This window comes from Hyaena hyaena, unplaced genomic scaffold, assembly GCF_003009895.1.
Source record: "Hyaena hyaena isolate Hyena2069 unplaced genomic scaffold, ASM300989v1 scaffold_35, whole genome shotgun sequence".
Taxonomy (NCBI): Eukaryota; Metazoa; Chordata; class Mammalia; order Carnivora; family Hyaenidae; genus Hyaena; species Hyaena hyaena.
In genome coordinates this window covers 4,905,383-5,022,795 of record NW_024080667.1, presented here as the reverse complement: position 1 = coordinate 5,022,795, position 117,413 = coordinate 4,905,383, and the positions used below count along the sequence as shown (strand labels likewise).

Below are 117,413 nucleotides of genomic sequence, written 5' to 3'. Positions count from 1 at the left end.
ATAGTGAGGCAGTGGTAGGGCAAAGAGTATACCGCAGAAGTCCAATTCCAGAGTTTGGACTTTGAGTCACTTAGCTGTATCTGATGGAACGTTCCCGGAATATCGTGAGTGTTCGCGGTAGACAATCTGTCTGCTTCGAGTCCTGACTCTGCTACTTACTGGCTGTATGAATGAATTCCTTATTTCAAACTCTCTGAACCTCAATTCCCACATCTCTAAAAAGGGGAAATAATCACAGACTAGTGAGCATCGAACCCATGGAGACCACTAGCATGGTATCGTGGTACAGACCACAGGCCAATTACCCAAATATTAACTGCTCTAGTTAGGCAAAAAGATGAAGGTACTGGCTTATATAACCAAATGGTGGGAAAGGCAGTTTCCTGGCGGGCATTGGTAATGATGAAATTCGGGTCTGGGCCTTCTTCATTCAGACTACTTTTCCCCATTTCTGTCTCCTTTTCTCTCTGCATTTGGGTTTTTGTTCTCTCTAGTCAACTTTTTCCATTATCTTGGTAACGTGACCATCTCCTGCCAGTGGTGTCTTCTGAGCTTCACCTCCAGAAACAGAGTTAAGTCTCTTCCTTTGGTAAATGATGACAAATCCCAAGGAAGGACTCTGATTGGTTCTCTTAGGTCACATGCCCTCCATGACCAGCAGGGCTGTGATTTGCAGCCCCAGTAGAATCTTGTGATGGGGGAGAAGGACCTAGAACAAAGAATGGTGCTATTTGCAGAAGAATGAGGGGCACTGAGCAGACAGACAGTAGTGGATGGCCCCCATAGAGAACCTATGTGAGGGGCAGGTGTGTACCCCAATCCCTCACTCTGACCCCAGCTAATTAGAGGTCAACCTCCACCTTGATTGGAATTCTCTTTGAAGAGTTTGCCTCATCCCCACTCAATCTCTGTCCAGCCGGGTTCTGATGACAATAAACCATATTTGAATTTGGGGGGGAGAGTATGTGTCCCGAACCTGCCAATCAAAGCATCATTAGCCCCGACCGCAGAGTTTGGTTCAAGACTGAGCCAGTGACAGCTCTCCCTAGGAATCTTACTAGCACTACGCGGAGGGAGTGTTTTCTCCACCAGAGTTGCTAAGCTGGTAGAATGTTTGTCTGGATTTTCTGGTGTCAGTCTTGGCACCCTTAAGGGAAAGGTTTTTCTACCAGTAAAGCCAACCCAGAGGGAGGCTGAGCCCAGGGTTCTCCCTGATAGAGGGAAGTTCCTAATCATTTGTATTTGAGTACCCGGATCTGGCATGCCTGAAACATGACTTCCTTCTAGAGTTTTCAATAGCCCCATGAGTCAGTGAATCCCCTCTCTTTGCTTATACCATTTTGACTGGGCTGTTTCTTATGTACCACAGGAACGCTGACTCATTTGCACGTGCTTGAGTGACAAGGTCATGTGCAGTGAAAGTTATGGAGCTGATATGGGGCCATGTGCATGTCAAAGGTAGGAAGCTGCATGCAACTGACTAATGAAGTTGAAACTCACAGAGAGGCAGACAAGAGGGAGGCCACGTGGTCTCTGAGTGGCAAAGAGATAAGCCTCATGTCCTGACTTCGCTAATCACTCATCTTGGTGAGTCCTAGCTGTCTGCCAATCCTATCCTGCCTGTCCATATGACCCCTGTCATATCCTTGAATATTTCTCTTTAGGTCAGCTAGCTACCCAAAGAATTCTGATACCTCCTCATCCCTTCCCCAACATGAAAGCCAGTGCTTGGTGAGGCCTATGGCCTCTGTTGAGTGTTAAGTGGAAGAGGGTCTGGGGCAGGACACAGCATCTGTGAACTCCTAGGGCAGACAAGAGGAAGGGGTTGGGGCAGCCAAGGCAGGCCTCAGGAAGGCTATGGGAACCGGCTGGGTCTTGAAGCAAGGATTTGATTTGAATGGCCAGAAAAAAATGGGTTGAATGAGAGTATGGCAGGCAGCAGGAAGTGTGAGGAAAGCGTAGAAGCTGGATTGTACACAGCATGGTCAGGGGCAGAGAGTAGATGTGTCTGAGCAGGGGATTTGTCAGGGGGAGGAAGGCGGGGCCAATGGTGGGTGTTGGGGGTGAGGGACAGCACATAAGATGTCAGGAGTTCTGGCTATTGCTCCACCCTGGACCCTGAACAAACTCCCTCAGGGCTTTCCTTCTAGACTCTGGCCTCCAACCACATCCACTCCTGTGTGAGGGAGATGAAGGACAGTTTCAAATAGCATTCATTCATTCATCCATTCATGCACTCAATCGCTCAGAAAGTATTTATTGAGCACCTACCATATACTAGGCATTGGGTCAGGTCCTAGAGAGGTGAGAGCCAGTAAGACTTAAGACCACTGAATGGACACTGGGACAGACATTGAGGGCTGCCTGCTCAACAGTCATTCTACCTCCTGCCTTAAGAGGAACCTGATTTTTTCTGGGCTGCAGGGTGCCCAATCAATACTGGCAAGAGCAGTCTCTGCTCTGGGCTCCAGCCTTTAGAGAACCCCACTCTGACCCTCCTCTAGCCATGCCCACCCCAGTGGAGAGAGGAATCTACAAAACCAAGAGGATGTGCCCACCTGAGCCCACACCATGGATCCCTAGTACCCCCATGTTCCCTGTCCAAACAGTCCCAAGCTCACTTCAGACCTGCAGGAGTCAGCCTCTTCCGTGATCCTTTCTCTCAAGCGTGCAGCCAGTACCCACATTCCTAGGTTGCGGAGTGGCCAAAGGAGATTTAATGTAAGTTCATGTGCCCACTGAAGTTATCTCATATACTACTAATGATGTGGGTCTCATCCATTAGAAAATATCAGACCAGGGGCAAGTACAAAGCATTCTTCGATAAGAAGCAGGCAGGGGTCGTCACCCAAGCATCTGTGTAAGAGATAAGACAGAGGACTGCAAAATTATCACCTAATACACAGGAACAATGCAGGAAACTACTAACCCAAGCGGCTTTCACATCAACCTTCTGCTTAGCTTAGCCAATTCCATAGAATTCACTGGACCAGTTGAAGGTCCAATTAACAAAAAGATGTTTTGTTCTCTGGATGAAAGATGCCTTGGAAACGCAAACAAGGGATTGCTCATCAATATAACAATTTCCATGTTAACCACAAACTATCTGCAGCACCCTGCACCCTGGGCCTCCTCTGGAGGTGTGTCCAGCTCCTCCCCCTGGGAGCCCTATTTATTTCTGAGTGTCGTTAGGAGAGAAGTGACCATAAACATTTTCCTGGGTCGTTCAGCACAAGGGCATCATAAGGATTCTCTGCAGGAGGGAATGAGGGGCCGCCTTCAATGATGTCACCCCCATAATTCAGTTCCATTCAACGAACACCAGTGCCGGGCCAGTCCCACCTACATCCTGGAAGGACAGACATCTACTGGACACAGTGAAGAGGCCGTCTCCTACTGGGGATTCATGACCTGAAAGTCATCTAGTATTTCTGAACCTGCATTGATATTTAAGCCTCTGTAAGCACAGGATAGCAGATTCCGCCAAGTTTGGGATCAAATCCCAGCTCTCCCATCTTGCAGCTAGGTAACGTTGGCCAAGTTATTTAACTCCTTTGAGCCTCAGTCCCTTCCCCTTTGAAATGGGGCTAATCACAGTATCCACTGCACAGGACCAAATGATATAAAGTGAGTATGGAAAGCATGTAGCATCAGCCACAGGACAGTGTTCCCTAAACGGTATCCATGGTTACAATTTTGGGGAGAATCCAATCCAATCATTTAGTTGTTCCAAACCTGACTGATCCTTGGAATCACCTGGAGAACTTGTTAAAAATATAAATTCTCAGGCTTCCACACCCCTGAAAAATTCTAAATTCAATAGCTCTGGGGCTAGACTCCGGAATCTATGCCTCCAGGATGTACTTTGATTATGCCTAGCCCGCAGTAGGCACTCAACAGATAAAAGCCCCTTCCTCAACCTGGCTATTGCAATAGTTTCCTCACCAGTTGCCTGTGCAACTATTACCCCCGCATCCTTGCGAGGAGCCAGTAGGATCCTTTTAAAAGATGAGATCATGTCATATCACTGCCCTGGACCTTCTGTAATTCTCCATCTCATGCAGAATAAAATCCATAGGCCTACATCAGTGGTCTCTGAAGCTAAGCACACATTAGCTTGTGAACAATGTCTATGCCTGACCAGACCCCAGACCAACAGAATCAGAATCTCTGGGGGTGGGGCTCAAGCAGAATTGCCAGATAAAATATAAGATATCCAGTTACATTTGAATTTCAGATACACAATGAATTATTTTTTAATAAGTTTATTTAGTTATTTTGAGAGAGAGAAAGCGTCAGCAGGGCAGGGGCAGAGAGAGAGGGAGAGAGAGAGAATCCCAATCAGGGTCCACACTGTCAGCCCAGAGCCTGTTGCGGGGCGAGGGCTCAATCCCACAAACCGTGAGATCATGACCTGAGCCGAAATCAAGTGTCAGACGCCTAACCCACTGAGCCACCCAGGCACCCTGGAATAATTTTTTAATAGAAGTATGGCTTGGGTAATACTGGGACATATTCACACCAAAAAGTATTTATTTGTTTATTCTGGTTGAATGAGTTAGTGGTTATGAGAAGGCAGAACTTCCAGCACAATCCCCTAAATATTCCTTTGGGAGGAGCTGATAGAAAACATCTTAGTAGAAATAACTTTTACCAAGAGTAATCATTTCTTATTTTTTCTGAGCGTGTCTTGCATGCTACTCTTCAAAGCACTTTCCCTTTCTTTTCTTTTTTTTTTTAATTTTTTTCTTTATTTCTAGGAGAGAGAGAGAGACAGCGTGAGCAGGGGAGGGTCAGAGAGAGAGGGAATCACAGACTCTGAAACAGGCTCCAGGCTCTGAGCTGGCAGTCAGCACAGAGCCCGACGCGGGGCTTGAACCCACGAACCGCGAGATCATGACCTAAGCGAAAGTCGGACCCTTAACCGACTAAGCCACCCAGGCGTCCCTCCCTTTATTTTCTTGTTGAATCCTCACAATGATCCTCGTAGGTTGTGGAGGCCCTAATTATCCTCAATTTACAGATGAGGAAAGTAAATTCTTCAGTGTCCAACACCAAACCGCAACACTTTCAAAGGTGTATACCAGAGGGGTAAACATCTTTTCTCCACCTTTCCTACCTGTAGCCTTGGTTATGGGTTGGGTCTCGTGCTATTCCGTGGGGGTGGCTGGGGTGAGAATGGTTAGTGGGCATGGCTGTAACCGGACAGTGTCCAGAGTCAAGAGTGTTCAACAAAGACCGGGCAAAACCTTTGTGCGGAGTGGTGCCTGGTCCAGCACCATTCCACACAGTCTTGCTGGAAGGGGCCACCAGACATTGAGCAAAGGAGGGCTGGCTGAAGGTTTTCTGTTGGCATCCACTTCCATATGCTTATTAATATTCCATCTTGCACAAAGCCCGTATGATCATGTATACACCCCTAAGCCCCTGAAGAGTGCCCACCATGGACCCATTTGACCCTCACAATAGCCCTGGTGGTAGGGAGCGCTGCTCTTTTTGGTCATCACTGGCCAGTGGGGCAATGAAGAGATGGAAGGCCAGAGCATTCCACAAGGGTCATGAGTCAACAGCTCTGCACTGGAAGCTGGTCTCAGACCCTGTCCAGTGCCTTTTCCATTCATGGTATTGGGGCTGTCTTCACCAGGAGGAAGAGCTTTGTGGCCTTTATGGCCACGATGATTTTGGCTTTGGCTCTGGCACTCATGAGCTCTATGGCTTCTGCGCAGCCTGGACCTGATCCTCAGTTTCCTACCCTGTAGAATGGGTATGATGAGAATTCGCAGGGTTGACAGAGGAGTAATGAGCCATTCTTGCGCTCATTAAATTCTGAACACCTACCAAGTGCCCAGCACAGTCCCTGAGCTGGGCACACTGCAGAGAACAAGGTGAGCCGAGACCCCTACACTCAAGAATTTTGAAGGTCTAGTGGGGATGGCAGACAATAGACTGCAAACAGGAAAATAAATTAATTCCATACAGCGGTAAATGCTACCATTAAAATAGAACAGGAACAGAACCTGGTGTGTGATTCTCTGTGCTCAGAACAGCACCTGACACACAGTAGGTGCTCAGTAAATATTTGTTCTATGACTGAATGTGCTTGGTGATCAGGGAAGACTCACAGGTGCCACCCTGAGTGGAAAGCTGGAAACAGACGCAGGAAAAGGAAGGTCTCTGGGCAGTGTGCCAGGCACGGGAACCCCAAATGTAAAGGCCCTGTGACTGGCCCAAACTTCGTGTTAGACAAACTGAAAGAAGAATCAGAGAGAGCATGACTATCTCAGGACTCTGTAAATTTCAAAGTGCTGTGTACGCATGCAGCAAGGATGTCTCTGTGGCTGGCTCCTTGACGTTACACGCTTTACTTCTGAAGGTGTCCATCCAAGTGCTTTCTGTCCCTCCGCTCTGGGACAAGCCCCAGGCTAGCAGTGTCCGCAAGGTGGAAACTTGAAGGGCCTTCTCTCTGGCCCTGAGGTCCTGCGGCTTCCTGGAAGGCAAACAGACCCACACACCACGTTTCACGCCGGGGTTGGCCCGTCACTTCCTGATGCTGGCACCCCTGTCGCGAAGCGGCGACCAGGCGAGAAGGTCTGGTACAAGCAGCATGTAAGCCTGGGCCCCGGAAGGACGACCCACGCGCTCCAGCTGCGGAAGGTCTGCGCAGGCGGCGGCGCCACCCGGGCAGGAAGGGCGGGACCGAGCGGGGAGGGCGGGGCCGAGAGGAAGGGGCGGGGCCGAGGGCCCGAGGGGCGGGCGGAGCGGGAGGAGTCCTAGACTTGGCCGCCGCTGTCGCCGCCGCCAGGTAAGAAGCACGGGTTCAAATGGGCCGCGGGCGGGGCTCCCCCACGCCGAGGCCACTCCCCACCGCAGGCCGCACGAGGGTTACTCCTACGTGGCCCGGCCGACCCGGCCCCGCGGGCCTTTGCCCCCCACCCCGCCCTCCACACCTCGTGGGCGCCAGGCCTCCTGAGGAGTGGCCGCCAGCTGCTCCTGGCGCCGACTGCAGGTGTCCAGGCTGCCTGGTTGTTGCTTGGTTTCTTTCAGAAAAGAAAGTGCTTTTAGAAATTACGTAGGGCGACAGATGGGGAAACTGAGGCCGGGCGGAGCACCCAGGCATTTCCTGCTTCCCGGCTCATGGCTCTGAGCCCTTAAAGGTCACCCAGCTCCTCCTTTGCTTAGTGAGGACGCTGCTCTGGTCCTGGGAGAGGGAGGAACTTGCCCAAGGTCACACAGGGTCACGGGCTTTCCCTTGTCGCACGTGACCCCCCCACGGACCAGTGAAGAAGGCCTTCGGCACCCCTCACCTCCTCTCTCCTTGCCCCGGCAGCCCACTGAGCTCACAGCACACCTTCGAGCTGAGAATTCCAAGATGGGGCTGGGAATTCCTTCTGGAATAAAGCCCCCAATTACAGATGGACCACGTTTCTTACCCTGCCACCTGTTGACAGAGTAGGAAAGAATTATTGCTACTAACTTTTGAGGGGATTTGACAACTAGGTAAACAGGCTCAGAGAGATGACTTCCCCAAGACTGCATCCCTAGGGAAGAGAACATTTTAAGAACGTGGGTCGTCCGACCCAGTGCCTGGCACAGAGACAGAGTAGGCTTTAACGGTGCCCTTTCTCTGGAGTCAGCACAGCAGGGTTAGACTCTGGTCTTGGCCTGAGACTACTGCCTAACAAGAAGTAGGAGTGAACATGTTAGTTATTTTCCTTCACTCAGGGTTTATTTCACTGAAGAAAATATGAAACCCCTTTAAGCTTCAGGGGTATCCATTCATTCACTGGACAAATATTAATTGAGCACCTACTGTGTGCCGGTGTGTGTACTGTTTAGGCATTGAAAATACAGCAGCGAACAAATTAAGTGTTGCCCTTGGGGAATACACCAAGAAGAATGGAATAAAATACTGCTCTTCAGCTGGGACGGGGCGGGGGGGGGGGGGGGGGGGGGGGGGGGGGGGGGGGGGGGGGGGGGGGGGGGGGGGGGGGGGGGGGTAGAAGGTTGGGGAGGGCTGAGCAGAGAGGAGAGACAATTGGAATCTTACGAACTGTGAAATCTGTGAAAAGGGCAGAGAGAGACCGAACCTCATAGCCTCAAACCCTCGTGGGTCTTAATCTAAACATTCAGCCGTCTAGATGCTCAGCCCAGGGGTTGGGGGGGAGGGGCGAGGGGGGTAGAGAGTAGTCCAACCGACCTAAAGAGTCTGCAGACCTGGCATTGCCACTCTACAGCTGTGATATGTTACACCATCTTGGTTTCATTATTATTCAGCAGGGTCATAAACGTGCATAGCGTTGATGATACCATGTCAAAATGCTTCTCAAATGCTAAAGCATGATCCACAGTGCGGCCTGTATCAGAGGCCTTGCCAAATCAGGTGTAAGCGAAGGTGTATTTATCTAGAGGCTCTGGTGTCCCTGTTGGTAACCTGTTACTGCTCTCAGTAGAGAAGTGTAAGAGGCAGAGGTGGGGGTGGCTGAATTCCAGGCGAGGAGGCTGAGGCTCCCTGCCTGGCTTGAGAAACGGAATGTTTGTAACAGTCAGCATTTCAGCCTTTACAACCCTTGCTGTCACATTCCACACGCAGGGACCGAGCGCCTTCTCTGCCAGGCACTGTTCTAGGGTGCATCAAGGAAATGGCACAAAAGCCACTACCCTGGTGGGGCTTTTTCTGGAGAAACAGACCACAAACAAGTAAACCTGTAATCCATTGTGCATTGGTGGCAGATTTGATAAGGATGCAAGGTCACGCAGGGTCTGCTGGGAGGGAGGAGGGGTGGGGCCTGCTCTTTTGCTGGGGCATCTGGATGAAGGACTGATGTCTTGAGCATTGTCCACTCTGACCTTGACCCTCCTGGGTGGCAGCGGTGGGCGGGAGGAGGGGGGGAGGGCGGGGATCCTGGCACTTAGGTAAGTAGCTGTTAGACCCCAGAGCAGGTGAGGGGCTGGCCAGACAAAGCCTGGGGCGGGGGGGGGTGCTCCAGAGGCAGCAGATCCCAGTTCAGCTGCACAAATCCAGGGAGGCTCATGGCAGTCCCTGAGCCCCTTTGATAAAGGGGGTTTGAAGTCACATAGGCCTGTGGAGTGCATTCAGGCATCTCTATTTACCAGCTGTATGGCCTTCACCTCTATTGGCCTCAGTTTTCTCATCTGTAAAATGGGGACAATGATAGTTTCTTCCTCATTAGGTTGTTGTGAGGCTGAAATGGGCTCATGAGAGTAAGCTGGCAGGAAATCTTCACTGATTTTAGTATTAAACCATGCTTTTGAAAAAGGACATCATTTGGACACCGAGAGGTCAGCACAAGTTGAGGCCTAAGGCCGGAGTCCCAGTGTGGGCCAGAAGGCAAAGATAATGCAGTTTGCCTGAGGCCAGGCTGGGAGAAGGGGACTGGAGGAAAACAAAGGTGGAAAGACAGGTTAGGTCTGTCCCAGAAGTGCTTAGGCTGAAAAGTGGGGTGTTAGCCTGTGTTCAGATGAGAGCTAGTGAGATTCATCTAAGTTGGTGACTTTCAATTTGTGTTTGAAATCTTTTGGGCCACCTTGGGACATCAACTAAAGAGAGTAGTGCAGCATTGTAGCTGGGGCAACTGGCTCTGGGCTAAGACCCAGGTGTGTTTAGATCCCACATTACTTGCCCGGTGACCTTAACCTTCATTTCTCAGGGCCTCTCTGTCCCTCTTGTAGATTGGAGATAACAGCACCTACCTTGTAGGGCTGCTTGGGAGGAAGTGAAATGATGTGTGGAAAAGAGTGGCACACGGCTAGCATGTGCTAAGAATCTACTGTTATAATTCTTTTTTTTTTTTAATGTTTTATTTATTTCTAGGAGAGAGAGAGAGAGACAGCGTGAGCAGGGGAGGGTCAGAGAGAGAGGGAGTCACAGACTGAAACAGGCTCCAGGCTCTGAGCTGGCAGTCAACACAGAGCCCGACGCGGGGCTCGAACCCACGAACCGTGAGATCATGACCTAAGCGAAAGTCGGACGCTTAACTGACTAAGCCACCCAGGCGCCCCTCTACTGTTATAATTCTTAAAAATTTAATTGTGATGAAATAACATAAAACTGGCCATCTTTAAGTGTGCAGGTCAGTAGTGTTAAGTATATTCACATCGTCGTGCACCCTATCTCCAGAACTTTTCCACTTGCAAATCTGAAACTCTGGATCCATTAAACAACTGTGTACTTCCCCGTCTCTAGCCGCTGGCCACCCTTCTGCTTTTTGTCTCTAGAATTTGGACTATTCTAGGTACTTCACATTAGTGAGATCATGCAGTATCTGTCTTTCTGTGACTGGCTTATTTCCCTTAGCATAATGTCCTCAAGGCTCATCCATGTCTTTTTTTTTTTTTTTTTTTTTTACAAATAGTTTATTGTCAAATTAGTTTCCACATAACACTCAGTGCTCATCCCCACAAGTGTCCTCCTCCATGCCCATCCCCCCTCCCCCCCACATCCATCAGTCCTCAGTTTTTGTCAGCATTCAAGAGTCTCTCATGGTTTGCCTCTCTCCCTTTCCCCCACCATTTCCCCCCTTCTCCTCCCCCATGGTCCTCCGTCAAGTTCCTCCTAATCCTCCTATACGTGCAAACATATGATANCTCCCCCTTGTTCCTCCGTCAAGTTCCTCCTAATCCTCCTATACGTGCAAACATATGATATTTGTCCTTCTCTGCCTGACTTATTTCGCTCAGCATAGCACCCTCAAGGTCCATCCATGTGGCTACACAAGGCCAGATTTCATTGTTTCTCATTGCCATGTAGTATTCCATCGTATAGATAAAGCACATCTTCTTGATCCATTCATCTGTTGAAAGGCTCATCTATGTCTTAATAGCTCAGGATTTCCTTCCTTTTTAAAGGCTGAGTAATATTCCCTGGGATCAATTACTTTTTTATTGTTGTACATCCACTCATCTGTTGATGGACACTTGGGTTACTTCCACCTTTGAGCTATTGAGAATGATGCTGCCATGAACATGGGTGCACAAATGTCTTTTTGAGATCCTGCTTTCATTGCTTTTGAGTGGAAAATACCCAAAGGTGGTATTGCTGGATTATTTACTGCTATACTTTGAAGGTGGAGCACGGAAGGTTCCTCACTGTATCTCCTTTTGCCCATCAGACCAAAAGAAGTCCCTGGGGCCCTGTGGGGCGGTTTGAAAACCAGTGGATCAAGTGGATCGTTACAAGCTTTGCCTCCCCTTCCTCGGCAGCTCCTTCCTCGGCACATGCGCCTCACATGATGTGTTTGTTCCCAAGTAGAAACCACCATTCATTCAACAAATGTTTGTCAGTGCCTACCATGCTTATGTAAGGGCAGGAAGAGATAGACCATGAGCAGTAAGCGTGAACCAGAAAATGAGCTAGGATGTCAGTGATTTTGTGCTGTGGACCGAGCAGGGGAGCCAGGTGACGGGGATTGGGATGGAAGACGGTCAGGACGGTCTCCCTGAACTGTGAAATTTGAACAGAGACAGGAGGGAGGTGAGAGTTGGCCATGTATTTGCCTGCAGGAACAGCATTCCAGGCAGAGGGAACAGACAGTGCGAAGGCCTTGAGGTGAGAGCATGCCTGGTGGGCTCCAGGAGCAGCAAGGAGAATGGCGGAGCTTGAACAGAACTAGTGAAAGGAGAGGGGGCGGATGGTGGAGAGGCCAGGGGCCAGGTTGCGTATGGACCAGGCATGACTGATAGAACAACTGAGTGTGGAAAGGAGGTCAGTGGAGGTTTGGAGCAGAAAAGGGACACGTCTGACTTCAGGGCGAGATGGAACTCACCGGCCACTGCATGGTGGGCAGCTAGGGAGGAGGGCTGACGGAGCAGGGAATGGGTGGGAAGACCCATGCCGGGAGCCACCTGACATGATCTCGGCTTGTATCAGAAAGCTAGTGGAAGAGAATGGAGCAACCATAATGTGGACAAAATGTCATACAACTTGAGTATCTACCCCAGTGGCATATGGTGCCACCCTACTCCACCACCTACCCATCCTCCAGGCCGCTGGAGTGAGATGGGATAGGAAGTTCCCCTCTGTGCCAACATCCCTTCTTTCTTCTGGTCTGTAGTGGAATTGTCTGAAACCCTCTGGGTTCTTCTGTTGCCACGGAGACCTCCTGAGATGCTACATTTACCACTGGCTTCCCATTTAAGTTCCAGACAGAGGTATTGAATGAATGGATTTCTCTCCTAAAATGCTGGAGGGGGATGGGGATGGGGAATGAACTGGAACTGCCTTAAGTCCTCCCTTCTAGGATCATCTCAAGAGTGGGGGGAGGGGGGGATGGGTGTGTGTGGGCATGAACTCTGAACTACCATCTTCAGAGTCTCCGGCCTAAGAACGGTGCTGTGGCTCTATTTGCTGTGAAGGATTTCTTCGGCCAAATACTTTTCTGTCTCCTTGGCTTCAACACCGTTCATCCCCAGCCCTCCTGTGATACTGTAGTTATCCCGCTAGTGATGCTTATTTTAATGTACTGCAGGCTCATTTATAAACACTCAACTGTAGGGGCGCCTGGGTGGCTCAATCGGTTAAGCGTCCATCTTCAGCTCAGGTCATGATCTCACGGTTTGTGGGTTTGAGCCCCATGTCGGGCTCTGCGCTGACAGCTTAGAGCCTGGAGCCTGCTTCCGATTCTGTGGCTCTCTCTCTCTCTCTGCCCCTGCCCTGCTCGTTCTCAGTCTCTCAAAAATAAATAAATGTTTAAAAAGATTAAAACAAAATAAAAACTCAACTGTAACCAGTTAACCAGAAAAAAAGAGAAAAGAGGGAGAAAGAGAACACCTTTCCCCACCCACTCCGTACACATACATTCACATTGAATTTGACCTTGGCCTCCACTGGCTGCTCCAAGGGGGTAAAAAAGTCCATAAAGGGCTGGCACGTGAGAAAACCAAAAATTCATTCTTGCATGTGCTCTTCTAAAGAAAGGCCCAGGTCATGGAGTTTTAAGGGTGATTTAAAGGCTATTCAAGGATAATATTGATCATACTGGTTTTCTCGTCAGTGCTGACTTTGGAATTTTTTATCTCCCCAAAAGAAAATCCTGCTGTGTTGTTTATGGTATTAGTTAACAATTATGGGTCATGTGCCTCCTGTGGGTGCAGGCAGAGCGAGGACAGGTGTGGAATGGCTCTCTACCCTCACTACCGACAAAAATAGCTCAACCAGCATTTTCTTTGGTGGTTGGGAACGCAGCTGGCTAGATAAAACTCATCATCACAGAGTATCATGACATCCTGCTCTGGCACTGCCTGTCCATCCGGGGACTGGGCTTTGCAGGCTAGCCATGGTGAGTCATCATCCCGTTTGTTCTCACTGTGTATGTTTTTTCCTTGCCAGTTGGTCTTTTCTGGGTCGAGTGCAGGCCTTTTTCGGAGTTCCATGGTGTCTTCACAGTACCTAGAAGCTACTCTGGTCATCAGTGACCTCTGAGGCCCCAGGTGCTGCTCGACCAGCTATCTGCCCACTAGGTGGTGCCAGGGCGTGTCACCACTGGCCCGGACCAGCAAGGTCTTTTTCTCGCTGCAGGAATCCAGCACTCCCTCTTGAAGTCAGTTTAGCTTCTCAGACATACTTGAGAATCTCAGCTCAACTTGGACCGAATCCTGATCCCAAATCAGACCAAGGTGTAAGGTCCCCTGAAGACCAGTGTACCCAGGTCAAGGGTATATCTCCCGGCCCCACAGCTGCCACCACATTCCCTCAGCTGGAATAGTTTGGGGGCCCAGCCCATCCACGTGGACAGGCCGTAGAGTTGGAACCAGGAATTTCTCCGTCACACCATCCTGGGTAGATAGGAGTCGCCTCAGTCCGTCACTCTGACCCCCGTCCATTTTGTTGATGACAAGACCTGTTTATTGGTCAATGGACTTAATGTGACCTCAGCCCCATGGGCTTGGCGGGCCACGTGAGGCCAGGGCTTTCTGAGATAAAGCACTCCTCTTCTGGGTATCAAGAGCAACATTGTCTTTAATTAAAAATGTTTTGGGGAGCCTGGGTGCCTCAGTCAATTAAACCTCTGACCTCGGCTCAGATCATGATCTCACCACTTGTGAGTTTGAGCCCCGCACTGGACTCTGTCCTGACAGCTCAGCACCTGGAGCCTGCTTCAGATTCTGCATGTCTCTCTCTGCCTCTCCTCCCCTCTCTCCTTGGCACTCAAAAAGAAAAAAGAAGGAAGAGAAAAAGAAGAAGAAAGAAAGAAACGTTTAAAAAAAATTTGGTTTTGGGGCGCCTGTGTGGCTTAGTCGGTTAAGCGTCCAGCTTTCGCTTAGGTCATGATCTCGCAGTTTGTGGGTTCGAGCCCCACGTTGGGCTCTGTGCTGACTGCCAGCTCAGAGCCTGGAGCCTATTTCAGAGTCTGTATCTCCCTCTCTCTCTGACCCTCCCCTGCTCACACTGTCTCTCTCTCTCTCTCTCTCCTAGAAATAAAAAAATAAAAAAATAAAAATATTTTAAAAAAAATTTGTTTTTGGGGCGCCTGAGTGGCTCTGTCAGTTAAGCATCCGACTCTTGATTTCGGCTCAGGTCATGATCTCAGAGTCATGAGATCAAGCCCCGTGTCAGGTTCAGTGCAAAGTCTGCTTGGAATTCTCTCTCCCTCTCTCTATGTCCCTCTCCAACTTGTACGCGCTCTCTCTCTCAAAATAAATAAACTTAAAAAATAAAATAAAATGCTTTTCTTTATGAAAACATCAATATGCTCAGGACAGACAATGTTAAAAACTCAGAAAATTAGAAAGAACAAAACCCAATAACTTCTAGCCCCACAGCCCTGCCACCAAGAGATAGTGATCATTAACATTTGGATATATTTCCTTGTGATCTTTTTTTCTTAAATTCTTTTCATGTTTATTTATTTTGGGGAAAGAGAGACCACACAAGCAGGAGAGGGCAGAGAGAGAGGGAAAGAGAGAATCCTAAGCAGGCTCCGTACTGTCAGCACAGAGCCTGACATGGGGCTCAGTCTCATGAATGAGGCTCAAGTTCATGACCTCAGCAGAAAATAAGAGCTGGGCGCTTAACTGACTGAGCCACCCAGGCGCCCTTCTTTGTGATCTTTTTGTTCTCTGAAACTTTTTAAAAAAACATACCTGGAGGGGCACCTGGGTGGCTCAGTCAGTTAAGCGTCAGACTTCAGCTCAGGTCATGATCTCACAGCTCATGGATTCGAGCCCTGCGTCGGAATCTGTGCTGACAGCTCAGAGCCTGGAGCCTGCTTCGGATTCTGTGTCTCCCTCTCTCTCTCTGCCCCTCCTCTGCTCACACTGTCTCTCTCTCTCCCTCTCAAAAATAAATAAACATGAAAAAAAAATTTTAAAACCATACCTGGAAGCATTTTGTCTATCCAGTAGTACACTGTTAACCACTGTCAGGAAACTAAAATCTGTCATTTGTAGCATCTGCCAATGTCTGTAGTAGAAATACTCCCCCTGTGGCCTGTCTCGGGCTGACAGTGTCGTGTTGAGTCAGCTCTCCCCAGCCAGTACGAATGAGCCCATGTCAGCAACCCATGTCATAATTTAAAATCGTGTCCTTTTTTTCTGATCATAAAATCGACACATTGCTGAAAACTCACAAAATGTAGACAATAAAGAAAAACCTATTTATGACAGAAAAGTCTCTGGTATGTCACCTTTCATAGAGAATTTGGGAGATGGTTCCTCCAGCCATTTTGCTTTTTCTGCAGGTTTTAACATGGTTGGACTCGTAGCTTGAATCTCATAGTTTGTAGGCATGGTGCAGGCACTTTGTCATGCCCCAGAGGAAGGGGACATCCAAGAGAAGGACATTATCCCTGATAATCCCTTAAAGAGGATTAAAGATGGGGCACCTGGGTGGCTCAGTCGGTTAAGCGTCCAACTCTTGATTTCAGCTCAGGTCACAATCTCACCTCAGGTCATGATCTCACGGTTCGCGATTTCAAGCCCCGCATCCGGCTCTGACAGTGCAGGGCCTGTTTGGGATTCTCTCTTCCCTCTCTCTGCCCTTACCCCACTCACTCTCTCTCTCTCAAAATAAATAAATAAACTTTAAAAAAATTTTAAGGATTAAAGAAGCAGAAAATCATACTCTGGTTCTTTTGCACAGAAAATAGCCACTAGGAGGAAGCGCAGGTAATTTGAGGTTGTGGGGAAACCTGGGTAATTCTAGATGCTTGCTTGGCCCCCTGTCCGATTTCCCCTCCGCTGATGCCCCATCAACGTGTAAGAACAGGAGCGCCTTTGGGGAGAGAATGAGCAGGAAAATCTAGCTCTTGCCTAAGCCTAAAAGCTAGGTCATTCATTCGTTCCTGTCACAGACATTTTCTGAGCAGTCACTCGGTGGCAGGTAAGTGCGAGATACAAGGAAGGAGATCTGGTGCCTGCCGGCTACTGCCTGGCTCACCAGGCTCACCGTGGAGCTGGGCGCTGTAACCACATCGCAGGTTGGGTGAAGTCAGAACAGGGATATATTCAGTGAGACAGCAAATGCATGAGCCCATGCAGAATGCCAAGGCCGTGCTCAGTGATGGCCATTTTCCTGCAGAGAAAAGCATCACAGGTAGGGGGCCTGCTGGACAAAGGCCCAGAGGACGGAAAATATTCCGCAGGAAAGTACGCAGCAGTTGCTAACAGCTCCCTTTCTCTCTCCTCTTCCAGATCCCACACCCTATGGACCCACAGGCTGGTTTTTCTGGTTTGCTCCCCCCAGGGTAATTTGCATATTTCTCCAAGAACCTTCAAGAAGCTGAGCAGCCTGTTTCCAGACTTAGAGAGAGGGGAGTCCAGGGGTGGCCGGCAACTTTTTCCTGAAATCTGGGTAAGCGTCATTTAAGGTTTCTTTTTCTTCAAACCCTCACCGTTATTTACAATGGGCTTATTGTAAATATGAGTTTACATATTGTCTGCCTCCTTCCCTGGAACGTACCGCCATGACAGAGGGCTGCTGTCTGTCTGTCTGTCTTAGTCTCTGCTGTTCCCACAGCATGCAGGATGACACCTTCCACCTAATAGGTGCCAGTGTGTGTTTATTAAATTCATTGCTTCTTGATCCTTTGGTTAAGATCAAGTGTATTTATTAAATGAACTAGTTATAGGCACCTGGGTGACTCAATCAGTTAAGCATCCAACTCTTGATTTCAGCTCAGGTCTTGATCTCACGGGTCATGGGTTCCAGCTCTGTATCAGGCTCTGCGCTGACAGTGGGGAGCCTGCTTGGGATTCTCTCTCTCTCTCTCTCTCTCTCTCTCTCTCAAAAATAAATAAATATACTTAAAAGAATGAACTCGTTAGTTTGAGGTGAGGTGACCATTTGCTTTTAATTTACTTAGAACTTAAGGAAAGATCTTTAACAAGCTATCGAGACATCCCGCTGCTTTTTAGAAAGCTCTTTATCTTAAAATAATTATAGTCTCACAGGCAAAATATTAGTACCAAGACATCCCACATACCCTAACTCAGCTCCCCCTGTGGCCACTGCCTTCACAATGAAGTCTGACTCCTGACTGGCAGAACTTGGCATGGTGCGGGGCCCCGCCGGCTCACTTCTTCCCCTCCCACCCCCCCCATGTCCACCCGCTGTCCAAGCTCTGGCTACACTGAGCATCTTTTTGGTTCTTCAAAAGCATCTTCTCTCTTGTACCTCTGGGTCTCGACACAGGTCTTGTACCTCTTCCCCTGTGCCCAGAACATGTTCTTGCCATCACCTCACCCCTGTCTGACCGCCACCTTCTCTCGGAAGCTGGTTCTGGGTCACAGGCCCCTGTTTGTGTCCCTCCGCCCGTGTTGGCCCCGTTTCGTGTTTACCCTGCTACTTTGTCATCGTCTGTTTACTTGTCTGTCTCTACCACCGCACAGTGTCTTCTACGGGTTACCCTTTCACCTCCACCCGCCGGCTGTCGCCCTTGCTTCCTGCAGGCCTCGGCTGGAGCAGTCCCTTTCAGCCGCACACCATCATCACCCCCTCCTGCCACATCACTTCACATCCCCCTCACCCTGACGCGTCTTCCCCGGTGATTCCTTCACGGATCTGACAGTCAGATCTGAGTGTGAATCTTAGCTCTGCCACTTACTAGCCACGTGATCTTGGGCGAGTTACTTAGATTATTATTATGTATTGCTGGATTATTGCCCGTGTCCCATCAGAAGGCAAGCAGGGAATGTGTCAGTTTGTCACCTGATCTGGCCCAAGGCCCAGACCAGGGCGTCACACATCATTTTCCCTTCTTCATTCACCCCGCACATATTTATTGAATGTCTGCAGTATTCCACAGCCTATTCAGAGAGCTAGAGACATAGCAGTAAAAAAAACAAAACAAAACAAAACAACAACCAGGGACCTCCCTCAAGAAGCTTATATTCTATTTGTATACACAGGTAAATAAAAAATTTAATATACATTATTTAAGATGGGGATAAGTATTATAAAACCCAAACAGAGGAGAAGGGCAGGAATACTTTAGCCTGGGAGGTCAGGGAGGGCCTCTCAGGGGAGGTGACATTCAGGCCGAGGCAGAATGATGTGAAGGTCAGAGGAAGAGTGTCCCAGGAAGGGGAACAGCAGGTGTAAAGGCCTGGAGGGGGGACCAGCTTGCATATTTGAAAGCACATCCACGGCCAGCCAGTGCGACTGTAGCGTGGTGAGCAGGCCAGGTTTGGGGCATGAGAGGGAGTTCAAGTGTGGACAGGGGCCATCATAAAGGGATTAGTGTTCATCCTGGTGTGAGGGGACGCCTCTCGAGGCTTTTAAGCAGACAAGTGACATGATTGGTACATAAGACAAAAAGGCCACTCCAGCTGCTGTGTAGAGAATGGATCACAGGACATCAAGAGTGTATCTTGTTGAATGAATGAGTCAATCTGACCTGATCTGAGCGTTTTGTGCCCTGAGCTCATCCCCTCTCCCCTGTGGATTGAGACAGGCCAACTCATGCTTCTCTGATTAGAAGGCTATTTGTTCTTGAACTGAGAACTATCGTGGGCTCTCCAAGTACCAGCCCCATAAAATACCATCTTGGGCTCTTCTGGGTGAGAGGCACAGTTACCGCAGTCTCCAAATGGAGTGGATTAAATGTAGAACTCACTAGGCCTGCCGACATCGTGGCTGGGTGCTGCCCCTGCTCCTTCGTTCGTGACTTCTTGTCCCCTTTGTCCACCACCACGATCTGAGCTGATCCTGTGAACCAGGGAAGTCTGCCTCGAACCTCAAACTTGGGTTTCTGGAGCAACCATTGGAGGCCAGTCTCGCTGGGTGACACTGGCCAAGGTCTTAACCTCTCTGGGCTGCAATTCCTCCATCTGAAACAAAGGAAGGAGGATCCCTGTGCATATGTAGCAGAAAGAACCCAGGGTTTGGAGCCAGAAGTCTGGTTTGACTTTTGTTACTTACTTACTGTGTAATTTTGGGAAAAGCCCTTGGCCTCTCTGAGCCTGTTTCTCAGCCGCAGGATGGAATCCTAATGGCTCATGTCCTACTTAACCTTACAGGATAATTGTGAGATTTAAATGCATTGTAAAGTGCTTTGCAAACTGTTACATTCTGTACACATGTTGACTTGTGGCTTTTAACTACTTCGGGGTTACTTTGAAAAACTAATGAAATATTAGTTGTGCATAGACTTTTAAATAATTCCTCTGTAGAAGTAATATTTTGAGGATAAAAATTTTTAAGTTTACTGATTTATTTTGAGAGCGAGAGAGCACACAAATGAGGAATGGGCGGAGAAAGAAGGAGAGAGAGAGAGAGCAGAGCCCAATGTGGGGCTCGAACTCACAAACCGCAAGATCATGACCTGAGCCGAAGTCAGACACTTAACTGACTAAGCCACTCAGGCGCCCCTGAGGATAAAGATTTTTATTGCTCAGCTGGATAAGAATGCATTCATGGTCAGGGCTGAGTGTGGGTATAAGACTTGATATCTCTTGGCAGTTATGATGCATATTTATTTTTTTTAATTTTTTTTTAAAATTTATTTCTTGAGAGACCAAGAGAAACAGAGCATGAGTGGGGGAGGGGCAGAGAGAGAGGGAGACACAGACTCTAAAGCAGGCTTCAGGCTCCGAGTGTCAGCACAGAGCCTGATGCGGGGCTCGAACTCATGGACCACGAGATCATGACCTGAGCCGCAGTCGGACACTTAAATGACTGAGCCACCCAGGCGCCCCTATGATGCATATTTAAACAGAGGTGGCAGCCAAGAGCTCTGGCTTTGGGCTCCAGTCTGCCATTTTCCTACTGGGCAACCCGGACTCAATTACTTCTCCTCTGAGGCTGTTCCCTGTTTGCAGACTGGACATTATTGTGATGCCTGAGCTCATAGAACTAGCTGAGATGGAACATGTTAACTCTGTAGCCCCAGGGCCTGGCCCTGAGCAACAGGCACATAATGTTAGCTCTCACCATTATCTATACACCTCTGCCATGTGCCAGGCACTGTGCTGAGCATTTCGGTTTGTTGATTTTTTGAATGCACTTATTTTTTTTTAACAGACATTTATGTGACGTGAGGCCTGTGGCAGACTTTGTGCTAAGTGCTTTACCAATACCCACATGGCTATGTCATTTACTACTAACATGGCTCCTCCAGGCAGATAATGTTATAGGCCCCTTGGCAGGTGAAGAAATGTGAGTGCAGAGAGGTTGAGTTGCCCAAGGCTCTGTATCTATCAGATGGAGGTACTTGGATTCATGCCCAGGTTTGTCTGGTTCTGAGCCTGCATTCATTTTCACAGTGCCCTGTGGTCAAGGCGGGTTCCCTTCCTGCTATCCACTCCCAGGACCCCTCCTGCCCCTTGAATGCCTGGCTTGACTTGGTCTGTTCCCTCCCTGCCTTCTCTGCTTCCCCTTCTGCCCCTGGAAAGGAAAGAAAGAATAAAAGGAGGGGAAAAAGGAGACCTCCTCCCCTCCCTTCCTTCCTTCCTTTCATTAAAGTATAACATACACAGAGTACACAAATCTTAAGCATATACAGCTTAATAAGTTTTAAAACATATTTATACACATGTAATCATCACTGGGTGAAACATTTCCATCACCCAGAAGCCTCACTGTGCCCCTTCTGAGCCAATACTCACAGCTTTCCATGGGCCACCTCTCTCCTGTCTTCTTTTACCTTAGATTAGAAAGCTGTGGAATGCGCCCGAAAAACAAACAACCCAGTGAAGAAATGGGCAGAAGACATGAACAGACACTTCTCCAAAGAGGACATCCAGATGGCCAACAGACACATGAAACGATGCTCAGCATCCCTCCTCATCAGGGAAATACAAATCAAAACCACACTGAGATACCACCTCACGCCAGTCAGAGTGGCTAAAATGAGCAAATCAGAGAACTCTAGATGCTGGCGAGGATGTGGAGAAACGGGCACCCTCCTGCACTGTTGGTGGGAATGTAAACTGGTACAGCCCCTCTGGAAAACAGTGTGGAGGTTCCTCAGGAAACTAACAATAGAACTCCCTTATGACCCAGCAATAGCACTGCTAGGAATTTACCCAAGGGATACAGAAATGCTGAGGCATAGGAGCACATGTACCCCAATGTTCATAGCAGCACTCTCCACAATAGCTAAAACATGGAAAGAGCCTAAGTGTCCATCAACAGATGAATGGATCAAGAAGATGTGGTTTATCTATACCATGGAATACTACATGGCAATGAGAAACAATGAAATCTGGCCATGTGTAGCAACATGGATGGACCTTGAGGGTGTTATGCTGAGCGAAATAAGTCAGGCAGAGAAGGACAAATACCATATGTTTGCACGTATAGGAGGATTAGGAGGAACTTGACGGAGGACCAAGGGGGAGAAGAAGGGCGGAAATGGTGGGGGAAAGGGAGAGAGGCAAACCATGAGAGACTCTTGAATGCTGACAAAAACTGAGGACTGATGGATGTGGGGGTAAGGGGGGGATGGGCATGAAGGAGGGCACTTTGGGGATGAGCACTGAGTGTTATGTAGAAACTAATTTGACAATAAACTATTTGTAAAAAAAAAAAAAAAAAAAAAAGAAAGCTGTGGAATGAACTCAATTCCACAGATAAGTGTATCTGCTTATCACTGTGTCTGTGAGGCTCACTCACATTGTTGTGGCTAGCCAGACTTCATTCTGTTTCATTGTTCTGTAATATTCCACGCTACAGATATGGCAAAGTTATCCATTCCACTGTGGACAAACATGTGGCTTGCTTCCAGTTTGCAACTATTATGAAGGAAGCTCCTATGAGCATTCATGTGCATGCCCTGTGAGGGACATAAGCCCTCATTTCTCAGGAGTAGAATTGCTGGGGTAAAGAATTGCATGTAAGACATACATTTAGCTTTAGTGCTAAAGTCAAACCAGTTTCCAGAAGGTTGTACCATGAATACTCTCATCAGCAGTATATGGGGTTCTATGTGTGGCCCTTATCCTCATCAACACTTAGTATTATCATGCTTTTAATTTTAGCCATTCTGATGAGTAAGTAGCAGTGTCTTGGGGTTTTAATTTATATTTCTCTGATGACTAATGGTGTGGAACACCTCTTCATGTGCTTATTGGGCCATGGGGTATCTTTTTTTAATATTTTTTTAATGTCTTTATTTTATTTTGAGAGACAGAGACAGAGAGCAAGCAGGGGAGGGGCAGAGAGAGAGCGAGACACAGAATCTGAAGCAGGCTGCAGGCTCTCAGTTGTCAGCACAGAGCCTAATGTGGGGCTCAAACCCACAGACTGTGAGATCATGACCTGAGCTGAAGTCGGACACTTAACTGACTGAACCACCCAGGCGCCCCTGGGTATCTTTTTATGAAGTACCTGTTCAAGTCTTTTGCCCATTTTTAAATTTGCCTCATTTCTTTTTCACCACGACTTATAGGAGTTGTTTATACACTAAAGATACAAATCCTTTGTTGATACGCATATTGAAAATACCTTGCCCCAGTCCATGGTGTGTGTTTTCACTCTCTTGAAGATGATGCAGGCTCATCTATCAATCTTTTCTTTCATGATTGGTAGTTACTGTGTCCATTTAAGTAACTTTGACCTAACCCCTCACCCCCGTTTGCATTTTTCACTGAGATTTTTCTTCCCTGCAGAGCTGGAAATGGACAGATCAAGCCAGGGGCCTTCGGCAGCTGAGCCAGCCATGGAGGGGGAGCCACATCTGCCCGTGGGCCGGGAGCTGGCCGAGGCCAACCGCTTTGCCTATGCTGCCCTTTGTGGCATCTCCCTGTCCCAGCTGTTTCCAGAACCTGAGCAAAGGTGAGTACCCTTGTCCTTACAGAAGAAACATCATGCTTCCTCTGGGAGGTCATTACTGACAGCCAAGCCACCTGTTGGGTATTCCTGGTAAAGAGGTGAAAGTCATTGCCCTTGTCTTCAAGGAGCTCACAGACCGGGATATTAGCTATCCCTCCTTCAGTACTCACTCATTTATACCTTCACCAAGCATTTTCTGGTTACCTGCTGTGGGCCAGGCATGATCTGGAGCATATAGAAGGTATACACGGTTAAGATGGACAAGGCAGACACTGTCCCTGCCCATAAACAGGACACAGCCTAATGGGGAAAAGATACTTACTTACTCATGCATGCAACATGTGTTTATTGAGCACCTACTCTGTGCTGAGTGTTGTGCTAGGCCCTGTGGAGAAAACAAGCAAAGCCTGGCTCCTGCCCTCTAGGGGCTTATAGTCTGGGGGGAGGACACCCAAATAACTGACTACCATTATACTAGTCAGATGGGGTAAGTGCCCGGATGAGTTTAAACCAGGTGTCATAGGAACAAAAGATTGACAGGTTTAACGACAGCATTAGTGTCTGTGGTTGCTGGTATCCAGCACCCATGGGTTTCAATCATATATTTGGAGTCAGAAAAGCAGAGCTTTGGCCTTCCAAGCCTTTGAGGGTTCTTGGGGGAGAGAGTTTAGAGGCAGGATGAGTGGTTGTGGGGAGGCAGACAGAGTGGTCCAGGGAAAGCACGGCTGTGACCAGGAGGTGGGGGGGGCAGTGCACACAGGTAAGACAGACTTTCCTTGGAGAGAATGGAGTTGACTCAGGGTCAGGTTGGATGCTGTGAATGGAGCAGGGGGAGGAGCTGTCTATGGCCCCAAAGCTCCAGGTGGTGGGCGGGGCTAGAAGGACAGACATTTCATCACCAAGACAGGGAGCAACTGATGCAGGCAGGAAATGACAGGAAAGTTTTTGCATCTGTAGTATTTTCAAGACTTCCTCCCAAAAGGCCACCCATGAGTAAACTTCCCCATGCTTTAGGTCTTAGCTGGGTTTTTATTTGTTTTGTTTTTTATCTTCATCTGCCCCACTGGACTGAACACTTGAGCACAGTCATCTCCTTGGGGGTCACCTCCAAGAAGCCTTCTGGGATCCTCCCCACGCCCCAGACCAGGGTGTGTCTCCACTCGTGTGTTCAGGGACCCAGCCCTACAAACACCATGCTGCCCTGCACCTCTTCCCATACCCACCCCTCCCTTCCCATACCTACCACCCCTCCAGTATGGGCTCCTGGAGGGCAGGGGCTGCCTTGTCCACCTGTGAGTCCCCAGAGCCTCCTGTACAGCATGGTGTAGCTGACAGTCCATAGTAGGGAGACCTTTGTGTACTTTGTTCACATAAGCAGATGTTCATGGGGCGCCCAGGGAGCTGAGTCAGTTAAGCATCCGACTTTGGCTCACATCATGATTTCTCAGTTTGTAAATTCGAGCCCTGTGTCGGGCTCTGTGCTGACAGCTCAGAGCCTGGAGCCTGCTTCAGATTCTGTGTCTCCTTCTCTCTCTGCCCCTCCCCTGCTCATGCTCCATCTCTGTCTCTGTCTCTCTCTCTTTCTCTCTCTCAAAAATAAACATTTAAAAAAAAAAGTTAAGGGCGCCTAGATGGTTCAGTCAACTGAATGTCTGACTTTGGCCCAAGTCGTAATCTCATGGTTTATGGGTTCAAGTCCTGCAGCAAGCTCTGTGCTGACAGCTCAGAGCCTGGAGCCTGCTTCACATTCTGTCTCCTCTCTTTCTGCCCCTCCCCTGCCTCACACTCTATCTCTCTCTCAAAAATGAATAAACATTAAAAAAAATTTTTAATAAAACAAAATTTGTTACATTTTTAAAAAAATTTCTTAGGGGCGCCTGGGTGACTCAGTCAGTTAAGCATCTGGCTTAGGCTCAGGTCATAATCTCACGGTTCGTGAGTTCAAGGTCCGCGTCGGGCTCTGTGCTAACAGTTCAGAGTGTGGAGCCTGTTTCGGATTCTGTGTCTCCTTCTCTCTCTGCCCCTTCCCTGCTCACACTCTGTCTCACTCTGTCTCTCAAAAAAAATGTAAAAAAAATTTTTTTTAATTTCTTTTTTAAATTCTTTTGAAAAATTCTTTAAAAAAAATTTTTTTTAAACCCCGCAAATGTTCCTGAGCCTGCACTGTGTGCCAGGCCCGTGCTGGGCACCACCTAGGATGGTACATGGAGATGTGAGTTATCATCCTGGGTGACCCAGCCCCCCAACACACGTACACCGAGGAAATACACACACCCCCAGGTACCACTCTAAGCACACGTGCCTATGCCTGGGCAGGAGCACTCACCCTGGGGTATTTCCTTCCTGAAAGTTTACAATTCAGAATGCCAGTTTGTTCCATGCAATTGATCCCTGTTTTCTTTGGCCCAAAACACATTTTAAAAATGACTTCGATCATTTTACAACCCAGACACACTGTTGGTTTCAGTAATCTTTTCATTATAAATTTATTTATTTATTTTGAGAGAGAGAGAGCTTGTGCGCACAAGCAGGTGAGGGGCAGAGAGAAGGAGAGACAGAATGTCCAGCAGGCTCTGAGCCATCAGCACAGAGCCCCACTCGGGGCTTGAGCTCATGAACCATGAGATCATGACCTGACCTGAGATCAAAAGTCAGATGCTCCACTGACTGAGCCCCCCGGGGCACCGCAGTTTCAGTAATCTTCAGCAAACGCTCTGGATTTTTTTTGACACACGGCACATAAAAGCAAGCCTTTTGAATGTATTTATTATCTGAGACATAAACATCACAGATGATACTCCCTAAAATTAACTCCGTGTATTAAGCGTGGAGAAATTAATGGGGTGAAGCAGGGGGCCACAAATGTTTTCTGCGAAGCACCAGGTTTATGGGCTTGCGGGCCACGTAGCTTCCATGATAGGCACTTAGTTTTGCCGCCGTAGCCTGAAAGGAGCCAGAAACAATATGTAAAGAAGTGCAGCTCATGTTCCAATAAGAGTTCATTGACAAGAGCAGGCTGCTGGCCAGCCGTGGCCCACGTGGGTAGTTTGCCGGCCCCCGGTGAGAAACGCTGGGTTCCTCTTGAGCCTTTGTCCCTTCCCAGAAGTGAGACCCTTGATAAGGCATTGAACCTCTGCAGCCCAGGTGCTCCATCAGCGGGGGCGGGGGAGGGGGGTACAAGGGGATGTTGGATGCATCTGCCCAGCCAGTGCCTGGCACTTGGCAAGTGCCCAGGAATGTGATCCCTGGAGGGGGGCCATCTCTGCAGTGCTGAAGCATGGCCTCTGGTGTTGTGGAGATGGGGGTTTGAACCCCAGAGCTGTCACATCACCTCTCTGGGTCTAGGTTTCCTGATCTATGGACCAGAGTAAAAATAACACGTCCGTCCCTGGTGAGTGTACGGTGAGGAGCAGAGGAGTCAGTGTGTATAAGGCACTTACCTAGCGCAGGGACCGACAGATGGCTGCTCTGTGACTGTCGTTTGTAATCATGGTTGCTGCTGATTTTCACCCATTTCAATACATGGACGACCACATTAGAAGCGATTGCCAAAACCCGGCCAATCTAAACGCTGTTTGTTATTTAATCGATTGCTGTGCTGTCATTTGATGTCCATGTTTATTCATTAGTCCCTTTAAAGAAACATATATACAGCGCTTTATATGGGCCAGATATTGTTCTAACTACAAAGACAAATGTTAACTTACTTAATCGTCTCGGCCACCCTATGAAATGGGTTTCATCATTATCGCCACCATTTTATAGATCAAGAAACTGAGGCACAGAGAGGTTGAGTAACTAACTTGTCCAGGATTACACAGCTAGTGGCAGAGCTGGGATTTGAACCAGAGTCTGTGCTTGCTATCCCTCCACTCTTATTAGGAGATGCTTGTCTACATCCAAGACTTTCTTCTCGGACACGGGGCCAGGCCCTGCTTAGTTTACCCCAAAGGAGTGTTCAATTCACCAAGTCATTTCCTGCCTTCATACACTCCCATGTCACTACCCCCAGGGTTATCCCAGTAGATAGCAGTGGGTAAATTAAATAACTACCAGTGGTCAGTAGCTAGCATTTATTGAAGGGTTGTCCGGTTCCAGGCCCTATTATGATGTCCCTTAATCTTTCTATCCAATCTATAAGGCACATCCACATTTTATAGCGGAGTAAAATGAAGCTTAGAGAAGTGAACCTAGCTGCTGAGGAGCTAGGACTCCCCCGGGCATGGGACTTCAGAGCCTGACTCTGAAACACATTCTCCTACCTCCCTTGGCCACAGTATAACCAAAGTGGTGAGGCCAGCTGACAATCTCCTCCATGCCAGGCCCTGCTCCCAATGCTTCATATGTATCGTCTCACTAAATCCTCAAACAGCTCAATGAAGTTGATCTCGGGGTGCCTGGGTGGCTCAGTCAGTTAAGCATCAAATTTCAGCCCAGGTCATGATCTCACAGTCCTTGAGTTCAAGCCCCGCGTCGGGCTCTGTGCTGACAGCTCAGAGCCTGGAGCCTGCTTCCGATTCTGTGTCTCCCTCTGTCTCTCTGCCCCTCAAAAAATAAATAAACATTAAAAAAAAATTGAAGTTGGTCCCTTAAACCCATTTGCAGATAGGGAGACTGAGGTAAGAGGAGCTCAATTTACTTGGTAGGGTGCTGCATTGCTCAGATGTCCCTTCAGGAATGCCCCCCCCCACCCCCCCCACCGCTGAGAGGGGGCTGCCCGCACAGCCAGAGCTACCTTGGCTGAAGAGAGCCATCTTGCCCACGCTTCTGCCCCCTTCCTGGGCTGCCCTCTTCTGGTGATTGCCTGATGAGGCAGGCGTGGAAAGGCCCCACTGGGGGCAGCCCTGAAGGGTCCCTCATCTCCCTGCAGGGTTCGCTAGGCCCTGTTGTGGTGACATTGCAGCTCGACTGTCCACCTACCACCCTGCCCCCCCACCCCCATCCCCGCCGCCCGGCCCAGTCTTGCTTCCTGGAGACTGAACCAGAACATTGTCAGCGCAGGATTTTAGCTGGTCTGCAGCGACCTCTCCACTGGGCTTGGGTACTGGCAGCTCTAGGGAAGGGGCGGGTGGGCTGCCTCAGATCCTTGGGGGCCGCCCGAGGTTGCCCACACCACCAGGGAGCTCTGTTTTGGGGAGACCTGATTCCACCCTGGCCCCATCAGAACCCAGTGTGAGGAACCCCGGGGTAGCGTGGTTGAGGCAGGCTGGGATGTAGGTTTGCAGAGAGACTTGGCCTCTAGGCCTCAGCCTTCTTTTTCTGGACTAGTAGAATCACCTCCTAACTGACCCCCTGCTCTGGACCCCTCTCCCCCCCCCCCCCTCCTGGTTTACCACAGTCACTGTGAGGAACAGTTTGTGGCTTTGAAGTGAAGTCTGATGTGGACTCTTCCCCAGGGGCCCAGACTCTGTGTGCTTCCCACAGCTCAGGGGGCCCTTCCCTCCTGGGGTCCTCCAGGGGTCCGTCCCCTGCCCAGGGACTCCTGTGGGACTGAAGCAAATGGCGGCCGTGGGCACCATCGGAGTAAAGACCCTTCCTGTGTGCTTACCGCTTCTGCAATGACTGACTTATTTCCTGGAAGCGTGTCCTCAGTGTTTTCCGACAGCGGCAAATCACCGTCTGTAGGATGCCTTTTCTAGCAGCTTCTAGCAGCTGCCTCTCACCTCTGCAGGTGGGTCTGGGCACTGCCTCTCTGCACACATAGAGCTCCGTTCCTGCCTCTGTCCTGGCCTGTCGCAGGCCACAAGGGTGTGTGAGTCACATATGTTCCTGCGTGCCTCTCACCTGAGGCAGGGGCATCCTGTTTCCCCGATTCCTTGGCCCCCAGCACAGCCTGGGCGCCTGTCAGCTCCTCACCCTCCTCCCTGTGGTTTCTCAGCCACTTTGGGAAAAGTTCTGGTGGGAGGAGGATCTATGATCCACATCACCTGAAATTAAGTTTCTGGAGCTCCAGCTCCTTCCGTGGACCACGTCACCGTGGGTTTAGTACAGGCCGGCCATTGACACTCGTGAGCGCGTCTCACCCAAACATCCCGGCGGCCTCTTGAGAACTGTTCTGGGAGCCTTGGGGTCTAAGCCGTGTCTGCCTTTCAGCTCGTTCTGCACAGAGTTTGTGACAAGCCTGGTGAAGTGGCTGGAGTTGCCCGGAGCTGTCTTACCGACCATGACCGCTTTTGCCAATGGCCTGGGAGGCGAAGGAGCAGACGTGTTTGCCCCCATTTTATTGAAGGACCCCATCTTGAAGGACAACCCGCTGGTGATCATTCAGGTACACCCACCATCCCCCCGGTGGTCGGGGGAGGGGGGGCGCAGCTGGCTGTTGGGGAAAGAACAAATGATTTCCTTTCAAAGTCAGTCTGAAAACCGCTTCTAGTTTAGGCGGTTCTAGTCTAGTTCTAGTCTAGGCGGGATCTTTGAAAGATAAGGTAGCTTGTCGTAATATCACAGGATGCTGATCAGAGCTAATAGTGAGTTACTACTACTGAATATTTCCTGCGACTTTAATTTAATATGTAAATGGTGCTTATTATGTGCTAGCACCTTACAAATATTAGCTCATTTAATTCTCAGAGCCACTTTATGAGTTAGGTAGTGTGATCATCCCCATTTTATAAGGGGGAAAACTGAGGCACAGAGAGGTTAAGGAACTTGCTCTGGGTCATGCTGCTTGACACGTGACCTAGCCAGGAATTGAACCTTGGCAGTCTGACCCCAGAGTCCAGGCTCCTGAGTGCTAAGCTGTGGTGCCTCTTTTCAGAAGAGAAGCAGCTCCTCTGTGTGTTCTGGGGTGTGCCGCTCACCTGCTCTGTGCAGTTACAGATGACGCGGGCTGTTGTCGAATCAGTGGATTTCCTTCCTTGAAATTCCCACACGTTTCTTTATTTGCCTGTCTGTGTGTCTGGCTCACCACTAGGACAAAAGGCAGAGCTATTTTGTCCGTCTTGTTCCCCTACTTAGTGAAAGTCAATAAGTGCTGTTCAAACAAGCAGATAGCTACGTATCAAACACATCGCTAATTCCTGTCCCTTTTTCCCCCAGGACCTTCTCAGCTTCTCCCTCCAGGATGGTGAGTTGATTTTCTAAGTTCTATCTATTTGGGGTCTCATCTCCATTCATAGCCTGGAAAGTCGGTGACAGGTGCTGTGCCCTGTGGGCCCGACCCCTCCCCCATGGTCTTTTGGTACAGAGAAGGAAAGGGACCCTGTGCAGTGGGAGAACCAGTAAGCACTTCATTCATGCCAGACACTGTGGGTGCTTGAGAGTTATTTCGTAAGGCCCCGTGGCTTGTCCTCCTAAGCAGCTCTTGGATCTGATTCCTTCGCTGTCTCCACCCGCCATCCCGGCCTAAGCCACCGTCACCCCCTCCTGGTGTCCTCAGGTCTTCCTGCCTCCATTCTAGTCAGCACTTTGTTCTCCACGCTGCCACTCAGTGATCTTTCCAGATGCACACGGGACCACGCGTGGCTCCCACTGTGCTCCAGAGAGTGGCCCCCGGCCCCACCCGACCTCGTCTCTCAGCACACCCGTCCCCACTTTCCACAGCGGCCTCCCCAAGCGCCTGTGCTTCCTGCACCGCGGACTTTGCACATGCCCTTCCCTGCTCATCTTGTCCAGTTACTTCCACCTTGCCTTCAACCCTCCGCTCAGGCCTCTATTCCCTGGGGAAGCCTCTGGCCTCCCATCTGGGATGCTCCTCCCAGCACCACGTGGCCACGGCTGCATTTGAATGGTTACGTGATTCTTTGCGGGCTTCCCCTCTGGACCGCAGGCACCAGGCAGGCAGAACCACATCTGGTTTTCTTTACCACGTATTTCTAGTACCTAACATAGCACCTGGGACACGGTCCATACTTGGTAGCTATCTGTTGAATGAATTAATGAGATAGATCTTATTGCCCCATTGTGTGGGTGAGGAAGTCGCTTCAGAGAGGTTAAGTGATTTACCCAAGGCTTCACAGCAAGTGGCAGCGTGGGATCCCACCTGTTTTCGTTCCTGGGGCTGTTGTAACAAATTACCGTACCCTGGGCAGCTTGAAGCTGCAGAAATGTATTCTCGCAGAGCTCCGGAGGCCTGAATTCTGAAAGCAAGTGTCAAGCAGGGTCTCACTCCCTCTGAAGGCCAGGGAGGAGAATCCTACTCACCTCTTTCAGCTTCTGCGAGCTCCCGGTGTTCCTTGGCCTCTGGCCATATCTCTCTGGTCTCTGCCTTCATCGTCTGTCCCGTGGCTTCCTCCTCCCTTCTCTCTCCTCTCCGTGCCTCCTGTAAGGACATTGTACAGGCTGCCCTCGTCTTTAACTTAATTATATTTGCAAAGACCCTTTTTCAAAATAAGGTTGGAGGTTCCAGGTTCCAGGACGTGGATGTACCTTTTGGGGTCCCCAGTCCACCCACTGCAGCACCCCGGGGTGCTCTCCATCACACTCCTTCAGGGCTGCCTCACGACCACTCCTTACGCCCGTAGCCCCGCATCAGGTTCTCCCCACCACCTCCTCTCTGCCCGGGCCCCTCTGTTACTGTGTGTGTGGCTTCTTCTGTTCCCTGGGCTGGCGAGGGACTTTGGCACCAAGACCTCTGATATTTATTCTGGCAGCAAGCAGGAAGGAGGAACAGAGAATGATAAGTAAAATCCCAACAGCCCCCAAACCATCACGTGGGGAAAAGTTACACATTTAGGGAAAAACTACGTAAAATTACATTTAAAAAGTACACAGGGAATGTTGCACCACCTCCCCAGGGGAGCCCTGGCTCGTGGGGAGCGGGGGGTGGGAGGAGGAGGAGGAACGGAATCACGAGAAGAGGAACAGCATGCGCAGGAACACAGGAGGAAAGAACACAGGGGGGAAGGTCACTGGGGGCAGGAGCCCAGCGCGCAGGGCTTTGGGCCACCTTGGCGGCTGAGCTGGGGAAGAGAGCAGGTGCATTTCACCCAGGTGGACTGTAGGAGGCGTCCCTGTCAGCCGGGCGAGAGGAAACATGGGCCTCGGGGAGGGCAGCAGAGATTCTGGGGGGTGAAGGGCTTTCCTGGGAGTCATTCTGATGGAGAGACTGCAGAATTGGTGAGACACCCGGTAGCGGAAATGCAGGACAGCGGCCAGGAGTGATGTCCCATCTCTGGCATTCTGGTTGCCCGATGCCCGTTGCCTGGGTGTTCGTATCCAGCTGGGGAATCCTGAGTGACCCTTTCAGGCAGAGTGGTGGTCAGCGACCCTAAGAGAGTAGAGAGCTGGGACCTCCTCAAGCCTGCACAACAGGTCACAGAAACTAGTTTCTCACACACGCTTGCTACTAAAGCTTGTTCAGCGCAGTGTCCGCGACGATGGCAGAGCGCAGAGGTCACCGTCCCTTGGGGCTTCTTCTTCTGAGACGAATGCATTTTTCTTTCATATTTTTTAAAAAGAAAGAGCCTTAAGTCCTTGCTCTTCATGGTGTGGTCCGCGGACCAGCAGTGTCAGCAGCGGGGAACTTTGGTCGAAATCCACACTCGGGCCCCACGCAGACCTACTGAACCAGAATCTGTGCATTGACAAGATCCCAGATGCTTTATAGTCTGAGAAGCTCAGCTCTAAGGCTCAAAACCCAAACTATATTTTTTGGCCCGACTCTAACCAAACAGAATATTTTCACTCCATATCTCAGAGCTGAATGGGGCCTCACAGGTGACTTGCTGAGGCCCAGTTCCCAGACAGGTGTGGCGTTAATACTCCTCTGTTTGCTGACGAGACTTGCCCAGGAAATGGCACAGTGGCCTGAGAGCATTGCTCAGTCATGACGCTGTTTTTTGTTTTTTTAGAACAGAAGTAAGGAAGGGTTAATAATGTCTGATTCTCCCCGAATGCTCGCAGAGGAGAGGATTGAGTTTGCACGGAGACTCAAGTAGCTGGAAGGCACAGACACTCTCACGTTATAATCCTGTAACGACTAAGCCACCAACTGAGCATCCACTGAGTATCCACCGTTGCTAAGGGCCGTACAGCCAGCTCCCCCCTGCACGGGGGGTTGTGGGGGGATGGTTGAGGCTCCTGCTTCCGTTTTGTAGGTCTGAGACATATGGTCAAGGTCATCTTGGATGAGTCTTTTGTTTTTCCAGTAGAGAGATTAAGGCCCAGAGACGGGAAGGGGCTTCCCCTGGGACACACAGTGCTAAAGGCAGAGTGGGCCTCAGACCCAGGCCTCTGGCCTCCCGGGCTAGCACTTGGTCCCGTTGCCTTATCACTGGGTGGGAGGAGAAGCTGTCCCAGTGCATCCACATCTGCCTCAGTTTCTCCCTTTCCTTATCTGGAGAGCCGTGTCACCCCACCCCTCCTCCTGCCCCCCACCTGCAAACCACAAATCCTCCTGAGCACCCTTGGGCTACTAGGACACAACTTACCCCTCTCTGCCATGGGTTGACCTTGGCCACAGGTCTCGTTCCTGCAGAACAATTGGAGTGGGTTTAAAACCACATGCCTTATGTCACCACCTGGTACATCGTGCCCTACTGGGGGCGTTCTCTGAGCTGTGTTGAGCCCAACACTGCCTTTTAGATTCTATTGACAGTAACCACCACTTAGCACCTGTTAATGCAGGTCGCCATGCTGGCCCTTTTCACACATTGTCACATTTCATCCTCACAGCCACCCTTACTGCAGGCAGCCCACCCACTTTACAGATGAGCAAACCGAGGCTCAGAGTAACTGAGTAACTGGCCTCAGCTAGTGAGTGGCAGAGCTGGACTTTCTAACCAGAACCTTAGCAGATTTTACCCACAAGGGTTAGGACACACAGAGGCATCCCCACAGAATGTAATAGCACCCCATATAAGAATAACACCCATCCCTGATCACATTGGGGGGCCTTTGGCTTATCTGATGGCCTCGCCAGGTGCCTGCAGACATGAACAAGAGTGGCTTCAGCAGCACACCGGGACCCAGCGGGGGCAGGTGCTGGGGTTCCAAAGGTCTACAGAGGTCAAAGGCAGGACCTTCAAACCATCTAGACCACCGTCACATCATATAGATGGGGAAATGAGGCCCAGAGGTGGGGCTGGCTTGCGAGTAGTTCTCATGGCTAACTCTTTATCCATACTAACGAAGAACCAGGGACCAAGAAGTAGGGGGATTTTGGGAGTCAGCCTCCCTGGGTGTTAAAATTCAGGCTGTACTTTGGCAAGCTACTGAATGCCCCTGTGCCTCGGTTTCCTAAGGTATCAAATGAGAATAACAGGGGCGCCTGGGTAGCTCAGTAGGTTAAGCATCTGGCTTCGGCTCAGGTCATGATCTCAGTTTGTGGGTTCGAGCCCCACATTAGGCTCTGTGCTGGAGCTTCTCTTCGGATTCTGTATCTCCCTCTCTCTCTGACCCTCCCCTGCTCACGCTGTCTCTCTCTCTCTCTCAAAAATAAATAAAAGACACTTTAAAAAATGGAAATAACAGTAGTCTCACCCTTATAGGGTGGTGGTAAGGATTCAGTGAGAAACAGGTGCAGAGTGATGTGAACAGAGCTGGCCGCAAGTGCTGCTCACGAGTGGTGGGGTTTAGAGGCAAATGGCAAAGCCCCGGAAATCAGGAAACCTGGATACTCACCTTGTCTCTGAGACTCTCTCATTGTGTGACCTTGATCAAGTCCCTTAACCTCTCTGAACTGCAATATCAAATACAAATAAGGGACAACAGCCCGTTGCTCCTTAAAAACAACAAACAAACAAAAACTGTCTTTGGTTCTAAGAGCGCAGTTAGGGGTCTGGTAAGAGGAAGATCAATGTCAATGTTGGCCTGTTTTTTCAGGTTCTTACTTTCCCCATAAACTCCATGAGGGCAGGGCCCTGGTCTGGCTTGTTCACCATTGCATCCCAACATCTACCACAGTGATGGACATATGGTAGGCATATCATAATTATTGGATGGATAGATGGAAAGGTAGAGAGACAGAAGGATGAATGAATGGATAGGAAGAAGGAAGAGAGGAAGGAAGGACAAGTAGACAGAAGAGAGAATGGATGAATCAATGAATGGATAAATGGAAGGGTGGATGGATGGATGGATGGATGGATGGATGGATGGATGGATGGATGGATGGACGGACGGACGGATGGACGGACAGATGGCCTTCCTTTAGAAAATGAGCTTAGATATTAGCAAGGTGGTTTGTTCGAACTTGAGGGTTAAGCCATCTTCTTCTAGAGATTAGTAGGGTGGGAAGAGGCTTTCTTGCCACTTGGATTTCTCTCTGGGTGTGAGGTGGGGTGATTAGTCATGGAATCAGCCCAGGAAATCAATATTAAAGGCGGCATTTCTCAGAACTTCCTGGAAGTTTGACCTTTACCGACAGTGCTGGGATCTTAGTCACGAAACGGTGCCATGTTGGCAGCTGGGTGGAATTGTGTGTGCTCATCATGCCCTCCTCACCCAGTAACAACCCACCACACTTTCTCCCACACAACTGGAAAAATAAGTCTTCTATATGCTGAAGCTTCAACTGAATCTAAGCTGTTCCTACCAGGTTCCTCTCTACCAGGTTCCTCAGGCTCAGCACTGTTGGCATTTGGGACTGGATCACTCTTTGTTGTGGGGTCGTCCGTGCACTGTGGGATGTTGAGCAGCGTCCCTGGCCGCCACTCACCAGATGCCAGTAGCACTTCCTGAGTTGTGACAACCAAAAATGTCTCCATAGTTGCCAAATGTCATCTGGAGAGCAAAAAAATGTCCCTGGTTGAGAACCAGTGCTTTCGGACCCAGAATTCGTCCATCTCAGGTGGGGCCAGTTTGTTTATACCTGGTAATCTTTATAAGTTATTCTAGTTGCTCTCCTAGGTCCTGCACATTGCAGGTCAGTTGGGAATTGCTACACAGTATATAGTCCTTAGGTCCACTGCTGAGGAAGGTAATATTACCCCCACTCACTGGAGCAGAAATCAGGCTGAGGAGGTTAAATAAGTAGCCTAGGATTACATTTCCAAGTAAGTTTCAAAAATTCCATTCAAGGCAAAGTGAATGTCACTGTGAGCTTTGCACTGGCGCCCAGGAAACTTCACCTGACTCGCGGGGTTTGCCCTCTGTCCTCTGAATCCAAAGATAGCGTCAACTCCAAGTTGTGGGGCTGGACAGCGGCCTTAGTGCTGACTTGACTCCACTTTGTGATGAGGTCTTTATTCCTGAGTTGCAAAGCCTCCCTCCCCGATGAATCAGAAAAGTTTGAAGTGTTGGTGTTCTGGCGTGGTGAAATTGCAAACGCTGTCACCTGATTGCTGAGTTTTTTGTCCTCATCCTTGCAACTCATACAACCTGTTATCAGGATCCAAAGTGACTGGTTCATCCATCAGCAGGTAAGAACTGAGCGCCCACTGTGTGTGCCTGGTGCTGTGCGAGGGCCTGGGAGTGATTCTCGCCATACTGATACTCCTTGAGGGCCCACTGTATGCATGCCCTGAGCTAAGTGCTTTATACTAATTCATTAAACCCCACAGTGACCCTCGTATGCAGATGCTATTACTGTTTCCATTTTACAAAAGAAACTATAGCCCGGAGAGGGAAATAACTTGCCTGAGTCACATAGCTACAAAGTAGTGGGGCCAGGATTTAAACACAGGCAGCGTGGTTCCAGAGTCTACTCTTTTTTTTTAATGTTTATTTATTTTTGAGAGAGAGAAACAGACAGACAGGCTGTGAGTGGGACAGGGGCAGAGAGAGAAGGAGACAGAATCTGAAGCAGCTCCAGGCTCTGAGCTGTCAGCACAGAGCCGGAAGCAGTGCTCAAACCCACGAATCGTGAGACCATAACCTGAACCGAAGTTGGAGGCTTAACAGACTGAGCCACCCAGGTGCCCCGGCATGATTCTTTACATGCAAAAAAAGTTCACTTAGGGCAAAAATGGAGATATGTTTCTAAAAGTTTCTAAAAGTCTGTCAGTTGAGGGCACGGTGGCACAGCAGGCTGAGTGGCAGTGGTATGTATACAACCTGAGACGTGTGTCATCAGACCCCAGGGAGAGGAGTAAACACGAGTCCCCTCCTGCCTGACACGGTGCACAGCGTGGGTGCTAGCAGGGTGGTGCCGCCTCCCCTGGCGTCTTAGCCTGGGAAGCTCCGTCTCTCTTTATCTCTCCCAAAATTAAATTAAGAACAGAAAAAAGAAAATGTGGGGAGGGCGGGCTTGTTATCACAAGCCCTGGGGTGCAACGGGCGTTTCGTGCTGAGCTCCAGAGGTGCTGCCTGGTATCCGGTGCACAGGACAGAACTCACACCCATGTGCAACATGGAGTAGCTTCCCTCTTGGGAGATGCTGGGGGTGGGGGGAGCCCAGAAGTGCGGGTGCTGGCCCCTGCTCTGTCATGATCAGCCTGGGTGATGTCAGACAGGCCCCTTGCTCTTCCTAGGCCAGAGGGACCAGCTGGGCACCAAGGGCTTCCGCAGTGCGAGGTCGTGTGTCTGCCATGGGCACTGGGGCCGCTCTGCGGCTATGTGGGGACTGGCACACTCCTGCCCAGCTGGTGGCCGAGCTGAGATCCCTAGGTTTCCCTGCCCTCCACCCCCCCGCAACCACCACCAAGATTGTCCAAAGAACAGGGTGATTTGTCACCTGTATGTGTGCCTGTGGACCACGGCCGAGGGCCACGCCTGGGCTTGTGTGTGCATCCTTCATACCCCTGAACATCGAACACAGAAAATAGGATTTGCCACTGACCACATGGGTTTGTCCTGGACCCCCCAAACTCACTGCACAGTACATCTGCCTTTAAAAGACAGCCACAGTGGGATGAACAATGGCTGGCATCAGATCAGATAACCAGCATCGTTATCCATTGTTAACCCGGGTAACTCCTCTCTGCGCGGAGCGGCTCTGAAAGCTTCTCTGCACCTGTTCTTCCCTCTTGTACAAAGCTAAGCATTCCAAGCTCCTAGGAGCACTGGGAGGGCGACCAATCTCACGGGCAGACTCCTCAGGTGATGCCCGGCCCTTTGGTAGGGGTGCCAGGGACAATGGCTTTCCTTCCCGCCGAGGAAGCACCAGGGGCCACCTTGATCATGCCCCTGCTGCTGGGCGTCAGGGTGCCCAGACCCTCTCATACCAGGACGCCCCCTGCTGTGTGTCTCATCACAGGGACACCTGCTCCAGAGTGACCTGGGGAGCTTGTTAAAGACACAGATGCCTGACCGGCACCAGCTCGCCTGTGACCTCCCACTGTGGGTCTCCAGGCCCACATCCCCACATCTGGATTCACGTGCTCAGTGACATGGAGACCCCCGTCTCCTGAGGTCATTGAGAGGTGGTAGTGCAGAGGCTGCTTTGGGGCTGTTCCAAGCCCATTTGACCTTGGACTTTTGTAGGTTCCTCCCAGGGGGCGGAGGGAGTAGGGTGGACAGGTACTCTGGGGCTGACCCTTAGTTCTCTGAACTGGAAGGGACCTCAGGAGACCAGCTTCCCTGACCTTAGTCCTTTGGGTGGGTTTGCAGAAGAGCTGGCCCAGGCGCTGAACTGGGACCTGAGTAGCCCTCAGGAGTAGCCCGAGTGGTCCCACTGCCCACTGCCAGGCAGGCTGGGGAAGATCAAAGCCTGACCCAGATCCAAGGGGTCCAGGAGCGAGGAGCAGAAGCCAAAAGCAACGTGTGGGCTTGGGAGGTGTGCAGAGACCATATTTTGCCATCTCAGCTGCGGTTCCCATGTCCTGGGCCAGGCCAAGGGCACAGCCTTTGCAGCCAGACCGCCGGCTTCACCACTCACCCGCTGGGTGACCCGGGGCAAGTGACCAAGCTGTCTGTGCCTCTGTTTCTTCTCTGATTAAATGGAGATACTATAGAGCTGCCTCCTCTAGTGGCTGTGAGGGTTCAGGGAATCAATGCATGTGGAGGGCAGCACCAAGCCTGGTTTCGAGTGAGCAGTGCACTAATGAATCTTCCGGTACAAATAGGATTATTAATCATAGGGTGCTTCTGCCAGAAGGGGATACGAATCTCATCCAGCGTAATTATCCTCCCCTATTTAGGACCTCTCCCGACAGATCTGTCCATCCGTTCATTCCTACAAATACTCCATTCTTTACTCTTACAAAGATAATTACATATCTGCTTTGTTTTAGGCACAGGCCTAGGTGCTAGGGATGTACAGTGAATTTGTAGCTTATTTCCTAGAAGGAGAGAAAAAAACAAACTAGTAGACAAATTAAAAAATCAAGTTTTAGGGGCACCCGGCTGGCTTAGTCGGTTAGCGTCCAACTCTTGATCTCAGCTCAGGTCATGATCTCATGGTCTGTAGGTTTGAGCCACCCATCAGGCTCCGTGCTGACAGCGTGGAGCCTGCTTGGGATTCTCTCTCTCTCCACCTCTCCCCTACTTGCATGTATGCTCATGCACTCTCTCTCTCTTTCAAAATAAATACATATTAAAAAATAAATACATAGGGTTGCCTGGGTGGCTCAGTCAGTTAAGCCTCCGACTCTTGATTTCAGCTCAGGTCATGATCTCACAGCCCATGGGTTTGAGCCCCACATCTGGCTCTGTGTTGATGGTGCAGGGCCTGCTTGGGATTCTCTCTCTCCCTCTCTCTTTGTCTCTCTCTCTCTTTGTCTCTCTCTCCCTCTCAAATAAATAAACTTAAAAAATAAATAGATAAATAAGTAAAAATTAAGTTTTAAATGGTGATAAGAAAATACCTCCTGATAAATGAATAGAAAGCAGTGGAATCAAGGAGGACTTCTCAGAGGAGGTAACATTTGAGGAAGGAACTGATAAGCAGGTCCAAGAAAGAGTATGCTAGGCACTGTCAAGACTTTGACATTTAAGAGTAACTCATCCCTGTAAGAGATGACCCTAGCCACAGGAGGAGAGAGGCCGTACCCAGTAAACCCACCGTCTCCCTTGTCTCCTGGAGAAGCAGGACTCCGAGGGTCCTGGAAGCAGAGAGTAAGTCTCGCTGGAGGTGGCAAGCAGAAAAGGGTGGGCATGTCAGAGAATCCTGGCAGACAAGGGAGAGCTTCAGTTAATGAGCCAACACATCTTACTAATTGCTGGGCATCGTCGAGGGCACTGAGAGACAAGGACAAAGCAAAGGTTTCTGCCCTCGTGGGCCCGACACTCTGGTGGAGAAAGCCAGACAATAAATCTATCCACAGATACAACAGTGGAAGGAACAGGGGATGGGGACAGCATGACCGGCAGTGGGCTGCTCTACATTAGAGGCGGATGGCTTCTCTAAGGAGGTAATAATTTGCAGCCTGACTGATGAGAAGGGACCAGCCTGGCAGAGCTCTGGGGGAGGAGCTTTCTAGTTAGAAAAGCAAGTGCAAAGGCCCTGGGGTAGAAAAGAGCTTGCCTTCTTGTTGGGCCAGATACAGGTGCCTGAAACAGGAATCAGTGGAAAGTGATGTGGAAGACGGGTAGGGGCCAGCTAATGTACAGCCCTGTGGACCATGGGAAGAAATGTGGATTTTTTTTTCCTGAGTGCACTGGGAGAATTTTTAGTTGGGGAGAGAGCATGATCTGCCATATGACTTTGCCCCTCTGGCTGCTGTGTGGCAAGTAGAGTGCTGGCAGGCGTGAAAAATAAGTACCCACGTGATGGCTGGTAGTTGAAGAGGGAAAGTGGCCAGAGTGGCAATGGCAAGCAGTGGTGGTGAAGGTGGAGTGCCAGGGTCAGACTCGGGATGGATTTTGGAGGTGCCGCTGACACCATTAGTTGGACTGGATGTCAGGGTAGGGCAACAAGAAAAACCAGGAACAATGCCCAGGCCTTTGATCTGAGCTCCACAGCAGGATTAGTCAGGCCCTTGGGGAGTGAACTTGGCCACCTGGCAAGCTAGCGGTAGAGCCAGGACCAGAAAATCCCAGGGTCAAGGTTGCCGGAGACTCACTCACCCCAACCACCCACCACCTGTCTTAAAAGAACCTCAGTTCCAAGTCCCACAGCCTGGCCCCCAGTGGCCCTTAGAGGAGGCTGACATGCCAGAACCCTGTGCCTGAGAATATCTTGGGAGATGAATTACCTATGCACTTGATAACCTGTATTCCAGAAGCGAAATCACTGCTGGCTTAACCAGTGGAGTATGAATTAGCAGCTAATTATAATTGCCACCAATTAATCACCAGGGCCAAGGCTGACTTAATTTCTACAGCTCGACTATCACCTGGGTGCAGTCATCTTTGATCCTTTGAGAAAGCAAGGAGCTCCTTTGTGAGGCTTTAATTGTCCTCATAAGCCCGAGCCACGATGTGTCTGTTCCCCAGCACGTACACAGTTGCTCATCTAAGGAGTCAGTCCAGGACAGCAGGGCAAAGGCTGCCAGATCATGGCTCGCTCTAGTGCACGGAAGGGGCCGGTTTATGCTGCAGCATCTGAAACTCCAAACTTCAGGACTTGGGGGAGGCAGGGGTGTGTGTGGGGGGGGCTATGTCACATTGAAGGCTAGCCTCTTCTACTCTAGTATAATATGACTGCCCCCATTGCAGACACCCAGCACAGGAGTCTCATTCCATAACATTCATCAAGGGCCTCTCATGGACCAGGAGTCCTCTCCTTACACCTCTGTGAGGTGACTCTCACCACTTCCGTTTTCCACCTGAAAGGACACGCTATTTGCCCGGGGTTAGACTCACAGAGAGGGTCCCTACCCAGATCTGTCAGGTGACTCACTGAACATTTATCTTTTGTGGCAAGCACTGTGCTAAGGACTAAAGATAGAGGAGTGATTGCCCTTATAACATTTATATTTTAGGAGAAGAGACAAAAGAAAACGAATATATCAAACAGTAGTAAGCTCTGTGTCGAACAAAATGCAGGGCAAAGAGGTAGAGAGTATGGGGGGTGGAGAAGGATGGCCAGGAAGGCCTCTATGGGCAGGAGGATTTAAACAGAGACCTGAGAGGCACCTGGGTGGCTCAGTCGGTTAAGCGTCTGACTTCAGCTCAGGTCATGGTCTCACAGTTCGTGGGTTCGAGCCCCGCGTCAGGCTCCGTGCTGACAGCTCAGAGCCTAGAGCCTGCTTTGGATTCTGTGTCTCCTTCTCTCTCTGCCCCTTCCTCTCTCGTGCTCTGTCTCACTCTGTCTCTTAAAAATAAATAAATGTAAAAATTTTTTTAAAAATTTAAGGGTGCGGTTCAGTAGCATTCAGCAATTTGCCGTGTTGTGCGCCCACCACAACCATCCATCCGTCCCCAGAGCTCTTTTCGTCCTGCAAAACTGGAAGTCTACCCCCCTGTAAACACTGACTCACCTCGCCCCCAGCCCCAGTCCCCGGCCACCATTCTATTTTCTGTCTCTATGAACTTAGGGATGCGCACTGTGCTTGGGTTTTGATCCATATTGTCAGATTGCTGCTCTCGGTGGTTAAGGTCACTCCCGGCACCTATGTCCTCCAGCACCTACCTGTTTCACCACCTCCTTAACAGCTCTGGGACTGAAAACACATCTTTGCTCATTTGGTGAAAAGGGCCACTTCGCTCCTGGTCAGTGGTTTTCAGTGTTGCATACTCTTCTGTCCGGGAGGCTGTCCTGTGGTTTCACAGGCTGCTTCCTGCGGGGCTGTGAGTGTAGGGCATTTCCAGGGTTTGGGTCTTACCCGTTACACCGCTGTTAGCATCTCTGCGCTTAAAGCCAAACTGATTCTCTGCCCTTGTTTCTCTCTTTCAAGGGCGCTACGATGCGCGGGCCCGGGTCCTCATCTGCCACATGACCTCCCTCTTCCACATGCCCGTGGGGGAGCTGGATCTGCTTGAAGAGACGTTCCTTGAGAGCCTGAAGGAAACCAAAGAGGAGGAATCTGAGTAAGGGAGCCATGTGACCCAGCCCCCCTTGCCAGGAATCAGGAACTTGCACGGGAGTGCACTTTGCAGATAACAGAGGTTCCCTTCTCTCCCACGACCCCGTCAGGAGATGGTCCCTTGGGGTGGAAAGAGCACTGGACTGAGAGTCCCAGGGCAGCCCTGACTCGCCATGTTACTTCCCCTCTCAGGGCCCCAGTCCTCACTTGTAGGAAATGGGGATTGAAAGGATCATTACTGAGACCCGGGAGTCTGTGGCTTGAACTTTGCATGGCCCCTACACCCTGCTCCGCCTCAGGCTCTTGTGACACCTTGTCCAGTGGCTTAGATTAAAATCCTACCTCTGACACCCTGCTGCTTTTTGACCTTGGGCAGGCGCCCCCCCCCCCTCCTTCTCTAAACCACACTATTCTTATCTGTAAAATGGGAATAAAGATAGTCTTCCCAGGGCCACTGAAAAACGAACATAGTCACATGGAGGGCTTGGCCTGGGGCTGGCACGTAGCACGGGCTCAGTAGATATGAGTCCGTCCCTTCCCCCACGGCCGCCTGTACCTACCGCTGCAGAGTGACTTTGCTATCTGTGTGTGATTGGGAGCATGCAGAGGGAAAGTATCCTGGTAACTTGGCCAGAGCTCAGCTCTCTGTGGAACACCTCACGCAGGATCTGATCCCAGAGCAATAAAGTCAGTTCCAGCCACAGCCTAATTGCGGGCTCCTTGAACCCGATGTCCTTTTGGTCTGGGCCACCGTGGCTGTCTCTGAGCAGCCGGACTGAGCCAGTTCGGTCCTGCTGGGAATTTAGCCTTGAAGCCAGGTTCAGGGGCCAGAGCTGCCCTCCTGCCAGGAAGGAAGGGGTTGTTTCCTGGAGAAAGGAGGAACCTGGATCTGCTGAAATGACCTGAAAACTGACTCGTTTTGACTCCCAGAGCTGTGCCAGTAAAGAAACATGTGGACCCAGGCCAATTACCATAATCACCCATGCCGCCCAGATTCTCTGGCTGTATTGCATGTGGGTGCACACACAGACATACACATGCTAGTGCACGCGCCTTGAAATGCAGGGATCTTAGCTATGGTTGCAAATCTTACTATCAGAAAAAGCATATCGTCGAAAGGATTTGTTCTGATAATACTAGTCATGCCAGATCGGGGACGCTGTGAGACAGGTTCTAAAATGGCCACTTCCCAGCGTGTGACATTGGAGAAATTATTTATCTTCTCTGGGCTTCAGGTTGCTTCTCCGCAGAACGGGGCTCATAATAGTGCCCTCCTTCCAGGGCCTTCGGAGGCCTCAAATGAGTTCATACAAGTGCTCTGCGCAGGCTCTGCCTGGGGGGAGCTAGTTGACAAACATCATCAGTTGCCTCAGCACAGTCGTCATCGCTGATAACCCTACATACGGACCCTCTCGTCATAAAACTACTCCATGTGTGTAATGTTCTTTAATTCCGTCTTGGGGACTGTGGAGACCTCTCAGGTTCTACTTTGGTCTCTGTCAGGGGAAGCTGACAGCTGTGAGGCCGGGAGACCTAGTCTCAGCCTAGTCTTAACGCGATTCCGCTCAGTGTCTGTGCAGCCCTGGGGCATGTGGTTTTCCCTCTCTGGTCAACGGCACCGGTTTTTTCTCCTCTACGAGCACAGTATCACATTTTGTGCAGGTTTCTTTTAGCTCCAAGGTTTGCGTTTCTGCAAGGTGAGCTGATCACTCGACACCCTGAGGCGATTCTTTGCGGCTTGGGTCCAGAGTGTAAGGTACTACATTGCTGTTCTCGGGTCCCCCCCCATCTGAACCCTGAGGCCATCCAGGCTTCCCCCACATTCTTGGTGACCTCACTTCTCCGAGCCTCAGTTCCTTCACCTCTAACGTGAGGGTAATGGCAGTATCCCCGATATACGGCTGTTAAAAGGATTAAACGAATACATTATCAAAAGCTTGGAACAGCGCCTAGCACATAGTAGGTCCCGATAACTGTTGGCTAATGTGCTGTGGAGGCTGACATTGACCACATCAGTCAACATCTAGCTTTCACTAAGCACTTAGTAGCTGCAGGACAGGATGCCCTTCTCCTCTGATGAGCATACAAGCCTCTGAGGGTTTTGCAGAAGAAGACACAGAAGGTCAGAGGGGCGACTGCCCCACCCAGGGTCACACCACTGGCCGTCAGATTCAACTACCATATCCATCTGAACGGCCCACCTCATGGTTGACAAGCCCAAGTTCTGAAAGGGAAAAAAAAAAAAAAGCAGTAAAGATAATTCTTAGTGGAGCTTTCCAAGCTTTTACTAGGAAAGTGTCTCTGGATTTCCCAGAAATAAACTCACCCTCTAGCAACTGGAGAAGGTGGTTAAAAAAGAAAACAAGAATGTGGTGGTGATGGTGATAAGGTCACGGGCAATAAGATGGCAGTGGGTGACATTTATTTGTAGATCCAGGAGACGGGCAGTGGTGGCGTCTTCACTGTCTATCTGTGGCTTCAGCCTCTGTCCTGGGGAGGCTGACATGGAATGCCAACTCAAGGTCATTTCTGGCACCCCAGGCCATGAGTGTGGTCAGGACCGTATGATGGCAGAGAGTGGCCTGACATCTAACCGGTGGGCAGTCAGTGATGGGAACGGGGCTCCGTGTAGATTTAGCATTGTGATCTGAATCCCCACTTCCTAAAACAGGAAGCATCATAGACGTAACTCTGAGCCAACGTCTCCTGTGGTGCTTTAGATATTGAAATTCAGACAGTAGAACTAATTGCAGGGGTAAAATGCTGTGATAATTAATGATGATTGGGAAGGCTGTTCGTTTTATGTATGAAACAGTTATTAAGGTTTGAGTACTTAAGTAAGAAAATCGGTTCAGGTAAACATTAAGAGAGAGGGAGTTCGTCGAGTAACTTTGGGGAAAATATTGCATTCTCTTTGATTCAGCAAACATTTATAAACATTTCAATAATAATACAAAGCTGAATACTAGAGATTAGAGTGTATCATCCATCTAATCTTTGGAAAATGGATTTGATTATACCAGCATTCATACTTTTAATAAAACAGCTTCAAACCACATTTGACTTTTTAGTTATTTTATTCCCTTTAGGCTGTGAGTTTCCCCCTCCATAAACGCAGCTCAAAGGGAAGATCATCTAGTATCGTGGATGTGCAGATGTCACTGCAGGAACAATCTAGAAGCAGAAATTTATGAGATGTTATAACCTTCCAGACTTGTACTGATATCTCAGAAGCTTTATTATTGATGGTGATTGGCCTGTTCTCTGGCTAAATATTTTATGTAGCCAAAATGCTCCTCTGGTTTTGTAGATGTGGGCAATGATCGGGGGAATAGAGACTGCAGCAATATGTTTATGTCCAGTCCTCGTTGGAATGATTAGGTCCTGCTTAAGAAACATCTTCTGAGCACCCTCCAGGCCCAGGACAAGCTGCTGAGGGTGGAAATCAAGAAAAGTCTTATCGTTCAATCCTCAAACTTAAGAGACAGAGGGTCCCTGGAGGGCTTATTCCAGGTTCAGCTTCCTCACCCTCCTGCCCAGAGCTTCTGGCCCAGGAAGTGGTGCCTTTTTTTTTTTTAATGTTTATTTATTTTTAAGAGAGACAATATGTACAAGCGGGAGAGAGACGGAGAGAGAGGGGCACAGAGGATCTGAAGCAGGCTCTGTGCTGATAACAGACAGCCCGACGTGGGGTTCAAACTCATGAACTCATGAACCGCACGATCATGCCCTGAACCGAAGTGCCATGCTTAAAGCGACTGAGCCACCCAGGTGCCCCAGGAAGCAGTGCTTTGAACCACTACCCTGGGGTCTTATGATACAGTTGACAAAAGCATTCATTCCAGCATTCATATTGCTCTTTGAAAAACCAATGGTCTAGAATTCCATGCTCAGGAAAGAAGGTGAGGGGCCTCCAGGCAGGCTTCCTGGAGGAGGAATAATGTCATCTTGAATGATGACTAATGTTTAGCCAGTCAAAGGAAGGTGAGAAGATGAGACAGCAGAGGTCCAGGCAGAGCCCAGGATCTGAGGTGTAGGCAGTGTGTTTTGGAGGGCAGAGTGTGAGAAACTAATGAGCAGTGAAGCTGGAAAGGAGAAAGGGGCCAGGTGTCATGCCAGAGAGGTGACACTGCCCTCACTCAAAGCAGAGGGAGGGCACAGAGGCGGGGAGGGCAGGGGGCAGACAGTCGGGCTTATACTATCACTATGGTGGTACTGTCCATATTCCCCATTGCCGGCTCCTAAGTGAGAAAAGTGAGGAAGCATTGGCTGATCCAGCGAGACCGTGGCAGAGCCGGGCTCAGAGACCTCTGCCCCAAGCTTTCAGACCATTTCCAGCCCGAGTTTGTTGAACAAGATGCCACTGAATCACAACTCAGCCGCCTGTCCCAGTGCGCGATCTTATTGTACATCCTCAGCAACTTGAGTTTTACCTCAGACCTTGAACTCTGCCGAAAGCAGCTCTTTTCCAGTTTCCCTGTTTGCCTGGAATGGTGCTAGCAATTAAGGGCCAAAGTGTATCTCCAGCCTTGTGTGTAGAAAGAAGTAATAATAAAAGGAATGATAATAACAGCAAACATATGCCAGTTATGATATGCCGTCACTGTGTGTGGATGATCTCATTTACCCTCATAATGCCCCGGGAATTAAGTGCTGTTATTACCCCCACCTATTGGGTGAGGCGAGTAATTGGTGCTTAGTCACACAGTTAGTTAAGTGGCTCTCCCATCGGGATAGACTGGGTTTTGCTGCAGTAACAAATGAGCTCCACATCTCAGTGGCTTACAGCACCTGCTTCATAGTATATGTGTCCACTGCACACCAGCGGTGGCTTCAGTCCACACTGTCTTGGTTCTGGGGCCCAGGGGGACAGAGTGACCTCCATCTGGAACATTGGTGCTTCAGGGCAGAGCAGGGGACCTCTGACCTGACTCTTAAAAATTGTGCCACAAGCAACACACATCTCTTCCTCCTACACTCCAGTGGCTAAAGTGGGTCACGGAGCCCCTCATATCCACAGGGCAGGGATGTCGTCTTTCTGCGGGAGGGCCAGTGCAGGCAGGGAGAGTCGAACCTGCTGCTCCACGACCACACTGCAGAGGTCAGAGTCAAGTTCACAGCGTCGAATTCTGATGTCAGAACCCACACTGTGTTGCCATCTTGCCTGCCACTTGGCTAGACACACACAGTTCATGTCTCATCCCATGTCTGATGGCATGAATTTCAGCCATGGGAAGCCAGCACCTGTGGTGTGCATGGTGACTTCTTTCTAATGTTTATTATTTTTGACAGAGAGAGTGGGGGGGGGGGGAGAGGGGACAGAGGATCTGAAGCAGGCTCCTCACTAACAGCAGAGAGCCTGATGTGGGGCCCGAACTCATGAACCGTGAGATCGTGTCTCGAGCCAAAGTTGGATGCTCATCTGACAGAGCCACCCGGGTGCCCCGTGCATGGAGACTTTTATCTTTTGTTTCCACCTCCCTGTAGTGAAATGGCTGTGAAGGGCTATCCCAGACACCCAGGAGGGACGTAGGGAAAGCATTTGTTGAGGTGGTCTGGCAGAGAACCAGAAGGCATAGCAGACCCCACTTCTCTTCCATGACTGGAGGATGAGCTGTTTCTCAATACAATGGATGGTTCCAGAGGAACAAGATGGGAAGCAAACGAGTCTCAGTTGAGGACCATATTGTTCTGCTCACAGATACGCGGCAACACCCAGAAGTGCCCACACGAAGCTCCCTCTCAGCTGGATGAGGAAAGAATGCATTTCATCTCTACAGACACCCCCCCCACCCCCAAGTGGTAGATGTTACGAGTCCCGTTTTACAGAAGAGAGAGCTGAGGCTCAGGGAAGTGCAGTAGCATGGTAACAACAGCCGCCATTTTGGTCGCCCCGTGCAGTGTGCCATGATGCTAAATGCTTGACGGACAGTCCCTTCCTCGGTCCCCACAGCCCCTCAGCAGGTGGATGCTGTTGTCCCTGAACTGGTCTGTAATACAGGACAGTAATGATACAGCTTCCAGGATAAGATAACCCATGAGAAGTACAAAGCACGGTGGCCGGCGAGAAGGAATTCTTCCATAAATATTAACTACTTTCCCTCTTTACCATCATCGTCTGCTCTCATGCCATACACTGAGTTGTTGTCCAAACTCCACCGTCAGCTCAGAGTTCAAGCCCATAAGGACCGCTCCCACCTGCCGCTGGTCCCTTGGACTGCCTTGTCCTCCTTCTTGCCCCACAGCACAGAGGGCTGCACACAGGACCCCAGAGCCAGGCTTAGTGACACTCACAGCGGCCATTCTCACATTCATCTGACCCTGTTCACCCCGAATGCCTCCTTTCTGCTCCACTTAATAGCTTTTAAATGTCAAGTCTGCTGGATTCTATCTATTGCCCCAAGGCCAAGGTCTCCAACTGGCAGACGTTTCCAGAGGGAGCTGGGATCAGATGGGGGGGGAGGATGGGAAGATGGGGGTGATAGAGTCTGTGATTGTATTTGGTACTCGTTCTGGGTCCGTCTGTGCAACGATATTTTTTTGTGCTGCTTTTGCTATTATTATTACTTTTTGTCTTTTTGTTATTCAAATTGCAACCCTGTTAGGATGGATCTGTCTGGTAAGTAGCACGTCCCACACACTGGGATTTCCCAGCGGGGTTGTAGAAACTTTTCAGCTTTTTAAAACCATCGATGGGCCCAGGGTGACTTTGGTACCTTGCTCTGCATGGCAGTGTACCCAGCACTGATCCTAGTTTTGGGCGCTCAGTGGGGCAGGGTGGTCTCAAGGGCTCCCAGGCACAGCCAGCCCTAACGACCAACCTCTTTTCCCCCAGAACCGCTGAGGCATCCCGGAAGAAGAAGGAAAACCGGAGGAAATGGAAGCGCTATCTCCTGATAGGCCTGGCAACCGTCGGAGGCGGGACCGTGATCGGTGAGGCCAGCCCAGGTTGAGCCGGTGTCACGTGGGCCAGTGGGGGGCCAGGGACAGTGCCCAGCTCGCAGCTAGAGAGGAGAGTGTAAGGAGGGCTGCAGGGAGGTGACCCCATCTCCCACTAGGTGCTCCATCAGCAGGAAGTGCATTCTTTATCATCATTAGAAGCATCCATGGAAGGCATCGGGCAGCCGATGGGGGAAGAACCCAGTGGGCCGCATCTTCCCATCTTTACAACCATGGTTCTTCTTGCAGGCGTGACTGGGGGTCTGGCTGCCCCTCTTGTTGCCGCTGGTGCTGCGACAATTATTGGCAGTGCTGGGGCAGCGGCCCTGGGGTCAGTGGCCGGCATCGCTGTCCTGACCTCGCTGTTCGGTGCAGCTGGAGCTGGCCTGACAGGTAAGGCTGCAAAGGAGCCCTAGGGAGGGCCTGGCTGTTCCAGGACATGCCCGGATTCTCACCTGAGATGGCTTCCCAGGGGACAGAGGGGGACACAGCTTTCCTCACACCGGGTCCCAGCCCGGCCAGAGCCTATAGCGGGCTTCCCACAGAACCGGCCCAGGGGCCTGTTGTGGGTCAGAAAAGAGCTGGGTATGAGCACCTGCACCTGGACAGACTTTCTGAGAAGGGTCTGGTTGGACCTGGTGATCTCCATCCAGGAAATTTCCAGGCAGCCCACTTTGGAAACACGTGGGCTTCTTCATGCTCAGAGGCCACGAGGCTACCCTGCATTTACCAGTGTCGCCCGGGGGGGGGGGGGGGGGGCGGGGTTCCAAATCATATGTGCCAACAGCCCCCTAGTCACACACAGAGATTCCTGCTCCACTCTCCAGGTGGGATCCATCCCTCCCCGTGTTGAGAATCATCGTCAGTTTGATCCCCCTTTATGAGAGGCGTATATTACACCCATGACACTTCGTGGACAGGAGAAAAGATATAGAACCAATGGAGTCACGATGGACCAGTGAGTTCCAGCCCCAGCTCTGCCGCTAGAGCCGGCCAGCCTTTGGAAATCTCTGACCCTTGTCTGTAATCGGGGACAGTAATGGCACCTACCTTTAACGGCTTAAAAAATGAGACATGTGTCCAGGGGCGAGGCAAACAGTTGGCACTCACTGTGAGTGTGAGCACAGAGAGCCACTCTCACTAATTCTATCTTCATCTTTGTATCTGCATCTTTAGGGTACAAGATGAAGAAGCGCGTTGGGGCCATTGAAGAGTTCACGTTTCTGCCTCTAACAGAAGGCAGGCAGCTGCATATCACCATTGCCATCACAGGATGGCTGGCATCCGGCAAATACCGTGAGGACCGGGGCCAAAGCAGAGAAGGATGAGGGTGGAGGAGTGGAGCAGGGAGGGCTGGATGTTGAATGACTAGGACTGCTGCTGTGAGCCAAGCCCTGGCCTCGGCTCTTGCCTGTGTATGTCTCTAGAGCCCCATTTTACAGAGGAGGAAACTGAGGCTCAAGAATGTGAGATATCTTCATCCCATATCCATCCACCCATTCATCTATCCACCAAGCTGTCCACACATCCATTTTTTCACCCACCTACCCACCCATCTATCCATTATCCACACACCCACCCATCCACCAGCCATCCATCCGCCCTTCCATCCACCTGTCCATCCATCAGCCATCCACCCTTCCATCCTTGCATCCATCCACCTAATCATCCACCCACTCATCCGTCTTTCCACCCACCCACTCACCTACCTACTCATTCATCTACCCATTCATCCATATATCCACCCATCTACACATCTTTCTATCCATTTATCCATCTATATCTATCTACCCATGCAGCTATTTGTCCACCCAGCCAGCCAGCCAGCCACCCACCCATCCATCCATCCATCCATCCATCCATCCATCCATCTATCCGCCCATACACCCAACCATCCATCTACCCACCCATTCACCTATTAATTCTGGATGGTGCGGTTCCCTCAGCTATAAAATTGGGCTGATCATGGCACCCTATTTCAGAGGCCATGAGAAGGTGACATGTGTTTCTGAAGAGCAGGGGGTAAGTGAGGCATTGAAGAGGGAGGGGCTGAGAAGGAGGCAGAGGCCAGGTCACTGAGGGAGGAGGGCCTCAGTGTCATGCAGAGAGGTGACACTATCCTCAGGGTAGAGGGAGGGCACAGAGCAGGGGAAGGAGGCAGGCAGTCAAGGTTATACTTCCTGCTTGACATTGGTCACTGCAGTCGTGCTGTCCCCATCCCCCCATTGCCGGTCTTTGAGTGAGAAAATTGAGGCATTGGCTGACTCAGCGAGGTCATGGCAGAGCCAGGCGTAGATCCCTCTGCCCCAAGCTTCCAGACTGTTTCCGGCCCAAGTTTGTTGAATGACCGGCCGCCGATGGCAGAACTGCTGCTCGTGAGACAGTAGTGCTTCACACACACAGACGTTCAAAGACTTCATTCTTACCCACTCTATAAAAGGAGATAAGTATTCATCTCCCCACTGTGCAGATGAGCACAGTAAGACTCAGGCTAGCACAGCAGTGTGCCCGCAGTCACCCAACTACTGATGAACACAGAGCCGGGTCTTGAACCCCAGCCAGCTGACTCACAAGATGGCGCTGTACTCTGTCTGCTCCACTAACAGCTGTTGCTCATCAGCAGGGGTGGGCCTCTGCCTCCCCACAAGGGCCAGCGGTCCCCTGTCACCGCCTGTCTGGGACAGCGGGGTGGGGCACCCTCTGTCACAGACAGGAGAGACCCCCATCTACCTGTGTTCTCCCCTAGGTACCTTCAGCGCCCCATGGGCGGCCTTGGCCCGCAGCCGTGAGCAGTACTGCCTGGCCTGGGAGGCCAAGTACCTGATGGAACTTGGCAATGCCCTGGAGACCATCCTCAGTGGCCTCGCCAACATGGTAGCCCAGGAGGCCCTCAAGTACACAGTGTTGTCCGGTAAGCACCCCTCCCCCACCCGGCCACCACCACCAGTGATGGGCCCACTGTTCCCAGCCCACACTGGTACCATATCTTTGCATGCCTGAGGACCCTCCAGCAAGCCAGGCACCATGCTGGGCCTCAGGAACACAGAGAGTTTAAGACTGCATTCCTGTCTATCAAGTTTATGGTCTTCGTGGGGAGGTGACTGGAAAACAGCTGATCGCATTGTCACACAGTGTAGCAGTTAACTATTGCTGCATAACAAGCAACTCCAAAACTCAGTAGTTTAAAACAGCAGTCACCTCTCATAATAGCTGAGAAGTCCTAAGGCTTCATTTGGCTGATCTCAGCTGGGCCTGCTCATGCGTCTGGATCAGGCGACTGTCCATAAGAGCTGGGCTAGCCTTGTCTGGGGCGATTATGACAACTCGGCTCTGCTCCATTTGTCTCTCACCTCCCTCTGGGATCAGCAGGCTAGCCCACACCAGCACTAGAAGTGAGAGCCTGGACCCAACACACAAAACCATTTCAAGTTTCACATTGACTAATATCTCATTGGCCAAAGCAACTCGCATGGCCAAGGCTAGAGTCGAGGGCATGGGCCGGGGCCCTGCAGAATTATAGCACAAAGTGGGCAGATACAGGTTGGGGCGACAAACCAAGGCCATCTTTGGAATCTCACTGATGACAGATGCTTAAACAGAAGGAATCTAGTCCATGAGTCAGAAATGCATGAGCGTCAGTTTTCTACGTTGCTCTTATAGCAGTTTGACAGCACTTGGAAAACTTAACAGGTTCCAAGTTCAAGACTCTGCACGCATTCACTCGGGCATCCATTGGCCAACCCACCACGTCCCTAGAAGGACCTTCCCGACACTTTCATCACTGATATCCCGTCCCCCCCTCCCAACCCCCCAGGCATCGTGGCTGCCCTGACCTGGCCAGCCTCACTCCTCACCGTCGCCAATGTCATCGACAACCCCTGGGGCGTGTGTCTCCATCGATCTGCAGAGGTTGGCAAGCACCTGGCCCACATCCTGCTCTCCCGGCAGCAGGTACCTAGGACTGGTTTTTGGGGGTGAGGGGTGCAGGGGAGAAGGGAAGTGTGGGAGCTGACCTGCGCACAGACGTCAGCCTTAGAGATAAACCCACATGGAGGTAGTCTGGTGGCTTTTGGGGGGTGGATGGCCTTTGCTGCCCTTGTAGCCCAAGTCACAAGAATATACCAGGTTGGACCAGTGAGAATTTCCAGCAGGTAGTGGGGTGAAGACTGAATAACAGGGATGTCGAGGGAACAGACAAAGTGGTCCCTCCCAGAAGCCTAGAGCCTCCATCTGAACAGATCTTCTGTGGTCCAAATACCGTGTAAAATGGTCAGGAAGATAAACCGTCAGTATACTTTTAAAATTTGAATCCAGTACTTGCCAGGGAAATGAAATTGCCCCCGCCCCGCCGCCTTTCAAATAAACTTGAGTAAATGGGAGTCAGACGCTTGGGGAAAAGCTTCAGAGATGACTATATGGTAAGGATTAGTTTTAGCGGCAGGTAGGAGAAAACCCTGAATAACAGTGGCTTGAGCGAGATGGAAGCTTATTTCTCGAGGAGAAGCCTGGGAAGGCAGTCTTGCGCCAGAACGCTGTGCCATGGTGAGGAGGCCCCGGTGCCCTCTGGCTGGGCCCAGGGACACCAGCTGTCAGCATCTGCCCTCCGGGTACACAGGAAAGAGAAAGGCCTTGCAGCCTCTCCACTGACATCTCATTGGCCAGGCCCTCACCGTAGGCGCACACCTACCACTGCAGAAGCAGTATTTTATTCTGGGTGTCAGTGAACATGGCTGAAACCCAGTTACTGGAAGTGGGGGAGGACGGATATTGAGGGACAGCTAGCAGTTTCTGCCACAACGGGTAAACTGCTTGAGAAACCAAGCCCCCATCTGCTTTCTGTATCTGTGCCAGAAGAAATAGGGAAGTCCTGTGGCGGGTCTGGCAGGAAGGCAGAGACCAGAGCGGCCTTGGCTTAGACAAGGTAGATGGTTATCCTCTACCGCGGAATAGCTGGGGGTATCAGCATCCAGGGCAATGCGATGTGTATTCATTTGCGTCTGTTGCTGTAACAAATTACCCCCAGGCTTCCTGGGCTTAAAACAGCACAAATGTATTATCTTACCTCTCTGAGGTCAGAAATCTAAAACGGGGGGGTGGGAGGTGGGAGTGGGGGCGCCTGGGTGGCTCAGTCGGTAAGTGTCCAACTCGTGATTTCGGCTCAGGTCATGATCTCACACTTCATGAGTTCAAGCCCTGCATTGGGCTCTGTGCTGACAGCCCAGAACCTGCTTGAGATTCTCTCTCCCTCTCTCTCTCTCTGCCCCTCCCCTGCTCACATGTTCTCTCTTTCTCTCAAAATAAATAAACTTAAAATAAGTAAATAATAGGGGAGCCTGGGTGGCTCAGTTGAGTGCCTGACTTCAGCTCAGGACATGATCTTGTAGTTTGTGGGTTCGAGCCCCACGTGGGGCTCACTGCTGTCAGCACAGAGCCTGCTTTAGATCCTCTGTTCCTCTCTCTCTGTGCCCCTCCCTCGCTCTCTCGCTCTCTCTCAAAAATAAACAAACATTAAGGAGAAATAAATGAAAGTCTAAAATGCAGGCCAGCAGCCTAGGTGGCTTAGTCGGTTAAGTGTCCAACTTTCGCTTAGGTCATGATCTCACAGTTCGTGGGTTCGAGCCCCGCATCGGGCTCTGTGCTGACTGCCAGCTCAGAGCCTGGAGCCTGTTTCAGAGTCTGTGTCTCCCTCTCTCTCTGACTCTCCCCTGCTCACACTGTCTCTCTCTCTCCTAGAAATAAATAAAAATATTTTAAAATAAATAAATAAATAAAATAAAATAAAATGCAGGCCAGTGTTCCTCATGGAGGCTCCAGGGAGCATCTACTTATCCACATTTCCCAGCTGCCAGGGGCCACCCGCTTTCTTTGGCTGGTCTCTCCCTTTCTCTGTTTCCAGAGCCAGCAGTGTGGCATCTTCAGATCTTTCTCTCTGTCCTTCGCTCCTGCCAGCACTTCACCTGTCTGACTCTGACCTTCTTGCCTCCCCCTCTGTCATATAAGGTGGCGTTCACAGGTCAGAACGGGACCATCCGTGGGGGACTATCACTCTGCCTCCCACATGGGCAGCTTTCAGGGTCATGGCCACATGTCCTCAGTGTTCAGTCTCGCTTTTGGTCCGAGATGGATCTGCGGGTGCTACATCCCCATTCCAGACAGTCGGAGGCAGGCAAGCTGAGTGAAAGGTATAGAAGCCACACTGTCGCCTCCCTTCTTGCTTGGCCATCGCTCGCTGCAGGGGAGTCGAGAAACTTAATCTCTGGTTGAGGAGCTGTGTGCCTGCAAAACTCAGGAGTTCATTACCAGGGATGCAGGGAGAGCGGTGTCATGGGTGGCAAACAGCCGCTGCCACAGAGTTCCTGCGGGAAGGAGATACTGTTTGCTCAAGGGTTTCCTGTTGTCATAGATGGGGGGTGAGGTGGGGCAGGGAGATACACATTTCAGCACAAAGACAAGAAAAAGGAATAGACTGGCAGGACCAGACCGGACCTTTGGGGCTCATCTGCTCCTTCTTCTCCTTCCATGGAGAACTTGCACCCAGATACCTCAGGAAGGTTTCTTCCTGTGAGCTGCCTTTTCCGCAAGTTCTTTAGTCAAAAAATTCCCTTTCATGTCTAGCTTACTGCCTTCTCTCATTTCTTATCTAGAAACAGACCACCTTTCTATCTAGAAACAGAACAATTGTCCCTCACCTGTCCCTGCCTCTTTACCCATCATTGTTCTTGGGGGTACTTCCTGCCTCTTCTTCCTGGCTCCAGAAGGATCCCACTTCCCTGCAGTCATTTGCCACCTGATAGATGAGTCCTGTCCCCTGGGGGAGAAGAGATGGTGGCTGGATGATGGTTCGAGATGCAAGGGAATGAACCCAGCCAGAGGCTGCCTGTCGGCCTCGGAGGAAGCAGTTCTCATAGCAGGTGCACTCCTGCATGAATGAGGGCCCTGCCTGTCCTGATTCAGACATCAGAGCTCTGGGGGCTCAACCGGTTGAGCGTCCGACTCTTGATTTCAGCTCGGGTCGTGATCCCAGGGTCGAGGGATCAAGCCCTGTGTCGGGCTCCTTGCTGAGCACAGAGCCTGCTTAAGAGCCTTTCTTTCTCTCCCTCTGCCCTTCTCCCATGAGCTCTCTCTCTCAAATAAAATTAATTAATTAAGACATCAGAGCTCCAGGATAGGAGTAGCACGTGCATGATTCCTTAAGCGCGAGGCGGGCTCTGAGGAGTGTGCAGGGCCCCGTCCTCCTCAGGGCTGATGCTTTGCCAGAATGGGCTACGCACCCTGCCCCTTGACACCTGTGTCCTGTCTCCCTGCAGGGCCAGCGACCCGTCACCTTGATCGGCTTCAGCCTGGGAGCCAGAGTCATCTACTTCTGTCTGCAAGAGATGGCTCAGGAGAAAGGTGAGTCTGGCTTATTGTCGCCGATGAAATTCCCAAGCTCATCCCCCGGGCAGGAGGTTCTGGGCCAGAGGTCATGAGCCTTGTGAATATGTTCCCGGTTCTTGGTGACAGTCGTTAAAAGTGAAAGATAGTTTGAAAATAGGCAAAACAGTGACGCTGGTTGGAAAATGGTTTGTTTGTTTTTCTGTACATAAATTTGAGTGGACGCGAGACGGTCCTGTAATAATGGCATCGCCATAGCCTTCTCATGTGCATTCTTGAGTGGGAGCGAAGGGAGTCGGACAACAAGTCAGAAATCGCGGCGGCTGTGGGGCTTCATTGCCTGGGAGGTTCTAGGGGATGACCCTTCTCCGTCTCTTCCAGCTGCTGGTGTGGCTGGCAGTCCTCGGCCCTCCCCATCCTCAGTCATCTCCTTCCTGTCTTCTATTCTAAGGACAATCTTACTGGATTTATTCCCCCCTCCCCCCAAGGCCAGCATGATCTCATCTCGGGATCTTGAACTTGATTACGTTTACGTAACATCTGAAGACACCTTTTCCAAAGAAGTTGCCCTTCGCAGGTGCCGGGCACATGTATCTTTGGGGACAAGCCTTCACAGACACCTTTGGGTGCGTGTCGTGCCGTCTGGGGACATACTTGGAGTGCTGAGGCAGTGGAAAGCTTGAGTGGTGCTGCTGCCGGCCTTGGGAGGGTGAGGTCTCCAGGACAGAGTGCTGGTTTGGGACGGATCGGGCAGCAGAGGCTGCCTGTAGGGGAGGCTGGGGGACGAAGGCACAGAGCCCGGGACTCCTGGAGTGGCCCGCAATCTGCGGGGCCCAGACTTATGTCTCCCGGGGGAGCACAGCAGCACCAGGACCCTGGGGCAGGAGGCGGCACTGCCACAGTGACTCCTTGGCCTGGGAGCCGAGGGTGGGTGGCAGGGCGGGCTGGAGTTCCACCCAGCGGTATCCCTGGGGCTGTCTCGAACGCCCCTCTGGGCACCGGCTCCCGCACTGATAAAATGGGGTTCTAACGCTCAGCCCGCACGTGGGCTCTGAGGTGCCCTGAGTATTGGACGGTATTTCTGCAAATTGTAAAACCGTGGTTGGCCGGATTCAGCTCAAGTGTGTCCGTTTGCAGCTTCTGCTCTTCAGAGCTGCCCCCGGCCACGTCCCACGTGACCTGCTTGCTAACCAGTTCCCAGCAAGCAAGGAGGGTCGGGAATGCCCGCCGGTGGATGGACCCAAGGGAGCCGGACGCGTTGGGGCTGACTGGGGTCTTGGCGGTGCTGGCAGCACCAAAGGGCATGTGAGAGACCCTGGAGCTTGGGGGCATGACCCAGTCCTGCTCTTTCTGTTTTGCTAAAACGTTTCCCCACCTTGGACTGAGGACCAGAGCTGTTTTCCCGGTTGCACGGGCAAGGTGGATATGCCGTCCTTGGCATCTACCATGGAAGGGCCAAGCCCCTGTGTGTGAGGCCTGCAGATGAGCCTCGCACCTTCTCTGTGTCATTTTGGGGGACCCCACCCCCACTCCCCTGTAGCTTTCAACAGTCCCCTTGTCACCCAGTTTTGTCTGCGTCACTAAGCAATGAGGAGGCACCTCTGTCCTGTTTCCAGGAGCTTTGGATAACCTGGGACCACCATGCAGGAGGGCCAGCTCGGGGCTGTGTTCACCGGGAAAATCCAGGCTGGGGTCAGAGGTTCAGGCAAAAACCACTGAGGAGGGAGGGCTGAATCCAGGGCTCTGGTGAAAGTTAGTTTCCATTTCCCTCGTGGAGAACGTTGTACTATTCCTTTCTGAATAAACCCTTCCCCTCCCCAGACATCACCAGAGCAGAGTGAGTCAAGAAGACATCTCTGACCTGCCTTTCCTGCTCTGCCTGCTACAAATAATCCACCTGGGCGGGGGGAGGGGGGGGATGCCTGGGGGGGCTCAGTCAGTTAAGCGTCTGACTCTGGATCTCAGCTCAGGTCATGATCTCACAGTCGTGGATTGAGCCCCGCGTCAGGCTCTGCACTGAGCATGGAGCCTGCTTAAGATTCTCTCTTCCACTCTCTCTCTCTGTCCCTCTCCCCTGCTTTCTCTCTCTCTCTCAATAAATAAATAAGCACTTAAAAATATAATAATCCACCTAGGACCTTTGGCCTGCTGGGAGGAACTCCCTGGAGACCTACTATGTCACCCCGTCCTCAGTGGGGCTGCAGCAAAGGGCTTTGTCGGTGTACAATGACACCATTGATTCCTACTACATAATGCCATAATCTGTGTTCCTACAATGTTGTGCAAATGACAGCTGTACTGTCAGAATCTCTCACGAAAATTGGGGGGGATGGAGTTCTTCATACAGGACACAGGACCTTCGTTACAAATGTGTGGGTTATAGAGAGGCAGGATGGGTGTATCAGTCAGCTTTTGTTGTAGCAATGCTGCGTAACGAGACATCCCCTGAACTCAGAGGCTTACAATACCAGACATTTTCATGCTCAGGATCTGTGGGTTGTCTGTGGTTCGGTTGCTCTAGAACAGGCTCTGTTTCTGGCTGCGGGTCAGACAGGCTTGGCCTCAGGCCGCAGGCTGGGCTCACGTCCGCTCCATGTGCATCTATTCCATTGAGGCTGACAGGCAGCCGCCACCCAGGGCATGGTCCTCTTTAGAGTAGATTGCTAGAGTACCAGAGCCAAGGCCAACCACAGGTGCACCTCCAGGATCTCTGTTGGTGCCGGACTTACATTCTGTGTCTGTGCTTTATTGCTACAAACAGCCTCTCCAAGCTTAGTGGCTTAAAAAACAGCAAAAACTGGGTATTTCTCACAGCTCTGTGGGTTGGCCAGGAAGTTCCTCTCCTCTCCACACCTGGGCTCACTCGTGCAGCTGCAGGCACAGCTGGAAGGCTTGGAATATCCAGTCCGACCTCCCCCGCTGGCCGGCCGCAGGTGCTGGCGGTCACCCGGCATGCCTCAGTCCCTCCTGGTGGGCCACACATCCTTCTGTAGGCTCACCTGATAGCCTTACGTGGTGTTCTCGGGGCAGTGTTTCAAGGGGCCAGAGTGAAAGCATCTCCATCAGTAATAGATGGTGGACTGACAGTGACTAGAGCAGAGCACAGTCACGTAACACACTCACATAACACACTCATGTAATATGCTCATGTAACACGCTCCACATTTGCATCTGCCGGCAGCAGTTTGATGCCCTTCCCATCTGTTATCTCCCATAATCCTCCACAGCAGTTTTGTCAGGTTGATGCCGTTACGGTGCCCATTTTACAGATGAGTAAACTGAAATATGGACCTCAGGTAACTTGCCCAAACCATGGCAGAGCAGACAGGCTGGCTACAGGTTGTGTGATCTCGACTCCAAGGCCAGACCACCTCTCCGGGCCACCATTCCATTCTTCCCTGAGCATCTTTCACCCCCTGTGATGGAAGCAGGTCCCTGGGGCAGCTGCGGGGGGCAGCCCTGGCCAGGAACCACAACGCTGGCTTCCTCATCTTCCTCATCACTGCATCCGGAGCCTGTGGCCGGCTCACATCTGTCACGCATATGAACACATGACAAGCGAACCAAGTAAAGGAATGAGCCCCACTGTGAGTCGGGGGCGGGGGCCTGCGCGCCGGCCTCCCCCACCTTGTGGGGAAGAACCCTGTCTCACTCAGCTCTGTGCTGCCGGCACCCACCGCTGATGCTCACAGATTCCTGCAGGGGAAAGGGAGCCTTTCTATGTTGGCAGCATTGAGGTCATCTGTGTTTTACTTAGAAAACCTCTGCATTTTAAAAGAAGAAGTGGGAGCCGCCAGGGTGGGAAGCCCTCCAAGTAACAAGAGTTTGGGAGGAATCTGAACAGAAAGCCTGTGGTCCAAAGTGCAGCTGGTTTTCTTCCCTCTGCTTAGAAGGGAGAACTCACAGCCCAAAGACTCATAAGTCTTCATTCTTTTGTCTTGGTTTTTTGGGGTTTTTTGTTTTTTTGGGTTTTTTTGAGAGAGAGACAAAGACAGTGTAAGCGGGGGAGAGGCAGAGAGAGAGAGAAAGAGAGAGAGAGAGAATCCCAAGCAGGCTTAAATTCACGAACCAGGAGATCGTGACCTGAGCTGAAACCAAGAGTCAGATGCTTAACCACCTGAGCCACCCAGGCACCCCGTGACTAAGTCTTCATTCTTGATAGTTCTGCTAGTTTCCCCTCATGTTAATAATGTCCTGTCCCACCCTGTGTCTGGACAGGAGGTGAGAGGGCTCTGGGAACCCTCTGCTTTGACCTTGGTCCTGAACTAGTTAGTCTTGGCTTGTTCCCGAGGTAGCAGCGGCTGTGTGCACCGCAGCGGAGGATGAGGCCGGGCTGTCTCCTGTGCCGGGGTGTGCAGGCCACACTCAGTTCAACCCACTTCACCCCCTTGGCCTTCTCAGCAACTCCATGTAGAGGGGCACCTGCCAAAGCTAAGGCTCAGAGCCCTTTATACCACCCCACTCCACCCATTTCCCTTTCTCTTTCTGGAGAGGGACGGAACTCCTGATGGCTCCCAGAAATGGGAAGTTGAACACAAAACACACCAACCTGCAAAAGGGAGCTGAAAGGTCCTGAATCCCGAGAGCATGCCCCCCCGCCAAGAGCCCTCGGGGGGCCAGGGGGCCCAGGGCTGTGACTCTAGCAGCACCTTGCACGCCACCCTTCTTTAACCTACCCCAGAAAGTGAAACCAATAAAAACACGCACAGACACACACCCACAAAAATACACTCACACATGTTCACGTTTATGCAAACGCCCTCCAGTGGGCCTTGAAGTTCGTTCTGCAAACTCCCTCTTACCGGCACCCCAACAAGCCTCTGACCTTCCAGGGCTCCACAGCCCACCATCCGGTCCCCACCCGTTCTGTTCTGCAGGCCGGGCACAGCAGGAGGGTGGCAGCAAGATGCAGTGGTTGGTGGTCGTGGGGGAGGGGGCTCCTCCCCACTGAGAAGCTGCTGGCTTAGCGGGGGCACGGGCTCCGCAGGTAGGGCGTCTGGTTGGAACCCCAGACCCACCACTTTGCAAGCCCCCTAACCACCTCGCCCAGCTGCCTGACTTGTGGGAAACACAGGAAAAGATAGTCGCTCATCGAGGTAGTTGTGGGGAGTAAACGCAAGAGTGTGCATGAATGCCGGCTTGTGTGAGCACAGTGACCCTCACTGAGCGTTTATATGATGCGAGGGACCGCCTTAAGCTCTATAAAAGGAAGCTGGCACTTTGTATCAGAGCACCCCACACACACGTGGTGCCTGGAACACAGGTCCAGTGGAGCCACCGTGACCTCGTCTCTGCCCCCACCTTCCCTGACCACACCCCCCGCTCCCTCCACAGCCCCTTCCGATCAGGCCTGTGTTACCCGAAGGGGCATCTTCGAGTCCCCAGCTGGCTGTGACTGTGAATGAATTAGTCACCCTTTTCCTGAGGCTGAGGCCTCACATCTAGCTCACTCCAGCTCGGCTGTCTGGTTTCACGCAGCCCTGCTTGCTTAACACCCAGCTAATCTGCGCAGAAGGAGACTCTCCCCTAATTGCAGGAAAGCTGTCATTATCTGCGTTAGGGGCTGTAAAAAAAGGAATTGCTGTAATGCATTTGAATCCACTAATTGTTTTCTACGGCCCCTTGATACCTAGTAACGAAATGTAGCAATAAATCCCAGAGTCGCCTGGAGCACAGAACCCTTCTGCCAGCCACCCCGTCCCCACTGCCTCCTAGCTGCCGCTCATTCTCCCGTCCCTCGTCCCCAAAAAAAGCTGCCTGTAGAACTAACCATTTTCACAGCCTCATCTCCCCTTTTGGGTAATGTTGCAAAGAGCACGGTTTACTGCTTGGGGTACAGGCCACTGTTCACAAGTTCCCCCTCACAGCAGCACCTGCTCTTATCTTAGGCTCAGCTTCCTTTCCAAGAGGCATCTAGACTACAAGCCCACTGAGGGCAGGGACTGCGTCTGATAAACCTCTGTGCTGCCTGTATCTGGGACAAAGCCAACAGAGAGTGCCTGCTCTTTAAGCTAACTGAAGTGTAGCATTATAAGCCTTCACACTGTATCAGTCAGGATAGGTTAGGTGATGCCACAGTGACAAACATGCCCGAAATCTTAGAGGTGAACCATGACAAAGGTTCATTTCTCACTCCTGCTCTCTGTCCACCGTGAGTAGGCAGGGGCTCCAGTCATCATCGTCACTCAGTGATGCAGGCCAACGGAGGCTCCGTCTCAACACACGCTTCCTCGGTAGGAGACAGAGGACATGTTGAGCTATGTGTGTACCTGCTTTCCCCTGGGAGAAACGCATGTCACTTTTACTCCAGTTTCGTTGGCAACATAAGGCACGTGAACATTCCTGACACCCAGAAGGGGCCAGTAAATGTCTTAGCACCATGCACTCCGAAGACAGAAGGCCAGGACCATGACACAAACGGCACCAGTGATTGCCATGTGTTCATGATTCCTGTATCCACGATGGGGGCCTCGTGGTTCCGCACAAATAACACTAAGTAGCTTGCCCTAGGACTGAGACCTTGAAATCTTTCTCTGACTCAAAAACTCCTATTTATATTATTATTTGGGGCCCCTCCTGGTTGGATCTGTTCACTCACAGCAGTAGCTCAGCTCAGACCTGCCAAACAGAGAAATACCCTAAATTAAATTCGCTCCAAATAAATAAATAAATAAAAATAGTAAATGTGTTCCATCGGCCCATGTGTGTTAAGCACCTGCTCTGTGCCAGGCACTGTGCTGGGCTTTGGGGGGGGGGGTGGCAGTAAGCCAGTACAGCGCCACACCCCCCCCAATGGAGCTAAGAGCCCAGTCTATTGAAAGAACTTGCCATCTGAGACATGAGGGGCGTTCTTGCAGAATGGCCAGGTAGGTCACCAATGATGGCACAGTCGCCTGGTAGGGGCTGACATCCCTAACCTGAGTGTTCTGCCCTGAGGGGAAGATCACTGTCTCCCATAAGGACTTGGCATAGAAAATGGAAGGAAACACAAGAAGGCAGCCCCCCAGGATGCAGTCGGATGCCCAGCAAGACTCCTGGGGCTGCTCCTCCTCCCGCCAGGTGGCTCGAGTTCGCAGAGGTGCATGGGAGCTGGACCATCCTCTACCCGTGGAGTTTTCTCCATCTTTCAGTCGGATTCTCCGAGCAGCCTGGCAGTCTATTCAGCTGTCTCTCGGCAGAACGGGAAGGATTGAGTCCCCCAGGGCTCCCTTGTCTTCTGGATGAGCATTTTGAATGCTTCATGTGGCCAAGAAGCTCGTCTTCAGACAGAAATAGACAGACTAAGATTGAGCCCAGGTGTGCTGATGGCTGCTCCCTGTTTGTGTGACTGAGTCAACACTCCTCATCCTCGCCTCGCCAGCTAATAGATATCTGCACTTACTCTGTGCCCACCACAGCTGAATATTGTACATACCATATTTAATTCTCAACAATAATCCTATGAGGTTTTAATTATCCCCATTGTACAGATGAGGAGACCGAGGCTTACAGAGGTAAAACAGCTGGGCCATCGTTACAGGGCTGGGTCATGGTGCTGCTAGAACTTGCAATCACAGTGGCTGACCCATGCTCTTGTGCGTCACTTGGGTCGCTAATCCTTACAGCAACTCAAGGTCAGGACGATTGTCTATTTTGCAGCAAAGGCTCGGTGGGAGGCAAAGCGATGTTTCCAGGTGCATCCATTAGGGTTTTCTGTTGTAAGGCCTTGGATTCCCATCGAGGCTGAGATTCATGCCCGGCACCCACATCCTAAGTCTCGGCTATTCTCTTTGGGGGCCGCCTCCCTGCTCAGCCTCTGCCCCCTTTTCCCCAGCCAGCTGCCCCCACACACACCACACTGTGCCGTGAAGCTGCTTACAGGTCTCCCTCCTGGACCAGAGGGAGGTCAGCCTCAGGGAGGACCTATCTTTCAGGTTCACCTCTGACCCAGGACTTGGCACATAGGAGGTGCCCGATACGTGTTAGGAGTCAATTCGTTAACGAGGCACATGGAAGCAGCTGGAAGTTCGCTGTGAGTGCTGCCTGCAAACCACGATGCACAGACCCCAGGACCTGGGCCAGCTTCCCAGTGACCCAGGGCAGCTGGGCCACTCTGCTTCCAGACTGCCCCGCAGGCACGATCAGCCAGCGCACCCACACCCCATGCAGCGATCGTACCCACTCAAAACCGAGACAGAATGTACACCTGCTGACAAATGTTTGTGCCTTTGGGCAGGAAATGAACGTAACCAGAATTCCCAGAAATGAACCATCCACTTCCGGGGGTCCATCTGCCAGCCAACGGGAAGAATGTGCTTTGGGAGTGACTGACCCTCCAACCAAGGGTATTTCTGGCCCTGGCAGGTGGCAGGGGAAGGGTAGTGGTGCCTGGTGCCAAGAAGAGCCACATTCAAGTATTCATGGAGAGCCTCTGGGCCCCAGATCACAACAGACTGCTCATTTTTCTATGCATTTGCTACAAAAGGTTTTAAAAATGAAGTAATTGGAGAGTGAGCTCAATTCAGACTGACTGATGGCAGCAGGCTGGGCCAGGAAATGGCCACATGAACCCAAAAATTCAGGTCTGTTTCAGTTTATTTATGCTATTATTCTCCTCTTCATTCCAAAAGGATTTGAGGGGGGGTTAATACATGATGAGAGGCATCGTGTATTATCTGTGCCCTCTGACCCTGTGCGTGTAGTCTGCAAGCCATGTGAGGTGAGCCAGCCCGCCTGTCGGCGTGTTCAGCCTGCACACGGAAGCCTGCGGGGTGCTGTGCTCTGGGCAGCGGGGTGCATTCATCCACTCAGCCTGCCTCTCCCATCCACACTCCATCTGTAAACTGGCTCTGTTCCATCACTTTTCCTGTATCTTCAAGATGCAAGGGATCATGGCAGCCAAGATGGATGACATAAAGAAGGAGCACTGGACCTGGAGTCTAGAAACCCAAGTTCAAATCCAGACTCTGCTCATTACTCACTGGGTGCCCGTAGGCAAGTCACTCCACCTCTGAGCAGGATACTGATGCCTCTCAGGCTGGTTCTGGGATTTAATAACTACTATTTTTTTAATGTTTATTTTTCAGAGAGAGACACAGAGCATAACTGGGGGAGGGACAGAGAGAGAGGGAGAGGGAAACACAGAATCCCAAGCAGGCCCCAGGCTCTGAGCTGTCAGCACAGAGCCCGACACGGGGCTCGAACCCATGAATTACAAGATCATGACCTAGGCCAAAGTCAGACACTTAACCAGCTGAGCCACCCAGGTGCCCCTAATAACTACGGTTTATCAAATACTTACCATGTACCAGACACGATGCTAAAAGCACTTTGCATATTTTCTCTCCTTTCACACACAAGCGGCTCTAAGGTGTGGCACTGTTTTTTGCCTGTGAAGAGGTTGAAGGCAGGAACTATGCATTTCCTTCACCCCTGTGTCACCAGCACCTGGCACGGGACTTGGTGCAGGGGAGAGGTGCAGTCATGTAAACACGGCAGCTCGGGGTTCAACTCTGCCCCACTGCTGGCCCTTCAATATCATGGATGTGACCACACAGTGCATGGCACATGGTGGGCCCTCAGTAAGCAAGAATCCCTGTCTCCTTCTCTCCATCAGCTTCTCCAGGTGGATTTTTCCAGGTTGTAAAGCACACTGCTTCTGACCTTGCTCTAAAGTAGTAATGCCTTTAGACGGCAGCTCCCAGGGGAGGAACGATTCAGCAGAACATGGGATTACTTTTGCTTTCATCCAAATGAATGGGATCTTCCTGCCAGCTGGGCTACAGATTAGGCCACACGCTCCCTTTGAAAGGCATTTGGATGTTCCTGGGAATGCAGACGCCCTTAACTTTGATGGCTGCCCCCTGCTAACATGCATTTATTCACACCTGGAGCTTGGGTTGTCGTGGTGCTGTGAAGAAGGCAAGGATTGGAGGGCTTGCTCTTGCCCGGCCTCTGGGGCCCGGCCTCTCTCTCTGCTCTACCGTCAATGCACAGGGCAGAGCCACCAGCTCACCCAGCCCCTCCCACAGATTGGCCACCAGCCCCCAGTGACTGCTAGATGAGTCCACTTACCTTTCAGGGGCCTCCAGAAATCGAGCCATCTCCCTCGCCTGTCTTCCCTACTGCCTGGTCTGGCCATTGGTAGATCTGCTTCCTCCTCCTCACTGTATGTGGAATGAGGAGGGGTGACACTGTGAGAAGCCATAGAAGAAACTGCTAATAACCACCCAGAAAACCACTGTTCTCCATGCCACAAGGTTAATTTCAGGGGCTCCGGGTCAGAAAGCCCTGGGTTCAGATTTTGCCTCCACTACCAACTCTGTGACCCCATGCAGATTACATAAAGTCTTCAAGGCTTCCTCGTGAGTAAGAGAGAGCAAATGCTACCCACCTTGTGGCGATACTATAGGGATGGAAAAAACAGCACATAGGGGGCACCTAGCACGAGCCTGGCACATAGTAAACACTTGCTAACTGGCTACAATACAGTAGGTGGTTTGAGTCTTGAAAGCATTAGAACATTGTAAGGGGCACTTAACACTCAAGGTCATTGTTTGACAATCCAGGGGCATTTCACAACGTCCTCTCGGGGTCGGTCAGCAAGGCCCGCAGTTCATTCTTCCGTCCCATGAGCACCAGAAAGTACAGACTCCTATATGCAGGTCGGGACCTCTACACGTATGGGATATCTCCTTGGCATTATCAGTCAGGTGCCTGCCAGCCTCTGCTTAATTGCTTCTGGTGACAGGAAACTCACTACTCTGCCCAGGAGTGGTTAGGAACTTAGGAACGGGTCGACTTCATCTGAGCATCCGTGGCTTGTGGGCGGCAGGATGTCAGGCTCTGCCCCGGGATATCTGTCCAGATGTCGTCCAGAGCAGCGGCTGGCACCATGATGGAGCCCCGAGTGCTGCTGCAGCACCTGGATGGCCCGCACATCCCCAGGTCTGTTCTCGGCTTTTCAGAAACATGATTGTGTCCATTTTGCACCCAGAGCTGATCAGAGTCCCATGAACCCAACTCAAGCAACAGCGCTGGGAACTGAATGCCATCTCATCAGGGTCACCAATAATTGTCACCCTCAAGCAGATGGAGCAGATGTCCCTGCTCGCTGCCCAGTCTCCCGGGAAAACAGATTCTCTGCCAGAACTTCTGTGGTGAGCACAGGGATGGGGAGGGGACAGTCTAATCTAGGAATGTTTCTTTCCCTGGCCATGGTCAGCCCTGATGACCATCCCAATCTCAGGGACAGGTCCCCCCCTCTAGTGACCATTCCCCATTTCCTTTCCCCGCCCCTGCCACCCCAGGCCTCCCCTCACTGAGAATTTTGTATAAACGGTCTCTTGTATGAGTCCTGCTTGATAATAACGGAAGAATTCAGATGCTGTGAAGGAGCACTCCTGGGGGTGGTGGATGGATTCCAAGCAGGGAATAAAGCACCCCAAGTCCCACTGATTTACATATTAATTGAGCATCTCGGTTCACAGCACTCTGTAATGGAAACTCTTGGGGTTTTTCCTTGTAGCTAAGATGTCCATGATCATCAAGGCTACTTAGCCAGTATCGTCAAACTGTTGTCTTTGAGAAAACGGCCAGGCCTGTTTTGCAGCAGCAAATAAGAATGTTCCCACCTGGGGGTCAGTGTGTCCCCCATACTTGGTGTTTTCATGACAAGGTCTGAGATTTGAGGCCCCTGTCCCTGCCCCCGCAAAGGATGTCCCCGTGTGAACTCTGATCTTTCAGATCCTTCGAATGTTCTTCATTATTCTTTATGCCTTCCATCTTTTGTTGACTCATTTTCTCAAACATCCATTTATTAATTCATGCAAAACCCCATCTCCTTCCTCAAAGGACTTGCAGGACTTCTCAGGAAATACAGCCTCAAACGCGACAACTCAGGGATAAATGTAAAAACATCACGAGCACAAAACCTGCACCTGTGAATAGGGGCCTGAGCCAATCCGGAAGCTCGGATGTGGGGAAGCAGGGCCTGGAGCCGGAGGAGGCTCAGACCCTGCCGCCAGGCCTGGATCCGAATACTAGCTTGGCAAACAGGTGCATGCACTGGGTCCCTGTGCCTCAGTCTCCTCGCCTGTGAAATGGGTCTAGTGGTACCAGATCAAGGGAGATAATATATGTCAAGCACTTAGCAGAATGGCTGGCAAGTAGTTGGCATTCGGTAACCGCTAGTTTTGTCACTATTACTATTATGATAAGTTCTCCTGTGATGACTCGGCTGTGATAACTGAGCCGTGAATCAAGCCATGACGGCCTGTTTCACACTTCCATGGAAGTGGAGCCCCCAGCTGCACAGGTAACGAGACCCTCCGTGTCACCCTGACTTCCTCCGTCTGAGAGCAGCTCATCTTCACCCTTTAGGAGCTGAGCGCTTGGGTTCAGAGCCTCAAACGTCTCTACCTTTGCCCAGGTGGACAGGGCGTGACTGGAAGTTACAAACTGGAACCATGAGGGCAGCGTCGTGGTTGGGAATGATCTTTCCAAGGTGCCTCCTTGTTATGGGGAAGGTTGGGCTTCTTTGGAAACTCAGACTGGAGATAATGATGTCTTGAGCTTCCCCGAGCAGCTGGGTACTTGGGAGACAATTAATCGGGCGACGCGTCCCCCATTGCGTTTCCATTTGGGTGATTTTACATGTTGGTGCCTGGCAGTTACTGGAGACTGAGGCTTCAGGGACCGTGGTTGAGCATGGATTACAGAGCGGTAGAAAGCATGGTTTTTAGTTCATTCTGGCCACATTCGTCTGCTGAAGGTTGACAGAGAACAGTTTCATCTCTAAAACAAGAAACCACCTTTCCAAGATGGTGAGCTGTGAAAGAAGCTGAAATTTGTTAAGTACCTTCTGTGTGCCAGGTGGGAACAGAACCCATCCCACTGTTAAGGTGTGGGCACTATTACACCCAGAAGCAGATGTTGCATTTTCCATTTTTAAGGATGGGGAGCCAGAAGCCCAGAGAAGTTACGTGACCTGTCCAAGGCCCACAGCTAGTAATCTGGGATTACACACAGCAGATCTGGAATGCTAAGCCAGTGCATCCTACTCTATCTAAACCTTTTCCCATGAACCCGTCTCTTATGCATCTTCTTATGCTAAGCTTGCTGCCCTCAAATTGTTTATAGTCTAGTTAAGAGAATAGACATCAGCCTCAAAACATAAATAACAGTATAAAATGCCACATTGCAAGGGCCTAAGCATTAAGCAGTTCAGGGGAGAGAGCCTTTCCTTCCAGATGGCAGGGACGGCTTCAGGGGGGGGTGGTAGCCCTCAAAGAAAAGACGAGCCTAGAAAGGGTGCGAGGACGACAGGGTGCCTCAGAGCCCAGGACTGGCGATAGTGAAGATCCCAAGGCGGGAATGTGAACAGTCTGGGGAGGGCAGGCAACCGGGGCCCAGGTTTCTCTGGGAAATAGAGAGAAGTAAGGTTGGAGAGGTGAGCAGGGCCCAACTCGGGGACCTGATCTGTCGAACGGAACTGATGCAGGCTCTGCCTTGAGGCTTTGGTATTAGCACTTCTTTCCTTGTTTATCCATCGGGCAGCAGAGTCCTGCTGAGGACCTCCTATGTCCCATGACCTGCACAGGGCTCAGGGACTGAGCTCAGCCAGACTCCAGCCCCACCTGGCGAGATCTAGGATGAGATGGGACCTCCCTTCCAAGAACACACCCTCCCCGTCCTTCAGCATCCGTGCCTGTGGCTGCGCCCACCCGCCCCGCCTGCATGGGCTGGAGGCCTCCTTCCTTTGCCTCCCCAGGTCTGGGGCCGAGTGAACTGCACCACGTGAAGCCAGCTGATCGAGTGCCCTTCATCCCAGGCCCTTCCCATGTAGTGCCACCAACCCCCACAGCCAGCCTGGGAGGGAGAGACATGTTATCCCTGGTGCTCAAGAGAACAGGCTCAGAGAGCGCAGGGAACTTGTCCACAGTCACGCAGATGTAAGTGAAGACCACCCCAGCGGGCCTCTCTCTACTGCCCACAGGGACCCTCGACTCATCCCTTTAATTTTTCAGCTGAGCATTTACCCAACCTGCCCAGACCGCGCAGCTGGCAAAGGCAGGGCCAGTGCCAGACCCCTCTTCTTATGGCTTCTCTCACCTGGGGGAGCAGGGGCCCCGCGCTGTGGTCAGCGCACCCCCTGGCAGGGCAGGCTACCGCCTCTAACCTGAATAGCATTCCAGGAAGTCCCTGCAGAAGTGCCTCTGGAGCGTTTGTGGGCACCACAGCACCATCTTGTGGTGACTTTGAGAGGGGCCGCACGTTTCGCAGGGAAAGGGCTCCATCGTGCCCAGCGAGGGGTGGGTTCCAGCAAATGCTGGCCCAGGAGGGTCTACAGTCAGCCTTCCATTGAGGGCTTGTGCAGAGCTGAGCGGCTGATCCTGCTTCGTGAGAAATCCGCATGCTGCCCAGCTATATCCTTGTTGTTTGCATTTATTAGGTACCGAAGATACGAAAGGGGAAGGAACCCTTTCGTATGGTTATCGAGTACCCGCTGTAACAGGTGTTTCCCAGACCCCATCCCACGGAGCCTTCCCAACAGCCCTGCAAGTTAGGGATTCCTGGGTCACTTTCAGATGAGGAGATGGAGAGGTGCTCTCTGGTTCCGACATCACAGCCAGACGGCGCAGGGCCAGCTTCAGACCCCTGCTTACGTGCTGTCGGAGCAAAAGCTCTGCCCATCCAAGCATGGCTGGACTTCCTGGCAGCAGCTGCCGAAAGTGGGCTGCTACTTCAGTGACCTTATATTTTTCAGATGAAAATCAGGCGGAAATGGTCTGATGAAGAATTTCTTATAAGAGAAAGAAAGAAAAATTGGATCCCATCAGGGATGAGTCAGGGACTTTTTTTGAAAACGACCAAAACTGTACACAAGCAGGGTCATGTGGCACATTTTAAAAATGAAAGGGAACTTAGATGGGGTTGTTCTGGGAATTCCCCAGCGTCCCAGAGGACTCTGGGAGGCCCCTGCCATGTGGCAGACTCGTGTGGGGAAATCACTGGCAGAGAGGAGGAAGGCCAAGTTCATGATATGTCACCAAGGACCTCGGCTTAGGCTAAGAGGTCCGTGGATGCACAACTCGTGCTCACAGGGACGTTCAAAGATGCAAGCTGTTACTGGGTCTTGTCCATTCCACAATCTGAGCGGCAGAGCCACTCATTCAAAGAGATATAGAGTTTGTCACACAGACTTATTACCACCAGCAGGCTGATCAATGCTCTCTTCTCTGTTCCTCACTCATTGTGCCAATTATTTCAAAATGGAATAAACAGCTGTAAAGCAGCACTCCCCAAAATACGGGAAATTTCCAGAGATGAGAAACAAGAAGAAAGTAGGAAATGAGAGCAGAAGCATGTGCCCTGACTAGAGAGAGGGGGAAAAATGTTTCTTTCGGGAATTCAGAGACACGGGACAATGTACCACGTGGATTTAGGGGTCAAATTTATACTACCTGCAGGATCCAGGAACCCCCAAGTCAAAAACTTGAAAATGGGTCTTCAATCCAGGCCACACAGCTATCTCATAAGAGACTGACATTAAAGATGAGCTCATAATCCAAACTTCTAAAGCACACAAGGAAAAAAACCTACCACGTGGGAAAGTCACAGAAACAGCAAACAGCAAACATGAGGAATAGACCCTCAGCCCTCGATAGAATGATTTGAGGAGCACCCTCTGAAAAAATAAGTAGGTTTACAATTATTAAAGACTTAAAACATTATAAATAAGTCAAAAGAAGAAGACACTGGGGGGGAAACAGGGAGATTTGACAATAAATCAAATGAAACTTCTAGAAGTGAAAAAGCAAAGTCATTGGGATGAAAATCTTAGTTAGATAAGTGAAACAGCAGATTAGACAAAGCTAGAGAGAGAGATCATGAAATGGAAGAGTTGATGTGAAGAAATTACCCACAATGCACCATGGAGAGGTAAGGAGCCAGGACATGGAAAGAGAAGTTAAGAGCTTAATGGTTGCCTAATACCAGCTCCAAAAGAAGAGAACAGGAGAGAGATACAGTTTGTTGGCTGATAATTTTCCAGAATTGATTCCTGAGATTCAAGGAGCATGTCTTGAGCAGGATAACTATTTTACACCCACACCCATCATAGTCAGATTGTAGAACTGCCAGGATGAAGAGAATATTTTTAAAGGGAAAAAGGAAAAGCTTACTTACAAAGAAAGCTCAACTAGACTGCAGAGACCTTACAAAACATCAATAGAAGCCAGAGGAGAAAGAAAAACAGTGGATCTAAAATTCTATATTTGATGAAACTATCATTCAAGATAAAGGACAAAATACAAGTATCTTCAAACTGAGCACATTTACCTGTAACAGACCTTTGCTGCAATAACCAAGGATCTACTTCAAAAAGCAGTGAATGGGTCACCTGGCTGTCTCAGTCTGTAGAGCGTGTGACTCTTGATCTCAGGGTTATGAGTTCAAGCCCCACATTGGGTTCAGAGCTTCCTTAAAAATAAAATCTTTAAAAATAAACAGGGGTCCCTGGGTGGCTCAGTCGGTTAAGCATCCGACTCTTGGTTTCAGCTCCTGGTTTGTGGGCTGTAGCCCACTTAACTTCTCTGTGCATGTCACGGCTCCTTACCTCTCCATGGTGCATTGTGGGTAATTTCTTCATATCAGCTCTTCCAATTCATGATCTCTGTGTCTCCCTCTCTCTGCCCCTCCCCTGCTCACGCTCTCTTTCCCTCTTTCTCTCAAAAATAAACATTAAAAAAATTTTTTAATAAAAAAATAAGCTCACACAGATACATCTCAACATCCTGGCCCTTGAGTCCCTAAGCTTTCACTTGGCCGAAAACCGTTTCTGAGCTGTCACTAGGTACCAGCTGACATGCAGAACAGACTGTCATTTGGTCAGCTGGCTCTTTCATCTCCATAACAGCAGACATCACATATGGTATGATTTATTTCTCTCACGTGGAACTGCACCCAACAGTTGCTTTGTCCTCAGACAGACCAGACTCTGGTCCCCTGGCCGAGAGCGGCCAGAGGTCGGGCATGCAGATTCACTTCCAGGGCCCTGGGGTGCTGGTGCCAGCCTTACCACTTTCATGGCCAAGTTCAATGCGGTGAGGGGGTGGGCGGGGAGCAGGGGATGAAGGTGTACTCGTTCCCTAAAGAATCCATCCCAGATCCTTGCAGAATATCCAGATGAACTCTCGGAAGTGATCCTTTCTAGTGTGAACCTCATTCCTGGGGGGTGGGGACAGTCAGAGCTTTCCTTTTTCCAGTCCCTTCCTGCTCGGCCGCCAGTCTCTCTCTCTGTTTGGCTGCTTTGGTCTGTGTGTTTATCTTGTCCGTGTATCTTCGGAATGGATTTTGTGTTAGAGGCAGTTCATATCATATCCTTCAAGGTCTGTTTTCTGGACCCGTCCGTGGTTAGGAGATAATTTCCTTCTTCGTTTCCCGCCTTATCTCTCCCCGCACACATGAACCCCCTGCCAGGAGAGAGAAAATGCTTCTTCTTTCCCTTCTCAGGTTTGAGATCCTTTGGTCTTCACGGCCCAGGAGAATCTCATTATTGACAACGTGACAGGCATGGGGGCGTTTGTGACGTCGCCTTTCCAGCCGCTTGATGAGATTTCTGTGAACCCTTAGAGTGGGCTGTCTGGAAATATCTGGAAAGCTCTGCACAGGCCTGCCTCACTTTGAGAAAGACCACTGTGTGGGGCGCCTGGGGGGCTCAGTCCGTTAAGCGTCCGACTTCAGCTCAGGTCCTGATCTCGCAGTTCACGAGTTTGAGTCCTTCATCGGGCTCTGTGCTGACAACACGGAGCCTGCTTGGGATTCCCTCTCTCTCTCTTTCTCAAAAAAAAATAAATAAATAAACTTAAAAAAAATCATCCTGTAGAAAGTGTCCCGTCAGGAGTGCAGTGTGGTCTGCTAGAATCGTGATAAGAATCACTGACAGGAAATACACTGGCCTCGTTCCTGACTGATAACGGTGAGGCTACTTCTGTGACTAGTGGATACACTGCACTCTGCTGAACCACACGTTTAACGATGCTTAGATGGTGAGTTTCATGTTCCGTGAAAAATTTCACCATGAAAAATTTTGTTTGAAAAACAATGACTGAGGAAGCGGTTAACCATAGTTTACAGCTCTATCGGCCCCTTCCGTGCAGAGGCTCTGCTCCGAAAAGCCAGTGTCACTGCTCCTTGCCACCGTCCGCCCCGCTCTGCTGCCGCTAGTGTTTCTGCACACAGCCGGCCGTCTGCAAAGACAGGGCCTCGCGCACTCCCATCCCCCTGGTTGCCAAACTGACCATGTGGCAGTAACATGGAGCAGACCCCACTGACCAAGCCACGGGCCAGACACGGTCCAAACACGAGGCCTCACACCAGCCCTGGAAAGTCAGTATTATTGTATTATCTCCTTCAGACAGACGAGGCAGCTGAGAATCCACATTATTAAACAACTGACCTCAGTTCAGACGACGGTGAGGCCAGGATTTGAACCCGGGTTTCTCTTAGGCCACAAGCCAAGCGGCTTTCCCCAGGACAGGTGACTCCCAACCTTCTTGAGCCCAGGGGCCCTTTCGAATGGCGCACGTCTTCACAGACCTGCCCACGGGAGCGGTCATATTTTCAGTGTCTCCTGGCTCTTGGTCACAGCATTGTCACAGCATCTGTCTACAGTCTTAAAATGACGACACCTGATGTGTGTCATGTGAGACTGTCTTTCTCTCTCTTTCTTTAATTTTAGAGAGAGAGAGAGCATGAGCGGGAGAAAGGGACAGAGGGAGACAGAAATCTTAAGCAGGCTCCACACTCAAGCCTGGTGCGGGGCTCGATCCCACAACCGTGAGGTCATGAGCTGAGCTGAAATCAAGCATCAGACTCTCAACTGACTGAGCCCCCCAGGCTCCAAAAGTCTGACTATTAGTAAAGCTACAGAACTACCTTTGTGCCTTAAAGCTTCACAAGAGAAGAAGCTGATGGTAGCAACAGGTAAATCCAAACATGTTTCAGCGAACATTCATTGTCCCTGCGGCAAAAAGGCAGCGAAGACACTACTTGACACTCAGGTAGGACCTGAGTGACGACTTTCTCTATTCTACCTGGAAGAATGAAAGCTTTGGGGCTGAGCAGTGAAATTTGACATTTTTTCCTTTGCAGCATCTACTATAGCAGCCAGCGGTCTCTTTCTCCTAACCCCGGGTTTCCCTCCTCGGCCATCCCCCTTCCCGGCAACGGGCAAGTGGTGAGGACCATAGAGGATTTTACCTTGAGTGGGTCTGAAGTTCTCCTTGCCGACGTCCCTTAGCTAACACCTGCGCCTTGCCGGGAGCCGGCCACATGGCTTGTCTCTAAGTTTGCAGCCCTGCAGAGAGCAAGCCCTCTTTACTTTTATTTATTCATTTAATTAGTTTTGCTTCTCAAACTTTTTTTTAATGAATATAATTTATTGTCAAATCGGCTTCCGTACAACACCCGCCGCTCATCCCAACAAGTGCCCTCCTCCGTGCCCATCGCCCACTTTCCCTTCCCCCTCACCCCCCATCCACCCTGTTTGTTCTCTGTATTTAAGAGTCTCTTATGGTTTGCTTCCCTCCCTCTCTGTTTATAACTACTCTTTCCCCTTCCCCTCACCCATGGTCTTCTGTTAAGTTTCTCAAGATCCACATCTGAGTGGAAACACACGGTGTCTGTCCTTCTCTGACATTTCACTCAGCATAATACCCTCTAGTTCCATCTACGTTGCTGCAAATGGCAGGATGTCACTCTTTCTCATTGCCAAGTAGTATTCCGTTGTGTAGATAAACCACATCTTTATCCATTCATCCGTTGATGGACATTTGGGCCCCTTCCATAATCTGACTCCTGTTGAAAGCACGAGCAAATCCTCTTTAAAGGAGAGGAGCGTGTCTGGATGTAGCACTGGTCTAAGGACGAAGTGAATGTGCTTCCAGCTCACTGCCCACCCTGACTTGATTTGGCTGCATCCTGGACTGTTTTAGGAGGTTCAACTACCGGTCTCAGTTCAAGGTCACGGGCAACTAGCTTTTGTGGCTTTTCCCAACAGCTCCCTTGTAGCCACTTCCAGGATCCAGGCGGTGGCTCATGCTGCCTTACCGCTGCTGGCCACAAGGGGTCCCAGCGGTCCTGCCAAGGGGAGATCTGTGGGGCGGAGCAGGTGCCTCTAGCCCCCAGCCCCCAGGGAGAGCTGCTGAGCTCAGCCACTGGCCCCGGGGTCCACAACCGCGTGGCACTGTGGGAGCAACAATAACCCACGCGCGACCACTGTGCTTCGTGTTATTAGTGCAACCAGCACAGAGCGCAGCCCCGGGGACCCGTGCAGTCTGGGTGCTCGTCCCAGCGTTACTCTCACTTCCTGCCTGACCTTGGGTGCGTCCCATCCCCTCTGAGACTCTGAGAAGACAGTTGGAAGGGCTCTGGTTAGAAACTGGAGTCCAGGGGCACCTGGGTGGCTCAGTCAACTGAGTGTCCAACTTCGGCTCAGGTCATGATCTCACTTGAGGTCGAGCCCCGCGTCGGGCTCTGTGCTGCCAGCCGCTTCGGATTCTGTCTCCCTCTCTCCCTGACCCTCCCCCGCTCGCATTCTGTCTCTGTCTCTGTCTCTCTCTCTCTCAAAACTAAATAAACATTTAAAAAGGGGGGGGGGGGCAGACAGAAATTGGAGCCCAGAGAGAGGAAGCCACCAGTCCAGTGTCACTCAGGAGGAGAGTGGCACACCGGGCAGAGCTGTCCCTCTTGGGCACATTCCTCAGGGGTGACACTGTGCATGCAGCTCCGGGCACCCGGAAACTCAGGCTCACAGGAGCTGAATGTGGGGACGCAGGCGCGCAGGGAGGCTGAGGGCACCCTAATATCCACTGAGCATCACCCGTGCTGGGTTTTCCTCACGCTGTGACTTATCCTCATAAGGATCCTCAAGGCCAGTGTCATTACCCACTTGCAGGCCCAGAGAAATGACCTGGCCCGAGTCCCAAACTCAGACGTGATTTTAACCCAGGACTTTGCAACTACGAAGTCCCTAGATTGGCTTTCCTGAGGGACGGCACTTGATTTACTCTTCATTCATTCACTCCGACGCCTACGGAGCCCCGAGCACATGCCAGGCACTGCTCCAGACCCGGCCGTGCAGCCGAGGACGAGGCGGCCAGAGCACCCGCCGTCACTGAACCTGGACAGACAAAACAGGTGACACGTGATACGAAGAAGACCACAGCGAGTAAGGGACGGAGAGGGACAGAGCCCGTGGGGGTGGGGCGGCGCATGCGCACCTCTCAGTGGTCAGTTGCCGTGCTTCTCGAGGTGCGCCGGCTCTGCACTGTGGGTGCTAGTCTGCAACACGGGGAAAGAAATGCTTCTTCCCTCTTGCTGTATTTACGCGACGAACAGTCCAAGGGCCAGCGCTGGTCTGTTGAATCGCACCTGGAATAATCCTGCCGAAAATATTTCTGAACCATTTGGTCAGTGCAGCTGATGAATGTACCCCGTGTCCTGGGACCCGGTCGCCCCGTCTTCCCTTCCCGCCTGCCTTCCCGTCACGCTGCACAGGCCCCAGGGAACCGCTGCCCGCTTCGGGGTGGGGGGATGGGGTCTCCCTCCTGGCGCGAGCGATGATCCCAGGCTCACCAGCCCCTCCTAAAGGAAGACGTCCCCTCCGAGTCCATGGCTGGCTTCGAGCTTCACGGGTGCTGGAAAGAGATCTGGGTCCCAATTCAGGCTGAGTCACTTGCCAGCCATGTGATCTTGAAAATGTAGTTTTCCTTGACTCTAAAATAGGGATAGGATAATGGGGGGGGGAGGGGGGCGCCTGGGGGGCTCATTCAGTTAAGCGTCCAGCTTCATCCCAGGTCATGATCTTGCAATTCAGGAGTTAAAGCCCCACGTTGGGCTCTGCACTGACAGCTCAGAGCCTGCTTTGGATCCTCTGTCTCCCTCTCTCTCTGCACCTCCCCAGCTCTCTCTCGCCTCTCTCTCTCTTTCTCAAAAATAAACATTAATGGGGCACCTGGGTGGCTCAGTCGGTTAGGCATCCATCTCTTGGTTTCCACTCAGGTCATGAGCTTATGGTTTGTGAGCTCAAGCCCCACATTGGGCTCTGTGCTGACAGTTCAGGGCCTGCTTGGGGTTCTGTCTCTCCCTCTCTGTCCTTCCCTTACTTGCTCTCTCTCTCTCTCTCAAAAATAAATAAATAAACAAACAAACAAACAAATTAGTGATCATGGTGCTTTGCAGGATTACATCAGGCACAGCAAGGGCTGGACTCATGGCCTGGGCCACACAGTGTGGAAGCCCCCATTACTGCGTGTGCACCCAGGGGAGCCCCCATCCAACCCTCCCCCCCCCGTGGCCAGGGACACTGACAGCCTTTTCTGGGGTCTCTTCCCAGATTGCCAAGGGATCATTGAGGACGTCGTCCTGCTGGGTGCGCCGGTGGAAGGAGAGGCCAAGCACTGGGAGCCTTTCCGGAAGGTGGTGTCTGGGAGGATCATCAATGGCTACTGCAGGTCTGTTGAACCTTTGCGCCAAGGGGGAGGCGACGGTACTTCCTAAGCACGGAGTGTGCCTGGGCCCTGCGCTGGGGACACAGATGTCTGAGGTCTGGCCCCTGTCCTGGAGGATCCCAGGGACCAGCGGGGCTCTGGCCTGTGAGGAGCAAGGCCCAGGCCAGGTGTGCTGCCCTGGGAGGCCTCTGTCCCCACAGTCTGAAGATCCTGAAAGGGCTCTCCCTGTGTCAGGTCTGAGACCGCTTATAGGGTGACAGGAGAGGCCAGGCTGGTCACCACAATCTGGGGGAAGGGGAGGTGGGTGGGTGGGACAGGCTGGAAAACAAAGATGGGGCCCCAGCGCAAGGTCTGTGAATGCGACTGAGGGGCTCCTGTGTGCGCCGGCCAGCACTGCAGGAAGGGGCGGGCGAGTGGGTGGGCTGAGCTCCCAGAGCACCTTCCAGGCAGGCAGGGTGACAGTGGGAGGAGCCAGTACCACGCCCACCGAGCAACGACCACAAGATGTGGGCGCCTGTGAAGGCTGGCGGCTGTGAGGCTGCAAAGGAGGCACCCCTGTTTGAGCGTGGAGAAGGAGGACTTGAGGGCTCCATGCCAGGCCGTGCCCCAGACCCCGGGGAAGAAGAGCTGAAGCCCAGCGCTGAGACTGCGGGAGGTCCGCCTGAGAAGGCGCTCAGGCCCATCCATCAGCCTCCAAGTGAAGCAACGGGGTGACAGTATTTAAGGGCAGTGACTTAGAATCGCACAGACCTGGGTCTTCATGCTGGCCTCAGTTTCCATCTGTTAAAGGGGGCGATGGATAATAGTAGTAACTCCCCCCAGGGTGTGATGATAGTTAAGTGATCTGCAGAGTTGCACACGGTGCACGCATGCTCTGTGAATGACAGAGGGTGTCGCTTTTTATCCTCTGCACTGCCAGCCTTGGGATATTCATCCAACAGACTTTTTGTAAGCACCAACCTCCTGCCAGGTACGATAGGGGGCACGCCGCAGCCCCGTGGAACCAGTGTCCAGCAAGGAAAAGAGGAAAGCAGGCAGCTCCAATTAGGCATCTAGAAGCCCGTCTGCGACACTAAAATCCAGAAGCTCTAAAATCAAAGGCTTTTCCCCCAGGTCTGGTGCATCCTGAACTGCCGAGAGGGGGCTCTAGGCTTGACTTCTCCCGTGGGGCTTCTGGGCTGGGTGACTTCAGGGCACCACCCCCCAAACCTCACAAGGGGATTACGTGACACACGGGCTCCAAGCTGGATCACCTCCCTAAAATCCAAAGCATTACCCTGAATTCTGAAATCTGGAGTCGGGCTCCAAGGACTTCGATAGGGGACCTGCATTTTATGGTCCCGATACAAAGCACAAGGTATGGACAAGAAAGTGACATTCTAAGCCCAGATCCAAAACAGGTTTGGGGTGTAGGAAACAGGAAGGTTGGCCGACTAGTTGTGGGCTCCAGTAACACAGCGATTTAGAAAACAAGGAGCTAGGCCTCAGGGGAGTAGTTGATCCAGTGGGTCGTGAACGTGACAATTCTACCAGCCAGCTGGAAACAGAGCGCTAGAGCTCAGAGAAGTCAGAGCTGGAGTGAAGGCCAGTGGGGTCACCAGCTGACACTGAAGCCAGGGGACAGCGGAGATCGTTGGAAAGGCAAAGTATAGAGAAAAAGAAAAGCGCTGGATTCCCAATTCTAAGTAATATGTTTTGGGGAGGAAGAGGCTCCAACCTGAGGTTGGGGCTACTCAGGGTCGTCTGGCATTCTGTGCCTGAGCCTGTAGCTGGCATGGGAACACAAGATGAGAGAGGCTCACGTCTAGTGGAAAGGAGACATGTGGAAATGGACAGCAGTGGGACACCTGGGTGGCTCAGTCAGTTAAGCGTCTGACTTCAGCTCAGGTCACAATCTCACCATTGGTGGGTTCAAGCCCCATGTCAGGCTTTGTGCTGACAGCTCAGAGCCTGGAGCCTCCTTCAGATTCTGCATCTCCCTCTCTCTCTGCCCCTCTCCTGCTCACACTCTGTGTGTCTCACTCTCTCAAAACTAATTAAACATTAAAAAATCTTAAAGGAAATAGGCAGTTACTAAAAAGTCAAAACTAAAAATGTACAGTATGAAGGGGAAAGATATAACAAGTATTAGACTCTTGCCACCTGCCAGACCCTGTCTTTGTGGCCGTGATCTCCTTTAATCCTCCCCAAAACCCTGTGGTGGAAGTACGTTCATCCCTTTTACACATGAGAAAACTGAGGCTCAGGTTAAGTCGTGAAGCCAGCTAACTTTAATTTTGACCTACGCCCGACCATCCTAAGTAGGACCCAAATCTAAATGGAACTGATATGGAAAGCCTTTATCATTTTGATGATTTAGGCTGCAGGAGCAGCTGTGTAGTTCAGAGCTAAAGATAAATACGATTTTTAGGCACAGATAGAGGGTGTTAGCCAGGACACAGGAGTTCCGGCAATCAGTTTGGCTCTATCACTCATACTATAAGCTGACCTCTTAGAATTAGGATATGGTTGGGGCACCTGGGTGGCTCCGTTGATTAAGCGTCCAACTTCAGCTCAGGTCATGATCTCAGGGTCTGTGAGTTCCAGCCCTGCATCAGGCTCTGTGCTGACAGCTCAGAGCCTGGAGCCTGCTTCAGATTCTGTGTCTCCCTCTGTCTCTCTCTCTGCCCCACCCCTGCTTGCATTTCCTCCCTCTCTCTCTCTTTCTCTCTCTCTCACTCTCTCTCCTTCTCAAAAATAAATAAATATTAAAAGTTTTTTTAAAAAAGATTTAGAATGTGGTAGGAAGAACAAAGAAACAAGACAAAGCCATAATATATAAAGAGTTTGTGCAAATCATTAAGAAAAAAAACTAATAAGAAAATGGTCAAAGGATCTCTACACATAAACTCACAGAATAAATACAGACGACAATTTTTTTAAAAGATGCCAACTTTATCATTAATAAAGTAAATGCAGATTAAAATCAGTAAGATACCATTTATCACTCATCTGAAACATGATTAACATTCAATGTCGGTAAAAATGTAGAGAAATGGGCACTGCCATACACCATTGGTAACAGTTGAATTTAGCAAATACTTTATGGAGAACAATTGGCCATATCCCTCAAAATTTTTGATGTGCCTGTTTTCTGGTCCCACACATTCTGACTTCTGTGACCCTGCTCTACTACACACACACACACACACACACACACACACACACACACAGAAATGGATGTGCAAAGAGACACATTGCAGCTTCGTTTATAATTAAAATTTTAAAACTATCTAAATGAAAATAAAGACATTAAAAAAAAAAGGAGGCTCCTGGGTAGCTCAGTCGGTTAAGCGTCCAACTACGGCTCAGGTCATGAGCTCATGGTCCATGGGTTCAAGCCCCACGTCGGGCTCTGTGCTGACTGCCAGCTCAGAGCCTGGAGCCTATTTCAGATCCTGTGTCTCCCTCTCTCTCTGACCCTACCCTGCTCGTGCTGTCTCTCTCTCTCTTTCCCTCAGAAATAAATAAAAACATTTAAAAAAAAAAACCTATCTAAATGACCACAATTGGAGAACAGTTAACGGGGTGGGAGAATCAAGTACAGCTTGCATACTATGATTCCATTTACGAGGGAAGAAACTTCTTTGTGTGCATATTTGTATCTGTCTGTCTGTACATGCACAGGAAGGTCTGTACATGCACAGGAAGGTCCAGAAGGCCCACAGGAAATGGGTAATGGTGTCCACCCCTAAAGATTGGAAGTAAGGCATAAAAGAGACTTTAATTTGATTTTTTTTAAGTAAGGATAGTTTAAAAAAACGAGAAGAAAAAGAATGGACAAAGCTTCAATGTCAAACTATCAGTTAAAATCTCGAGGGTATAACAGTCCCTCCTGCACAGAGATTCTGGGAGATTAAACGACATTATTTAGGAAACGCACTGGCTCTTAGTAGGTGCCAATAAACTATAGCAGTTATAATAACCAGGGCATTCACAGAGCACTTGGTTTTTTGGTGTTTTTCATAAACAGCAAAGGGAAAGAATTAAAATTGCATGGGTGCAATATGAAAGCAGCAAAAACGTATTAAATTCATCTGTTCTGCGGCAAACCTGAGGCTAATAAGCTTGGTTTTCAATTATTTTGTGAGATCCTAAGCCATCTCTCTAGAGAGGGGAAGAGGGGAAGGAAATCCAGCAAAGGAGGGGGTGGAACACAGGCCAAACAAGAACTGTAGTTTCTTGGTTAAACTGAGCACCGACCAGAATTTCATATTCTTGGTCCCCAAGGGTGTTTTACTTGCGTTGAACCTTAAACATGATGGGGGGGGGTGGGTAGGGGAAGCTCTGGGGCAACACTACCAAACAGTATACACTTATGATTTTATAATACACATTAATAAAGGTCTTTGCAAATCTGTTTGCTTAGTTGGGCTTTCATGAACCCCCGGAAGCTAGCCAGGGTGAGTGGTAACACTCCCTGTTGCACCGTAAGGAAACTGAGGCTCAGAGAGGGCCAGGTGCCTCACCAAGGTCACACAGCAGAGCCAGGATGTGAACTCAGGCAGGCCTGTCTCACTCCACGGGGAGAGGGTCTCATTCTGAGCCTCCTGGGGCACTTCTGTGGTCGCTGCTCCAAATACCCCGTAGGGAGGGGATGATGGGAAAAGAGGCAGTGAGGATGCCCGCCTGCATGTGGCCTCCAGGCCTGTGAGTAGCCAAGGCAGCCCTCCCCACAGGCCATGTGGCGGTGAATCCCGAGTTCAGTTGTGATTGAAGCATAGGCAGGGGCAGGGGCGGGGGCGGGGGGGGGGGGGGGGGGGCAGGTCCCGGCTGGGCCCTCTCACCGGAGGAGTGGCTGCTTTGTCGTTTGTCCAGTTCTCGCGGGAGGGCTGGGGGGGGGGGGGGGGGGGGGGGGGGGGGGGGGGCGGGCACTGAGGCCTGGCTCGCCGGACCCCCACCAGGGGGCGCTGATGCAGCTCAGGATACAGGACAAACGCACAGTCTTGGCGTCCATAAGCTCTCCGCCTAGAAAAGGAAAAAGACCCAAGAATGGACACACAGAAGGCCTGGGACTATCCCAGGCGCACGAGGCACAGAGGATTAGTAATATTAGGTGGAGGGGCTCAGGAGCGCTCCTTGGGGGAGGTGACGTCCAAGCTGAATTTTGAAAGGACGTACAAGAGCCCATCAGAGGCTGGAAGAGAAAGCCAAGCAAAAAGGCCCAGAGCGGGATGCGTAATCAGAGCGGATGCTTCCAGAAGATTCTCATGTTCGAGCGCCACCTACGTGATGTGCCATCTCAGTGTACGCTCCTGCCCACCCTGGGAAGTAAGACACAGTGAGGAGACTGAGGCTCAGAGGGGGCGAGCAACTCACCCAAGGTCACACGGCTAGTAACTGGCAAGGCAGGACCCGAGACTGGCTCTGTGTGGCCCCGAGCATAGGATCATGGCCCGCCCTGGGCGAGAGAGGCCGATGCCAGATGGAGAAGGGTCCTGAATGCCAGGGAAGACCCTACGGGTTGCTCGGCACAATGTAGAAGATACAGAACCTTGAACATATGTTCCTGCTCTGTCCCTAAATGTGTACCAACAAGTAAGTGCAGTTAACATTGTAAGTAGAGTGTTGTGATAATTAAGACGAAACGGTTCAGAAGGAACAAGGCTGACTTTGCTCATTTATAACTGTCTACAGCAGAAATATTTACAGACCCCCTCGTACCCAGTGTCTGATGCTCGGAAGTCGTGATCAGTGCGATACACCTTGAGTTCATCTTTCTTCTGCACTTAGTCATCCGTTCTCAGAGACATGCTTCCTGGGCCCTCAATATTAAGATAATCACTGAGACTTGCAAGCATTGCTCTCTGGAGAGAGTAAAGGACTTTTCTAGAAGAGAAAGCCCAGAGGCTGTGGGGAGGCACAGTCGGCTTCTCAGAGAGAAGGGCAGCGGTCAGATGAGCGTTTAAGGAAAGCCGCGGTGGCACATGGGAGGCGAGGCCAGGAGCAGGGGAGCAGGTAGGAGGCTGTTGTTCATGCGGGCTGGGTTGCCCGATCTCAGGGCCGGAGCAGACCTGGGTGGGTACAGGAGCAGGTAATAAAAATCAGCAGGACTCTGCAGTGAGTTGGCCTTCGGGGAAGAGGGAGCCTAAGACACTGCCCTGCTGGTTTCTGCCTGAGGGACCAGGCGGACGGCAGTGGAGACGGAATCCAGCCCCTCAACTCTGGGCCCCGGTCCTTCCAGGGCTTTCCGGGGCGGTGAGCACACAAGCACCCATGCAATCAGAGAGCACCTACGAGGGAGCCTGGAGAGCACCCCCAAACCCTGGGCCCCAGACAGCAGTCACAGAGACAGGGCAGGGACCCCTGACTCGGAGCCCCTTCCCTCGTGCTGCACAGGGAAGCGTTCTTCCGCACGAGCACACAAACGTAACGGACTCAAGTCACCGCACAAACCAGAGTCAGAATCGGTCTAAATAAAAGACACCCAGGTACCTGTGCTAAGCAGGATGCAAGTCCTGGACGCAGAGGGGAGACGAGGAGTGTCCACTTGCACAGACCTGCTGAGCAGTGAGGCCAGGGGCACGGCTCTCGGCTGGCCCAGCTTCAGCCGGACAAAGTCAGGGGTTCGAGAGGGAAGGCTGTCCCGTGGGACCCGCAGACCATGTCCCCACAGGTAGGGCCCCTTGCACGTGACGCAACAGGCAGCACGGGGTCCTGGGTTCTTCTTCTCCGGGACTGTGTGTGTGGCTGGGGATGAGGTGCCGGGAGCAGAGTCCCCGCGCCCGTGGAGGTGGAGGACAGTTCCCAGGGCGTGACCTGCTGGGCAGCCGCGCTCGCCTCTTCCAGGACGGCTGAGGGCAGGGAGGCCTGCGGGCCGGGCCGGGCAGCTGGACAGACAGGAACCCAGACCCCGGAGTTCCGTCCCACAGAGCAGGGGGGGCCGCTAGCCCCCCACGGCCCGTCACCCCAGGGGGACCCCTGCTCCCTCTCTGGAGCCCTAGACCAGCCACCCGGGAAGCCGGACCCCCTCCAGAGCCACAGGCCGACTTGTGAGCACCTCAGGCGGCCCCATCACTCGCTCCCCCAGCACGCACCCCACTACCGCATGCCGGGCGCTGCTGTCTGCCGTGCGCACCCAGCTCGAGCAAAACGGGCAGCGCCTGCTGCACCATCATGCTCCGCCGGGGGTGGCCAGGGCCCCGGTTTCCCGCCAAGGGAGTCCCGCCTGGCTTTCCAGGGCCGGGTGGGGGTGGGTCTCCCGAGGCTGACGCCCCCCTGCCCCCCACTCCTCTGCCCGCAGGGGGGACTGGCTGCTGAGCTTCGTGTACCGCACGTCCTCGGTGCAGCTCCGCGTCGCCGGCCTGCAGCCCGTGCTGCTGCAGGACAGGAGGGTGGAGAACGTGGACCTGTCCTCTGTCGTGAGTATCGCCCGTCCCTCCTAGGGCCCTGCGTTTGCCAGTGGGGGTGCGTCGTGACGCCAGCCCAGCCGCCCCCGGCCCCAGGGCCGCTGGCCCATTTCACCCCAGAGCCGGGAGGTCACAAGAATCTGCTTGGGAAGAGGTCACTCCTGTTTACAGGCGCCATCTTTGTGCCAGGGTTTTGTCACCAGGTTTGTCTCTAATTTACACAGCCCCTGGGGCCGCTGTGATTGTGCCTGTTTCACAGAGGAGGAAACCTGAGGCTTAGAAAAGTTCCTGTCGTACAACCTGCAATCAGTAGCCGAGACGTGCACCGCCAGAGCCATGCTCTTGGCCCTGCACTGGCGTCCCCGCCGCACTTCCCACCCCCAGTTGTCAGTCGGGGTACTGCTTCCCCCCCGAAGTCAGGAGAGCAGCCAGAGGGCGCAGGCGGAGGGATTGGGGCTTGACCACAGCAGGTGTCCCTGACTGCCAGGCTGTGACACTGTGAAATGCAGAGCAGGAAAAGTGTGTTCCAGGGACCTTCTGGTGGGGTTACGTAAAATGCAGGACACTCCTCCCCGCCCACGGGACACTGGGAAAAATAATAATATAAATAATAATATAATAAATAAGGAAATAAGGAAAATGCAGACCTTTAGATCAGTCTCTGGGGGTAGAGAGTCACTGAGACCTGACTGAGATTTGAAGATAGCACAGGAGAATATTCTGGCACAAAACACGTAAGGCCAGGGCTTCCTTAGGCACTGCTGCCACTGAAGCCCACAGGCCATGTCCTTGCCTGAGCCTCTTGCTCAGTCTGCCACCGTGCTGCTGGGCCATTTCCTCCTCACCTCTGTCGTTGTTCCCCAAGTGCCCAGGACACTCGCACCCAAGTCCTAACCCCCCAGAGGAACACAGATGAAGCAGCCCCCTGCCTTCCTAAAATACTTTTTTTTTTTTTTTGAGAGAGAGAGAGACAGAGCGCAAGCAGGGGAGGGGCAGAGGGAGAGGGAGACACAGAATCTGAAGCAGGCTCTGAGCTGTCAGCACAGAGCCTGACGTGGGGCTCAAACTCATGAACCATGAGATCATGACCTGAGCTGAGGTTTGAAGCTTAACCGAGCCACCCAGGCGCCTCAAACCCCTGCCTTCCTACTGTACTATTTAAGGGTCCCTGTTCCCTGAAGGGCTGAAGGAGAGAAGTGACTCTGCCTCACCATGCCCAGTCTCCCTCTGCCAGAAAAACAAAGGTGAAAAGGATCAGAAGAAACACCCTTGGACATGAAATTCCCGTTAAACACCACAAAGCCCTGGCAAGACCCACTTTCTGCCCTAGGAAGCCCCTGAGGGGGACACAGTGACAAGAGCACAGCCTCTGGCACCAGAGAGGCCAGGCTCTGCCACTGCTATACTGGCTGTGTGACCTCAGGCTGGTTATTCAACCTCTCTGAGCCTCTGTTTTCTCAATGAAATGGGGGGCAGGGGGGAATCACCTGCCTTCCAGAGCAGCGCAGGTAAGATGCTTGGTGCCTCATAGGCCTTCATTTAATACGAGTTCCCTCCTGTCCCGCCCCTGCCACCGTCTTCAAATCTTTCGCCCCTCAGACCCCTCTCCCTCCTTCAGACCGTCTTTGAGGAGGCTTCTGGCTTCGGCTCTTACCTGATCTCAGCTCTCTATCACTTTGGGAGCACAGCACAAACAAAAGCAGTGCCTTCCTCTTCTGGGTAATTGGAGGTAATTAGCATTTGCTTTTGTGCTGAAAATCCTTGCTGGAGGAGACACGGCTGGCGGCTGGCGAGGGGGTCCCCGTTGCTGCCGCAGGGACGCCGGCTGCCCAGGTGCTCCGGGCAGAGCCCTGCCTTCCCCCTGCGGGACCACAGGCCGTGCCTTTGCACGCCAGCCCAGCCTCAGCCGCCCACCCACACATGGCCTGCGGTGGCTCCTGGTCGCGGACAAGCCTGGCAGGGAGTGAGGGGCTGGCCGTGTCGCGGGCAGGCAGCTCCTGTTGGCGTGAGTGAAGCCAACAAGGGCCGATCCCCCTCCTGCCTTCCGGCCTGTCCCATGTGCGGACGGGGTGCCAGGGGTGGGGGACTCTGCCATCCCCAGGGCCAACCCCTGAGGCGTCATGGGGTTTCCACTCTTCACATCCCTAAGGAAATGCCACTGACTTCTAGAACTTGGCACAGGGCTGGGCTCGAACAATGGCAGTAAGAAAGCCAGCATGGGCCGGGCGCCGCTCTATGTTACAGGCCTTACGTCGTCAGTCCCCGCGGCGGTCCCGTGAGGTAGGGATTGTAGCCCCACTGTACAGATGTGGAAACTGAGGCTCCATGTGAGGGGTAGAGCCAGGTGAACCTGGGGGACAAGGCCGAGCCTGGGCTCTTCGCCACTGCACTCGTGCTGCCCGCGGCCACACGTCTCGGTGGTGTCCCGCCAGTGACCTCTACCTCCGGGGCAGAGGGTCAGCCCCCCGTGTCAGCTCTCTGACTCCTCACACCAGCGCACGTGGTGCAGGTGCCTCCGCTAGCCCCACTTTACAGATGAGGAAACTGAGGCCCAAGGGGTAAAGGAACCCAAAGGGGCCTAATGGGCTTGGAAGGAGTTATCGGCAGGCAGAGGCGGGCAGCAGCCCAGTGTAGGCGCGCCCCGAGGTGCCTTGCGAGGCAGCAAACAGGCGGTGCTGAGGCCACTGCAGACAGCGTGGGTCACGGAGCACAGGGCCAGCTGCGGGCAGTGCAGTGAGTTAGAAGGGGCCCCTGCGCTCCCTGGGCTCAAGGTCCGTCAGAGGATGCAAATGAGTGAGCGGATGAAGGCAATGGGGTGCAGCGAACACTGTCACAGAGGAGCCCCGGGGACGGTCCCTAGCCAGCGTGGGGAGGTCAGGGAAGGCTTCTCAGCCAGGCAGGCAGCAGATCTCAGTTAAGACAGCAAGGAGGTGGCCATGGGCTGGGATCTTTTTCTGGCATCAGCCACAGCAGACCTCACTGCTAAGAAGAACCTTTCCCTGCCCGCCTCACCTCTGCTCTCCCATCCCTTTGGCTAACTGTACAGTTGGAGCCGTCAGCAAGTTCTCCCCCTGGGTCTTGGCAGAGGGACGGGATTGGCCAAAACCTGGACCAGCGTGTAGCCAGGGAAGGCCAGAGCTGTGCATTCTAGAAGAGCTACGTGGTGGGATTTCCATCCACCGTCAGCGGTAGCCCCTGGCCACCGACGCCTCCCTTCCTTCCTGTCTGCCTCCACCCTGCCCAGCACTGGCCCATCACTAACAGTTCTTGTTTGTCCCCATGGGTCTAGGATTGTACTGGCTGGAACTGGGACGTGATGGCTAGAGCTTGAGCAGCCATTTTGGGTTCCCAAATGGATCAGTCCAGCCAACCCCCTACCTGTCCCTTCCAAGGAAACTAAGGCAAGGGAACTTATACTTTTTTTTTTTTAATATTTTTATTTATTTCTAGGAGAGAGAGAGAGACAGCATGAGTAGGGGAGGGTCAGAGAGAGGGGGAGTCACAGATTGGAACAGGCTCCAGGCTCTGAGCTGGCAGTCAGCACAGAGCCCGACGCGGGGCTCAAACCCACGAATCGTGAGATCATGACCTAAGCGAAAGTCGGACGCCTAACCGACTAAGCCACCCAGGCACCCCAAGGGAACTTATACTTATGTAGCCTCAGCAGCGTGCCAGGTGCTGTACCTCGTGGTTTGTATGTATTATTTCTTCCCCTGCACCCCGTGCGGTAGGTATCACCAACTCTAATTGGATAATGTCCTGTGAAAGTGTTTTGAGCCAGAATATAAGGGACATAATAGTTAGAGGTAACATATGCTGATTCCTACAAAGCGCCAGGCCCTTGAACTCTTGTAGACTTTCCAGGTAGGTATTATGACCTGCATTTTACAGATGGAGAAGCTGAAGCTCAGGACATTATAAGACTCACCCAGTTACTCGTAAGAGAAGGAGCTGGAACCCCCATTTCTCTGAGCCCAAAGTTAGGTTCTTTCTAGCGCCTTGCAGCCACTAATGTCCACCCTCTGTGGAAAGACGCTGGCCCACCTTGCCTTCCGCCTGGAGTGCGTATATGTGTGTGTGTTCGCTGAACGCTGCTAAAAAGCATTTGCAGAGAAAGGTTCTGGTTATGAGAAAACCACCAGGCTGTACAGGAAATTGTGTCTTTGTGTTCTTGAGAAATCATTTGAATGGCGTGTGATGTGTGGTTCCGGTGGGTGTTATCAGCAGAGCCTTCGCGTGGTTTCCTGTGCGTCCCCGGCGATTTTCCTGTCTTCCTCCTAAACAAAAAGGAATGCTCTGTGTTGCACTTGCCTGGGGCACTAAAGCAAAACCCCGAGACTGGCAGGGAGAGCAGGAGTGGGAGGGGCTGCATTTCAGGGAGCAGATCTGAGCCGAACAGCCTCTGCTGCAGCCTCGAGCACAGCACCCCACGGCTCAGCCTTCATGTGCTGTGTCAGGAAGCAAGCCACCACCCCTGTCTGGACTTTGCTTTCCTCTTCAGTAAAATGACAATGATTTTCACAGTTCCCTCACCCCAACCAATTCTCTATGAAGAGAACAGGCCCAGATTCAGATCCCAACGCGGGCACTTCCTAGCTAGATGACCTTGGGCAAGTCACCTTACCTCTGTAGGGCTCAGTCTCTTCATCTACAGTTAGCAGCCAATACCTGTCGCAGGACTATATCCATTCCGTTCATCTTCTGTGGTGTATTAAGGTCCTACTCTGTTCCATACTGGGCACTGTCCATTATCACCGTGAGGCATTGGGCATTCTCAGTCACCCCTATCCGTCACCCACTGCTACATGCCAACACAAACATGAGAGTGTCTTTGCTCTCTGAGGAAGAAGGTGGGCTCTTCTGAGTCCTCAGCCTTTGTCTTAGTAAAGATTCAGGTCCCTGGAACAGACGCCCAGCTGAAGTAGCTTCATCACACAAGAGTTGATGGTGACAGGAAAGAAAAGGCCAGACGAGGCAGTTCAGGGCTGGTAGCTCTGCAGTCCTCTTGCTTCCAGAGAGCCAACTCTGGCCCAACGTTGCTGCTCAGGCTCTGGCCATCACGTCTGAATTCTAGCAGGCAGGAAAGAGGACATTGGGGAAAGAAGGGCACTCCCCCCGCCTTTTTTTTTTTTTTTTTTTTTTTAAGTAAGCTCTACTCCCAGCACGGGGCTTGAACTCATGACCCCGGGATCAAGAGTCGCATTCTCCACTGACTAAGCCAAGCAGACACCCAAAAAAATAGAAACAAAAATAAGTAAAGAGGCACCCCAAGGGCACCACCTAACACTACTGCTTCTTCTCATGGCCAACACTTGTCACAAGACTCAGCTACAAGGGACAGGGGAGAATGTACTCAGCTATAAACCCGAATTCTCAGGACAGAGAAATGGGGAGAGAGAATTGTAGGATGTGCCCAGCAGTCTGTGCCACAGCTGTTTTCAATTTGGGGGCTTTTCCCGAAGGAATCCTCCCAGCAATGCTCTGATGTAGCTACTCTTACTGTTCCCATTTTACAGCTGAGGCGAGGCAAGTGGAGGTCCAAGAGATAGAGGGACTTGCTCAGGGTCCCACAGCCGTGAGCTGCAGAGAGCTTCTGCTGTACCTGAAAGCCGCTGGCACAGAATGAGAACTTCCATTCCGACTTTCTATCAGGAGATTCCTTCCTGCCCCCGAAGGACCCAGATTGTATAGAGAAGCATCCTTCATCTTTATTTTATAAACTCTAGGGGTGCCTAGGTGGCTCAGTTGGTTGAGTGTCTGACTTAGGCTCAGGTCATAATCTCATGGTTTCGTGAGTTCAAGCCCGGCATCAGGCTCTCTGCAGACAGCACGGAACCTGCTTCAGATTCTCTGCCTTCCTCTCTCTGCCCCTCTCCCACTCCCTCCCTCTCTCCTTCTCTCCCGCCCCCCTCTCAAAAATAAATAAAGTTAAAAAAAATATTTAATGAATTCCAGGGTGACCTTGAACCCAGAGGCTTCCCACCCCACTCTGGATTTGAGAGTCATTGAGAGCTGGACTTGTGGTGTCAGGGATCAGGTGGCTGAGGCTGCTGAGGGAGGAGGGGGAGGCCCAGGAGTGTGGCTTGGGGCTCTGTGGAGGGCAGGGCTCTGACCACCCATCACGGGTCACTCACTGTCCCCCTGCAGGTCAGCGGCCACCTGGACTACGCCAAGCAGATGGACGTCATCCTGAAGACTGTGGGCATCCACACCAGGCCAGGCTGGGGCGAGAAGGGGTTCCTGCTGGCGCCAGGCAGCCTGCCCCAGGAGGAGCCTCAGCAGACAGCAGCCACCTCCTCATCAGACAAGACCACACCGGGAGACAACCCCAGAGCGGCCACAGCCACTGACCCGGTGCCAGCAGGGCTGGATCCTGTCGAGAGTCCCCAGATCTGTGGCCACGGCATGGACCCCAACCCACTGGGCTGCCCCGATTGTGCCAGCGAGACCCAGGGGCCCTGCCCAGGGCTGGACTGACTGCAGAAGGGGACTGGAGCTGTCTTCCGAGGCTCCTACATGCAGCCCTCTCTTACCCCTCCACCAGGCGCCCCTCATGAGTCTGAATCCCACCAGTGCCCTTCCTGAGTTGATGACATTGGCATTGAAAAGAAAGGAATTGGAAGGAGGGGGAGGCGCAGAGAGACAGCGTTCCCTCCCTGAGCAAGCAAGGCCAGACTCCCGCAGAGATGACCAAGCACAGTTTGGAGCCCCAGGACTCAAGCAGCCTTGGGCTTCCTATATTTCAGGTCACAGGTGTGGGCTCTGGCTGACCATCTGGGGGCCCAGGGGTCTCTCTGGGGCCCAAGGCTCCCAAGGCACCATTCTCCCCAAGCTGCAGTAAATGCAGGTGAATGCCTGCTCTTCCATCCACACTCCAGGGCTGCCCGGCAGCCCACAGGCGTCACCGATGCACCTACAGAGCAGGCACAGATGCAGAGCCAGCAGCTTACTCTCTGCTCGTGGGAGATCTGATCAGATTTGCCTTGTACAGCTACCCAGGCTGTGCACTGCAGAACTACAGGAGCTTCAATCACATGGAGGTGATATAAAGGGCACCCTCCCCCAGTTGTGCTACGTGGTGGCCCTGGATCTAACTGTCACAGTGTGGTGACTATATGCTGAATCAGCATGCACAGTGGTAGGAATGGTTTTCCTATAACAGGAAGAAGTGATAATGATTATAATAATAAAATTAACAATAGCCACCACTTATTGAGAATTTACCATGGGCAGAGTACTTGTATGTGTTGTCTCAGCTGATGCTACCAATAACTCTATGAGGTAGCTACTATTATTACCTTCATGTAACTGAAGGTTATTGAGATCCAGAGAGGTTAGGTAACTTGCTTAAGGTCACACAGCTGGTCAGTTTCAAACTCCATTCAGACTCCAGACGCTTGGCCACTGTATCTGTATCTCCTTTGCTCCTCTCACTGTCCCTGAATGACAGTGCCAGAGAAGGTTCTCCTCCATTGTGCAGATGGGGAAACCAAGGCCCGGGTAGAGTAAGTATGACACACTCTGAGGCAGGCTGCCAGGAGGAGGATGGCAGAAGGAACTAGAAATATTAGTGCTGAATGGACCCTAATGTATGTGTTTGCTTGTTCATTCAACAAATGTTTACAGAACTCCTGCTGCTATGAGTCTGAACAGCCCATTTTGCCCAGGGTCTCAATCCACTTCACCAACTGCTTCTCCATCCCAAGGGGCCCCTCAAGCAAATCCAGTCCACACCACGGTCACTGCCTCAGGTAGTGTTTATTGGGAGTCCACTCAGGCAGGCCTGGGGGCGGAGGGGAAGCCCCAACAAGCACCATGACCCCTCTGTGGCTGGTGGCCTGGGCCAGAGTTGAATCTAATCAGCACCAAGGAGAGCGCCAGGCCGCGGGGGAGGGCCCCCTGGGAGTTTGGGTTGGTGGAAACTGGGGAGACCTCGGACTGAAAACTTAGGGCAGGTAAACTGTGGAGACCAAGAGTCCCCCCGCCTCAAAGACAACCCAGGCTTCTGTGCCAGCGTCCACCTACCTGCCCAAGGGCAGCAACCCATACCAGGGATTGCTCTGCTGAACCGAGTGGCCACCACTCCCGTTTCCCTAACTGACCCAGGGAATGCCAGAAGGAGGTGGGGCAGTGGGCTGATCTGTCCCCATCAGTTGGCTCCCCTCTAGGTCCAAGGAGGTCCGAGATGAAGGGAAACCTATTCCGGGTGTTGAGCAAGAAACCACCAGCCCCCACTTTGTCCCCAGGAGAGGCAGGGCAGCAGCCTGGGAGTGGGCATGGGAGCCCCACTCAGCATCCAGAGCTAGAAGTTGGGGGACCATAGCCAGGTGGTGGCATCTGGGCCAGGAGTTCTAACAACAGCAGGTACCATGTACAGCAGCAGCACCTGTAGGTGCCGTGTGTTCTGTTGTACACATGCCGTCCTAATTCTCAGGACACCCTAGGAAGCAGGCACCGTTACCTGACTTTGCACACGGAATAGCAGGCTCAGAGCTCGTGTAAGAGCTAGTGAGTAGTGGAGCAGAGATTCAAAGATCTGCCTTCCTGATGCCCAGGTCAGGTGTTTTTCTGTGCATCCAAGGCAGTGGCCAGACTGAAAACCAGCAAATCATCCTCAGGGCTAACGATCCTCCAAGTCAGCACATCTCCAACGGTAATGTGCACGCAGTTCACCTGGGGCTCTTGCTAACATGCATATTCTGACTCAGCAGGCCTTGTGGGGGGGGGGGGGTAACAGGTGTGCATTTTTAACAAACTGCAGGGAGGTGACACTAATGGTGGTAGCCCATAGATTACACTTTTCGAGGAGTGAGGGATTCAGCTCAGCACCAATCTGCCTCTGCAGACAGAGGCATCCCTTCCCTACAGTCTCCTAGAATGTCAAAGGAGATGACTGTCTTCTCCCCAAAACCTGAACCAAAAGGTCCTTTTCCTCTCCGCCAGAGTCCTTCAGCCACCGCCACACACATCCATGGGTAACACTCAGCAATGGAGCGTCCTGGAGAGAACGGTATCTGAGCCGGCTACTATCCCAGGGGGTAGGCAGTGGGGGCTAGCTCAGTGCACCCCACTGGGACTCAGAGGGCTCCTAGGAGACCTGCAGCCTTCAAGCCTTAGCCCAGAGCCGGTCCAAGGCCTTGGGGACTTGGTCTTATCCGGTCCAGCTCCTCACTGACCAGCTCCAAGCCCGGGTCAGTTCGTGGGAGCACCAAGTGGATGCAGCTTCAGCTGGGGCTCCACAGGATCGATGTCGAAGAAACTGACCACAGCAGTAACCCTGGCAGAGGGCGGGGGGTCCCGGGGGGCCTCTCTACGAAGCAGAGGCTGGGCCGTGCGCTGGGGGCCTGAGGAACCACCGGAGCCAGAGCCTGAGTCAGAATTGGAGTCAGATGGCAAGGGCAGCGGTAACACGTGCTGCAGGCTCAGGCCCGGCCGGGGACCGCTGTGAGAGGTACGCATGGAGGGTGACACCAGGCTGGCCCGGCGCTCCCGGGGGCAGTGGGAACAGGGCAGGAACCTGCCCAGGGCCCGCTTGAAGTCCCGCATGAAGAGTGGGTAGATGATGGGGTTCATGGTGCTGTTGCAGTAACCCAGCCACGTGAGGACATCAAAGAGGCCTGGGGAGATGCAGTCGCACACGGCCTGGAGAGAAGGGGTGTGTCATGCTTGGTCCCAGACCAGGCTCACAGACCACCCCACCCAGCATGGCTGGGACAGGCACAGACAAACACATATGCCATGAGAGGCAGCCCACCCTCCGTCCCCATGTCTGGACTGGGTGTGGTTCAGGGCCTTCCCAGCAAGGCCTGGGCTCACCTGCCCTCTGTGGTGGCATTACCTGCACTATGTTGGCCACAAAGAAGGGCAGCCAGGTCACAAAGAACATGCCCAGCAGGATGCCTAGTGTCAGACTGGCCTTTAAGGCCTTCCTGCTGTGCTTGGTGGTCAGATGCCTGCTATCAGCCGACTCCATCCCTGGGCGTGGGGTCCTGGGCACCTGTGGAATGGAAGGCCACATACATAAGATACTGAGAGGAAGCTCCAGCCCGACGCTGACCCCAGCCACAGACTAAGCCTTGATTCTAATTCTAGACTGGGCCCTAGTACCAGCAATAAACAGAGCCCTCCTGAGCCTTGAATGAGCCCCAAATGTAGTCCTAGATTCCCCAGTTGTAGACTTGACCCTGACTCCAGAGTGAACCCTCATCCTGGCTCTAGACCAAGCCCTGACATCAGCAATAAACCAAGCCCTGCTCATGGTCCCAGACTGAGCCCTGATAACTACTATAGGCTGAGACCTACATAACTACGGTCTCAAACTGAGCCTCAACTCTGGACTGGACTGAGCCTAACCTTAGCCCCAGACTGCGGCCTGAGCTCAGCAATAGACTGAACCCTGATCCTGGCCCTGTGCTGAGCCCTGACCCTGAAACAAGGACCTCTAGGAAAGGCAGTAAACAGAGCAACGCTGCCTCAAACACAAATCAGACAGTTCAGAAGACTCCCTTCCCTGGCCCACCCCACAAAGGACAACACTCAGTACAAGTTGACACACGTGACTGTGAGCCTCAGAACCACACCAAGCCTTTGGCCCTGCAAGAATCAGTTCAAATTAAACAGTACTTGACAGCAATCTCTATCAAAATAACACTGGCATTCTTCGCAGAGCTAGAACAAACAAACTGTAAAATTTGTATGGAACCAGAAAAGACCCCAAAGAGCCAAAGCAATCCTGAAAAAGAAAACCAAAGCTGAAGGCATCACAATTTTGGACTTCAAGCTGTATTAGAAAGCTGTAATCATCAAGACAGTGTGGTACTGGCACAAAAACAGACACTCAGATCAATGGAACAGAATAGAGAACCCTGAAATGGACCCATAAACATATGGCCAACTAATCTTTAACAAAGCAGGAAAGAATATCCAATGTAATAAAGACAGTCTCTTCAGCAAATGGTGAAGGGAAAACTGGACAGCAACATGCAGAAGAACGAACCTGGACCACTTTCTTACACCATACACAAAAATAAACTCTAAATGGATGAAAGACCTAAATGTAAGACAGGAAGCCACCAAAATCCTAGAGAAGAAAACAGGCAACAACGTCTTTGACCTCAGCCATAGCAACTTCTTGCTTGACACATCTACAGAGGCAAAGGAAACAAAACCAGAAATGGACTAGTGGGACCTCATCAAGATAAAAACCTTCTGCACGGTGAAGGAAACAATCAGCAAAACTAAAAAGCAACCGACGGAATGGGAAAAGATATTTGCAAATGACATCAGATAAAGGGTTAGTATGTAAAATCTATAAAGAACTTATCAAATTCAACACCCAAAAAACAAATAATCCAGTGAAGAAATGGACATAAGACATGAACAGACACTTTTCCAAAGAAGACAGCCAGATGGCTACCAGACACATGAAAAAATGCTCAGTATCAATCATCATCAGAGAAATACAAATCAAAAACCACAATGAGATACCACCTCACACCTATCAGAATAACTAAAATTAACAACTCAGGCAACAACAGATGTTGGTGAGAATGTGGAGAAAGAGGAACCCTTTTGCATGGCTGGTGGGAATGAAAATTGGTACAGCCACTCTGGAAAACAGTATGGAGGTTCCTCAAAAAATTAAAAATAGAACTACCCTACGCCCCAGCAATTTCACTACTAGGTATTTATGCAAAGGATAAAGGTGTGCTGTTTTGAAGGGGCACGTACACCCCAATGTTTATAGCAGCACAATCAACAATAGCCAAAGTATAGAAAAAGCCCAAATGTCCATCGACTGATGAAGGGATAAAGAAGATGTGGTATAGATACAGATATAGATATAAATATAGATATACCATGGAATATTACTCAGCAATCAAAAAGAATGAAATCTTCCCATTTGCAACAACATGGACAGAACTAGAGTGTATTATGCTAAGCGAAATTAGAGAAAGACAAATATATGACTTCACTCATACGGAGAGTTTAGATACAAAACAGATGAACATAAGGGAAAGGAAGCAAAAATAATACAAAAACAGGGAAGGGGAACAAACCATAAGAGGCTCTTAAATACAGAGAACAAACAGAGGTTACTAAAGGGGTTGTGGGTGGGGGATGGGCTAAATGGGGAAGGGGCATTAAGGAGGACACTTGTTGGGATGAGCACTGGGTGTTATATGCAGGGGAGGGGACGAATAACTGGATTCCACTTCTGAAACCATTATTTCACTATACGTTAACTAACCTGGATGTAAATTTTAAAAATTAATACATTTTTTAAAAAAGAAAAATAAACAGTACTTGATGAAAGAAGTTTGATGCTGTCCAGGGCATGGCAATCTCTTCATATATGGATTCTCTTCACATTTGGGAGTAATGCTGTTGCCTGCACCATTACCCCCACGCCAAAGTGCTTTTCTGAAAACATGTGCACAGAGCAATGTTTGCAATAAAATCAATTTAGACCTCTAGGGATGCTACTGACCTTGGCAATTTTACAACCCAAATTGCAATGTGGACTGGCAGACAGACATCTTCATTACCAAACATTGACTTCAAGAGCTGGATTGTGGGGGAGAAAAGAAGGAAAAAAGGACCTGACCCACAGCAGCCATTGAAGGGGACACAGGCATGAGGAGGTTAGAATTTGACTCTGGAAACTGGTAACCAGTAGTCCCAAAATATTAAAAGCTCTGAGCTGGATGATCCTTTAGCCCAGCTGTTCCCTTAACTTTTTCAACCTCCTGAGCTCATTGAGAATCCAATGAAATCTATAAAACCTTTCCGCAGAAAACAAAAACTTATAAATTCTTATACATGCACACACAGAGAAGGAAAAAGCATCCCTCATTTCCAGTGGGTTCAGAGACCACCTTGAGGTCCATCCATGAAACCCTTGAGGCCCATGAAAGCTGGGACAAGAAGCCCCCCTCTAAACTGCATGTTGCAATCAATTTGGATTTTCATACACTAGTTTTACACAAAGTGAGACCCACCGATATCTGCAACTTAAGTAAATCCCGGTGTGGCGAGGTGTGCACAATTAATTGAACCGTGCAAAGTTTGTGTGTGCTGCCTGGGAACATGCCTGGCCTTTGGGAGGCAGGGATTCCTCCATTTCCTAAGCTGCATGAGAGCTCAGCTTAGCTTTGAGGCAGCCAGAGGTGGGTTGGATATGGGGTGATGAAAGAGTCAGAAGGAGGCAGGAAGGGAACCAGATTCCCAGGCAACCTTCACAGATGGAAAGTGGGCGGAGGCGGCAAACCAAGAAGATATGTCAGTCCTGGGGAGCACCAGAGCCAAACCCCCACCCCACTCTAAGACGCAGGGACCCTCTTGACCAGCCCTGTCTTCTCACCCAGCCTCCTCAGGGTATCCAGACTTGGGGTCCTGTCCATGGTGCTGAAACCCCAGGTACATGCTATCTTTCTGTAGAATCAAGGGTGCTATTCTAGAATGACAGTGGGCAGGAGGGCGGAGATGAAGCACACTGTAATTCCCACCAGGGAGTTTATCAGTATGTTTATCCAGGTGGAACCTGATTATATGAATACCAAGGACAAATTCACAAAGAGCAGCCTATGAGAAGCCCTTGATTTTTCCCCTCTGTCTCGGTGGGGCAGCACTGTGCGAAGGCAAGAGCTGGGTTTGTAAAGACAAGTGATCTGGCTTCAAGTCATGCCTCTACCACTTACTCGCTCTGTGATCTTGAGACAGTCTCTGTTTCCACATCTGTAAAATGGGAAAAACAATACTCAGCTGTGGAGTCATTGTGAGGCTGTGGATAATAAATGCATGCACAGTGCCTGACATAGAGTAAGTGCTAAATACATGGCAGCCCTCATGTCGGTTCAGTAGTATGTGTTAGAGGTGGGGGAAGTCTTGAGTACCCTCCAAAGCCCTGTCCTTCTGCCAGCAGCTCAGGCTCCCCAAAGCAGCACAGATGTCAGGACAAATGCTCTGACTCACCACGCTGTAGTGTAGCAAGGGAGGAAAAAAGGATCTGCTTTTCTCTTTCCTCTTCTCATTTTTCTCCTTTCCAGAGTAGACTCTGTATAGCTTCTGTGGACCCACCATGGTCAACTTGCAGGACAGACTCCTGCTTCCCCCAAAGATCTACCATGCCTTCAAAGTGCTGCCATCAATGGGGACAGCCAACAGATGAGGAGGGAGCGACCATTCTCGGAGGGGCCACCCATACAGGTATCCCCCCGACTTCTGGTGACCTGGATGGAGCAAGAGACAGCCTTGATCTTGTCAGAGCTCTATGGCATTGGGGAACTGAGACAATGGGGGGGTGGTATTTGGGAGCTCTAGAAAAGAAATTAAAGATGGCCTCAGATTCCCTCTCTAGGAATCTTCCTGGGGAAATGCAGGTGAGTTTTTGTTTGTTTGTTTGTTTTGTTTTTCTTCTCTCCAAAGAGTTGACCCAGAAACACAGATAAAAGGGCAAAGCTCAGAGAGGACAGGGGACCTTTCCCAGGTCACATTGTCCCAGTACAAGGTCTCAAAGCAAAGCACCCCAAGTGACCCCCACACCCCCAAGTGACCCCCAGTGAGCACTATAATCCACATTTATGGAGCATTTACTATGTGTCAGCATCTGATATTCATCATGCCACTTAATCTTTACACGAGGTAGGTATTATTATCCTCATTTTGCAAGTGATGTCCAGAGAGGCAAAACAACTTGCCAGAAGTCACACAGCAGATAAGTGTTGCGTCAGGGATTCAAAGTCCTTTCTAGCTCCAGAAACTGCATATCTTCCACCTCACTCACCACACTGCTTCCATTTGGGGAGTTACAGAAACCCCCACCCCTGTCAAGAAGCCCTCATGGAGCAGAAGCCAGTGACCACCACCAGTCTCACATCTAGCTGATGCCAGCCTCACCCTGCCCACTTCTCTCTGCCCTGTAACCACCTCATGGCCCCTTGTGGCCATGTTCTGCTGTGTACCTGCCTCTCATATACACATGTCACTGCCAGCGTCCCATAGAGGACAACTTGACAGTGCCCCTTCCAGGAGGCAATTCCACTTACAGATTCTTATGTTCAATAAATGCCTGAATACTTGGGGTGCCTGGGTGGCTCAGTTGGTTGATCGTCTGGCTCCTGATTTTGGCTCAGGTCATGATCACACAGTTCATGAGTTCAAGCCCCACATCAGGCTCTGTGTTGACAGTGCAGAGCCTGCTTTGAATTCTCTGTCTCCCTCTCTCTCTGCCCTTCCCCTACTCATACTCTCTCTATCTCTATCTCAAACATAAGTAAACATTTTTTAAAAATACCTGTACACACGTCTGTACACTTGGCAGATACAGAAATGTGTATCACAACACTATTCCTGATAGGAAAAAACTGGAAACAGCCTAAACGTGCACGGAAAGATAGTGGTTAAGTAAACCATGGTACGTTCCCACTCTAGACTATGACACAGTTGTTTAAAAGAATAAAATTTATCAAATGGAAAGATCCCCAAGACATAATATCAATATTAAGTGATAACGGCAAGTTGCAAAATAATGTATTTTGTGTATGATGTGATTCCATTGCTTAAGAAATACACAAAACAAAGCCCTAAGTCTCTTTGGGTGCAGAAACAAATATGGAAACATGAAGAAAAAGGAGTGGATAGACATATCTTAAATTGATAAGAGTGTCCCTGAGAACAGAAGGTGATTGGGTGGAATTCGAGAGGGTCTTTCACTGTATCCCTATGGCTGGACTTTTATTTATTTTTTATTTACTTTTTTAAGTAACCTCTACCCCCAATGTGGGGCTTGAACTCATGACCCCAAGATCAAGAGTCACATGCTCTACCCACTGAGCCAGCCAGACGCCCACGGCATTTTTATTTTAAAGTGTATTCGTGTATTCCCTTGTGTAACTTAAAATGTTCACAAATACTTACTCATAGCATAAGGGTTCTGAGACAGACTATAGAGCCAGACTTGTCTGGGTTCAAATCATGGCTCTGTTAATAACTGGCTGTGTGATCTCAGGCAAGATATTTCACGTCTCTGAGCCTCAGCTTTCTCATCTGTCAAATGGCAATTACAACGGCATCTACCCCCATAGGATTGTAGTCAGGATTAAGTAAGATAATATGCATAGAGTCACCTGAACAATGCCCAGCACACAGTATTATCATTTCTGTTATAAGAGTCCAGCTCAACACTCTGCTTATGGTGATGTTGCTGCCATTGGCAGCAATCAGGGGGATCTCCCCCTAGAAAGGCTCAAAGGGATAATTTCTCCAGATAATTTCTCCATATATCTTACCACCAAGAGGAAAGGGGAGGAACTACCATTGGTTGAGCACCCAGTATGTGCCAGGTTTATATATATTATCTCATTGAATCTTCAAACAGCCTCACGGGATAAATGGCATTACTCTGGGACAGACAGAGGTGAATGACTTGTCCAAGTCATCAGCAGTGATGGGGAGGAGGAGGGAGCTGAACCCCTGACCGGCCGGATGCGCGAGCTCTTGCACCCAGCTCCAGCTGCTCCCGGCCACCTTGTTCCCAGCAGCAGCCAAGGCTGCCATGCTCGGCACCGCTCCTCTGCAATCTCTCCCCAGCTCAGCCCCCTCCTCCGCCCCCAAGATATTTCTGTGATCACAGCCTCTTCTGAGGAGGAGGAAGGACAGCGATGGAAGGGAAGACAGAGCACTAAGACAAAGTGGTGCAGAGTTGGGTGAGGGAGGAGGAGGAGAGGGGGAGAAGCTGATGGGAGAGATGGGGGAGAGGAAGATGGGGAGATGTAGAAGGAAGGCAGAGAAGGGGGCGAGGTGGATCCGGAGGAGAGAGGGGAGGGAGAAGGGGAGAAAGATGAGGTGCCGAGGAAGACGGAGGGGAGGGGGCTCCAGACCAGAAGCACAGGTCCTGACACTAGACGGGCTGGGACGGCCCACTCCCAGGCAGGCCTCCTTCTCTCTGGCTGCTCCCCATCGCTGAGCTCCCACGCACATCCCTCCCGGGGGTGAGCACCTACCCACCTTGGCACTGCTCTCTCTCTCTCGCTCTCTCTCTCTCTCTCTCTCTCTCTCTCTCTCCCTCCCCCCCCCCACTCTGGCAGCATCTCACTCACTCTGACACCACTCCTCCCACACCCCTCTCATCATACCCAGCCCAGGCCCTGCCTCAGCTATAAGTGGGGCCCCTTCCTCATGGCCACAGGGCCCGGAAAGCCTGTCTGAAATCCTTGAGCTAACGGGTGGCTTCTGAAAACTGTGTTCAAATAACTAGGTAGATGGGGGGGGGGGGCACAGTGGGAGAGAGTAAAATGCTCAAGCCCATTCAGCTACCATGGCCTCAACAACATGGCTTCAGAAACACACGCCCCCCACCCCTCCATTGTGGGGAAGCTAGTGGCTGGAATGGGGAAGGCAGCTAAGGGCTAAGTTGGGCTGAGTACAGGAGAAAAGGGGTCCAGCGCACCCCCAAGTTTTGTTCATTCTCGTCATCTCCTTTAGGTCCAGGCACTGAGAGCCTCCACTGCCCGCTAAAAGCCTGATCTCTGAGGCAAGTCAGCTTGGGTGGGAGGAAAAGGGTGGCAAGCCAGGAAGACAGACAGAGGCGATATCCCAGAAACAAATTCTCCAGATGCAGGCGATTTTCCGGGCAATAAGGAAAACAGGCATGCAGGAGACTCGCCGAGGAGCAAGGTCAATGGTGGGGTCTGACACCTCTCTCTCTGAGCCTGAGTCTCCCCATCTGTCAAACAGGGATGATGGTGGTACCTGCCTGGGTGGGTGTTTGGGGGGAGTAGATTAGCTTATCTGCTTAGCCTGGCGCATGGCAAGCGCTCAAAGCCTGTGGGGCTGCAGCTTCAGCACCCCGGGGGGTTCTTGCCCAGGTTCTGAGGCCACAGTCTCAGCTGCAATCCTGGTACCAGCCAACTGGCTTCATGGAAAGAAAAGTGGGTCACAAGCACCGACGGAATGGAGACTCTTGCCCAGTTCCAACCCAAGCTCTCCTCAACACCAGCCAGCTTCTCGCGTCCTTAGTCACTAGAGCAGAACTTCCCAAAGCACAGAAATGGAAGATGAGCTTCGGTGGTAAATGGACCCATAAAATAAGTGAATCACAGAGTGAGAACATTAGGCTTGTCCAGCATCCTTCCAGCTCTTCCGGTCACATCCAGAGAAAGTCTCGTGTTAATGCCGCTGTGCCTTTAACATTCCGCTAACACCAGAGAGAAAGCGGGCCTGGGGGCTCGGCCACTCCAATCACACCCAACCTCCGAGCCAGACTTCAGTAGCTGCTGGGGCTCTGCCACTCACTGAAGCTATCTTTGTGATTGCCTTCCGTTTATGACAAAGGTACTGAGTTTCCATTTCGAGAAGAGATAAGAAGTTTCCTTTCTAAACAAATGCGTGGAAGTAAAAAAGAGAAGTGAAATGATCTAGGGAAAATGCTAAGTACATAGGGAGGAAGCCACTTGAGGCGTGTGGGTGGGTGGAAAGAAGGAAGGTAAATATTCCAAGGGGGTTCCAGATGCCTGGAGTTTGGGAAACGCTCCTTTACAAGAACCCAAGGAGAGAGTGCGGATGGCCCAAGGCAACCTTCCTAAACCTGGAGAACAAAGTCAGGGTCACAGCCACCAACTGAGATTCAAGAATGTTCTCCAACGAGCACAGATAGATAAAGGGAGGGAGTAGGGTTGCTTTGCCAGGACCTCCTGGCCACCCAAGGCCTGTCTCCTGCTTTATGCGCCGGCCACACTGCTGGGGAGGGATAGGCATGCTGCTCTTTGGAACTGCCTTTCAGCCCCGACCACCCAAACATCCAGGCACCCCCCCCCCAATCCTGCAGGAGCCTCCTCCACCAGGGGGATAGAGCAAGATAGGAGAGTCGATGGGGTGCCTGGGTGACTCAGTTCAGCTCAGGTCATGATCTCAAGGTTCATGAGTTCGAGCCCCACCTCAGGCTCTGCACTGACAACGCAGAGCCTGCTTGGAATTCTCTCTCTCCCCCTCTCTCTCAAAATAAATAAACTTTTAAAAAAAAATTGGAGAGCCCAGTCAGGACCTTCCTCGGAGCCTCTGACCTAATTCTCTGGAGTTCAGGCCTGGTCAACCTAAACCCCCATTCGTTGGGGGCTTAGGACAATAGACAGTAAGACTCAGGAGCCATACGGCCTGAGTGACAAGAGCAGCCAGTCTGCTCCAGACGCTGCAGGGTCTTACCCCTCACAAGCAATTAGTAAGCACCTACTATGTGCGGTGGGGATCAAAACCGACCCAGATGTGCCCAGCCCTCATGGGGCTTACATTCTAGTAGGGGAGAGAGACAATGAATAATTCAACAGATAAACCCATGGTCAGGACAGAGAATAACAGGGTGAGAGAGCGCAGATGGGTCTGCAGACAGGGTGGTTAGGGATGGACTCTGGGAAGACATGACCTGTGAGCAGTCAGGCAGGGCAGCCCCAGGGGAAGTGTTCCAGGCAGAGGGAAGAGCAATGCAAAGTCCTGGACACCGAAGTCCACCTGGTGCCTTCCGGGAACATCGGAAAGACCATGTGCTGGTGCAGAGGGAGGGTAAGGGGAGGAGGTGAAGCTAGAGAGGTTGGCAGCACCGGAATCCAAGGCCAGAGGCTGTCATGGGTCTCTTTTATCTTAAGAGTGCTGGGGCGCCTGGGTGGTTCAGTCAGTTAAGCCTCTGACTCTTGGTTTCGGCTCAGATCATGATCTCATGGTTCGTAGGATCGAAACCCTGCACCAGGCTCTGTGCTGACGGAGCAGAGCCTGCGGCGGATTCTCTCTCTTTTCCTCTCTTTCTCCTCTCTCCTGCCTCTTCCCCCGGTGTGCGCGTGCTCTCTCTCTCAAAATAAATAAATAAACATAAAAAAAAAAAAAAGTGATGGGATCACTCTTGTTTTGTCAATTGTTGTGGCTCCAGTGCAGGGAACAGACAGGAGTGGGCCCCGAGTGGAGGCAGGGGAAGCCAGTGGGAGAGAGCAAAGAAGCACTGGTGGCTTGGATGGGGAGGGTGGCACTGGAAGTGGCACAGCTTTAGGATGGCAGCACCAACAGGCCTTGCTAATGAATGCCATGATCATGAGCAAGAAAAATTATTCCTAAATTTTTGTCGGGTGATGTCACAATGATGCCATTTGCCATGATGGGAAAGACAGAAGAGGAGTAGGGAGGGAGGGCTGGGATCCCCTGAATTCCCTTTGCACATGGTACCTTCGAGAAGCCTGCCCTGCGTGCCGACGGAGCAGGCCTATAGACGGTCAGCATGGGTCTAAGAGCACAGAAGAGAGGTGGGAGCTGGAAATGGCCACTTGGAGGTCACCAGCAAGTGCACTTATTACGTGAAAGCTGCCACGTGGGTACCCAAAGGCCGCTCATTCCTCTCCACCCCCCCAAGCCCGGCTCTGCCTGCGCACCCCAGCTACCTGCAGCGTCTCCAAGGCCTGGCCGGCCATGCCGGTGGTGAGGGAGGCCACCTGCACGGCCTGCTTGCGGGCAGCCAGCAAGATCCTGCAGTAGGTGAAGCAGATGGCGCCCGAAGGCAGGAAGAAGGTGAGGCCCGAGGCCACGAGGACGAAGGGCAGGCTGGCCAGCAGGCGGCACTGGCCCGGGGCAGGGGCCCGCGCGCGGCCCAGCTGGTGCCAGCCCAGCAGGAGGGGCAGGAAGGAAGCGAGCGCGGCCAGGCTCCAGGCGCCCAGGACAAGCCCCAGGGCGCGCGCGGGCGTCATGCGCAGCTTGTAGCTCAGCGGCGAGAGGATGAGCAGGTAGCGGTCCAGGCTGATGAGGCAGAGGTTGAGGATGGAGGCGCTGCAGCACATCACGTCGAAGGCGGCCCAGAGCAGGCAGAGGCCGCGTGCCAGCACCCAGCGCCCGTACAGCGCGTTCAGCATGGCCGGCGGCATCACCACCAGCCCCACCATCAGGTCCGACGTGAAGAGCGACACCAGGAAGAAGTTGGACGTGTTGCGCAGCGCGGGCTGCGTGCAGATGAGCGCGATGAGCAGCGCGTTGGCCGCCGCCGTCAGCGCGATGACGACACACAGCGCCGCCGCCGCCCAGCCGCTGCCCGCCGCGTCCGACGGCGGCCCCGACCCCCAGTCCGGGGTGCTGCTGTTGGCGGGGCCGGGCTCCGGGACCATGGGGGCGAGGAGTGGAGGGCGAGGGCGTCAGGCCCGAGAGGGGTCCGGAGGGCGAGGCAGGATGGGCGGGGGGACTCGGCGAGGGACCTGGAGGAGCGGAGGCTCGGCTGGGCGTCGTCGGGGAGAACAGACCCCCACCAGGGATCAGGTGGGAAGGCGCGGACAGGGACGCTGGATGAAGGGGCAACGACCCAGGAAGATGGAGAGGGGCTATGCGGTGTGAGGTGGGGATACGGAGCAAACTGGTAGGGAGTTTGGGAGGCGCAATGATGAGGCGCAAAGGGGAGAGCGGGCGGGAAGTCAGGAGGGCGAGACGCCGAGTGGCTGGACGGTTGGGCGGGTGGGAGCAGAGCCCCCTAGAGGGGGCGGGCGGGAAGATCGGGGGCGGGGACGCCTGCTGGGGCAGGGGCCCGGGGCGCTGGGAGCAGGGGACGCGCACACCCGGAGCAGCCCCTCCGTGGCAGGTGGGCGTACCGCGGTGACCTGGGGTGGCGGGGATGCGGGGGCGGGCCACAGCAAAGCCCCCGGTGGGGCAGGCAGGTCTCCGAGCCGGCTCAGAGGCAGCCCGGGCTTGGGCGGCCACGGCCCCCTGCGGCGTGCGGGAGGACACCGGGCCGACCCGCGGGGACAGCCGCCGCCGCGGCCGCGCCGCCGCCCGGTCCCCGGCCCCGCTCCCGCCCGCGCTCGGTACCTGGGCGCTCGGCGCTGCTCCGCTGCCGGCGACTGCGGCAGGCGCCGCGAGGCGGGGGGAGGAAGAGGCGGCCGCGGGCCGGACAGGCGCCCAGGGAGCCCGGGAGGCGCCGCGAGGGGCAGGCGCGCGCGAGGGAGCCGGTGGCGCTTCCAGGCGCGCGCGGTCCCCGCGCCGCGGAGCCTGCGCCCCGCCCCGCGGTGGGCGGGGACAGCCGAGCCCCCGCCTCCTAGCGCGCTGGGTCCTCCGCGCCTCCAGGTCGCCGCCCCAGCGTCCGCCTCCTCCACCCCGCACACCCCTCTCCGACCCTCTCGTGGCGGCGGCGCAGAAGGAACTCACGAGGGTCTTGGCCGCCGCTGCCTAGGACTGCTCCCCAACTGGGAGCTGCCCTCCCGCGTGGGCGTCGCCGCGCCAGCCGGGGGAGCCTGTCGGGAGCTACTGGGGAGCTCGCTTGACCTCCAGTGTGTACACAGCCGTATGTGTGCACATATGTACATATATTATAGTAACCGTAATATATAATAACCTATATAATGCTACCTTCAAACCTTTAAACGGCCGGTTACCTCCTCCTTGGGTTCCTTTGAGCGGAAACCTACATTCCCGACAGCCTCGGGCCCTGAGGGTCAAGTCCCTGATCCGGGAATCCCTAGGCCAGATGAGGTAGAGACACTGCAGGTAGAGGGGTCGGGTGTAACACCCGGAAGGTGACCCCTCTGTGTGTCTCCGCTAAGAAGTCTCTACCAGACACTTCACAGATCAATACTGGAGCTTCCATTCATTCATTCAGCAAACATTTATGGAGCACCTACTAGGTGTTAGGCACTGTTCTGACCAATCAGGACACTACGGTAACCACAGGCAACTTCCAGTTTCATGGGGTTTACATTCTAGTGGAAGGAGACAGACAGTAAACAACAAGCACAATACACTTTTAAAGTCACCGTACAGGGATCGCTGTTATAGGGAAGAAAAGGAAATGGAGGGCAATGTAATCTGAGGGAATCGGAGGAGGAGGGGGTCTTTTTCCCTCCACGGGAACCGGGAAAGAATACCTCCCACGTATAAGATTTCTGCTATGTTCCAGTGACTTTACTCCATTATGCTTACCACTACGGTAATACTATGTAAGTGTTAAACTGGGGCTCAGAGAGGCCAAGGCCTCACCCAAGGTCACCAGCAGCAAGAGATCAAATGGAACTGAGACTCAGGACCATCCAACGCCCAAGACAGAAAAACTTCAAGACCCTGCAGCGCCCCACCCACTATTTGGTGCTCAGAGTCCAGACTTGCCCACAGATAGGTCTATGGAGGAGGAAGAGGCAGCCTGTGCTTCCTGGAAACACCACCTGCACCCCATGACAATGCCTACCATGCCCCCAGGGGACAGGGTACTAAGCACTAGGTTGAAAACCATTAGTCCAGACTTGGGAGCCCACTGCTGCTGGTTACCAGCTCTGTGGACTCAGGACCTTTATTTTATTATTTTTTTAAATGACAAATTTATTAATATTTGTTCATTCTGGGGGACAGACTCACAAAAGTTTGGTTTTTTAAATGTTTATTTCTTTATTTTGAGAGAGAGAGAGAGAGAGTACACACATGAACCGGGGAGGGGGAGAGGGAGAAGGAGAGAGAGAATCCCAAGCAGGCTCCAAGCTGTCAGCGCGGAGCATGATGTGGGGCTCAATCCCAGAACTGGAAGATCGTGACCTGAGCCGAAATCAAGAGTCCAGCATTTAACTGACGGAGTCCCCCAGGCGACCCCCAAGATGTTCCTTACAAAAAAATTTTTCTAGATTGGGCCATGTAGTGGTGCCACCTTGTGGCCACACTGGTATTATCTTGACTGTAAGAACTTTTCTAAAGCTCCATGTGTGTGCTCTTAAAGTTTATCATTTCTGTCACGGAATCATAAAGTCCTAGACACCCTTAATGTTTCAGTGTAGAGAGGGGACTTCAGGGATGCTTAGCCTTTTCTTGATTACTTCTAGCCATGGGGAGCTCCCTCTCTGGAGGAAAAGTCTGGTGCCACAATGGAACTCTTCTAAAGTCTTCTGCCTCAGACCTCCATGCCTGTCTGAGCTCTGCACTACAGGGATGGAGAAACTGAGGTCCAAGGAGGTTGTGAGGTCTGCCCAAAGCTGCTTTTGCAGAAGGTGTTGATTAACTGGATAAATTCCTTATGGTCGTGGTCAGTTTTGTTCACTGCTGTATGCTGGGCATAGATTAGGCACCTCAGTAAACATCTGTTCAGTGAATGAACAAAACTATCAGCCCAGCAGTTGTGACCCAATCATTCATTCTCAATAATTAGAACGACAGTTGGCATTTTTTCGTGTGTGTGTGTGTTTTGTTCATTAAGGTAAGCTCTACACCCAACATGGGCCTTGAACTCAGGACCCTGAGATCGAGAGTCGCATGCTCTACCAACTGAGCCAGTCAGCTGCCCCAACAAGTGATGTTTTTCAAGGTCTTGCTCCATGTCAGGCACCATTCCAAGCTCCATTTGTACATTAATTTTTGTAAAACTGGGAGTCGGAGAGGTGTGGTCCTTAGTCCCCAGGTTACAGATGGGGAAACCGAGCCTCAGAGAGTTTAACTGACCTCAAGATTACACAGCTAGGAAGTGGCCCGGCCAGGATTTGAACCCAGACTGATTGGATATTCCCAGAGGCATGGAGCAGGGGCTGAAAACTAGCTGGGAGTTGTAGGCTCCACGTGGGCCAAAGGCGCGGGGAAGCTGGAGCTAATTACTCATCCGCCCTTGCGGAGTGGGCCTGTGCTGTCAGCGTTAATCCCTTGTAAAGAGTTTAGGTCCTTGCACCACTGCTGTGGGGCGGGGGGCTCCCTGGGTGGCTCAGCTTGAGGTTGGCCAGGAGGAAAATCGAAGTCACTACTCCACACCTCACCCCCATCGGCGGGCTGGCACAACTAGTGCCGCTTCTCAAGGCTTTGCCAGCAATCAAATCTGGCTCCTCCCACTTGCTGCTCCCGCATCCAATCAGCGGCGCCTTTCCTGCCTGGCCCCGCCTCCCCGACCCCTTTGCCCCCGCCCAATGCTGGCGTCCATCATCTCCTGCCTGGACCACTGCAGTCAACGTCGCCGGTCTCCTCTCGCCCTGGAACCCACCTCTGTGCAGACACCTCCGGGGCGCTTACTGCAGAGAGAATGAGCTCTGAACTCTGGCTGGCATTCCAGACTTGCCACCAGCCGCGTCAAGCCACCTTCCTGCTTTCTTTCCAACGAGCCTCTTAAGCTCTTTATATGTCTACACCGCCTTGTTCCATACACAGGAGGCGGCTCCTGACCAAGATTCATCCTGCCAAGACAGTGCTTGGGCCTCAGAGGTCCAGCACCAGGGACACGGTCCCAGGAAGTCCTTCGTTTGGACCTAGCCTCTGAGTCCTTGGAAGCCCCGTAGCATCTTCTCTGTGCCCTCCGGTCGGTCCTCACCACCGTCGGTATAGAATGGTTACTAATATGGCCAGGGCTTGTCCCTACCAGACTAGGGGTCGCTGAAGTCTGCATACAGGAGGTATACTCCTCTGCAACCCAACTCCACGTCAAGGCCCCCATGAATGGGTATGTCCAAACAACTGCAAGGAGCGCCGTGCTGGAGCTGGGAAGTACACGTAACCTGCCCAACACGCCGAGCAGTCAGGAAGGGAAGGCTGTGTCCACTGGGGAAATCACGCGTGTAGTACACAGCTCTTGCCACTAGAGGGCGCAAGCTTAGACTCCTGGCACCGCTGCCTCCCAGCCTGGGCACGGCACTCCCAGGGCCTGAATGCCCTCAACTGCAAAAGGAGGATTTTCCATGGATTAGAAATAAAATATGCAAATTGCCTTGTATGTGGTGTTTACAGCGATGTGTGCGCGGAAGAAAGGGTCAGAGCCCTCACCCACACCCCCGGCTCTGCTGTGCCTCAATGGAGAATGTGGGGGGACCAAATGGCACCCTGCTCATGACACGAGACCCATAGAGTCACTGCGAGGTGGTGAGGCGCCCCGCCTGGCACATAGTAGGTGATTAATAAATGGCAATCGCTAAAGTTATACTGAGAGCTGTGATTAGGCCACACTGCCTGGGCTCGAGTCCTTTGGCTGCTACTTCTTAACCACAGGACCCTGGGCAGGTGACTTAATCCCTCCCCTCTTCAGATGCCTCATCTGTAAAATGAGGGCAATATCTGCATCGCAGGCTGGTGGTGAGGATTAAGCGAGTTAATTTATGTAAAGTACTTAGTACAGCACCACACCTTGTATATTCATTTAGAACCTCTGGTTTTGTTTCTTCCCCTTCTTCTGGGCCAGGCGAGACTGGGGTCCAGGGAAGGGCTGATGCCGGCTCACTGTGAGGATGAAAAGAGACGGCAGGAGGCAAGCCCAAGGGACCAAGGTCGAGACTGGAAGTGCCTGGTCCGGAGGCCCGCCCACTCTACATACAAGGCCAGAAATGGGCGCCCAAGGAAAGAGGTGGGAGCCAGGACTGTGGGTCAGCAGAGCTCCCCCCCACACACACCCCCCCCCACAGTGAGGAAGAGAACACAAGCATTGAACGAATTTATTCATGAGAAAACTCAGGGTCCGTCAGGGAAACAGTCTACTGGTTACAAGCTCTAGAAGCTCTTGTCGGAACAGCCGTGAGGGCTGCCCCCCTCCCCAGGCAGGGGGTGGGGGAGCTGCCCGCGGCCCCAGGGTCGGAGGAGCAGACACAGGCAGGAATGGGTCCCTAGGGGGCGCTCCTCACTGCCCGCCTGCCTGCCCAGTCCCCAGGACCCCACTCGCCCTCTGGGTTAAAGTGCAGCTGGGAGGGGAGCGATGGGTGGAATCGGTTGCCCCAGAGCAGTGGGGACACTGGCCGCCGTGGACCCTCCCCCTCCTCTCCCTAGTTTCTTGAGGCTCAGCCAGAGTCCACCTCACCCAGGGCCCTCTTTGGAGCCTCCCCACCGTCTGATATTTAGAAAGAGCTCCCCAGGAGGGCAACGGCTGGCTCCATCAGCTTTCCAAGGGACCCAGAACTTGGGGGGCAGTGGGAGAGGGGGAGGGGAGGGACACTCTGGTGATGGTCTGGGAGCCCTCCCCTCCCCCTGGCCCGGGAAGGCTCCTCCCTTGCCTCCCTCCACTCCCTGGGAAGGCAAGGAAGCCAGAGAGGCCCAGAGAGCCTGGCTCCCAGCTCCGGGCAGTGAGTCAGCAGGGTCCTGCCCAGACCTGACTCCCAAGCACGCCATTGAGGGGGGGCCACTTCGGTGCCACTGGGGAGCCGCTGCTCCAGGGGCACAGTAGGCCTTTAGGGGAGCCTGTGGGGCTCCAGCTTCTCCAGCAGATCCCCCCGCCCCCAGCCTGGACCCAGCCCCTCCCTCAACGCTGCTGCCAGCAATGCGCCCGCCCTGGGCTCAGGGTCCCACTGCCACCATCTGCAGCCCAGGGGCCCGGCCCCATCAGGGGCTGTGAGGACCTCGCACCCACCTCAGCAGCGTGGCCAACCTCCTCCCCTTCCCAAAGGCCCATCACAAGGAGGCAGAAAGGAAGAGAACCCCCCCCCACCGAAAAAGAACCCTGAAGACCACGGCAACCTCCCCTCACTCTTGAATATATTAAATTGTGCAGCTTGGCCCCGACCCCTCCCTTCAGATCTCCACGGCAACCAGAAAGCATTCCAAGTCCAAGTGTGAATCCAAGTCCATCCAGTGCCAAGAGGGGACTTCGGCCTCTCTCCCCACCCCCGTTCCCCCATGGGTGACACCCAACATTCCGCAGGGGACCAGAGGGGAGGAAGAGCTGGGGCCTCAGTCCTCAGCCCCCTCTTCCTCCGCGCGGGGGGCCCCGGGGGGGTCCTCGGGCTCGGGGGTCTGCCCGCCAGGGTGGGGGTGGGGACGGGTGCCCGGCTGGGAGCCCGGTGCGTCCTCGCCCTGCACGTAGACGCTCAGCCCGTGACTAGGCTCCTTGCCGCAGGCCTGGCAGCTACAGTGCAGGATCTTCTCCACCAGCTTGTCCACCCTGGGCACCTCCTCGTGGCCGGGGCACTCCAGGGTCACCTGGGGCGGGCAGGAGAGGAGGCAAGACACGTTTCCGAAGGCCCGGGGCTGGCAGGGGAGCCCCAAGAGCAGCGTTCCTCACGGGACCAACAATCCCAGAGACCCCAGAGCCCCCAAGCCCTCCCGGGACACCCCCGTTGGCTCACAGGGAGGGGGTGGGCCCCTGCAGGCGCCACCACCTGTCCCCTCTCATGCACTCCTGCTGCCCCTCACCATTCGCTCACAGCAGCCTGAGGGGAGATCCAACATGGCCGGCCCTGCCTAAAATCCCTCCTCGGTGCTCCCCAGGGCACTTGAAGGAAAGTCCAGACTCCTTACCAAGGCCCCCTGGGACCTTCAGGCTGCCTCCGGCTGACCCCCCACCCCTGACTTTGTGCCACCCCCCACCCCCGCCAACTCTGAGCTGCCTAAGGCTTTGCACATGCTGTTCCCTGTGGCTGAAAGGTCCTCTCCTAACCCACCCCTACCTCCCGTGCCAAACTGGCCCAGTTAACTTCTACTCAACCTCCGGATCTGTGCTCCAACATCACTTCCTCAAAGAGCCTGATCCCAAACCCCCCAGCCCAGCCTACACCGGCCCTTCAGGGTCTTGCTCTTCCCCTAATGTCACACTTTTCTCATGGCCCTTCCTTTACCCTCCCTCCTTCCTTTCCCTTCCTTCCTTCACTTTTCTCTCCCTCCTTCCTTCCACGAAGCACCTACTCCCTGCCAGCTCTGGGGACACAAGGACAGGCATGGTTCCTCAAAGAATTCAGAGTCTAGTGGGGGAAACAGATTTGTCAAAATCACCTGCATGCAGACAAAAAACTGTGATGTGACAGATGTCAGAGCAGAGGCACACGGTGCTCAGAGGGGTGGGAAAGGGCCCTGAGACAATGAGGCTGAGCCACGAGCAGAAGAATGAAGAGACGTTAACTGAGTGAGGAGTAGAAGCAAGGTACGCCAAGCAGGGGAAAGAGCGTGTGCAAAGGCCCTGTGGTGGTAACAAGCAGAGTAGGTATGAGAGACTGAAAGAGAGCAATGCCAGGCACTGTGGGTCACGACAAGGATTTCGGTCTCATTTTAAGGCAATGGGAAACCACTAGAAGGATTTCGGAATGTGACCGATGCCAGGATGGAACTCCTCAAGATCCCTTGTCCTGTACACGCTGGTGTCAGACTCATAAACCATCGCGTGGCTAGGACCACGCCTGTACCTCCGGCACACAGCCCGGACCCTGCGCACAGTGGGGCCTTACTCATAAGCACCGTGGCCAAGGCCCGCGTGCTCTCCGGGCGGAGGCTGGGCAGGGGCGACCAGGGATACTCACGATCTCCCACATGGACTGGGCCGGCGTGCAGGAGTCACAGTGAACCAGGGACTCCGTGGACTGTGGGAAGGTGTTGGGGACGCTGTAGCTGAAGCACTGTCCTAGGCAGGCCCTGTGGGAGGAGACGGTCACCGTGCCCTCGACCGTGGCGGAGGCGGGGACAGGCAGCCCCGTCCCCACCTCCCTCCGGTCTCTGTACTCCTCCCCTCCACTCACACCCCCCGGCTCCCACCTGTTCTGGATGGACTTGGCCTCACAGCCGCTGTGGCCCACGATCTGGGTGATGTTCTTGGCCTCACACCAGGCACTCTTGTCTGGGAACAGCGCCAGCTTGCTGATGGGCGGGGGGGCGGCCAGCAGCATCGCGGGGAGGAGGGCCCCAACCAGGACCTGAAGCATCGTGCCCGTCCCTCTAGAGCCCTGGAACGGAGCGCAGACAGCAGGTGAGGCCAGCGGGGCCAGCGGGCGGTGGACAGAGCGGCCAGTGGTGTCACAAGCACGGGCTCCGACACCCGACTGCCTGGGCTCAAATCCTAGCTCTCCCGCCAGCCAGCGAAGCACACCCTCGGACAAGGTAGTTCTCCTTTCTGAACCTCGACAGTGGGGCCGCTAACATACGTGCATGGGGCAGGGGTCACAAAGGTGACATGCAAGGCCCTCGGCAGTGAGGCACGCTCCGTATGGGTTACTTGTATAACTTACTGTGCAGCCTTGAGCAAGTTCCTTTTTATGCCTGTGCCTCAGTTTCTTGGTCTAAGAAATGGGGGTGGTGAGGCTGCACGGCAAAGGATGATGCCCCACCAGACGCGGGGCCTCCAAGCGCCTGGTGGGCGGTGAGTGTTGAGCAACCTCCTTGCTGCGACGCTGGGGGCCTCCGGGAAGCACAAAAGATCGCCCGCACAGCGCCTGCCCTCGAGGGCGGCCACCCAGCACGTCTCCTGAGCACGTCGCCCGGGGGGTCAGCCACCAGGAAAACTAACCTCCTTGGTCCATCACTGAATTCTGGTGCCGCCTCGGCTGGCTGGGCGTCAGGTGAAAAAGCTAACCCTGGACCAGACGACTCAGTCTCTGGAGGCCCCCCCAGAGCCTCGAGC

At 52.1% G+C, this 117,413-nt stretch overlaps 3 protein-coding genes across 11 annotated transcripts in view; 1 reads left to right on the top strand and 2 right to left on the bottom strand.

The window, feature by feature from the left end:
* The first annotated feature begins 6,742 nt into the window (after window positions 1–6,742).
* TMCO4 (transmembrane and coiled-coil domains 4) lies at window positions 6,743–94,371 on the top strand. 8 transcript variants are annotated; one of them, XM_039228928.1, is made up of 16 exons: window positions 11,107–11,566; window positions 12,072–12,168; window positions 16,648–16,807; window positions 23,065–23,230; window positions 29,321–29,495; window positions 30,266–30,293; window positions 42,826–42,958; window positions 49,790–49,887; window positions 50,143–50,286; window positions 51,070–51,189; window positions 52,640–52,804; window positions 53,708–53,844; window positions 57,201–57,285; window positions 79,646–79,763; window positions 87,043–87,160; window positions 93,296–94,371. In XM_039228928.1, exons 4-16 carry the CDS (start codon window positions 23,073–23,075, stop codon window positions 93,623–93,625), a joined length of 1,809 nt encoding a protein of 602 aa, XP_039084859.1. In that variant the 5' UTR covers window positions 11,107–11,566; window positions 12,072–12,168; window positions 16,648–16,807; window positions 23,065–23,072; the 3' UTR covers window positions 93,626–94,371. The 8 variants fall into 8 exon arrangements, 5 of the variants coding, with proteins under 5 accessions (XP_039084858.1, XP_039084862.1, XP_039084859.1 ...); XR_005527834.1 differs by lacking the exons at window positions 11,107–11,566; window positions 12,072–12,168; window positions 87,043–87,160; window positions 93,296–94,371 and adding exons at window positions 6,743–6,802; window positions 76,402–76,486; window positions 78,278–78,447 and having other exon boundaries at window positions 79,646–79,728; XR_005527833.1 differs by lacking the exons at window positions 11,107–11,566; window positions 12,072–12,168; window positions 87,043–87,160; window positions 93,296–94,371 and adding exons at window positions 6,743–6,802; window positions 76,402–76,486; window positions 78,206–78,447 and having other exon boundaries at window positions 79,646–79,728.
* Window positions 94,372–94,900: 529 nt separating this feature from the next.
* On the bottom strand, window positions 94,901–108,361 carry HTR6 (5-hydroxytryptamine receptor 6). Its single transcript, XM_039229040.1, has 3 exons — window positions 107,566–108,361; window positions 96,987–97,145; window positions 94,901–96,790 (listed from the first exon to the last, which is right to left on the bottom strand). Exons 1-3 carry the CDS (start codon window positions 108,277–108,279, stop codon window positions 96,341–96,343), a joined length of 1,323 nt encoding a protein of 440 aa, XP_039084971.1. The 5' UTR covers window positions 108,280–108,361; the 3' UTR covers window positions 94,901–96,340.
* A 5,160-nt stretch (window positions 108,362–113,521) lies between these two features.
* The window catches only part of NBL1 (NBL1, DAN family BMP antagonist), an 11,296-nt gene continuing 7,404 nt past the window's right edge, over window positions 113,522–117,413 (bottom strand). For both annotated transcript variants that reach the window (XM_039229097.1, XM_039229098.1), the window contains exons 2-4: window positions 116,552–116,739; window positions 116,320–116,431; window positions 113,522–115,009 (exon numbers count right to left, since the gene is read on the bottom strand). In XM_039229097.1, coding sequence (XP_039085028.1) covers window positions 114,761–115,009; window positions 116,320–116,431; window positions 116,552–116,718 — 528 coding nt within the window. In that variant the 5' untranslated portion in view covers window positions 116,719–116,739 and the 3' untranslated portion in view covers window positions 113,522–114,760. The remainder of the gene's footprint in view (window positions 115,010–116,319; window positions 116,432–116,551; window positions 116,740–117,413) is intronic.

Coding starts and splice junctions, on each gene's coding strand:
- TMCO4 (XM_039228927.1), top strand. CDS start 23,073: ATGGACAGATCAAGCCAGGGGCCTTCGGCAGCTGAGCCAGCCATGGAG. Junction 42,959..49,789: donor ACCAAAGAGGAGGAATCTGA/GTAAGGGAGCCA, acceptor CTTTTCCCCCAG/AACCGCTGAGGCATCCCGGA. Junction 51,190..52,639: donor GCTGGCATCCGGCAAATACC/GTGAGGACCGGG, acceptor GTTCTCCCCTAG/GTACCTTCAGCGCCCCATGG.
- HTR6 (XM_039229040.1), bottom strand. CDS start 108,279: ATGGTCCCGGAGCCCGGCCCCGCCAACAGCAGCACCCCGGACTGGGGG. Junction 97,146..107,565: donor AGGCCTTGGAGACGCTGCAG/GTAGCTGGGGTG, acceptor TCCATTCCACAG/GTGCCCAGGACCCCACGCCC. Junction 96,791..96,986: donor TTGTGGCCAACATAGTGCAG/GTAATGCCACCA, acceptor CCTTCTCTCCAG/GCCGTGTGCGACTGCATCTC.